A 135,998-nucleotide genomic window follows, 5' to 3' on the forward strand; every position below is an offset into this window, starting at 1 on the left:
GGGGGGCACGGAGGCAGGAGGGGGCCCCGAGACGCGGGGGTGGGCACCGTGGCACGCAGGAGGAATACGAAAGCGCGCGCAGGGGCGCCCGGAGGCGCGCGGGGGGCCACGCGCACGGGGCTCGGGGCCTGGCACGCGGCCCGCACACGCAGGTTTCAGAGGCGGCTCGGGTCCGGCCCCACGCCCTTGGGGCAGCGCCCGCCTGGGGGGCGTCGGGAGGGGGGTATTTTGGCACTCGCCACCCCAGGCTGTGCCAAGCCGCGACGACCGGGGAGAAGGTGGCGGCCGCCCCCGCCCGGGAGTGCACAGCTCCGGGCGTTTGGGGCGGCGCGGCGGCGCGGCACCAAGGGACCGTCCGCCCCTCCCCGGGCCGCGCCATCTTGCACCGCTGCGGCGCCCGCAGCAGGGGGGCCCGTGGGGCGCGGGGGGGGGGGGGGGGGGGGTGAGGCCAACGCCCGTCCTCCCTGTGGGAGCCGGGGGAGTTACAGTGTAGCTGGGATCTGGCCTTTATGTAACTTGGGTCACGCTCGTTCATCCGTCCATTCATTCCCTGGCCGGATGAGCACAACCCCTTGGCAGGGCCCGGCTGGAGGGCAGGGGTGTTGTGGGAGCAGGAGGGGGGCACCTGCCCAAAGCAGGCCCGGAAGGCTTGGGGAGAGCAAGGCTCAGTGCTCCTGGCAGAGGAGTCGGCCCCTTAGGGAGAGGGTGTCAGAACGTGACCTTCTTCTTCTAAGGGGGCCCCCTGTGTAGAAAGTACCCAAAGGTCAAAGTAATGGTCCCATCCTTCCGCTTCAGACCTTAAGGGTCCCCTGAAGGGGCAGTCGCACCCCACCACAGGCCTGTGGAGGAGAACAAGTTATCCAGAACCTTCTTACCGGCCCTGACTGGGTGGTGGCTGCTGTAAGCTGCTTTGCCCCCAGGCCTCGGATGCACCAGCCACAGGTGAGGTGGCCAGTAGAGGGCCTGGTCTGTGGCAGGTGCTCAGATCCCAGGGGCTAGGAGGGTCGGAGGCCACCGAGGGTGAGGGTGGCTGAGGGCTGTGATCTAGGAGTGTACCCAGGGAAAGGGGGCTGGGTCCCCAGTTGGGGACCTCCCTTCCCCACCCAAGAAGGTGCCCCATATACCTGGACCCCAACCAGTCCGGGGAGCCTCCTTGGGGACAGGCAGGGGAGATGTCCAGTGGCCCTAAGTAGCCTCTGTCCAGAGCCTCTGCACCACCGTGGCTGGCCTCAGTGACCAAGGTCAGAAGACGGTTCTCTGTGCCAGTTTGCCTGTGAACACACATGTGTGCGCACACACTCCCAACCCAGTTCGGGGGCCGCCTGTAGCAGAAGCCTCAGGTGGAGGGTGGGCCAGATCTCGGAGCTTTGGGGTTCCGGATTGTCCTCTGGGGTACAGGCAGGGCAGGAGAAGACCTGGGGGCTCCAGGTGCAACACTCCCAGCCTATTTGACCATAGTGACACCCCTTTTCCCCCGGGGAACCAGGGTCCTCTGAGGTTTTACTGGAACCAGGATTCCTGCTACTCCCCGAGCATGGTGACCATTGAACTAGAGATGTCCCAGGTCCCCCGCCATTAGTCTATTCCTTGGGTCAAGGCTTCCCATGTGAGGCCAGCCAGCAAGCACGCACTGCCGTCCCGGTGTGGGGCAGAAAGGCTGGCCCTGCAATTCAGGGGACGTTCTGTGTGCGTGCTTCCCGGAAGCAGAGACAGGAACTGCTGTCCTTCCAGGGGCTCTCGAGCCCAAGGCCTCCAGGTCAGCGAGAGCCTGCCCCTCGGCTGGCGTGATGAGGCCGACTGGGCAGGACGAGGTACTTCAGCCCTGTGGAGGGCAGAGCAGAGCTGTTTGGGGCCGGCCAGGCTGCCGGGGACTCTTCCCTTGGCTTCCGGGCTGGAGGTCCAGTCCCCCGACCTCTGAGAAAACACAGGTCCGGCAAAAGACCCACATACCAGCAGGAAAACGCAACAATGTGGGCCCTGAGTTACAGGGCCTTGCTTGTCCAGTGGCCGCGGCAGGGACAGTGAGAGAGACCAGTCCCAGTGTATAGGGCAGGCAGGGGTGAGGGCAGGCAGGGGTGGACCTGCCAATCTGGGGGTGACCGGTGGCCAGCCCACCCCAGGGTTGCCGCAGGTGCGGCTTCTGCCAGTCCTGGGATGGCCAAAAGTTCCTGAAAACATGCCCCACTCCTTCCCCTGACCTCCACGGCCAGAACAGGGGCTGGGCCTAATAAGGGGGGCAGAGGTGCCACATACCTGAGTGACCACTGCCCAAGGGGCTGGCCTGTCACAAGGTGCTTCCACCCATAACGGCCAGACTGGCTTATGCTAGCGCAGGACACTGAGCTCTAGGCCCACGGAGACCGAGGTCATAGGCAAGATGCCTCGGGGCCCACGGTCACAGAGGCATCCAGGGCAGACCGTGTCCAGCGCAAGTCCTGCCTGGCCCATGCCTGGGGCGGTGGGGGGAGGGCGCCATTCCCTGGAAGGATCCAAGGGGGCGGGCCTGGCTGGGAAGGGTGTGTACAGAAGGGAGTTTGGGGCCAGAGGAGATGCAGGAAGGGCGAGGTCTCTCACATGCAGGAGTGGCGTGGGGCCGGGGGCGGGGGGTGACATGAGTGAGGCCCCAAGGGGGCCCCAGAAGCTCGGGAGTTGTGTCCATCGGCAGGTGAGCGGGCACAGGAAATGCAGTGGAGTGTCACCAAAGCACTGACCTGGGGGCGTGCTCAGCGAGAGAAACCAGACCCTTGTGAGGGACCACACTGCCCCCAACCGTAGGGACATGGTGGGGGGGATGGGCAGCACCTGCCGAGGGGGCGCAGGGCCTCTTTCTGGGGGTGCTGAAAGTGTTTTGCAATTAGAGGTGATGGTTGTACAACCCTGTGGATGTCCTTACAAAACCCTGAATCATGCGTTCTAAGCAGTGACCTTTATGGTGTGTGAATTATATCTCGGTAAAGCTGTCCAACTTAGTAATCAGGTAACTAATACTTTAATGTGATGTGTTAAAGAGTCAGAATCGCTGAGGAGAGCCGTGATGAGCAACAGCGCCATCCTGATTCACGCGACAGCTGGAGCAGAGCCGCCCGGGGGCCTGAGGCGAGGGCAGGCCCGGGACTGTTTGCCTGTTTGCCTAGCGCCCCTTCAATCCACGCCCCCGACGTGCACCCTGGTCGGCGCATGCCAGGCACTGGGGAGCCCAGGAGCCTGGCCAGCCTGAGGGTGGCAGCCTCCTTCGTGCCCCCACCAGGGACCTCCGCCCCTTGATTAGGCCCCTAATAAAGAGAGAGAGCCTGCTGTGCATTCGGCCTGGGTCCTCACCTGAGGCTTGGGGAGAGGGTCACATGAAGGGACGGGCCTGAGGTGGGAGAGGGGGCAGGAGGAAGCAGAGAGCACAAGGGGTTCTGGGCAGGGGCCTTGGTGAGTGTCCGGGAGCCACCCTGACAAATGACCACGACCCGGGGCCTTAAAACAGCAGAAATGGGCTCTCACAGCTCTGGAGTCTGGCCCTGAGCTGTTGGCAGGCCCGTGCGCTGGAAGGCTAGGGGAAGCGCCTCCTGCCTCTCCCAGCTCCTGGTGGCCCAGGTGGCCCAGGTGGCCCGCGGCCCGCGGCCATGTCACTCCATTCGCTGGGTCTCTCCTGTTCTCATAAGGACCCAGCCAGCGGACTGAGGGCCCAGCCCTATCTAGTATGGCCCCATCCCAACTGTACGGCCCCATCCTAACGTGGGCACATCGACAAAGACCCTATTTCCAAACAAGATCCCATCGATAGGTACCAGGACTAGGACACGGACATACCTCCTGGGGGGCACCATGCATCCCACTACAGAGGTGAAGGACACAGGGGCAGGGCCAAGGGCACAGGGTCGGCGTCTGTGGAGCGCCTCCTATAAGAAGAAGACACACGAGCTCGCCTGGATTCAGCCCACAGGGACACTGTCATCCCAGCTGGCCTGCTCTCTGGCCTGCTCAGACTTCGGCAGCGCCCCAGGGACACTCTGCTTGCTGGGACTTCACCCCCGGAGGGTCAGCGCACCCACACCCCAGACCTGCTGCCTGGGGGTAGGGGTGGGGGTCAGGGGCTCCTCTTGTCCCCACCGGCCCGCCCCCACCTGTGGGGGGTGGGTGCCGCTGAGAAGGGGATGGGCCTGTCTCCCGCCCCCAGAACTCTCCTCCACAGGCCTGCCCGCCACAGCCGTGCTTGGCAGGGTGACGAGGAGAGGGGTCCTGGCATTTGCCAAAGAGCCCGCAGAGGGCAGCCACCAAGGGTGCCAGTGCTCAGAACCAGCCAGGCACCCCCGGCAGCCCCAGGGGGTCACGCCGGGACCTGGGAGGCAACGGAGGTTCGAAGGAGCCTTGTCCTTCCGTCAACATGGCTCACTGAAGAGGAAGGGCTAATTGGTCTCATACTCCTTGGGCTCAAGGCAGGGCTGGAGGGCAGAGGGATGGGCAGAGAGCAGGCCAGCTGGGATGACAGTGTCCCCAGAGCTGCGAGGTGGTTCCCGTTACCCTCCAGGCCAGCTCAGCCCAGAGCAGGGGCCGGGGCCGCAGGCACAGAGGTGTGGCCCAACTCCGAACAGAAATGAAACCAGAGGGGCTGCCAGGAGCCGGCCATTTGTCAGTTCAGGGCAGGTGCCGGTTCCAGGGGCCTGGAAACTCACACCAGGCTCCCCACCCCTCATGTGCGGCCCAGGCAGAGGTGGACTCAGACCAGGCCTTCCAGAAGATGCCTCCCCCAGAGGGCCAGGCGGAGCGGGGCTCAACGCTGGGCCAGTCCCACTGTGAGACCCTCCAGTGCTGCTTATTTATGTTTTCTGTTTGATTTATGCTTTATTCGAAGGAACGTTTCCCATTCCACATTTTTTTAATTGAGGTGAAATTCATATAACATAAAACAAACCATTTTAACGTGAACAATTCAGTGGCATTTAGCACACTCAGTATGTGCAACCATCACCTCTATTCAGTTCTAGAACATTCTCCCCACTCCCAAACCCCAAAGCTGTTAAACATGAATTCCTCCCTCCCTTCCCCTCCAGCCCTTGGCAACCACCGACCCGCTTTCTGTCTGTATGGATTTGCAAATTCTGGGGATTTTATACAAATGGAACCAGGCGCTATGTAGCCCTCTGTGACTGGCTTCTTTCCCTGGATGTAAGGTGTCGAGATCCATCCGCATCATGGCGTGCGGTTCATTCCTTTTGTGCAGAGTGGCCTTCCACTGTAGGGACACGTATGTCGGGTGGCAGTCAGTGTGCCTGCTGGGGACCTCGGTGTACGTGCGGACGCGCAGGCGTGCATCCCACACTGGAGCACCGAGCGCATGGGTGTGTTGGAAAGCGTCGGGGGAAGAATGTGGAACCCTCCACCGTTGGTCCCTATCATCCCACTCTTGTGAACACAGCCAAGGAGCAGGAGACACTCCCCTGGACAGAGATGCACATTGAAATAGCATCTCTATGAGCAAAATGCTGGAATCTGTTTGGGGTCCAGCAGCAGATGGCCATTGGAAGTTTCTGGAAGGTCCTCAGCTCTCCGGCCTCATATGAAGCTGTGACACAAGGTAGCGCACAAAATGTTATATGAATTTCCCGGTGATGCGTGAGCGACTCTCACACCAAGAAGGCAGATCTCAGCGCCGTGTCCACGCTGTGCAGAATGACCAGGGAAACCCGCACAGAGAAAGTGGTGGGCAGGGCTGGGGAGAGGCTGCACCCCAGGGTCCGCCCTGGTATTGGGGCATGGCACCGTTTGTGAAAACCAGTGGACGTGAGGGGTCTCCAGGCAGGCCAGAGCTGGGAGGGGCTCTCAGGGTACATCGGTCTCTGGTGTCCCCGTTCTCAACCTGGCGACTGTCCTTCGAGGGGCCTCCTCAGCCAGAGAGGCCAGCCCTGCCCGGGGTCACACAGCCCTGCTCCCCGAGACTGCAGGAGGCAGCATGGCCTGACAGACCGGCCTCTCCTCCCCTCACCTTTATGGCCAGCCCTGACCCCCTACAGCGACCCAGGGACAAAGGACAGCTGCCCGACCCGGCCACTCACTGGATGCGGTCCCTGTCCAGGGGCTTCTGGTGGCTTCTCAGACATGCTGGCCAGCCCGCACGCCCTGGGTGACCCTGGCTGGCCCAGCCAGCCCTCTCCTGGCCCACCACCTCACCCTGTAAGGCCAGTGGGCAGGGTGGGCCCTAATGCAACAGACAGAAACTCCTCTTGCTCCCCGTTGCTAGCCACTCTCCCCACCCCCACCCTGGGCTTGGGGAGGCCGGGCGCTGCTGACGGTCAGTCTGCCCGGCCCGGCGTGGATGTGCCAAGTGCCGGTGAGCCCCTGGGGGAGGCAGGCCAGTGCCAGGCTGGAGTGCCCGGGAGGGGCAGGGGGTGGGAGGACAGGTGCAGCCCAAGCTGTAAATAGGCCCAGTGGCTGCAGGTATAAAAGCTGGAGCCCCCACAGACTATCAGCACCCCCAGCCTGACCTGCCTCCCCACAGCCCTCGAGCGAAGCCAGGCCGAGGTGAGCCTTGCCCAGGGAGGGGTGGTATGGACTCTGGGCCCAGCCAGAGCTGCCCACACTGTGTGGCCAAAGCTTGTGGTCTCATTCTCATCCATAGGACAAGCGGAGGCCCAAGGGGCTGAGGAGACCCCAGGGAGGTCCAGGGGAGGCAGGAAAAGGAGGCGGAAGGGGAGGGGCAGCCCCAAGGGAGCCCCAGTCTTAGAGGCAGCCGCGTGCACCTGGGTCTGCAGGGATGGGCACGTGAGCATGCATGTGCTTATGTGGGCCTCTGAGAGAGTGCTAGGATTTGGGGAGCAGGGTGGGGAGGCTGAGACCTGCTCACTGACCTCAGGGCCCCAGGTGCTGACTGGGGGGCCAGGGAGCCTGCCCGGGCAGGGGGTCCAAGGCCAACAGACCCACTGACTCCGGCGGGCACACGAAGTCAGCTCTGAACCCCCTCGGACCCAGTCCCCATCTGCTGGGGCCCCTGCCTCTGTCACCTCCCCCCCCCCCGGCCCCCCAGCCCATGCAGCATTTTTTCTCATATCAGCATCTGAACTTGGGGACTCACCGGCAGATGCTAGAAGCAGAACACAGCCCCTAGGAGGGCTACGCAGGCGGTCCACAGTGGTCTGGGGTGGGGCGACGTCCCTGCCAGCCTTGGGAGGGCATTCAGGGCACAGCAATGCCCGGGACAGGTGGGGTTCTGGGGGGTCTTAGCCAGGTTTTAGAGCTCAGTCCTGCTTTGGCTGTGGAAGGCAGTGAGGCGGGAGGGAGGGAGGGATCCCGTCCGAGGAGAAGGACGAAGTGGGAGCAGCCCAGGAGGCTGGGCAGGGGCGCGCAGGGCACCAGAGGGCTGGCATCGTGTGGTGCCCGCAGTCCCCACCCCCCAGCTCTGGTGAGACATGTCGGCTTCCCTCTGGGGGTGAGCGAGACGCCATCCCAGGCCCTGGGTCAGGGCTATAAATAAACCACCAGCAGCCCGAGGCCCCAGGCCCTGCCCCCACACCAGCTCTGATCTCAGGCTCCCCTGCCTTCCTGTGGGGGGTACCCCCCCTAGAGCAGTGGGGTAGGACTGGGTGGGGAACAGACACAGCCCAGGGCGCCCAGTGCGCTCTGCAGACAGGATGTCGACCCCAGGCTCTGCCAGACCTGGCCTGGAATTTGGCCCAGCCCCTCCTTCATAAAGCGTGGGACGCGGGCTCTGGCAGGGCCCCAGGGGGCAGGCGGGACAACCCCTCTTTCCAGAATGGAGTTCTGAGATTCTGGCATGGGAGAGAGGAACAGGGGCTCAGCTCAGGATGTGGGCTGGTGGGGCCCGTCCTGTGGGCCTCTGTGGCCCAGGTCTGCCCTGGCTCGCCGCTCACCAGCCCCACCCTGCCTCCCAGGCCAGCCCCCCAGGAGCCGGCTTTTGGGCATGATGCACAGGGGACCCAGCTCCAGGCCCACCTCAGGCCCCAAAGCCCTTTCCCCAGTATCTCCCTTCCCTCCTGACTCCTCACAAGACCCTGAGAAGGGGCAGGATGGGCAGGGGCCTCCCCATCTCACAGAATAGCTGTGGGGCACGGCCAGGGTCAGGAAGGAGGTCACGGTCCTGGGGCTCTATCCAGCACTCCCTGCAACCCCCAGGCTGCCAGGCTTGAGCTGCAAACTTTGACCCGTGGCTTCTCTCTTGGGAGGAAAGGATACTCCCCCGGCCACTGCCCAGCTCCACTCAGGACGCACGGGCCACAGGGCTGCCCTTCCTGGACATGGGAGTATGTTCCAGAACGTTCTGCCACCCCATGAACTTTTGAGAGGGCCAAGGAGCCTCTGAAATAGCTGTTTTGCCACAAGCCCCAGAACCCAACTCCCCCTGGGGACAGCAACCCGAGAGCCCAGCAGGTCACAAGGCACCGCCTCGAGGGCCACAGGACAGCCTGGTCCCCACCTGCTGACCCCTCAGCCTGTGACCAGACCCCCACCCTCCTGGCTGGACTCCCGGCCTGCCTCGGACTCTCCGTGAACTGGGGACAGTGACACACACACGTCCATGGGGCCTGTGGGCAGATGCCTGGAAAGGCGGCAGTCGTCCTCCCTGCTCAGAGCATCCGGGCATTGCTCAGTGCAGAGCCAACTCGCTGCAGGTGGTGAACGGCCAGCCGGGGGGCCCAAGGCCTGCTGGTCTGGGGTCTGGGAGAGCAAGGCCCAGGCTGTGGGCCCGGAGTCAGGGTGGAAGGAGGTGGGGCTTCAGGTAACCAAGAAGGCTTCCCAGAGGAGGTGGCTATGAGATGGGTCTGGAAGGACAGAGGGAAGTTCCCTGGCGGCGTTGAAGGGTCAGAGGGCGGCCACCACCTCTTCTGAGCAGAGTGAAGGACCCCAAGCTCATCACTTGCTGTCTGGGGGCCTCAGCCTCTTCTGTGAGATGGAAGTGGTACTCAAGGTGGCCAGCTGGCAAGAGGTGGGGTCTCGGGCGCATCTTCCCCCAGGGCCCTGGACACAGGAGTCTCTGCAAGGCCAGGCACCCCAAGGGCCTCTGCACCCTGGGGACCCTGCTCGGGAGGCAGGAGTTGGTGCCTTGCGGGGACTGTGTCTGTTGCAGAGTGCCCCCACTCTGCCTGTGTGCACCCACCGAGCTGGCTCCTGTCCACCGCAGGGCCAGGATGGACGAGGACTTCTCCTCTCAGATGAAGAAGATGGCCTTGGCTATGGGCACATCCCTGTCGGACAAGGACATAGAGATGCTGCCCACAGACATGAGGCATCACGGTATATAGCACACCCCTCATCCCCAGCATGGCCTCCCTGCCCCGGGCCCGGCCCAGCCATGGCCAAGGAAGCAGTGGACACCGGAGCCCATCTGCGGGCTCCGCCTTCCCTGGGCTGAGCGGCATGGGACACATGGGGTGGGGGAGGGGAAGAGCAGGCCACGGCAGTCCCCACCCCAGGGCAGAAGCCTCCCTCGGGCCCCCGTGACCTGCGCCTGGCTGTCCCAGGCTCCTTCAACTACCTCAAGTTCCTGGAGTACATGCAGAAGTTCCAGGCCTCGGGGCAGCTGGACAGCGCCATCCGCCAGGCCTTCCAGACCCTGGACAAGGACAAGAGTGGTTTCATCGAGTGGAATGAGATCAAGTAATGGCCAGTGGCTGGGGATCGGGGTCCTGAGCCCGGGGCCTAGGGCCCAGTCCACAACAACCACGCCCACCCCAGTAGAAGACCTGGTGCCCCTCCCCCCGCCCAGTGGGCCCCAGCTGGCCTCTCGGGAGGTGGGGCCGGCCGGAAACAGTCCAGGTCCACAGCACTGGGGCCAGGCCCAGAGACCCCTCTCCAGCAGGGCCTCAGTTTCCCTACCTGTAAAATGGGGAGTGAGCACCTTGCAAACCATTGGGCACCAGCCAGACACCCCTCGGCTCTGACCAGAGCCCACCCCTGGCCCCAGGTACATCCTATCCACCATTCCCAGCAGCGGGCCCACCGCCCCGCTGACAGACGAGGAGGCAGAGGCCATGATCCAGGCGGCCGACACGGATGGGGACGGGAGGATTGACTTCGAAGGTGGGTCAGCACAGACAACGGGGCCAGAGGTCCCTCTCGGGTCTTCCCGGCCCACCCCTCCGGGACCCCACAGCACCGTTAAGTGCCCATGTGGGCACAGCACTGAGTAGGCTCCCTGACCCCAGGCATGCAGTTCACAGCCATCTTTGCTGGGTAACCGTCCCCCCCCAGAGATGGGAAAGCAAGTGTTGGGGGTGCTGAGCGGGCAGCTGGCAGGGAGCCGCTGCGGGTTTCTGAGTGGGGAGAGGTGGGTGGAGATGGCCGTGGGGAGGCTCGGCTGGATGGGAGCAGAGGTCCGAGGCTCCCTGGACAGAGAGAGTGGTCTGAGGTGGGGAGGGAGGTTTGAAGAAAGGAACCAGGCCTGAGGCCCTCCATGGCTACCCTGGGGTCTAGAAATCTGTCTCCTATTCTAGAATTTTCTGAATTGATCAAAAAGGAGAAAGTGCCAAAGAAGAAGTAGTGTACACCCAGCCCCGGGCCGGGGGAGGGTACCCCACGCGGCATCGTGGACATCTGTGTGGCTGACCAAGGAGGCCATGGGGGTGGACACAGCACATGCCAGGAAAATGGAAGAATGGCATCATTAAATGAACAATGTAGCCCGAGTGTTTCTTGGGGGCAGTGTGTGAGCGGGGGTGGGGGTGGGGCCGGTGTGTGGGGGTGCACAGGGGCAAATGGGAGGCTAGGCGGGTGGATGCATCCAGCCCCTGCCCCCTCTGCCTCCCCCTTGTCCCCATGTCATGGGGGGCACCTGCAGAGGGGGTCCCCCCCCGCCGGCTCTCGCCCCTCCCAGCACAGTGCTCTCTGTGCCTAGACCCCCGCAGGACCTCCTTCCCCAGCCGGGCTCTGCTAGGCTGCCCTGGGCTCACACAGCAGCCACGTGAACACAGAGCGGGGATACCTGCGACCCTGGGGTACAGCCAAGGGGGCCCTGGCATGTGCCCTGGGCCGTGCCCTCTGGGTCAGTCCTCTGCCTGCCTGCTTGCCTTCTTCCTCCTCTTGATGCCCCACTTCTCCCTCCCTGAGCTGGTGCCTCTGCTCCCCCCCGCGCTTGCCCTCCTGGTGGGCTCCCGTCCCGTGGTTTAAGTACCATGTGTGGGCCAGGGCCCCCATCCCACCTCTCTCCTGTGCTCCCGACTCCTGTGCCCGTCTGGGCTTCCTGACACCCCGTTTCATGTGAAAAAGGCATCTCAAACTTAGAGCGCGAGGCTGAGCTCCGATTCTCCCTCCGTGAAGTCCGGCCACCCGCACCTTCCTATCTGTTAGCGCCGCGTCACTCCTGGGGCTGATCTGGCTAGGAGCCTTGCGGCCACATGCACTCTTGACCGCACTCCCCCTCCATCCTGGGGACTGGTCCCGGGGAGAGCCCTGGGCCCCCTTCAGAGCCCCCCATGTCCACAAGTGGGGGGCGAGTGTCACTCGTGGTGGGAGTGGGTTTCCTCTTCCAGCTGCTCCGGGGGACTCTACAGCCTCTAGGAAAGAGGGGCCAAGGGGGCTGGACCACGCAGAAGTGAAGGCGCTGCCCCTCACGAGCACCCTTGTGGGGCCATGGCAGGAGTGAGGCCCATCTCACATATCACCCTCCCCTCCTCTCCTCGCCTGCCTTTGTGGGAATCTCAGTGGCCCTGCCCTCAGAAATCACCCAGGGCCCCCCTCCCTGCCACCATCCTGGCCACCACCCCCTCTTGCCTGGGTGACCACCATAGCTCCTGGATTGGCCTCCCTGCCTCTACCCTCTGACAGTTGGTTCTCAACACAGCAGTGGAGAGGTCCTTTAAAAATAGAAGTCAGATCTGGGGCGCCCGGATGGTTCAGTCAGTGGAGCATGTGACTCTTGATCTCAAGGTTGTGGGTTCAAGCCCCATGGTGGGCATAGAGCTTACTAAAAAAAAAAAAAAAAAAAAAAAGTCCAATCCGTCACTCCACTCAGAACCCTCTAGAGGCTCCCCTGTCAAGCCAAGTCCCTGGAACACCCACATGTCTTGTTCCCCACCAGGCTCCGACTTCAGCCACATTGCTCCCTCTCTGCTCCTTTTGCACGGCCGTTCCTGCCTGGCATGCTCTTCCTTAGATTTATATCTGCGTGACTAACTCCCTTGTCTCCCTCAAATTTCCTCACATGCCACATCCCAAAGAAATCAATCCTAACCCACCCTATTGCATATCACACTTGCCCTGGCCACGCGTTCTGCATCTCCTTGCCCTGGTATCTTTTCTCATGGTACTCACCATCCCCTAATATACTATAATATTCATTTATTTATAATGTTTATTATGAGCAAAAAGAGCATCAAGGACATGGGGTCTGAGATCCCAGGGAAGAAAGGCTTTGAGAGATGAGCCTGAGGTTGTCACAGGTTTCCCATCAGGTGTTGGTAACTGTGGCCAAGAGGCTGAGAGCTGAGGAGGGCACCCAGCGGCCTCCTGGGTGTTTGGCATCTGCCAGGGAGGAGGAGGAGGGGCTTGGCTTGGGGCTCTAAGGGGTTAGAAGTGAGGAGTGAGGACAGAAGAACCAAGTCAGTCCTCACAGAGACTGGAGTCTGGCCTCAGCTAGCCCAATTCCTCCCCTCACTGCCCCTCAGAGCAGAAGAAATCCCTCTGGACCAGGGGCCAAATATAGCTCAGTGCAGGCCAGATTCGGCCATGCCCATTTATTTGCATTTTATCTGTGGCTGTTTTCAAGTTATGCTTAACTGGAATGCCATGGAAAGCCTGAAAGTAAAAATAATCGCAGAGATATACCACACAAACACTATGGTGAGAAAGCTGGTACAGCTACTACTATCCGACGAAAGAGACCATAAGGCAAGAGGTCCTGCTAGACAAAAAAGGCCATTTCATAAAGATGAAGGGTCAGTTCACTAGGAAAACACACAGTTCCAAATATGTACGCACCCACTAACATAGCCTCAGAATTCGTAAAGCAAAAATGAGCCAACTAGAATGAGAAAGAGACGATGCACAATCGCAGTGGCAGATTTTAGCATTCTTCTTGGGAACCGACAGAGCAAGGAGGAAAAAAATCAGTAAGGATACAGGAGACTAGAAACACAATGAATTAACTCAACTCAAATGATAAAGATCAACTCTGCTTCCAACAACTGCATTCTCTTTAAGTCAACAGATAGAGAGTTTACCAAAATTGACCACATTCTGGCCATAAAGCAAATCTCAATCGAATCAGAGAGTTGAAATAACATAGAACATATTTTCTGACCATAGGTAAACCAAGCTAGAAACCATAAACCAAAAAGATAAGAAAAGCAATGCATGCGAAACCACCCACAGTTCACAGAAACCACCATGGAAATTAGAAAATATTTTGAAGGGGCCTGGGTGGCTCAGACAGTTAAGCGTCTGCCTTCGGCTCAGGTCATGATCCCAGGGTCCTGGGATCGAGTCCCGCATCGGGCTCCCTGCTCTGCGGGGAGCCTGCTTCTCCCTCTGCTTCTCTCTCTCTCTCTCTCTGTCTCTCATGAATAAATAAATAAAATCTTTAAAAAGAAAATATTTTGAATAACAGAACTACAATATACCAAGGCCTCACATTGCTTGGAGGAAAATTCAGTGTTTGCTGCATGGACTTGGAAGGGCAAGGCCGACCATCAATGGTCTAAGAACACTTCCTGAGAAGTCAGAGAAAGAAAAGAAAACACACTTTAAAGGAGAGGGAAGGAAGTAGAGGAATTCTGAAAGGTCAAGGCCAGTGCTCCCTGGCCTGCCCCCTGCTGGAGCACACACCCCACAGGGCAGGCTGTAGGTCTGTTTGGCCAGGGAGGATCTGCTCAGCACAGATCCGACAGGAATTTCAAGGATTTGTTTGGGCTTATCTCCCAAAAGGGTGGTGGGTCAGAAGCAGGTTGTCAGAGGCCAAGAATGCCGTGGGCCTTGGGGAGGGGGTCCAGGTGGGGTGGTCCCAGAGCTCCCCCGCAGATGCCCCTATAACCCACAGCCATCCAGGGAAGGGACTGTGCCAGAAACTAGGGGTGTCCCCCCATCCTATCCACAGGGGGCTTTGGGGTGCTCCTGCTGGGTGGTGGCCAGTCCTGCCTGGGCTGGGAAGTCAGGCCCACCTCTGGTGGGAGCATCACCTCTGCCCATCTCCACAGGTTTCCTGGCTTCCCTGCCTGCCCCGCTCTCTGGACACCACCCTGTCTTCCCATCTGCTGAATACCTTACTTGCAAAAATACATAGTTTAGTAATTTACAGCCGCTTCCCCCTGGCAACTCCTAATAATAGCTTCAGACAAAATACCTTTTCTGGTGGGCGGAGGGAGGTCAGAGCCTCGACAGAAAGACCCGTCTACTCCTGTGTGGTCCCGGCCACGCCCCTGGGAGCCCAGCTGAGGGCTGTGAGCCACCAGCTCCTGCTGGCTGCAGCTGCGGCCCAGGGAGGGGTCTGAGCTGGTGCCCACCGCCCCTGAAGGAGCGCCCCCCACCGGGGGCCAGCCACTCGCCCTTCTCTGGACTTGACAAGAAAGCATCCAAAGGCCAGCCTGGATCTTCGAATAGCTGGCAGAGAGGGTGAGCTGCAGGACAGCAGTGGCTCGGGGGGAGGAAGCGGGCCCAGGACCTCTGGGGAGCCCAGGGCCGCCCCTCCTCACCTCAAGCCCCAGAACTGGGCGCCCCAGGCACACACCGCTGGACGGCCACTGGACGGCCGTGAGACCTTCTCCCCACCTGGTCATGTCACAGGACGAGACAGCCTCGTGAGGAGGGGACACGGATGGGGCTCGTGCATGCTGCCCAGGGGCCAGACCGGGGCCCATGCACCCGGGGATGGGTCAGGCCAGAGGGACCCGGTGTGTCTCCCTGCCGCGGCCAGCTCGGGCACCAAAGAGGGAAAAGACGCTCTCGTGCAGGTAAGGAAACCAAAGCTGGACACACCCCAGGGCAGGGGACGGCAGTGACGGGAAGGCGGGCCCCACAGGTGAGCGCCCGGCAAGCTGCCTCAGCCCTCTGGGGCCGTGGGGCACGGCCTCCCCCCAGGGAGACGCAGGGAGACGCCCTGCACGGGCTGGAGGGCCTTCCTCACCAGCTCGGGCTCCCCCAGCAGCCACAACAGAGGAAAGGGAGGTGCGTCCCCGAGAAGGAGCCCCCGCAGCCCTCCCCTCGCACTCCCCCTCCTGACTCTCGGGTGGGCCTCCCCCCTCCTCATGGGCAGGGCCTGTCCAGTGCCCACTCCTTGGGGGCTCCTGCCTGTCGCAAGTCCGGGGGGGGGGGGGGGGTCCTCAAGTGGGGGAAGGGCTACGTTGTCCCTGGCCATTGTGGGGGCCGGGGCAGCTGGAGAGCACAGGGGAAGAGCCCCTAAGCTCCTTCTGGGGGTGCAGCCAGCCAGCCAGGGAGCATTCTCTCTGCTGGGGACTGGGACCAACCCAGGGCCCACAGCAGGCAGGGGGCACAGGGGGTCAGGATGAGAGCAGAGCTGGGCTGGGGACACCCCGCACCTGGCCTCCAGCCCCCGCCACCCCGGCCCCCGGCCCAGGAGAAAGAGACGAGGCAGGGGCACACAAAGTACTAAAAACACCTCTTTACTGTTCAAATGCAGCCATGGCATTCTAGCGTCAGGATGACGGAGCCCAGGGCACAGGGATGGAAGGGGGCGGTGGGGCCGGGGCCGGGCTGGGGTCCACCTCACACCAGGGACCCCCGGCCTAGCTGTTGTGGGCCCGTCTGCGCTGTGGGCGGTGGGCGGTCACTTGGCGCTCGGGAACGGCCACCTGCGCTGCTCCAACAGCTCTTCCAGGTGGTCGGCCCGCTTCACCGCGGCCTGCAACGTGCGGTCCACCTGCAGTCAGGCCCGGTCGTTACCCCCCGCCCACCCTCGGGCACACCCGGCCTCGGGGACCCACCTCATGCTGTTTCCGGAGGCTGCGCACGGCCTCCTCCTTCTTCGCCAGGGCCAACTTCACCCTGCGGGGGAGTGTGTGGTGGGCCGCGGGGCAACGCCCTAGCCAGACCCCGCGGCCGGCATGCGGCTGAGTGCAGCGGGGGGGCCGGGCCGGGCCTCCATCCTGGAAGAGCCGGTGGGGCAGCTATGCTGCCCACCCCATCCCAGCGCTGCTGACCATGGGCACTGGGTCGTCCAGGGGGGTTGGTGACGAGCTGGGACCCCCATGGCCGGCCCTGGGGCCACTGCCCACAGAACCAGCCTCGGTGAGTCAGAGCCCAGAGTGGGGATCCCGACACACGCTGGGAAGGCTCCCTGCTGAGATGAGGAAGCACCCCCCCCCATTGTCCACCTCTCCGGAAGGACTAAGGGGTCCTGCGGGGCTGGGGGAGCTGCCCACCGCTGAGCCCCCGGGGCTCCGACTCCTCCAGCACAAGGGCTGCTTCACCCAGGCCAGGGAGACGAGCCCTGGCGCTCCTAGTGCTCACCCAGCCGGGTCCTGCTTGGGACGCCTGGTGCTCAGCCAGCCGGGCCCCGGCCACACGGAGCCCACCGCGGCGGCTTACGGCCCAGCTCTGCATCAGCTGCGAGGAGACGCAGCCCTGCAGCCCCCTTCCCTTTCTCAGAGCCAGCGTCCTGCCGTTGGAGCTGTGGGGTCCCACCCCGTCCCCCCATGCTCCCCGAGGACCCCAGGTCCGGCCCCCAGCCCACCTCCCGTGCACCTCCTGCAGCTCGGCCTGCTTCTCCCGCGTGAGCTGCTCCAGCTCCAGCCGCTGGCGGGCCCGCAGCTCAGCCAGCTCGGCCCTGAGCTGCCGGGTCTCCTCCTCGGAGGCTGCCAGCCGGTCCGCAAACTCCTGGCGGAGCACCTCCGCCAGGCTGCCCCTCTCGCTGACCAGCTGCTCGTTCACCTGGGCCGGCACGGGGTGGGAGTGAGCGGGCGGCGGGGGTGCAATGGGGCCGCCGCCCGCCCCTTCCCACCCTGCTCACCGCCGTCAAGTGGGCCAGCTCCTTTTCCTTCTGCCGCACCAGGCCCTGCAGACGCTCGCTCTCCCCCTCTGCCTCCCCAAGGCGCCCCTTCAGTTCGGTGCACCGCTCCTGCAGCTTCCGCTCAGACTGCTCCAGCTCCGAGAGCTCCGTGTCGTACTTGTCCCGGATGCGCTGGACACTGGCGGACAGGGCAGGGTCAGGGCGCTCCGGGGACTCGGGGCCGTGCCGGGCACCGGTGGGAGAAGACCTCACCGGCTCTCCGCGGCCCTCTCGCTCTCCTCCCTGGCGCGCGTCATGTCGGCCTCCAGCCGGTGGATAACCAGCTCGATCTCCTTATCCCGGTCTCTCCGGATCTCCTCCCTCAGCTCCCGTTCCCGGTTCAGTAGCCATGCTTCCTGGGGGTGCACGGGGCTCGGTGGGGCTGGTGCAGGGTCGGCCACAGGACACCCGGCTGGCGGGACCTGGCCCTGCCCTGCCCCTATCAGCCCTTTGGTCAGACCCAGGGTGGGACGCAGCGTGAGCACCAGCAGCGCTGCCCGGGGCTGCTGTCCTGGGTTTGAGGGCAGAGCTGGACACCTCCAAGCCTGCGGACGGGGGGTGAGGGCCCAAATGGGGCAGGCTCTCAGAAGGCAATTTGGAAACTCCCATCAGGCTTCACACCACACTCTTGGAACCAGCTGCCCTGCATCTGCAAACATATCCCACAAACACAGTGACCCCCGTGCACGGTTACGGGGCAGACGGGGAGGCCGCTCGACCACTGCTGAGGCTCTGCCACCAGGCCAAGCGGCATGGCCTCGTGCGGCCCTGTGCGCCTGTCCACCACGGCCTCGTTCCAGGAGTGCCTGGCAGTGCAGGCTGGTGCTTCCTGCGGAAGGCACCGGAAGATGAGGAGCGCAGCCACCTGGGCAAAGGGAGGGTGAGGAATGCCGCCTTCGCCATCAGAGGGATCCGCCCCGGGCCCCCGGTCTCTCCGGGAGCCCCCCTCTGAGAAGGGCTGAAGTAGCCCACTTGCATAGCGTGCACACAAGAGCACGACAACCAGTCCCTGAGCAGCCAGAACTGTGCCCACGGGGAGGCCACGAAAGGGGAACCCACACGTGGCTGTTCTGACGCCGGGGGTGCCAGGCAGGAGACTGCTTCCCGCTCCCCACCTCCTTCTTGGCACAGCTGGCCTCCCACATCTGTCGTTCGGCCTCCAGCTGGTCCTTCAGGGTCTTCATCTCCATCTGGGGGGCGGGCGGCACCGTGAGAGCAGGCCCTGAGCCCCCGGGGCGCGTGCCAGGCCCAGTTGGCTGGGGAGCCCGTCGCATGAGCCCAGGCTTGGCCCAGCGCCCCTCATGGCCGCCAACCCGGCACCCCCAGAACGGGCGCTCCCTGCAGACCTGGTGCCGGCACTCCTGCTCCTCTCTCCCCTTCTCGAACTCGGCCCTGAGAGCCCGGCCCTCGGCCGCGCTGCTCTCCTCCAGCTGCTGCCGCAGTTCCTCCAGCTCCGCCCGCTGCCTGTGGGCCGGCGAGAGCTCAGCATGCGGGGGGGGCGGCGCGGGGCGCGGGGTGGCGCGGGGCGCGGGCGGGACCCCCTCCCGGGGGCACCTGGCCGCCTGCTGGCCCAGCCGCTCCTTCTCCTCGGCCACCTCGCCGTAGAGCCGCCGCCGCTGCTGCTGAAGGGCCCGCTGCTCCTGCTCCACGTGCTGCTCAAAGCTGTGGGACCGGAGGCTGGGAGGCTCGGCGCGGGGCTGGGGGCTCCCGCCACGGCCACCCGCCTGTGCCCGCACCGCCCGGTGCCACCTGCGGCCCTCACGGGGCTCGTCCTGCCCCCTGGGTCTCCTGCCCTGGCACCAGCCTCCGAGCGTCCGCCATCCGCCCCCCCACCGCCCTCCCGCGGGGTCCGGCGCATCCCAGCTCTGCTCGGGCCTCAGCCCCCTCCTGTCCCCGGGCGGGCGGGGACACGCACCGCTGCTGGGCGCGCTCCCGCTCCTGCTGGCCCAGCGCTTCCTTCTCCCGCTGCAGGTGCTCCCGAAGCTCCTCCACCTGGCGCCCAAATCGCTGGGCCGCCCGTGAGTCTGCCCGCAGCAGCTCTGCCTCATGCAAGCTCTTGAGCTTCTTCACCTCCTGCTTGTGCTTGGCGATCAGCTTCTGGATCTCAGGCTCCAGGCCTGGAGGGAGGGCACCGCACCTCAGGGGCCTGCCCCTCAGTTCCTGGGCGGCCGGGGACCCCTGACCTCTGCCTGCTATGCTGACCCCTGCCCCGGTGCTGCAGGGGACTCCCCGTTCTCCCCCACTGTGACACCAGGGCTGCAGCCCAGCCAGGGGATCCCCCACCCCGGCCACCCCAGAGGCTCCAGCTCAAAGCACAGCTGAGCCCCCAGGCTCACCATCCCTCCGCCCCACGGGGCTCCCCCAGGTGCAGGACCCCCCGGAAGAGGGATCACTGGGGAAGAGGGTGTCCGGGGGCAGGAGGGCTGGGCGCGGGCTGGGCGTCAGCAGCCACAGTCCCAGGCGGCAGGGAACCCCGGGCCCCCCCATGCTCCCGCCTGGCACGCTCCCCTGGAAGGTGGAGGAGTTCACAGGGCAGAGGGAAGGCAAGCCCATCCTCCTGGACCCGCCCTTTGTCCTGGGTCCACCGTGGCTGTAACTCAAACCACCATCCTTTCTCAAAGACCCCCTGTGGCTGCCTCTGGGCCGTGTGGCCTGTCGGCCTCTGACCAGTTCTGGGGGGTGGCCGGTCCCCACCTCGGACTGTAATCTCCTTGATTTTTCGGGTTTTCTCATTGATCCACTTCTCCCTGCGGACTTTCTCGGTGGCGCTCATTAGTTCTTTGAGTTTCTTAATCTCCTGCCAGCAAGGAAACAGGAAGTCCACAGAGCAGCTGTGAGGAAGGGGGGAGACGCACAGACCCCCGCCCTGGGCCACCCCCTGCCCTGCACGCGCCAGTGATCCTATTCTGCCCTCCCCAGACATGGAGGCAGGGTCCAGTCTGGAGGCCTAAGGTGGGGGGGGAGGAATCGGCCTGCAGAGGCCCCACTGGGGTGACCCCGAGTCCCCAGCCCTGGCTGTCCCCTGCAGTGGCTGGGGGGACTTTAAAAACGTTGGTGCGGGTGCCTGGGCAGCTCAGTCAGTGAAGCGTCTGACTCTTGGTTTTGACTCGGGTCATCATCTCAGGGTCGTGGGATCAAGCCCCGCGTGGGGATCCCCACTCAGCACGGAGTCTGCTTGAGATTCTCCCTCGCCTCTGCCCCTCCTGCTTGTACACGCTCTCTCTCTCCCTAATAAATAAATCTTTAAAATAAAAACAATGCCAGTGTCACGGCCCTGCAGGGTCAGCTCTGGGCCTGGGGACCATCACCGCCCGCACCGTGGGCGGTGCAGCCGAGGGGGGCGCAGCCTGTGGACGGCAGCTGCCAGTAAAGCTGGATGAGGCAGGGGTCCGGTCATCGGCCGACAGAGCCAGGAGAAACATGTGCGGTCCCTCCGCCCAGGGGCCCAGAGCTGCAGCAGCTCAGGCTCGCACACGGCCAGCACCGCGGGTGGGCAGGCGGTGGCTCCCCTGAGCCCTCCCTCCTCGTATGTGACACGCGAGGGGTCCTGCGAGCTCCTCGGCCCCCGCCCCAGGGTCTGGCACTCAGCGCGTCAGAGGGAACTCCAGTGGCAGGAGGGGACCGAGACTGGTGCTGGGGCGGCCCCCCCGTCCCCGGCCTGGCCCACTGGCTGGCGCCCTGGGTGCGGGGCGCAGGCCCGAAACTCTCCCTGGCTCTGAGGCTGCATGGCGGCTCCCGGGGTCTCGTTCATGAGCCCCACGACTCTCATGCTCCGAGGCTGCCCTTTTCTGGGGCGGGCAGGCACGGACCCCCTCCCACGGGGGCTGAGCGCACGGTGGGGCTGGAGGCCAGCTGCAGGGACAGCGGGGGAGAGCCGGGCAGCGCGGCCGAGGGGCTCACCAGCTCGTGCTGCTCCTGCACCTGGGCCTCCCTATCCTTGCACCTCTCGTTCCCCAGCTTCAGCTCTGCCAGGGCAGCCTCACACCTGTCAGCCAGGGCCTTCTTGTCCTCAATCAGCTGCAATCAAGGGCTGGGGCTAGAGCTGCTGTGCAACCACCAAGTGCCGAGAGCCTGCGGGGGGGCCCGGGGCGGGGGCCGCGGCCGCGGGGTGCGGGCAGATCACGGCGGCGGGGGGAGCACCCAGCGATGTCTCAGACCAGCCCATCAAACAGTTCCCACAGGGTGGGTGCTGCCCATTTCCACAGAAGGGAGGAGGCCCAGCGAGGAAGGCCCGTGGGCCTGGAAGTCTCCGTGAGACCCAAGCCCGTCTGGAACCCGACGACCCCACGGGCCCAGCTGGCCCTGACCCCTCTCGCCTGGTGCCCCACGGCCCGGCCGGAGGTACCTGGTCGATGAAGGACAGGTGCCGCTGGATGGTGGCCTCGTAGTGGTCCCTCTGCTGGCGCAGCTGCCGGCCCAGCTCCTTCTCAGTCTCCTTGACCCGCCGCACGGTCAGGTCCCGCTGCTGCACCTGAAAGGGGCGCCAGGAGGAGCAGCTGGGCAGGGGGTGCCGGGAGGAGGAGACAGGGCAGGCGGAGGCCCTCCCAGGGAGCAGCGCCGGCAGGACACACCCAGGCTGGTGAGCAGGGCCCGCGTGGTCACGGCCCCCCGCCTGCGCGTGAGGATCTGCCAGGCTGGGTTGGCGGGGACGTTACCAGAGCTCTCTGCAGCAGCCCCACGGCCTGCTTCTTCTCCTCCACCTCCAGCTTCAGCCGCATCACAGATGCGCTCCCCATGGACGTGGGCTCCAGGCGCCCCTCCTGAGGCACCAGCTCCTGGGAAGGCAGTGTGCGTCAGGCAGGCCCCGGTCACCTGGTGAGGACCTGCTGTCCCTCCCTGGGGCCCCTCCACACCTGGGGCGCTGAGGCCGGCCGGTCCTGCCCCAACTTCTCCACCTCCATCTCGTGCAGAAAGCTCATGATACTCTGCAGCTTGGCCTCGGACAGCAGAGTCCCATCTTCGGGGAGACCGGTGCACGTGCTGAGCTTCCCAAATTTCTCCAGGTTGTCAGCGGTCAGCGAGCTGGCATCGTCCTCCTACAGGGGAGGGGGCACAGCAGCAGGGGCCGTTGGGGCGGCCGAGGACGCCGGGCTGGGCCTCCAGGAGCCACTCAGGGACCCCGGGGCAGGGGAGGATGGGAAGGAGCGAGCGCGGGGACAGCAGCGGAAGGCAGCCGGACCTGGTCTGGAAGGAAGGGCCTCTCAGGCTGCCCAGAGGCTTGCGGGGCACTGCCGAGGGCACCAGGGGCAGAGAGGCGGCACCCACTCCCCACCCCAGGGTTACTCTGGGCGTCCTAACAAGCCCCATCTGGCCCTCATTAGGGTCCCGACTGAAGCAGGCAGGAGCCCCGGTGACCTGTGCGGACGCAGCCCAGTCACCTCGTCGCTCCAGGAGTATTTGTCCTTGTGGTAGGCCCTGGGGCAGGGCAGCGGCTCGGGTTCCTCCTCCAGCAGCTTGAGTGTGTCCAGCAGCTCATCCAGGGTTGCCCTGGACTCAGCCCTGGCCCTCGCGGGGCCCACCACCTCCAGATCCTCACTGGCCACATCCCGGGAGCTGGCATCCTGCAGTGGACACGTAGGAGAGAGAACCACGAGGCCACTGGGGACCACCAGAGAGCCGTGGGGGGAGGCTGGGGGAGATGGGGGGCCGCGAGAGGGGAGGCCTCCTCCACACAGGCTCATGCCATGTAGCCACGTGGACCAGGCTCATCCCGACCCACCTCCAGGGAAACAAGAAGGACGACTGGGTGGGATGCCCCTGGGCCTGGCCTCCTCGCCCCTAACCTCTGAGCTTCCTGCTCCCTTCTGTAGGCATGCACACGGGGCCCCCACCCCAGAGCATCTGCGAACACCCAATGGGATTCCAGAGCAACCCATGAGACCCCATCCTGCACTGGACCAACAAGACCCATTCTGGGCAGGCTCTCCTGGCACCAGTGACCCCACGGCCACGGGGGTCAGGCTTGGGCCACCCAGGCACGGACGCCCCCCGAAGCTGAGGCCGGGGAGGGCAGACAGGAGGAGCCATATGGACACCTGAGGCTTGTCGTCTGGAAACTTCCGGGGCTCTGGGGATGAGTTGGAGGCAGACTGGCAGGGGTCCTCTGGGCCCGCGGTTCGGAAGCCGGCCCCTGCGCAACACAGCACAGCATTGGCCCCCCGCCGGCGTCCCCCCAGCTGGGGGCAGCAAGTCTGGGGAGCCCTTGAGAAGAGGCCACACAGGGGAGGCGGAGCACGTGACAGCAGGTGCCACGGCAGACTTCGCGTGGAACACAGAGAACGATCGGGAGCCCTGACCTGGGGTGAAGGGTCAGGGGAACAGGTGTGACCCCAGAACTCTTGGTCCCCCCCATCCAGCTCCAGAAGAAGAGGCGCAGGAGCAGAAAGGCAGGGCCTAAGGGTCTGCTGCACAGTGCAGCAGGGACACAGGGAGCTGGGGGACATCAGCAGAGGCTACAGCCCTCCAGAGGGAGGGGGCAGGGGTGTCCGCGCTGGGCTGGGGGCGGGGCGATGCCCTCGAGGGCGCAGAGCTGGGGCACGTGCAGGTCGGCCTCCTGGCTCTGGGCGCTCACCGGCGTTGTTGGCCTTGTGGGTCTGCGGGGCGTGAGTGGTGCCCCCCGGTCTGGGGGCCGGCTCCCGGGCAGGCCGGGGCTTCTCCGGCTCCCGGGCCTCCTTCAGCAGCCCAGGCTCACGGTCACCTGACTTCTGGGCTCGCTTCTGCTGCAGCTCCTGCCGTGAGGAGCACCTCTGAGCAGCCTCGCCTGGACACAGCCAGGCCCCTCGTCCCCCCTATGCCCAGCTGCCCCGGGGCCCAATGTCCAGGGGCTTGGGGAAGGGAGGGGTCAGGGAAGGCAACAGGCAGGGGTCCCCCAGGGCACAGGGGGTGGACCCAGCAAGTGTCATTTGCTGCCTTGGCACTGGGCTCCCCACGCTGCTCAGGCCACCCCGGGCACCTGAATGGCCGCTCGCCTGGCCTGGCGCGCCTTCTCCTCCCGGACCTTCCTCCTGGCCGCCTCCTTCTGCTGGTGCAGGCCCAGGAGCCCCTCTCCCAGCTGCTGCCGCTGCTCCTGTGGAAGCCGAAGCCAAGGCTGGTCTTACTGGGAGGATGGGGTCGCCCGATCCAGACCTGGGCTTCCACAGGACCCCACGGCCCCCCGACCTGCGGTTTCTCTGCCCCAGAGAAGACAAGCCTCCCTCCAGGCAGCCAGGGGCTCCTCCGGATGGGGAGACAGCCCTGCCTCTTGGAGCAGGGACCTGCAGCCAGAAACCCGCTCGGACTGCTCGGCCCAGGGTGCCACTGGCAGGCATGTCCTGACATCCAGGCCCTGACTCAGGGCAGGAGGGAGCAGGGCCCCCAGACGGGGTACAGACCCATGGGGCAATCCCAGGTTGCAGAAACCCCAGTGTATGTGGCTGGGACCCCTGGGACTCAGGCCCGCTTCCTCAGGGCACGGCTTTCACACGACATTGACCTCTTGCTTGGATGCTAGCAGGTGCTCTCGGCAGGCAGCTCGGGCTCGGCGCCGCCGCACCTGCTGGCGGTACCATCGCTGGATGGTGACAGCGGCCTGGTTCACCTGGTGGATAAACCTGCGGGGGGCAGCAGTGCTCAGGACGGAGGCTGGGCCCCGTGCGCCCGAGGCAGCTGAGCGACGGCCTCTCTCCTCCGCGTCCCCCCGAAGGCCCAGGCGGGCAGAGAAGCCAACAGCCGCACGTTCCCGCAGAAACAAAAATGCCCATCTGCAGACGCTCATCAGTCGCCAGAAATGACCCCGAGGCCCGCGGCTGGGCTGTGGGTGAACGCTGCAGTCCCGACAGTGGAAGCTATTCACGGGCAGAGAGCCACACACCAGAGACGGGCCCCAGGCCTAGCGCTCCAGCCAGAGCATTCTAGAAGAGGCAAAGCCCTAAGGGGACAGCTGGGCGTGGCCAGGGTCAGGCCTGGGGAAGCCAGATACAAGGCCTGCGGGTGGGAGGGTTCTGGGGGTGACAGGCGTTCCGTGTCTTGGTGGCTGCCCAAGCTCATGCCGTATCACATGCGTGCATCTTACTGCCTGTCAGTTCGAGTCAGAACAGCTGAGTAAACTGGGCAAAGTCTTCCCCTGGGCTCTCCGGACCATTTAAAGTCCCCAACGGAGCATCCAGGACACGGAGGGTCGCCGGCCCGGGGACGGGGCAGAGAGGGGCCCTTGCAGCTGACGCAGGGCCTGGGGGGTGCACGGAGCTGCAGGCTCCCGGCCCCACCCGCCCCTCCTCCAGGCCTGCTCCCCAGGCTCCGGGGGGACAGCAGCAGGGACCGTATCACCTGCAGTTCCTGACCAGGAGCAACGCCGCCATGGCCCGGCGGCCACCGCAGAAGGCGCCGTAAGACTGTTGGTGTTTTCTTTAGTTTCTATATCTCTCTTCCACTTAATGCTTTTTTAATTAAGAGCTTTAGTGAGCTCTAACTGACGCTATAAAATTTATCCATCTTAAGTATACTGTTCCGTGATTTTGCATAAACTGACCCGCGTGTATGACCGCCAGTGTGACCCAGGTTTGGAACACTTCCATCACCCGGAGAAGACACCCGCCTCCCCCTGTTGTCCGCAGCCGCAGGCGGCTGGGGCTGCACCTCCGCGGACTTGCCCCTTCTTCACATTTAGTACAAACAGGCCTGGACGACGTGGGCGCTTGTCCGCGTCCGTGTTTGAAAACAATTATTCAAGTGGACATTCCTACCACGGGAGCTTCAGGCCCCCTCCTGGCCCCCGGCCCCTGGTCACCTCTCGGCCTCCTCCTCTGTCACCTCCTTCCGTCTGAGCGGGCCTGGGGCGCCCCCAGCGCTGTTCTGGGCCGCGTGGCTGCTGCCGGCCAAGTTCTTGTGCGGTTTCGCGGAGCTGCTGCTCTCCCCCCCACCGGCGGCCGCCTTGAGGATGTTGCTAACAGGAAAGGGCAGGAAAGGCTCGCGGCCGCCGCCAGGCCCCCTCACAGCCCCGGCAATCGGCTCGGCCTGCGAGCAGAGGGGGCAGCCGCGGCTTCATCCCAGGGGCCTTGGGCTGGAAGGAGGCACCTGCAGGACGTGAGCAGCGAGCGCCGCCTGCTCCCCCGTCCCGAATGTCAGCCGATCCCCCCACAGGGCCCATTTCACGGCACCCAGGGCCAGTGGGCTCTTTCCATTCAAAACAGCAAAAGGTCTCAAGAGTCGTGGGATCCCAGAGCCAGAGAGTGACCCGAGACATCCCAGGGGCACTCCCTGCCTCCCAGTGTGCAGGGGGCGTGGGCTACACGCGCGGGCCTGCACCAGACTCAACCAGCGGGCTGAGACTCCAGGGGTGGCTGCGGCCTCCTCGGCAGCACCGCACGCCGGGGCTGAGCCCCAGGCCCACCTGACTGCCCGCGCAGGCCCGGCCTGAATGTGGCCTCCCTGGTGCCCCTCGTGGGCCAGCCCGCCCCAGTGCGGGCTGTTCACTGTGCACCAGCTCCCACACCCGCCCCAGACCGAGCCAGGCCTTACTTGAGAGAGGGAGCCGTGTGGTTGGAGCTCTTGGGGGGCGGCGCCTTGTCCGGGGGGGCATAGTAGTTGTGCAGCATGCTAGTTACGCAGTTGCCCACCGCGCCCTTGTTGCTCCTGCCGGAAGAGACCGGAGAGGCGTCAGCCTCCGGAGGCGGCGGAGCCCCGGGGTGTGCTCACCACGGCATCATCCAAGGGCCCCTGGGGGCCCCTCCATGGCCACCACACCGACACTGGGGGCTTCTCGGGACCCGGGACAGCCCCGGCCGTGGCGTTCCCCCGAGCAGAGCCCGAGGTGGGCCGTGAAAACCCAGGCCCCTGACAGTGGACACGCCCGCGGGTCACAGACCACCAGTCCACGGAGCATGGGCCTTTCTGTGCCGACGAGACGGGACAGGAGGCACACAGGCCTCTCTGCCCCCCTCAAACCCACTGGAAGGAACACACGTGGACAAAAGGAACGTGGAGGAGAGAGCCGCAAACACATGACCACAGCGTTTTACAGGATGAGAAACAGAAGGGCCAGTGGTAAGTGACACGGTGAGGCAGGGAGGAGATGCCCGGGGCGCGGGGGCAGCTGCTGTGCCCCCCAGGACCCCACAGGGCGCAGGGAGTGGAGATGCCCAGCTCTTCTAAAGCAACACTGCGACCCCTTCCTCATGGTCGGCACCCCGGCACCAAGCCCATCCCTCGGCTCCAGACAGGAGGCTGGCTCTCCCGGTGTGTGCCCAGCAGGACGTCCCCACCCCCCACCCCCGGCGGGGCGCGCAGCCGGGAGACCAAGACTCCCTCCCGGGAGAGACGAGCAGCCCAGAGAAGAGCCCCGGACGCTGACAGGTGCGGCCCCCGGGACGGCAGCCTGGCCCCTGCCCGGTCGCCCCGGCGTGAGCCGCCAGCCAACTCGGAGGGCCTCCCTCGCAAGTGCTCTGCCAGACATCTGAGGACAGACACACGTGCGAAGGGCTGACAAACAGGACAAGGAGTCTCCGAGAATCCATCCTGGCAACCAGGCTGTGCCAACACATGTTTAACAGCTTGTTCTCTGGGGGAAAAGCTCTTAATTTGTCATGTTTGCCAATTTCAATATTCCCAGCATGGCTGACTTGAGACATGCGCGGAGTTGGGGCGAGCGCACAGCCCGCCTCCTGAGCGGGTGCAGGAGGCCCGGCCGCCTGGTGTCATCAGAGGGCGATTGAGAACCGCCGCCCTCGGGAACAGAAGGAGCTTATGGGACCGAGGACCACGCCGCTTGGCCACGTGGGGACGGAGGCAAGAGCAGGCCTGCAGCACGGGGGGACGCAGGGCCCCCGGGTCCCAGAGCTGAAGGCAGACTGTAGAGTCCATCCAGGAGGCCCGCCGGGCCAGCGACGCGCTCACGGGGCAGCAGAGCAAAGAAAGGGAAGAAAACCGCCACGGAAAACACAGGACGACACCTGCCGGGACCGAGCAGCACGTGTCTGGGACGGGGGCCCCCGAGGCCAGCAGGCGAGTGGGGAGGACCCAGGGCGGAGGGCCGGCACCTCGAGATTCCACACGGGGAAGTGAGGGGGCGACACAAAGTGCTTCTAGAGAGAACACAGGACCCAGAAAAGGACCAGGATCGGCACGGCAGAGGACTCCCCGGAGGCTGTCCTTGGAGCCCGAGCGACGGCTTTGGCGGCTCTGCTGACCAAACTCCGAGTCAGCTCGAGGGTGACGGCATCGTCAGGCACATGACAACCTAGCATCCTCGCCAGGAGCCTGCAGGAGGGCGTGCTCACGGACGACGGGGGGACGGAGGGCCCCCACGGAGGCAGGGGCAGCCGGGGGCAGCCTGTGGGCATGAGCGTGCGGCCCGCAGGGATGGCGGCCAGTCTGACCCGGGGCGCGGGGAGAAGCCAGGCTCCGAGGGCTTTCTCCAGAGCAAGGTGGACAGGGAGGGCCCCTGCTCTCGAGTGTGGGACACGTGGCCGGGACACAGACAACCAGGTGGGAAAATTTAACTCTGGAAAGACAGCAGCCTGTCCCAAATGTCGACAGCCCCCTGGGGCGTGGCACTGCTCTAAGAGAGGCACACGTCTTCCCCAGGGCGCCCTCCTGACTGCAAACACAAGCAGGACCCCTCAGTGTAAATGAGGGCCCTGTGGCCCAGGGAGGTTAAGTAACCTGCCCCAAGGCCCACAGCAAAAAAACAAAACGAAAAAACCACGTGAAATCAGAATTCGGGCCAGGCAGAGCTGGTGCCGGTCCCCGAGTGGAAACACAACCACAGAGACTGAGGCGCATCCGCCGGGGCAGCCCTCCCAGGGCAGCGGGCGGAGGGAAGATGTGCTCGCGTGCAGCGCGGGCCACAGGAGAGCAAACCCTGCCCTCCACGCGGAAGACAGTCAGTGATGAGCAACACTGGTGTAGCTTCGATATACGCCTCCTAGAAAACACCAGAAACAGCCCGACAGCAGATGCCCCCGGGGAGCAGGACTCGGGGTGGGGAGGGAAGGGCACTGGGTCTGCTAATTTTCATCTTAAGTTTGTGGTCCAGCTCCACGTTTTAGCTGTGTGCATGCGTCACTGATAGAAATTACAATTAAATTTTCACTTAAATTCTCATGTCAAAAGCAAGAATTCGGGCGCCTGGGTGGCTCAGTCGGTTAAGTGACTGCCTTTGGCTCAGGTCATGATCCCAGGGTCCTGGGATCGAGTCCCGCATCGGGCTCCCCGCTCTGCGTGGAGCCTGCTTCTCCCTCTCCCACTCCCCCTGCTTGTGTTCGCTCTCTCGCTGTGTCTCTCTCTGTCAAATAAATAAATAAAATCTTTTAAAAAAAAAAAAAAAAAAAAAAGCAAGAATTCTTGCTGCGCCGATTCTGGGGAACAGTCCCGGAGAACCTCTCTCAAAGACCGTTCCTTTGATAAAAGGCTGTCGTGTTGGGAAGTTCTTTCTCGCGCTGAAGCAAATGTATCTCCTTGTCCCTCTGCCCACGGCGAGGGGGACCAGCTCCCCTGACAGCCCAGGGCAGCCATGCCGAGCCCACTTTCCTCCACGGCTTCTCCAGGCCACCCGCCCATCCCGACGACTCCTGGCCAGCAGCCCCATCGGCCGAGGCCGCAGCCTGCCCGGCCCTCTGCAGACCCCGCCACGTTGGCCATCGCTCCGCACGTGCCTGGTTCTGTCCTGCTGTGGGCAGCACGGTTGACCAGGGACCACCAGGGCCCGCACGCGGACCCACTGTTGGCACGCAGCAAGCAGGGATGGCCCAGGAAACAGGCTCTGCCCCTCTGAGATGTGGCGGATGAGCCTTATACAGTGGCCCGTGGCCCCAAGCGACCCTCACCAGGCCCGAGCTCTTCGGGAGCGAAGCCGGGCGTCTCGGGCCGTCTGGAGGCAAGCTGCCCCGCAGAGGAGAGGGCGGGTGGGGGTGTGCCCCGTCTGAGCTCCCCCCCAGGCCAGAAGAGCCCCTGCCTAGTGTGCAAGATGCCACCCTGCAGCCTCCTTCCCTGGGCCCTTGGGTGGAGAAGCCAGCCACTCATTTCCTCATCCATTCATTCATTCCAGAGCACACAGGTCCTGCCACGAACAAGACAAACGGCGCCCTCCTCCAGGGGCTTCAGGTGGCTGGGGCCACACGGAGCACCTACAACAGGGCCCACCTGTTGTTGGCAGTGAAGTTGGGGGCCAGGGGAACGGTGCACTCTCTCTTCCGTGGGCCCACCGGCGCGTCGACGGTCCTAGGACTCCGGGAGTCGGGTGGCAAGGTGAAGGCCCTGGGCTGGTCGTCCTGTCCGTGGCACGGCAGGCACCTCAGACCATGACGTGCTGCACAGGCCACTGACCCCAAGCCCCTGGCGTGTCCCCACAGCCTCCCCCACAGACGGGATGGCCCAGGGGGCTGGGAGTTTCTGTGCCCCCCCTCCACCTGCCACGCTGTGATCAAAGCCAGCTAACGCTGACCCCCTCCCCACCGCCGGCCCCGCCCGCGGGTGCAGCCAGAACAAGGCAGGAACCAGGCATCCCTCTCGGAGGGACACTTAGACTCAGCCGCTGGCCCTTACCAGGACGTTCCACGTGGCTCCCTTCTCGCTGGGAGCCTTGCTCAGACCAGCCAGCCTCTTTCTCCCAGCGGAGCTGCCCTCGAAGAGGGTCAGGAAGTGGGGGCGCCCGGCCGGCCTGTGTCGGGAGAGGGGATGACAGGCAGGGAGAGTCAGCCCGGGGAGGCCAGCTCCAGCAGCGCAGACGGGCGGGTCTTCCGAGGGGACAGGAGGGGCCAGGTCAGCACAGCAGAATCCTGTCCCCAAGCCCGTGGCTTGGCGCATCATTGCTTAGCTATAATCTGACAACCACGCCTGAAGAAGGGACTCCCACCCGAGCCACAGCCACCCCGACACCCACGCGAAGGGCGCAGCAGGGACAGAGGGAGAGAAGCAGGCAGGGGGACGCTGGCCTGGGGCTCCACATCTCTACTCACAGATACAGCGGGGTAAGATGCATCCCGCCTGCCCGCCGCCCCCCCACACACACACAGGGCTGGCCTGAGTGCAGGTCACATCAGACCCGGTGCCCAGCCTGGGCCCTACCTAATGAGGCTGGAAGGGGGGCTGACAGAGGCAGGAGAGGAGCGCGCTGGGGGCTACCTGAGGGGGCCGGTCCAGGCCTGGCTGGCTGGCGGCTGGTGGACCTGCGTGGTGCTGTTAGATCTGCGAAGGTTGTTGATGGTTCGGGAACCTCCGGGCCCCTCCTGTAAAAGGAAGAAACAAGCAACCCCATGGCGAAGGCTTCAGACACTCACCGGTTCACGCCGTGCCATGCCAGGCCTCGGAGAACGGATTTAGGGAGAGGAGAGAGGTCTCCTGGTTCTCGTGGACAACAGCAGCGTGAGGTCCTGGGCAGGGCCCGCTGAACTGGCCCAGGTCCTTGGCCTCTCGAAGCCTCGTCTTCCTCGAACAACGTGGGAACCCAGCGTCCCTGGCTGGTGAGGGTCCGGGAGGAAGTGTGTGGGGCTTGGCCCGGGGGCTTTGGCAACGGCTGCCGGGCCTGGTCCTCATGGTCATCCGCTACCCTGAGGAGCGTGGCCACCCCATTCCGGCCAAGTATCTGCTGCCGGCCTGCCCACCAGGCTTTCTTCAAGGCCGCCGGGAGCTCATCTCCTCCCCCAAAGGTCACCCTGCTCCTCAAGGAAGCAAATAAATCCAGTGTTGGCGGAGCAAAAAGGACCGAGAGGTCAGTGCCAGCAGGATTTAGGCTCTGCCTCGGGCCGGGCCGACCCTTGACCGACCCTGGCCTTGACCTCTTTGTGAGTTAGGTCTCTGGTCTACGAGCGGGAGTCCCTCCTGAGCTTGGGGCGGCCGCAGGCCGCAGGACAACAGACATGGGGGATGCCTGTGGAAGGGTGGGGAGACTCTTCAGGAGGTGGGGGCAGCGCAGGTAAACCCACACACCCCCCGGCCCCAGCACTCACCAGCGCCTTCCTCCTCGGCTCACTGCCCGTGACCACGGAGAAGGAGTGGGCGATGGGCTTGGCGGCGGAGGCACTGTTGGGGCGCCAGGTCACGGGTGGAGGGAGGCCGGTCAGGCTTAGGTCCACCCCTTCTGAGCTGCCCTCGGGGGCGCCGGAGGGACCGCTGGTGGCCCGGGAGCCCTTCATGGAGGCTGAGCAGGCCCTGAGCAGGCAAGAAATGCGGTGGGACGCCCTCTGAGGAGCCAGGCCCCCTCACACACCACCTCCCGCCAGGTCAGGGAGCCTGCTGCCAACCAGCCGCCTCCTCGCTGGGTGGGAGGGGGTCCCTTTGTCAGAGCAGGACCCGGGGCCGAAGCGACCGCTCTCCAGAGGGACCCTGCCCGAGGGTGGCCGGGGGCAGCACTGAACCCGCCCCCCGGGAGAGGCTTTCCACCCCTCTGAGCGCCCTTCCTTCATCTGTAAGACAGCTGTCACAAAGTGCCTATTCCTGGGGTTGTCCCGAGGCTCGGACAAGGCGGCTGTGAGGCTGGCCTGCAGGAGGCTCCATGGCAGACGCTCGAACTGGGACATGGTCTGAGTCACGCTGCCCGACCCAGGGTCCCCAACTCTGGTCCGCAGTCTGGCCATGGAACCCCTGCGCTTCCCCAGAGCCCCCTGGAGCACCCCGACTGGCATCTGCTCCTCACTTCTAGCCCCCCCCAGCACCAGCCACCCTTCTGTCTCCCTGGCTACCCCCTCTTCCCAACCCCTCAAGTCAGAGGGTCCCCAAGCTCAGCCCTGGCCTCCCCTCCACCCAGCCTCTCACCTGGGGGCCCACATCTGGCCTCCAGGATTCAAACAGAGGCTGACGGTTCCTGCCCCCTTCTGTTCCCTAATTCCTGACTCAGGACCAGCTGTGCATCTGGCGCCTCAGCCCCAAAAAGACCAAAGGAGAACCCTGACGTCTGCCTCTAGCTGCCCCCTCCCCAGGGGTCATGTAACCCAGACCATTTGTAACTGGCTCAGGCCAAGGACCTAGATCTCATGCTGACATCTTCCCTTCCCCACCACACCTGCTGCCGGTGCCCTCTCCCCATGCACCCCTTCCCTCCACAGCCTCTCCTAGAACCTGGACAAGCACAGTCCCTCCTGCAGCCCCTCCCCACGCGGCAGCCGGAGCTGATCTTTCTCCACCAGGTCTCAGATCACACTGCATCCCTGCCCAAAACCTTCCGAGGGCCCCTCGGCACAGAGAATAAAGTCTAAACACCCAACACCCCTCAGATCTGACCCTGCTCTCTCTGTGACCTCTTCACTGCCCCCCGTTGCCCCTCGCTCTGCTTTAGCCAAACCATCCATCCTGCTGCTCCTCAAACTGGGCCAGCCTGTTTCCATCGCAAGCCCATGCACCTGCAGCCCCTCTGCCTGGGGCCTCTTCCCCTGGGACGTCCCCGGGCTCCCCCTTCACTCACAGAGCCACCAGTCCCCATCACTTTGCTCCCTCCTCCCGCTCTGTTTTCCTTCACCTGGCCACACAGGTCGGTCTGCGTTGTCTCACTCCTCCTAAGAACATCAGCACCACGAGCACAGGGACCACGTAGCCCCGGTCCCTGGCACGTGGCAGGCACTCAAGCAATAGGAGTGGATGAGTGCATGAACCGGTAGCACCAGGAATGACCATGGAGGAAAGAGCACAGCCCTCCCTGCCACGGAGGACTCTGGTGGGCCAGCAGGCACACGCCATCACCACCCCAGGTTCAGGGCTGCAGCCTCCTCCACAAGCACATAGTGGGGGCCCCCTGGCCAGCGGCCAGCGCCTCTGTTCTCTAGAGTGGAGCACAGAACTGTCCCTGCCCTTCACTCATGTATTTCCGATTGTGCGATTGATTTTAACCCCCTCCTCTCCCCAGGTCACTGGCCACACCCAGCCGGACCCAGGCTGGCCGGACCCAGGCTGGCCGGCTGAGCCGCTCGGGCACCATCAGCGCGCGGGGCTCTGGGATGGTAAACACAGCCTCTCCCTGGAAACCTCCAGGCCAGACCTCGCCTTGCACACAAAGATGTCTGTCCCAGCACCCGAGCCTCTGCCCAGACTCCTCCACATGGGCTGATGCAGGACCCCCGGCCGCTTCTCCACCGAGCAGCTCCCAGTCCCCCAAAGGACTTGGCTCAAGGTGGTGGGACCCGAGACGGCCGACTGGACTCCACTCCCTCGCGCAGGCCCCCCGCCCGCCCCTGCACGGGGAGGAGAGAGGGGGGAAAGCCTTCACCTGCGCGGGCCCCGCACACCCGCATCCGCGCGAGCCCCCCTCACCTGCGCGGGGACCCCCTCACCTGCGCGAGCCGGGCCTGGGGCGCGGAGCCTGCGGGGCCGGCCGGCGGGGGGATGTGCGAGGCCCTCCCAGGTGGGACGCCCGGGGCTCAGGCTTTGGGCGGGCAACCTCGCGCCGCGGCCCTGGCGCCGGCTTCGAGGCCCAGGTGACAATGAAGCGGCCGGGCCGCAGGGCGAGCGGCGGCAGCTAGCAACCAGCAACCAGCCGGGCACCTCCTCCCCCGTCCGTCACGGGGGCCCGCCTTTCCTGCCGCGCCGCCTCCGGATCGGCCGTCCGCTTGCCCGCTCCGGCCGCCCGGAGAGCTCATTGGGCGCCTGGCTGTCCTTCGGGACGTTCCGGCGTGGGAGGAGCCGCGGAGAGTAGAGCCCGCCCACCCCGCCAGGGGCAGCGGGCCGTCGATTGGGCCAGCCGGAGAGGGCGTGGCCTCGGCCAGCGCGGGGCGGGGACGTGGGCGGAGCCTCAGGGAGGAGAAGGAGCGGGCGCGGCGTGGGCTGCGTGGCGGTCGGGGCATCGTTACCCGGGGCCCAGCCGGCCTGCGCCGACACCTCTGGTCACCCACGCGGTCCCGGGTTCCCACGCCGTCTCCGGGCTCCCACGCGGCCCCCGCTCGCCCACAATCTCTGGTCGTCCACACCGTCCCCCAGGCTCCCACGACGTCCCCGCTCGCCCACGCCCTCCCCCGGACTCCCACGCGCTCCCCGGGCTACCACACCATCCCCACTCGCCCGCGGGATTCCAGGCTCCCTCCTGGCTGAGGCACAACTGGACACGTGGGTCCTGCTGCACACCCCCTCCCGACAAACCTCCATATAGAGCTGGCAGCTGCATGTCCCAGGGGCTCGCTGGTGCCCTCTCTCAGGCAGCCCTGCCCCAGGACGACCCTGCACCCGAGGCCCACCGCCCTTCATCTTGTCAAGACCGTGCGGTGGTTTCATATCTAGGTCTATGGTTCAACTGAGATTTTGTTTAAGGTGTGAAGTATGGGACGAATTTTGTGTGTGTGCATGGATGTCAAATTACCCCCCCGTACCACCTGTTAGGTTATCCTCTCTCCACTGAAGTACCTCCACACTTCCGTGGAAAATCAATTGACCATATTTGCATGGGTCTGTCTCTGAACTGTCTACACTGGCCCACTGATCTGTGTCTGAACTCTCACCACCACCACCCTCCACTAGTGCTGCTGACGGTAAATGTTCAAATCAGGTAGTGGGAGTCCTCTTTGTTCTTCTTTCTCAAAATTACCTTGGCTGTTCAATTTATTTTAACTTTTCCTATAAATTTTAGTATCAGCTTGTCACCACCTACAAAAAAACCCAGCTGGAATTTTGACGAGGATTATGGTTTTTTTTAAGATTTTGTCAGAGAGAGAGCACACACAAGGAGGGTCAGAGGGAGAAGCAGGCTCCCCGCTGAGCAAGGAGCCGATGTGGGACTCGATCCCAGGACCCTGGGATCATGACCTGAGCTAAAGGCGTCTGCTTAACCGACTGAGCCACCCAGCGTCCCTTGATGAGGATTACGTTAAATCTGTAGATGGATTTGGGGAGAACTGACGTCATAAGAATGTGAAGTCTTCCAATCCGTGAGCATGGTATAACTCTCCATTTATTTAGGCCTTCACTGACGTCTTCCATCAGTCTCCTCTATTTTTCAGCATATGGGGTTATTGCTAGTATGCAAAAATACAGTTGGTAGTATAATTTACCCCATAGCCTGTGCCCTTGCTAAACCCACTTATCAGTCTTAGGAATTTTTGTAGATTCTATGGGAGTTTCTACATAGACAGTAATGTCTGTGAATAACAGTTTCCCTTCCAATGTATTTGCCCCCCTTTCCTCCTGTTTCATTGAACTGGCCAGGGCTTCCAGGACAATGCTAAACAGAAGTGGTTAGAATGGATAGAACTACCTTGTTCCCAATCTTGGGGGGAAAGCATTCAGTCCTACACCATTAAGTATGACGTTAGCTCTGGGACCAGGTGAAAGAAATTGCTGTTATTTCTCATTTGCAAAGAGTATTTTTCATGAATGAAATGTTGGAATTTTGTCCCTTGCATTTTCTGCATAAAATGTGATTTTTCTTCATAAATGTGTTAATTTGGTGAATTATACTGATTGACACTCAGAGGTTGAACCACCCTTACATCCCTGGGATAAACTCCACTTATCGTGACGTATTAACCTCTTTATATATTGTTGGATTCATTTTGCTAATATTTTGTTGAGGATAAAAAAACCCCAAAACTTATGTTCATGAAGGATATTGGTCTGGAGTTCTCTTAGACCACGTGCACATGGAACATTCCCCAAGATAAACTATATATTCTGGGCCATTAAACAAACTTCAACAGAAGTTTCAAATCTTGAACAATAAAACTGAAGTTATAGAAATATGTTCTGACTACATCAAAATTAAAAGCCTAATAACAAGAAAAAAAAACACATTTAATAACCCATTAGACAAAAGGACATCTCAAGGGAAATTAGAAAATATTCTGAACTAAGTAAAAATAAAACTATTATCAGGGGCACCTGGGTGGCTCAGTCGATTAATTGTCCGACTCTTGATTTTGGCTCAGGTCATGATCTCAGGGTCGTGGGACTGAGCACAGAGTCTGTTTGTCCCTCTTCCTCTGCTCCTTCCCTTGTTCTATGTCTAAAATAAATAAATAAAAATCTTAAAAAAAATAAAGCTATCAAAATTCATGGTATGCAATCAAAGCAGTGTCTGGAGAAAAAGAGCATTAAAATTTTTAATGTTAGAAAAATAATAAAGGTCTCAAATCAATCATTTAAGCTTCCACCTTAAAGAAACTAGAATAAAAAGAAAAAATGAACCCAAAACAGTAGGGAGAAATAATAAAGAGCAAACAACAATGAAATACAAAACATAAAAACAGTAGAAAAAATAATACCAAAGGTTTAGTTCTTTGCAAAAATTAACAAACTTCTAATCAGACTAACCAAGAGTGGGGAAAAGTCATCAACATGAGCAATGAAGGATCCTACAGACAGCCGGCATCTGTGGAACGAACCAGCTCCGTGGAAGACAAATTCCTGACACTCATGCGGGAAGAGAGAACCTGAAGAGCCCTGCACCTGCTTCAGAAACTTAATTTCATAGTTAAAACCTCACAGTTAACATTGAAGGACCAGACGGCCCCGCTGGCTTGTTCTCCCCAGCATTTTCTGACAGGACAAAAGAAGTCCTCTAAGTGAGCCCCTTAATGCTGTTGTCACTGAAACGCACACACACACACACACAGGAAGGAACAACGTCAGCGTGGCTGTGGGAACGCTAGCGTTTACTGAGGACATTTAGGTGGTGTGACCGCCCCGGGTAGTCTGCAGGAAGCAGGACACCGAGGGGGCAGCGATCTGAGCTCGAACATAAAGACCCAAGCAGTGGTTCCACATCCACAGAAAGCCTTGTTTCTGCGAGGCAGGCGCGGGTCTCCAGGGGACCCCAGAGGTCCACACTGCTGAGGCCCTGCTGTGAGCCTGCCTGCTCTACAGGGATTCAAGTCCAAACAGCTAGCCTCTGGTACAGGGGACGTGGGGGGAAACCGAGGCGGCCCACACCCTCCTCTCTGTGGTCACCTGGAAACCGTAGCAGCTTGGCAAGGGCCACTGCCTGGGCTCAGTCTCCTCCTCTCGCGTCCCCCACAGAGGAGCTGGGTGCCCCTCTCCATGTGCCCGTGAGTGTGCTGAGTGAGGAGCCAGGCCTCCCCTCCTGTCCCGTCCAGGCAGGCCATGCTGCACCCTCTGCCCCACGGCTCCTGCTTCCCATCCCTCTGGCCGCGGGGAGAGGGGCCTGTTTGCAGATAGGGCCACACAGATGGCATGCTCACCCTACCCGACCAGATGGCTACATGGCAGGAAACCCAGCAGTCCAGGCCCCCAGCTGCCCATCAGAACAAGCCACTCAGCTCCTAACTGCCTAGAAACCGGCACGGCTCTCCCTGCGGCCACCACGCCCACAAGGGCCCGTGTGTGAGGGGGGTCCATCTTCGCCTACGGGAAAACATTTGGGAGCTGGCCCCCGTGGACTCCTTTGCACGGTGTGGCCTGGCTCCATCTGGCTGGTGGACTCCTGGCGTATCATCCAGGCTTGACGAGTGGCTGTTCGATCGGCTCATGAGCCGCCTGTCCCTCGTCCTCTGCGAGCAAGGGGAAGCAGCCAGAGGGAAAGCAGGGCCGCTGCAGACGCCCAAGGGGAACCACTCCTGGTAGAACATGGGGGCTGTGGGCAAACGGGACAGCACAAAGTCACAGGGTCCTGGGAGTTAGAGATCGGGGGCCATGAGGACTCCACGTGTGGCCCAGGCTGGCCAGGTCACGAGTTTAGAAACGGGAAAGCTGACGGCTCTGGGCCAGGAGGCTCTCTCACTGCCACCTTCTGTGACAATGTCCAGGGGGCCTGGGGGGCCCCTTCTGTGGTAGTCCCGGCCCCCACCAGGCGGGGACAAGCCACCAGCTCCATTCCAGCAAACAAGGAGCTGCAGCTGCCGTTGGCCGCCGGGCTCTGCAGGCAGCTGCTGGGCCCCAGGCTAAGTTCTGGTGCTCCTTTTGGGGAGCCCGTGCCCAACGGGCTCCACTCAGATGGGGCCCCCTGCTCTCTGGAACCCGCCAGTCTGCTCTCCACCTCCCTGGCATCCCCGGGGACTGAGAGGGAGGAGCCATCCGGGGGAGGAGGGAGCGTAGAGCCCTTGGGCGGGAAGAGGGTGGGACTCAGAGGCTGCAGGAAGGCTTGGCTCCCAGCGAAAGGCACGGCGTCAGTCAGCAGGTCCGATGGGCCCACGCGGGCAGCAGCGGGGCCCGGCTCAGCTGGGGGCCTCCGGGCAGGGGGCCGCTGTCGGCAGGAGGCTTCCAAGTGCCTCAGGATCTGGATGTGGAAGGAAAGGGGACTGGCTGAGGGTTCCTGTGCACCCCAGGGGGCACAGAGACACCCTCCTCTGGAGCACCCCTGCCCAGACCTCCTCGTCCTGTCGTCCCCCGCCTGCTTCAACACCGGCCATGCCCTCTGCACCCGCACGCGGCCGCGCCTGCTGTCACATGACCGACATTTTCCCCGTCGGCAAACCTGGCTGCGGGACGAGCCAGCATGGGGAGAGCTGGTTGGGTGCCACGCCGGCACCTGACAGGGACACCGAGGGAAGAACGGGCCTTAAACCCTCCGGGCCTTCCCCACTGCTGCACAAAAGGCCTCCTCCCACCTTCTCGGCCCCAGAAATCCCACTATGACTGGGGCGCGTGTGTCGCTGGGTCACTAATTCTTTGACAAAACACAATTCAAAGACGAGCAACTAAAGATCTGAGTTTTCCGCGGGCACAAAAGAATGGAGAAGCCAGAGATGCCAACAGGCAGAGGAGGTGCCGGTGCCTGGCTGTGGGGGCCGCTGCCCAGAGGCTCCCCAGTGAGAGTCAGGCGGCCTGCACACCATTCAGGCATTAGTGGAAAAGGGACTCTAGAAGAACAAAACCGTTTCTGCTCTCCGGGGGCCAGGGAAGGACCGGGGAGCCAAGCACACTGTGGAGAACAGAAGGGTGAGACAAATCCAACCGAGCAAGCAAGGAGGGCTTCCCACAAGAGGGGGTCGAGTGGTCGACTCGAGTGGTCGGGGGAGCCGCCTGCACAGCAAAGCTGCTGAGCAGTAAAAGGCAGGGGAACTGGCAGGTTCCAGGAACTGGAAGGGGCCAGCGAGCCTGGAGTGCCACGGGCCGGGGACCCCAGCTGCCGTTCTAAGGGCGCGAGCTGTCCCGCGCAGCAAGGAGCGGGGGCATACAGGTGCATCGGGAAAGGCTGGACGGACAGGGGTGGGACTGCTGAGGCATCCCTCACCCGCTCCCCTGCGCCCCGGCTGCTGCCCACCTTGGTGGCCTTGTTGGTCACAGGTCCGGCACTGCCTGCACTGAGCTCCTGTAGCCGCGGCCGCGTGAGGAGCAGGATGTGCTCCTGGGAGAGCAGGTCGGTGCGCCCCAGGGATGCAATGGCCCCCAGGGCTCTCTGCCAGGCACACAGAAGGTCAGCAGGGTCCACCCCAGGAGGGAGGCCCATCTGACCAGCTCCCCTCCTCCTCCTGGCCCAACTGCAGCCCCAAGTTGGGGAAGCCCCGGGGCAGTCCCCCTGGAATCCTGTGCTCACTGCCCCTCCTGCCCAGGGCAGACCCCCCAGTGAGGAGGCCACCAGCTACCCCCGTCCGCTCCCCTGCACCTGCACGTACAGCCTCCCTCGCCCCGTGGGCCGGTCCTCACCATCTGCACGCACTCGCCGGGCCCGTCCAGGTGGCGGGTCAGCAGCTCCAACACGGCCTCACAGTTGAGCAACCCACACCTGCAGGAAAGGGCAATCAGGAGGTGGGGCGCGGGCGCCGGGGCCGGGGGCCGGGAGCGGGGAGAGGCGGGGGACTCACTCTTTAATGAAGCACTGTGCCTCCTCTCGGCTCAGAAAGGCGCGTGGCCCACGCGTCACGGTCTGGACCAGGCTCTGCTCCTGCTGACAGTCGCTCAGGGTCACGGTCTCAACCCTGTTGGGAGCACAGCGGTCAGGGCTGGAGAAAGACCCTTCCAGGTCAGGCCTCCACCCAGGGTGGGACCCAAAAAAGGACCAGGAGAGTGCCTTATGGTGCCCACTCACCGCTCTGCCAGGTCGCTGGGTGCCTGGCTGGCCGCCGAGGGACTATCACTGCCCGACCGACTGCCTGAGTCCGAGGCCTTGCTCTGGTCGCCGTTCTCCTGGGAGGAAGTCTGGGAGCTGGAGCTGCTGTCTGGCTCGTCCCAGCCCCCTCCAGCCTGCCCAGGCTGGGGTCTCAGGACTGTGAGAGACGGGACTGGGGATGAGATTGGGGTCCTCTGATCCGCCTCATACCCCCCCTCCCCAGGGCACCTGGACCAGGAAACCCAGGGAAGGGCCTGAGCTCCCGAAAAACACCGGGCACGAGGTGACATGGGACAGAGCAGGGCATGCCCGGGACACGCCTGTCCTCGGGCCAGCTCATGCAGCCCCAGCAGCGCCAGGCACCCAAGGCCAGGCAGGTGCGGGCCCGTGGCAGAAGGCGCAGGGCCCGAGTGGGTGGCACTCAATTCTCAGGGAGCCCTGACGTTCTTCCTTCAAGCCTGCTGAACTCCCAGAAGCCTCTGCTACAGGCAGAAATGCAGATCACCCTGACGCCTGTCCTGAGCGGTCCTTCCTGGCCACACACCCAGCTCTGTTATCCACCTGGGCTGCTATCTACTTCCCCCAGTGGGACGGGCGTGCTGTGGAGGCTGGCCCTGGCCCCAGAGTCCCTGCTGTCCTGGCTGAACCAGCAGAAGCTGGGCTGGGGTCCTGGGTCTGTATCTGAGCAGGGCGAGCCTTTGGGAGCCCCACCCGCTCTGGGGCTGTAACACCTGAGGTTCCGGCAAGAGGCTGGCAAAGCAGCGTCTGCATGCCGTGTGTAACCTTCGTATGATGAGGAAGCCACCGCAGAGACCACAGTAAACGCGCACCAAGGTGGTGGCAGGCTCTGTGGGGGCGCCACCCAGCCAAGGGAGCATCGGATAGCATGCTGCCTCTGAGTCATGGCAGGACCAGCAGAGCGGGGCTCCCTGACCCCATGCAGGGCACACTGCCTTCCTCCCCCGCCTCTCGACGGCTGCCTCCCTGAGCCGGGAGCCGGGGGCTCTCGCTACCGAAGGAGTCTTGCCCCTCGCTCCCCACTGCCCCCTCTCCCCCGAGCAGAGGACAGGGAGGGGCCGCTCACCCAGACCCTGGCAGGGGAAAGCCAGACCCCCCAGAAGAGTCTCACCGCTTCCTCGGGCACCCGGGCGGGCTCCGGAGAGCGGCTTCCCAGCAGCCAGGCCACTGTGGCCGGCTGAAGGCGTCATGGCAGGCTGGTAGGCATCACCCCGCGGCAGGGATCTCTGGGTGCTGGGGCTCTCGGGCCCAGGGCGCACAGCATTGGCCACCACCTCTGCAGCCTTCTGGATGGTGGAGAGAAAGCCCTCGCCCGCAGAGCCTGCACCAGAGGGAGAGGGAGAGGGAGAGGGTGACAGCCCTCCTCGGTCCCGTCCCCCATGCTCTCCTGTGTCTCCCAGGAGGAGGCACTGCTCCCGCTCAGGGCTCCAAAGGTCGAGATCTGAGCTGTAGTTACAGAGCAGAAGCCACGCGGGAGATGCGGATCCTTCTGGAAGCTTCCCTGGGGAATTGTGCTTCAGTATGTTTCCAGGCCTGACGGAGCCTGGGTGCTCCATAGCTTACGGCAGAGCCACACCCCTGGGTCCCCATGGCCCCGTGTGAAAGCAAGGGACCTCCTAAGGTGCTGCTTGTGCTGGAACTCGCAATCCCCACGGTGGCTCGTGCCCTTTCCCACATGAGTGCCCTACAGGGACCAACCACTGTCACCCCCGCATTAGGAAGAAGCGAGGCCTCTGAGCCAGACCTGCTTTAGGGATCAGTGCTCCCCAAGCGCTGGGGGGTGTGAGAGCCATGACTAGAATGGGTAGCACGCAGGCCACCGAAGCAGGCCTCGAGTACACGCCCCGCACACAGAGACAGCTGCTTCCACCCTCAACCAGCACCGCGCCTGCTTGGAGTCGCCTCCGTCCCAGCCAGGCCCAGCGCCCTATGCCCTCCGGCCCTTGAATAAGCCAGGGGCTGGGCGCCCACATGTGCTACTGAGGCTCAGCCTGGCTTCTCGCTTGCTGGTGAAGCAGCCCCGCCCTGCCTTGTTGTCCTGCAGACCTGGGCAGAGAAGACTGCGGGCGCCGGGCACACTGCGCCCTCCGTGCCTCGGGAGGCCCGAGCTGCCAGGCCTTCACCCCTGCACCCAAGAGCCCCCACAGCACTCACCCGTGTGGCCCCGTTCCTTGCTGTAGCCGAAGCCCTGGAGGGCGCTCTGGGGTCTGGACTGCGAGCCCATGCCTGTGGGCAAGGCCCACGTCAGCTGCCAAGTGTGGCCACCCATCCCCAGCCCTGTGCAGAACAGCATGCTGGCCAAGGATGGCAGGTGGGGAGCAGGGACCCCGAGCCGTCCCCAGAGGAACGACTCAGTGCAAGGGACGGACACGGTCGCCTACCTGCTGGAGGCAGGGCCCTGGGCGGCTGGGAGGGAGGCGGAGGTGACAAGGTGTCAGAGAACAGGGCGCTCCCCAAGTCCTAGACGAGGAGAAGGAGGGTGCTCAGCTTGTGCCGTCTGGCCGCTGTCCCCTGTGCCCACGGTTCTGAGGACCAGGCTCAGGGGATCTGGTCCTACAGCAGGAGCAGAGCCAGGGTCCAGAGTGGGGGGAGAAGAAGAACCGTCCGTTGCTGTCCTGGGACTGACCTGAGTCCCGGACTTACCTGGGCAGCCGCCCGCACCTTCTGGTACAAGCTGTTCCCATGGAGAGGATCCGGGGGGCCTGAGAACACTGCAGGCAGAGCCAGAGAGACAGCACTGAGTGGGCACTGCTGAGCCCCCCAGGGGTGCTGAGCCACAGGCCAAACCAGCCTGGGCACCCCCCCCGGGCCCCTAGAGCTCTGACCCCTCACAGGTGACCCCAGCACGCCCAGGGTGCGGGTTAGCTTTCTAAAGCACAGGTCTGATCTCAAATCCCCCCTGTGATATCACTTCCACATTCAAGTCCCTACAGCAGCCACCAGCCTGAGGAACCTGCCGCTCCCTAGAATACCTCTGCTCCTTGGTCCAAGCCTGGGGAGCCCCCCGAGCCCGTCATCCAGGACCCACTGCCCCAGGCTGCTTCTCACAGCCACACCGCGGTCCTGGCCCATGAAGTCCGCACCCCTGCAGCGCCAGGCTGCCCCCTCGTGCACGTGCACAGCGGCCCGGCCCGCGTTTCAACCTGCAGAGCGTGACGAGGGGGCCCCTCTCCCCGACCCCACGGCCGTCTCTCTCGGCTGAGCTCCTGCCCTGGCGGCCTAGGTACCTCCCTTGATCCACTCTCCACCCAGAGAGGATGCAAGCAAATCTCGTCCAATTCAAACTCTGCAGATTTCCAGAGACTTGACAATAAAACCCCCATTCCTTATACGGCCTTCAAGCTCTGCTTCTCAAAGTATCAGTTATGGCAAATGAAACTTCCTTAGTATTAAGTGACACCAGGCTCTCCCTGTCTCCTCTGTCACGAATGCCTCTCACGTCCCACCCCCCTGGGGCCGTCCTGTCTCCACCCTGCCAGGTGGCCCAGCGTGGGCACACATCGGTCCCTGGGCCCAGCCAGGACTGACGGCCGGAAGCTGAACCACCAGTGGACAAGGGACGGCAGCCGGCCCCTCCTGTGCGAGCCGAGGCGGTCCTCTGCAGGCCCTCCTGCCCCAAAGCCACCTGCTGTCACAGCCCCACCTCCCCACAGCCGGTGGCACCGTCCCCCGGGGTCGGCGCTCAGAGCACAGCGGACTGAGACCGCTAACTGGTAGTCGCCCTGTGGCGAGAGAGATTTTGTTGCCAACAGAGACAGGGAGCACTGTGGGCGTCTGCTTCAGAAAGTCTGCGGGAGACCATCAGGAGAGGCGGGGCTCTGGCCTGCCAGGTCTGCCTGCCACAACCTAAGCCGCCCCACCCGTGCCCTGCGGGCGGGGGGGCGGAGGGCGGAGGTGGCGACTTGCACGGGCCACAGCTGGCACCGCTGAGACCCCCCGGCCACCGAGAGTCAACGAGTATGCTGTTTCCATGCACAAGCTTTGTGGAGCTCACCGGGACAAGCACAGGCCCCGATAGACACCTGGGGCAGCGTGTGAGTTTTGTGCAGTGATGCTCTCCCGGGCCCCGAGCGCCTACCCTCACTCAGCCCTGCCTTCGGTGAAGGGTCGACAGTGATTTCAGGGTATGGGGTGTATCCCAGCACCTGGCGGGTAGGATGTGCTGCGTGAGGGTCCCCTGTGAGCACCAGGTGGCCAAGAGCAACTCGGTCCCCCTCCCTGGTGCTCCCCTCTCAGGGACAGCTCAGTGGGCATAGTTCTTGCCTGGAGGCCAAGCCCTCCCAAAGATTCATTAGGGGTGTATAGTGGAGTCTGTGGGTGCTATGCCCCCAAGACCACCTGCAGCCAGGACTCCTGCCTTACCCAAGGAGCAGGTCTCAGGCCATGTCCCCCCAAGTCCTAGCTAAGGAGAAAGATATGTGACAAGCCCTGGCCTGAGTGGGGGTGGGGTGAGACATGGCGTCGGAACCTGACAGGCCAGAGCCCCACCTCTCCTCGTGGTCTCCCACAGACCTTCTGAAGCAGAAGCCCACAGTGCTCCCTGTCTCGGGCCCTAAGGAGCAGCCCTGGGGAGGAGACCAAGCGCGTGACATGGGAGGTGGTGCAGACGCCTGCTGAGCACCTGTGGTGTGCCCGGCACTAGAACAAGCAAGACAGGTCTGGGCCGCCAAGGCCTGGCGGGGCACACAGGCAGAACCAGGCCCGTACGATGGGCGCAGCGATGGCCAGGAGAAGGTGGTGGCTGGGGAGAAAACTGGAGCTGCGGGGGGGGCATCTCTGGCTGCCCTCCCCCCTGCGCCCCGTACCTGCAGCTTCCTGGATGAAGGCAGGGTTGCGTTTGAGGATGAGCAGGGAAGACGAGGAGCCGTGACCACACAGGTGGAGCAGGATCTTCAGCACCTGGGGACAGTCACATGGGGTGGCACAGGCCCTGAGAGCAGCCTGCACGCATCCCGCTGCGTCCTCCTGCTTCGCCAGTCACTGGCCAGAGCTGGGGCCCTGACTCAGGGGAGGGTCTGTGGGGGCAGCGCAGGGACTCACCTTGAGCTTCACTCGGCCGGAGCCACTGTGCAGACGGTTCAGAAGGTACTCCAGGAGGCACTGGCTGCTGCCTAGGGACTCGTGGGAGATTTCTGGTACGCACTTGGGTTAGGGAAGGAGCGAGCTGACCCCTGGCCACACTAGGGCCTGGCGGGGGAGAGAACCAGGCCTTCCTGCCACCGGACTTCTCGTGAGTCCTGCCGAAAACACCCACCCAAGGCCCTGGTTTCCAGAGCTTGGGGCTTCCAGGGCCTCCTGGGCCCCACACCGTCAGTAATGTGGCTTCTGAACCCACCCACACTTGGTCTTTAGAGTAAAAGAGCTGTGGGACTCTTCCAGACAGGACGAGCTGCTCCAGGGCCCTGCATGTGGGTGACGAGGAAGGATACTAGCGATCTCCTCAAACAAGTAGCCCGGACACGGGACATCATCATCTGACGTTCCTCTCAGAAGAATCGGGAGCTAGAAAGGAGCGAGAGCCCTGATGAGTGAGCATTACAGGGATCAAACGGAGACACCCGTTCCCACCTCGTTCCGCATGGGGTGGGGAGAACGCGAGCCTCGGTACAGGGGCAGGACGCAAAACCTCAGGAACACATAGGTCGACAAGCGCGTGGATTCTGCAAGGTGCTCACTGCGGACTACGGTTTGAATTGCCGCTGTCCAGTGTCACAAGGACAGACGCCTGGAGATCGTGTGAGGCTGTGTGCGTGCCCTACTCACGCTATTTGTCCGCCAAAGGGGAGCTGGAAGACTCGCAGAACCGTGACACCCTCAGCACGGAGTGGGAGGGCACTGCTTCAGGAGGACGGCCCAGCCCCGTGAACACCTGCCCGGGAAAGCTCAAAGCCACCAGCAGAACCTGCTTTTGTCCTGGCCGACACCAACGACAAGCCCCCGCCTCCGCTTCTTGGAGCCTTTACTGAAAAAGGCTCGCGATTGTGAACCCGGGTCTCCTACGAGCCAGGGTTGTCTTTCTCAAGGTCCTGAAGGCGTCCCTCGAAACTAAGGCTTAGGAAGGACAGGACCTGTCTCCGGGCCGGCGCGGGGATGGGATCCTAACCACACACAGCTGCTGGGTTGCCCGGACGCTGCCCAGCCCCACCCCTCCCTCAGTCCTCCTGGCACAGATGGGACCCGAGCTCAGGGCTTTCCCCCGGGCTAGGGACGTCCCGGGTGTCCGGCTAGGTTTATCGGGGACACTCTCCGCGGCTGGGTTTTTCTGCAAGGCTGCTCTGGGCGGGGCAAGAAACCAGAAACCGGGGCCCCCAGCCGCCTTTCCAGTTCGGGTTCTGTTCCCGGGGCCGCACTGCCCCAGGTGAGTCGGATGCAGGGCCGGCGTGACCTGCCCACGCCGCGTCCGTGGGGACGGAGAGGGCCGAGGGGGACGGCAGGGTCGCCGAGCCTGGGAGGAGGCACCGGCGGGGACCGAGCGGGCGCCCGCACTCACCCGGTGCAGGAAGCTCAGACGGTCCCGCAGCGGCGGCGGGGACGCCATGATGCCGGTCACCTTCCGGCCCCGCCTGCGGCCCGGCCCCGGACCCCCTCCAATCACCGCGCGCGCCTGGCCCAGATGGCCAATCGCTCGCGCGGGGCGGGCCCCGGCGCCGACTCCGACAAACAACTTGAGCCTGAGCCAATCCGAAGTCCCAGATCCAAGACAGACAAATCCACGAGCCACTTGCAGAGCTCGGGGAGACCGGGCACCGTCCCGGAAGAGGGGCGGGTGCTGGGGCGGGGGGGGGGGGGGGGGCTGAAGCTTGGCCAATCAAGAAGCGCAGGGAAGGCTGCGGGCGGAAGGCGCGCCTACTGAGCCCCTGGGCGCCGGAAGAGGACGGACCTAAGATGGCGGCGCCCATGGGTGCCAGGAGGAGCCGCTCATGTCGGGGAACGGAGCGGTGTGGGGGCGCGTGCGAGGTCGCCTCCGCGCCTTCCCCGAGCGCCTAGCGGCCTGTGGGGCCGAGGTGAGGAGCTGCCGGGCGAGGCAGTGCCTACGGGACAGGAAGGGCCCGCGCGGGCGGGGCGGTGACCGGTGGGGCGGGGCGGGGGCGGGGTCTGCCCCGGATGACCAGCGGGCGCGGGGGCCGCTGTGATCCTCGCCGGTCTCCCCCCGCCCCCAGGCCGCGGCCTACGGCAGGTGCGTGCAGGCGTCCACGGCCCCAGGCGGCCGCCTGACGAAGGACCTCTGTGCGCAGGAGTTCGAGGCCCTGCGGAGCTGCTTCGCCGCCGCGGTAGGTGGGCGCCGCCCGGGGCCTCTCCCTTGCCACTCCGCCTGGGGAGGGACAGCGGGACCCGTGCTGGGCCGCAGGCCTGCCTTCCCTTGCCGTGCGTTCGGTGCCGGGCGCCTGCTGCTGCTTCGGACGCGGGGCTCCAGCCGCCGCGGAGCTCGTGTGCCCGCGTGTGTCCGCGGAGGGGAACTTCAGCCCCAGCGCGAGGATGCGGGCGGCGGCGGCGGGCGCGCCTCTAACTCCGTGGGGGGCCGTGGCCGTGGTGTCCAGACGAACCCCGGGCGCCTAAGCACCGGCCCTCTTAGCTTCCCGGGTGATTAGGGACCCACGGGTGTGCTGTGCGCGCGGCTACAACCCCGGGCCAGCCAGCACGCCCCGAGGGGCACCCCCGACTGCCCCGAGGGGCGGGGGGAAGCAACAGGTCATTGTCCTGGGCTTGTCAGTCCTCACCGGCCCCGGAGCGCGCCATGGTGGGAACGGCCGGCCGGTGCTCTTGGTTCTGGACTCGGACCGCTCAACAGCACGTGCTTTCTGTTTCTGAGGCATCTTCTGATTCCTGTTGGATCAGATGCTGAGCCGGTGAAAGTTGTGAAGATCGCCAGCCCTGAAGTGAAGAATCAGTGTTGTGTTTACACGTTTTCATAAAGGGTGTGGAGCAAGTAGGGTTGGAGGAGATGCAGACTCGCGAAACCTAGATGGGAGTTCCAAACGCAGTGAGCAGGGGGCTGCGGCGATGCAGTCCTGGGCTGGTGCCCAATCCAGTGGGTCTGGGTTGGGCCGTGATCACCTGTGTCCCCCGGAGCTGCTGGTGCAGAGAACCAGACCGCAGACCCGGCAGTTGGGTGAGCTCGGCAGAAATCAGGGAGCCTGAGGCCATTTCCTGACCTCCCGGGATCATCGTGAGCAGCGTGGTTAGCTGTGGCTTAGCCGCTTCTCCAGGGAGAGGACAGTGCACACGCTCCCTTCGAAGCCCGGGGGCTCAGAAGTCTCCTTCTACCTCCCTGGTGATTGTGACAGCAGAGACACTCTGGCCTCGTCCTGCCCCCACCCCCAGTCAGCCCTCGTCACCAGCCTTAGATCTGACGTGGGCCGTTCACCCAGGACCGCACCTGTCCTCTTGGCAGCTTCCTTGTTGTACAGCCAGAGGACAAGGGGTTACTGCCTGGAAGAATTTACGTGTCAGTTACAGGTCTTTCCATACCACCTTTTGTGGTTAGGAGTTACTCTGTTACAGGCATTTTTACTCACCTTTGCTGTGATCACATAAAGATGTCCCCACGGTGTGGGCCCCACGCTCAGGAGCTGTTCCGCGTGCTATGGTCACGGAAGATGACTTAACTGCGGGCCCGGGGACCAGCTGCTGAGTGTTTCTCACCACGAGGACAGACACGGAGGAGCGCGTTTTTCCCATGCTACTGTAGTCCACGGCACTTGTGGGGAGCCGCGTGAGGAGGCAGAAAGGGCGATGGGCTCCCGTCCAGCTCTGTCCCAGGAGCCCTGTCTCTGGGCAAGTGTTCAGTGTTTCGCCGCAGCGTTCTCTGTAAGAAGCTCCCACTGCCTCGCGAGCACGGAGCGCGGTTTGTTGGGGGTTTGTCTGCACAGTGCCTGGTCCAGGGGGGCCTGGCTTTGGGGGTGCACGGCCACGGAGCAGATAGAGCCCCCTGGCCTGTGGCAGCTCCGAGCGGCCAAGCCCCCTGCCGCGCATCCATGCCGCCGGCATCCATGGCCGGGCTCCCTGTAAGGTATTTGCCGTCAGAGAGCATTTCGTGGGGTGGTTTTCTTGCTTTGCAGTCTCATCTAACTAACCTGTTCACACCAAATCCTTTATCTTCCAGGCCAAGAAGACTCTAAGGGGAGGCCGTTAGGATGGATGAACCAGCAATGCACTTCTGTTTACTGCCTCAGGGAGCAGAGCCAGACGCCCAGTGCTGACGGCCCCAAAGGGTAAACGTCAAAAACATCTAAAGCCTGTAGAGCTGAAAGGACTTCGGGCGCGTCAGGGCGAGTTGTGGACAGAGGGCGAGTTGGTTTTCCTGCATCGTGTGCCTGAGGATTCGGGTTAGAGTAAGACAATGAAGCAACAATAAAGACCGTGGCAGACCACACAAGAGCTGTGTTCTGTTGTACGCAGAGTGCGCCTGGGCCGTGGGAACACACTGCTCAGGGCTCTCACTTTTTAAGGCATTTTTATTCAAAATACCTTATCTGAACCTAACAGAGCCAGCAAACGTAGCTACTCGTTTACAGGACGTACCAGAGAATAGAAGTACAACCATGCCCTGAGCAAAAGAGCCACGGGTAGGGAAGCCAACTCAGGTGGTTTTTCTGGACTTGGAGGCAAAAAAGGAGGGGGGTGCCCTTTTAGAGGCACCAGCCGGCCAAGGGAGGGTCTGGCTTAGGAGGCCAGCGCCAGTCACTCCACGTGGGGCACTTGCCCCTCTGCAGCCCCCTCGGGTCAGAGCCCAATCCCTCCTGACTTTCCTTGTACCCCACTCCAGCCCCTCGACCTGAAAAGGAAATCAGGGGTGCAGCATTTTTCACACACGCGCACACATACACATACCCAGCACGCGGGGCCCAAGGATTCCACAGGTCCTGAGCGCCGCCTGCTGGACGCCTGGGGACTGTGCTCCAGGAGCCCCTCCCAGAAACATGGAGGTCACCCTGCCCTTGGGCTCCGGGTCCAGCACCCACGCACTGATTGGGGGCGGTCTGCACCCTGATCCCACACACACCAAGGGCCAGAGCAGGAAGGGGCAGGCCTGGGAGCCGAGCACTCACCACGCTTCTCCCTCACCCAGCCTCCAGGGTGGGCTTCTCCAGACCCTCACACTCTCCACTCTGACCTTTGGCAGCCTCTTACGGGGAGCTTGCAGGTCTCTGCTGGTTACAATGACTCCAGGCTCCTTCCAGAACCATCCCACCAGGTGTCCTCCTGCCCCCGTGTCTCCCAACTCTTCACCAGCCTCCTGTGTCCCTTCCTCGGGCCACGCACCAAAGTCCCTTCCAAGTTCCTTGGCCTTTGCCCTTGCTCTCTGGCTTCCCCAGACTCACGCCATGTTCAAGACCATGTTTATTGAGAGAAATGCCACCGAATGGGTGTCTGGATGCAGCCATTCCTGCGGCTGCATCATCGCACACAACTCTCGTGTGCCCTGTACCGTCACCTTAGTCCTCAGGCAGCATCTGAACCCTGAGGGCCTGGCTCCACCGGGTTTCCATCCTCACTCCTACCTGCCCCTATCTGGGCTTGCCAGCCCTGCCCTGGAACGGGCGCCCTCGCAGACAAGATCCTACGCCAGCCGCCCGCTGATGGCCGTACTTGCTGCTGCTCCACCTGGACCGCTCACTGCACCCGCCATCTTGGCGCCGGCAGTCTGGTCAGAAAGCAAACATCGGCCCCCAGCCCCTCCAGCTCCCTGTGGTTCTGGCAAACTGACCCCACACACAGGTCTCAGGTTCTTCCCTGAGGGGCTGCGGGCTGGGGAGGCCGGGAGAGTGGGAACTGGGACAAGGACCCCAAGTGTCTGGGGGAGCCGGGGCTGGGTTCCCCGCTGTGAGAAGGATGTGACCTTGCAGATGGCAGGAGGATGGCCTGACCTCCGGAAGACAAGAAGCTTGGGTCAAGGGAAGACATCCAGGTAAATGGCGTCCAGAAATAGAATCCCACTCTAAAAATTTATTTACAAATGGGATTCCGATCTTAGGGAAGCGTCCAGAAGGCATTTTCCCACTGAGCATGATTCATCTGGAATTGTTCTTAAGCACAGGAAGCACCCCAGGACCCACCCCCCTTCCTCGGGGGCTTGCTGCTGCAGGACCAGTGCCCTGCCCACTCCTGTCCCCCCAGCGCCGGCCCCTGGTTCAGAGGAACCAGCTAGGCCTTGTATTACTCGTTTCTAGTCGTCAGGCTGTCCAAGAATGCCAGAACTACAATAAACAAATGTCATTTCAAAGGCTCAGGGGAAGTAGAGGCCAGAAGCCGCGGCTGGAGCTGCCGTGCAGCTGTGGTCCTTCACGTGCCCGGGCACCTCTGGCCAGCGGCCCACCAGCAGCCGCACCCGGGGCCCCTGGCGGCAGGGTCCGGAGCACACCCACCCTCGGGGCGCCGGGCAGCGCTGGCGCGGGCCCTAGCCTTACACACGGACAGCCCAGCATGGTCACACCTGCCCACCGGCCTCGGGGGCCAGGGGGTGACCATCGGCTCTCCTGCTCCCTGAAAACACAACACTGCAAACGCCACCCGGCTGCTCACGGGGTCCTTCTGGGGCCACGCCGCGTCGGGCTTCCACACCACCGCGAGGTCTGGTCAGCAGATAGCCTTTCACGACGGCCAGCACGGCGCCACGCTAGCTGCATGGACCAGACATCGTGACACTTCTTATTTGTAAAACAACTTTACAGTTTGGGAAAGCGGAGGGAGCGCAGAGCACAAGGACCGTGACAAGGGCAGAGGCGGGCGCGCGCTCGGGCAGCTTTCTGACCCCCGAGACGCCAAGCCGCGTCCACCGAGCAGCCGCGTGGAGGCAGAGTTCATTACGGTTCTCCATGATGCCTGGAACATCACAGTCATGACGACCGTTTAGAGCAAGCGGGAGCCCGGCACGCGGTGGGCTCTCACCGCAGCCCGCGTCCACGTCAGGGCCACACTCCCCGGCCGGCCACTCCTGAAGCCCAACTGGACACTGCGTCGTCTGAGTCCTGGTGAGCTCAGTCACTCGGACAAGTTTAAGATGTGGGATGGAGAAGGCACAGGCCATCTGGACAGCGAGGCCATGGTGAGAGGCCTCTCAGACCCCCAGCCACAGCGTGACCTCTAACTCCGCGCCCACGTGGCCCCAGCGTGGCTGGCTGAGACCCGCCGACCAGGAGGACCGCGGCCACTAGGGGCTGCTCAGGGCTCCTCCGGGGCCCCGGCCAGCTGCTTCACCTGGCGGCCGTGGACCACCCGCAACGCGCCCCCCGCGGCCTGGTGGAGCTGGGTCTCCAGCGCGCTGCGGAGGTCATTGACCTGCACGTCCGGGAGAGGGTTAAAGCTGATGATGACCCTGTCCCTTGGGGCCGGGTCCCCCCCTGCCCCAGGAGCCACATCCCGCCGTCTCCTCCTAAGGTCAGAACCGGCCTGGACTTTGAGTTCTCGGTTGGGTTTGGCATGGTCTGGCTTCTGAGCCCCAGGGATGGCTGGTTTGGGCCCCAGATCAGGATCTTGCCTCCGTTCCAGCTCCTGGACGGCAGCATCCTCCCCCAGAGCAGGCACATGGTCCTCGCCGATGGCCTCCTTTCTGGCCTCCAGGTGACCACCCTGCTGCCCACCCTGACCCCCAGCAGAAACGGCCTGGTGTTCCAACTGACGAATCTCCGCCTGGGCCCCAGGGGCTGCTCCTCCCGACCTGCTGGACAGGCCTGCAGGTCCCCGGTCTCGGCTCACTGGCTGGGACCTCACGTGAGGGTCCCCAACCTCCCTCACCCCCGGCACATCTGCCTCTTGAACGTTGGCACTGGTGGCCACCTCTTTTCGGGATTTCTTCCTTTCATGGGAGCTTCTGCCAAAAGCGTCCTGACCCTGCTCGGGGAGTTCACCAGCGACGAGCTTCTCTGGGCTCCTGGGCCCCTCGGCAAGGCCGGGCACAGGCACTCGGTCTGGCAGGCCAGCTCCAGCTGCGGGCACCACGCCCTGCCGGCCTTCCCTTGGCTCAGCCCGGGCTGCCCGGGGCTCCGTGTCGGAGGCGCCAGGAGGACCGGCTGGAGCTCTGCCCACAGCCCCCTCAGGCTCCCCCACGGCGCGCTGGCCATGTCCCTGGGGCAGAGCGGGGGGCCGCCGGGGAGCTCCGAGTGCAGGTTCCAAAGGCTGCTGGGGGTGGTGCTCCACTGTCCCCCCATCGTGGGCCTCCTGCTCCTTACCTCTGGGCGCGGCCACCCCAGGTTCTGGCTGCACTTCAGCTGCAAATGAAGTAAATCACCAGTTTAGCCACAGAAATGAACTGAAACTACCAACACAGGGACTAGAAATGTGAGCTTGCCAGCAATTGAACACTAATCAAAAACTTTGCCCAGCAAGACTCCAGGCTCCGGAGCCACAGATCCAGCCACACGGGGTCACCAGGAGACATGGCGGGCGGGCACGCATTCAGCGAGGACCCCCTTCCCCGGCCTGGCCCCGACTTGCCCTCCTCGCTGTCCTGCCTCTGCTGGTGGATCTCCTTGTGCTGCTCCTCAATCACCGCGAGCAGCTTCTCCTGCTGGTCCAGGAGCCGCTTCTGCTGCACCTGCTGCTCTTTGATCACCTCCAACAGGACCGCGTGGTCCAGCATCTCTGCCCGGCCAGCTGCTGGCGTGGGGAAGACGCAGTCAGAGCCTGCCCCATCCACACAGGCGCTGGGCTGGGCGGAGGGCGGTGTGGCACACGGTGACAGCACCAGGTCACCTGTGGGGCCCTCCCCGGCACGCCCTTCGCTCGCACTGGCTCACGTGGGCCTGTGGTGTAGACACGCCCAGCGGGGGCCCAGCTGCTCAGGCGGGGGCCCAGCTGCTCAGACGGTGGCCCGCTGGGAGAAACGCTGAGAGAAGCCACAGGGGAGGTCTGTGCCACCGTGGGAATGGCGGCGGTGCCCTGGGCCGGGTGGCGTAAGCTACAACTACTCTAAAAACAGAATCCCTGCGCTCCGAGAAAGCTTCCTCCACGGTGAGAATTCAAGGAACAAACACAACTACCTTCCTCTCCAGCAGAAACCAGAACTGGGGCCTCGGGGAGGCAGAGGCCAGCTGCTGACACCCGAGGGTCCTGACCCTGCTCCTGACCGTCGCCCGGGAGACTGGCCACGAGCTGGCACGGGGCGGGGGGGGCAGCACAGCAGGGCACGTCAGGGGCCCGCTCTGCTCTCTCCGCACCCCCGCCCCAGAACGTGGGCCCAGGAAGAGGCCCCGAGTCTGAGCGCCCGGAACCGGCAGCGGCCACCTGTGGGAGCACGGGGAAGCTCGCCTTTCACTACCAACGCCTCAGCACCGGGTCAGCTACGTCCCGCGAGCAGCCACGGCTTCCGTAACTGCTACAACATGCAGGTCTTTAAACGGGAAGCCATGAAAGATGACATGAGTGGTTAGGGCTGCTGGGTGGGCACGTTCAGAAGGAAGGATGTCCTGGGAGTGGTAACAGCACACACCCGGCGAGGCCCACATGCTGGGCACACACAGACGTGCTGGCCCGTCCTCCCCAGTGGTGGCCCGTGACCTGCCACAGCAGGAGGGGCTTGGCCTCCCCACCCCTCCCACCCCTCCCCACCCAGAGGCCTGTGAAGAATACGCTGAGCCAGACAGCAAGGAGGACGAGGCACATGGAGGACAGGCCCCCATGCAGCAGTCCCTGCTCCCATCCGGCTCTCATCCAGACACCCTAAGGTCACGAAGAGCCTGCCTGAGAAAGGCCACATCCTGTGGACCGGATCGGGCTCCGTATGAGGGAAGTATGCTGCGCTGGCCCCCCAGGTCTCCGGACCAGTCACCTCGGCCATGAGCCTCACTGTCACCCTGGGTACCCATGCCTCAGGGCCACATAACGGTCAATAGTACAAGGAGAGCCCCATGTGCTGCCAAAACTGCCCATCCCCAGGGCAGGTGCTGGAGGAGTGGGCCCCAGCCTGCCCGGCCCCTCGGGGTCCCAGCCCGAGACCGATGCTGGAGGAGGAGGGGAAGTGGGGTCACGTCACGTCCAGCCAGAAGCAATGCGGGGGGCAGATGTGGACCAGAGTGGTGACAAGCCGTGCCCACAGGCAGAGCCCGGCCCGCCAGGGCCACAGATGGGATGTTAATACACATGCAGAGCACACTGATACCGGGCCATGCACATGGCAGAAGTCCCACGCAGGCCCCCATCCTCAGGGGAGGCCTGAAGCAGCCAGCGCGTAGACGGCACGCACCGTCCTCCAGGACCAGGGCGTCTGTGGCGAGGGGGCCCCTAACCGAGGGGCTGGAGCCAAGCCCAGGGGCAGGCTATGTGGACGGCAGGCCTGCACCTGCTCTGTTCTTGCCCCTCGGGTGCCCCCAGCAGGCCCTCTATGGGAGCCGTACCTGCTACCATCTTTTTGATTTCAGCTGCTCATCCCATTGAGAGGCGTACGGAAGAAAGGCAGAGTAGGAAACCGTGAAAATTGTCTTTCCAGAAAGAAAAAAATCGAAAGAGTCAAACAGGTTTAGGTAACAAAGTACAAGCGCTGGAATCAGTGAACGCAGAGAGACAGACCAGGCAGGGGACACCACACATGAAGCCCCTGGAACAGCCCCCGAATTCCAGAAAACTTCCAAGGCCTCCTGCTCGGGCCTCTGGCTGCCCACGGGCTCGGCGGGCAGCCCCAAGCCAGTGCTCCGGGCGGGCTGTCCCTGCAGGACCTGCTGGGAGGCAGCTGGGGGGCGCCGCGGGGCACGTGCGTCTCGCAGTGGCCCCCAGGGCTGCTCCACCGAGATCCACACGCCCGGACCCCGGGGCCGCTCCGCGGACAGACCTAGCGATGCCGGCAGGTGGGGGTGGGGTGGAGAGGAGTTCTAACGGGGGGCAGGTGTGCAGGGGCCCCTGGGTCACCGATGAAATGAGGAGGCGATCACCATCCAGGAAAGCTGTCACCACCCACACTACAGAGGCCCGACAGGGAGACTCCGGCCACGAGGGGAGGTCACCCCAAAACAGGCATGAAGGTCTGAAGGAGGATTAACCACTGGTTTCGGGACAGGTGCTGGGTCTTCACTGCAGATGGGACGAACGTCCGCCTGGGGGCCAAGCTGAGGTGGGCTGCAACAGCCCCCTGCCCTCCCACCTGGGCGGCCGGGAAGGCACCTCCTGAAAAGCAGCAGCGTCTGGGGGCACGAAGCCCCCCAGCCTGGTGGTGCTGAACAGCACTCGTGTTAGGAACAGTGACATGGCTGCCCTGAGACCATCAGAGATGCGAATGGAAAACCACGTGACAGGACGAGAGGGGGGCGGGGGGGTTGCCCAGAGAAAGCTGCTGGGGGTCTGGAAGGAAGGGGCAGATGGCTCCGGGCCCCGGGGACGATGCAGCAAGGAAGCAAAGGCCTTACCCTCCAGCTTGCTGCCGGTGTGGCCTCCGCCCCGGCCCTCCGCGTTCCTCTGCTCTCGCGGCTCCACCTGCGGCCCGGCCTCGGGGGCCGGCTTCACCAGGAGGGGAGCCTTCCCACCTGCACACACGGAGATTCAAGAGGTTCGCAAAGAACTCTGGGTGGGGGAGGCGGGGGCAGAGGGCAGGAGAGGAGGGACACGAGGGGGGAGAGGCTTCCTAAAACTAGCCTCCTCGTCGCCCCTCCCTCTGTCAGCAGTTTATACCCAACCTGATGATTACCAGGGAAGTAATAAAAACATATTTAACAATCTCATGGGCTCGTGGCAGCGAGCCAGGGCTAACTACCTGCACCAATTAACACGCAGGAACCGTCCTAACCAGCGCCGAGGCGGCACTTAACAACGTGGTACCTGTCAAGCGCTCCCCGCGCGTCCCCCGCGAGTGCCCAGACGCACAGGAACAGCGCGGCACCTGACACTTAGCGGTCCGGCCAGCGACTGTGTGACAGATACCACGGGCGTGTGGCGTCACCAGACGCCCGGCTTCCCCAGCAGCTGCGGACGGGGCCGCGGCTCTCACGCTGTCACGTGCTGATCTTGGGAGCCGAAGGGGGGTGGGGGCAGAAGGAGGGGTAATCAATTCTCGCTGCCCCTCCCGGCCTCTCCCAGGCCCCCCACCAGAGGAGCGTCTCAGGGAGAGGAGTTTGCCAAGACAGGCACAGCTGACACCCACTGGGCTCACTCTTCTCCGCCCGCTTGCCCCACGGCCCCTGCGGCCCGGCCCGGCATCGGGACCCCACCTGCTCTCTCCCCTGCACCAGCTGCCGGGGCGTCCTGCCCCTCGGGTGGCACTGCCTGGGGTCCTGGCTGCAGACCCCTGTCGCCTGGCCCCTGGTCCTCCTTCACGGGCTCGATGGCTGGCTGACCATTTTCTTCTGGAACCTTCTGGGGATCTTCAGGGAGACCACCTGCTGCCTCCAAGACCTGGTCCTGTCTGGGTCTCTCTCTTTCTGAATCTGGCAGAGGCGGTGCCATCTGAGCCTTGCCCCCCAGAGCCTTTTCATCCACATGCTTGGACGGATGTTCATTCTCCTCTGGTTCTTCTTGGTCTTGACCTTCGTCCACCACCACCTTGTCATGAGGGACAGGGGGCTCGTGGCGGTGGGCCTCGCCCATAGGTACCGCCATACCTGGAAGGCAACAGACAAGTCGGGGAGGAGGCAGGAGAGGGCGGCCCGGCCCTCCTTCCCAGGAGTAAGAACGGAGTCCCAGTGCCCGACGGCGTGACCCAGGCTGGCAAGTGCCACGTCTCACAGATCGGACTTTTGCCTGAGCGCGGAGGCTACTGCTAGAGAACTACAGAAGGGGCAGCTGCAAGCCAGCTGGTGGGGGCCGGCGGGAGAACATGCATCTGAGTCACAGAAGGAAGGAGGCAGCAAGGACCAGAACCTAGGCAGGCCCCTCCCCTGCCCTCCCGCCGCGCCACCCCACCTTGGCCAGGCCGGTCCAGCTGCGCCTCCTCCTCTTTCTCTTTGGCGCCTTCTCTCTGGGGCACGTCCACGGGGCCCTTAATCTGGGCCTGCTCCATCTCATCTTTCTCATTTGGCAGCTTCGGCTTGTCTCGGCCGTCCTCGGCCACGTCCACAATTGGATTCTGGCCTGCAAGCACGACACAGCTAATTGAGCAGTGTTTCCACATGGCTACACCGCCCGTCAGCACGGGGACTGGGCGGTTTTCCCTAGATTGTAATCACATTTCCTAGTCGAATGGCAGAGCCTAAGCAGTTATTTTTTCCCTGTTCAACCATTAGCAGCTAAGTAGCACCGAAAACTGTCATTTTTCATGTGTATTCTTAACAAAAATACGTCAAAATGCAATTTACGCCTAACTGGGTGCAGAGGAGCAAGGCTCCACGCAATACTGGCCGTCACCACCAGATGGCGGCACAAACCCGCAGTTTGCTGCAGGATGGGGGGGCGGCAGGGCCGCATCTGCCCAGGGCTCCCCCTTCTCCAGGACAACCACATGCCACAACTCAACCCCCTGCTACAGGCCGGGATGGGGGTGGCGCTGAGAGGTGCTCGAGGAGAATGCTGGGGGAAAAGCGACCTGTGATGCTGTGGGCACCTTACCGCCGGCGGCCAAACGAGAGCCACACGCAGAGCCTGCGAAGCGGCGCCTCCCCCGCCCCCGCCTGTTAGGAAACCGTCTCCATTAAAAAGTTGGCAAATGTGGCAGAAACTAAACAACCTGGGACACGAAACTTTAAAAAACCGTCATTTTACCCCAGAGGTTGGAAGCACCTTCTATTCCCCTGGACACGAGCTGCCCATAGAAGGGGAGACTAAGGTCCTCCGTGGGCAGCAGTGCTGCTGGCCCGAGCCGCCGCAGTGGTCCTGTTCGGACAGGGCTCTGCTGGCCCCGAAGGAGAGGAAATTACCCAGGTCGACTGGACCTGCGAGCCCGGGGCGGTGCCCTCACTCATGTGGCTGCCAGGCGGCAGCTGGGGACAGCACCCTCACCAGACCGGTGCAGGGATGGGGCCCTGCCAGGTGGCAGGGGCAAGCCAGCAGGAAGCAGACTCTGGACTCTACAGTTGAACCAAGTGGCTGATAACAGTAAGCGTGTGAGTGTCACCCAAGCAGGTGAAAATGTCCTGGTCTCCATCACACAATTAACCCCTTCCCAGAGGCCCCGTGCTCAAATAGCAATCACCCTAAATCAAGGTGTCTGTCCAGTGGATCACAAAGTTAAGAAAAAGGGTCAGAAGGGGTGCCTGGGTGGCTCAGTCAGTTAAGCGTCTGCTTTTGGCTCAGGTCATGGTACCAGGGTCCTGGGATCGAGTCCCACATCGGGCTCCCTGCTCAATGGGGAGCCTGCTTCTCCCTCTCCCTGCCGCTCCCCCTGCTTGTGTGTGCTCTCTCCCAAATAAATAAAATCTTTAAAAAGAAAAAAAAGAAAAAAGGGCCAGAAGGGGAAGGAAAAACACAAGAAAACAAAAAAAACTGCCGAGCTATCATGGGACCAAGTCGCCTGCGCATGGTCCTGTCTCAGCAGGGACCAAGGCAAGTCGGGGGCGAGCAGGGGCGGCCTGGTGGGCTGGGCTGAGGGGAGCCCCGTGCGGGCAGCCGGATGCCGGGGAACAGCGACAGCACGGAGTCCGCTGCTAGGGCCCTCGGACACTGTTGCAGGGACACCCGGCTGCACAGCAAGGCCGAGGCCCCTTGGGACACCTGCACCCCCGCAGCCACTGGCCCCAGCCTCCAGCCTCACTGTCCACGGCAAGGGCCTGCACGCCCTCAGCTGGAGCCGGGCTCTCCCCAGCGGACAGTTAGCCGGCGATGCCTCCTGGCGCAGCGAGACAAACTTCAACCCCCAGACCGAGTGACTCAAGAGCAGCCCACGCTTGCACACACAGCACACAGCCCCGTGAGCAGACGGGCACCTCGGCGTCCCCAGCAGTCAACGGCCACCTCACTCGCCCTCAGGGTCGTCGCTGGGTCCCAGCAATCACTGATGACCCGGGACAGACCCAGGACAATCCCATGTCTGTGCCTCGTTCTGCCAGGCGGTGATAGACCCCACACTGCCCGGGGCAGCCTGGCTTTCAGCAGAACTGCGCCACATGGTGACAAGGGACCTGCTTGTCCTCCTGACGGTGCTTGAGGCTGGGCGCCCCCCGAGTCAGGCCGATGGACGGAAACTGCGCTCTGGGCTGTCTCTGGAATCGGGGAAGCAGTGGGGGGGGGTTGCACAACCTCTAGGGCAGGCCTGCCCATGGCACCAAGGAAGTCTGCACTCGAGGACCTGGGCCGGGGGTGACTGCTGCTGGTGGCCGGCATTGACCAGCCTCTCTCCGGGGACCCAGGGGTCAGTTAAGATGGAAGGCAATCACCTCAGAGAGCAAGCACCAAAACAAAGGGACCGCTCCAATCACACCTGAGCCCACAGACGGAGTCCCTGTCACCCGGAGGAGACCCCGATTCAAGAGACATTCAGGACCCCAGGGCCACGCACTCGTAAGGCAAGAAGAGCCGAGAGCCAGGCCCTGGGTTTAGGTGACTTTCCTGATGACCGGTTTCCGGCGCCCCTCGAGGTGGCTGAGAGAGTGGGTTGGGGAGCGCTGATTTCTGAAACCCACTCTTCTTGGCGTGGCTGGCAGGGGCAGTCTTGACCTCTGCATTCTCTCATCTTTCCAAGCGTGCAGGGGTCGCCATGGCTCCTGGGACCCGAGCGTCCCGATCAAGAGGCCACGGTGGCCCGAGCCTCTCTCACGGTCCCCTAGAGCAGGCCGGTCTACCCACAGGCAGCGGGCGGAGGTGGGTGAGCCACTCCCCAGGGGCCCCTCCGGATGCAGGGCGGCTGGGCTGGCGGAGTCACCCCGGAGGGTACAAGTGGCATGCGGGCAGCGGGCGCAGCGGGCACAGTTGCCATAGCATGGTGGCCGATGAAGGCCCCTCTCAGCAGGGATCGGGAGGGCTGTGGTGGGACCTAGCTGCCCCAGCCGAGGAGAGCGAGCAGACGCACGTGGAGCCAGGAGTCCCTCACTCACACCCTGGCATCCCCGCCCTGTGGCGAGCTCCCACGCGGGCCTGTGGTCAGCCCCTGCCACCTGCGTCCACAGTCACGGCCGTGCTGCCCCCCGGCCTCTAGCCTGCTGCCCGGCCTGACGCCCAGAGCCCCCATCCTGGCCCTTGGTGTTTCTCCCCACAGAGCAGCAGCGGCGCCCCTGCAGGGTGGCAGTGGGGGGGCGCGCACCAGGGGGTGGGGACACGGGGTGGGGATGCTGGGAGGGGAAGGAGGAGAGGGAGCCATACGTGTTACAGAATCCGACTGGACCTGCCAGACTCGCTGGGGCGCTATCAGATAGGAGATAAATGGCCTAATTAGCCTTTTTAACAGACAATTGCCTCGCAGGGCCCAGCAACCTCTTTCCTCCACATTTGCTGCTCGCCACACCAGTGTGCATCCCGGGCTCCGCTCTCCAAGAGTGCCGGGCCACGGGTCCCAGTCTCACGTGTCCCCAGCAGGGCAGGACTGCCATCATCTGTCCCTGGGCCAGCTTGGGGCTCTAAGGAAAGCCAGCACCGTTCTGGCCTCTGCGACATCAAAGAGACCAATGAAACCCCACTCCAGGCTGACGGGCAGAAGTCCGACGGGCGCACACACGGTGCGGGCCCCCACAGTCCCAGCTCTGCTTCAATGAGGCAAGCCATCAATTACGGGGGAGGCCAGGGGCGAGAAAAACGGAGAACGCGCTAAAAACAAACGGCATGTGGTTCTCAGGGGGCCATGTGTTTTGTTACAGGCTCGTGGAAGCAATGGAAACCAGATGTGGCCTCGGCGGGCTCCAGGTGAGCCCACAGCCCGCCTCCACCACAGGATGCAGCTGTCGGCACAGGCCGGGGAGCACGGCTGCGCTGTGACATGGCGACAGGCAGCCCGGTGCCGACTACTGCCAGAAAATCCACAGCCAGCTGGGAGGGGGTCACCGGTGCCCAAGTCCAGGCACACAAGGCCAAGGCGCCTGGTGGTGGGGGACCCAGCAGGGCCGTCAGAGGCGCAGGTGCAGGCCACCCGCTTCCCTCTTCAAGTGGACTTTCTCCATCCAAACTGCCGAGCCCAGCGTGGGACACTCAGGCGGCTTCTGACCCCTCTGACTTGTTTCTCTGGGGAACCCTGCCATTTCCTGGGGCCCTCTCTCCAGGGACCCCAAAAGGGGAATCTTTCTGCCAGCCCTTGTCATCCCAAGAAGGCAAAAGAGAGCATGGCCCGCTCCTCCAAGCCCCAGGAGAGACTGTTCTCCCACAGGGGAGGTTGTGGGGGGCACGGACGCCAGGCTTTCCAAGCCCACGGACAGAGACAGTAACAAATCTAAGGGCCACGTGCCTTCCACTGCCGGCAGGCCCGGGCAACAAGGACCCAGGGCATGTTCAACTCTCTTGCCAGACTTTTGGGACCTTTTCTTTTGTCAATCATGGTAGGCGGGGAGACCAGGGCTCCCCCCTGGGGCAGGCACTCAGCCTTCACCATCAAAAGGCACCTGAAACTCACGGGCGGACAGCACTGCTCCCCCCAAGGGGCCTCCCCCAGAAGGGCATGCCGGGCAGGCAGTCTGGCAAATCTCAATCCAAGGGGGGTCTACTTGCAGGGGGGCGGATTCAGACACGCATGGACACACTATTAGTGTGAATGCCTAAAACCCAACCATCGTCAGAGCAGAAGCCCCCAGAATGAAGCACAGCCCCCCCTTCCAGTACCCAAGCCTGATGCCACTCGGAGCTGCTAGGGGGTGCAGGGCCAGCATGGAGGAAGCCCTCCTTAACCCCTCCCATCTATGCCTGGGATGGCCAGGGACTCCAAGAAAACTCTTCTCTCCCAACCAACTCTGGACACAATGGAGCCCCTTCTGTAGCCCAGAAAGCCACGCTCAGAACCACCCTGCACCCCGATGGGCATGGCCATGGGTGGGGTCACAGAGCCACACTGCAGCAGGCCCTCCGAGGCAGGCATGTAGCTGCAGAAGGCTGCGTGGGTCGTCCCCTCCCCACGGGCTGGGGGGCGAACAGCAAGGGAGGACATCGAACAAAGCCACAGGGCGTCGCTGACCTTGTCCAAGCAAAACCCAGCCTGAACCCTCATCCCCAAATCAGAGCAAGCAAAAATGACAACACCCCCCCACACACTTGCTTACCTGTCAGCGCACCGAACAGCGGGCACTGAGCTCTCCATCCTGCTGTCCCCCACAGGCAGGCGGCTTACCCGGCCCCTGGAGGCCCCCTGCCCTACTCCCCCACCCAACAGGACTGGGGCAGGTGAGACAGCCTGGAATTACCACTTGTGCACCACACCCGAGGTGACACTGTGGGGCACCCCGAGAAGGCTACAGGGCTGGGGGGCCATATGCATACCTGGAAGTTGCGTACCTGGGAGCCGAGCCGCCTCTGCCTTTATGATGCCCTCGGCCTCTTCAAGCCGGCCAGCCACAGGGGCCTCCTCGCTCACGGACAGGGTAGTGTGTGTGCTGACCACCAGGATGCCCAGGCCAACCCAGAGCACCACCTGGACGAGACAAAGACCCAAGAGCAAAAGGGGTCAGGCAGTTGCCGCACCCCTGCCCTGCTCAGGGGAGGAGGGGGTATGTGGGCACAGTGCACAGCAGGAGGGGCTGGGGAACACAGGGCACTCAGGCCGTGGTCCTGCTGGCCTTGACCGCCACTCGTGTTGGCCACTAGGAGATGGTGGCCCCTCACCGGTGAACGTGACCAAATCATCAGCCAAACCTGCTAGAGCCGGGCTGGCCATGGAGGAAGGGGCAGGCGAGGGGCGGGCTAGGGGCAGCGTGAGGGCAGCCTGCAGAGAGCAGACCCCCGAGCCCACCGACCAGGCCTCCTGGAGAGCAGGGGCCAGACCCACCTGCACCTGTGGCGGCAGAGGTCAGGCTCCCTGATGGCTCTGGCCAGAAGAGCAAGGATCTCAGGGCAACTGCCCGACCCTAAGGGGGCACTCGGCATCCCACGCCTCGCCCAACAGCCGGGCAGAGGGCCGAGTGTGCAGTCGGTCTGCCTCCCACGTCACCCACTGAGCGGGACACGCCCAGAGCCGCTGGCACAGACGGGGAGAAAGCCATGGAGGAGGTGGCTCCTCAGCCCCCTTCAGCGGGGGGTGCCCGTCGGGGCTGCCCAGTGAGCGTGCTGGACGCGCTGCTGACGGCCGAGGCTCCTCGTCCCCGGCCCCATCCCTGCTGAGGGAGCCGGGCTGGTCACACATGCAGCCCTCAGCAGTTCGGGCGGCCAGCCCTGCGTCACGCAACGCAGTCTCCTGCAGCGCCTGCCTGAAGACACGCACACGCTGGACCAACGTGCTGTCATTGGTGCAGATCGCTGCCCTGCCTGCGCCCGGCCTGCCAGGCCCTCCCCAGGGAGCAGTGACTCCTGGTCCTGCAGAGTCTGCGGGAGAGCGGCCCGCGAGGCGACCTGCTCCAAGAGCCAGGGAGACCCCGCCGCTCACCTCTCTGCAGTCTCACAGCCAGGATTCAAACCTTTTTCTCAAAGGCATGTTGACTTTAAAAAAACCAGTGAGCCATTCCTGGGTCCAACACGGCTGGAGAACAGCCTGCACTCACAGAGGCGGGCCAGGCCAGCCGGCGAAGGCCTCCAGGACAAGTCCATTTCTACGCCGCCGCTCCGCAACACGGCACTGCTCCAGAGCTCACAGACGCCAAGGGCAGGCCGAGCTCCGAGGTCGGCCATGGGTCAGGGGGCCTGTGGACTCCTGGAGGCTCTCGGTGACCCCCCCAAGCCCACCTGCCATGGCCAGGTGCAAAAGGGTTACCCAAGGTTCGCGCACAGATTTGGGACGCCAAAGCAGCATCCGCAGACTCCACAATACACAGCTCGGGATCGAGAGCTCCTGACAGTGACCACGTCCCTCCCCCAAGTATTCTCCTACTAAAAATGTGAGTAGGCTCAGCATTAGTATATGACATCTTCTTCCCAGGAAGGTAAGATTCGTGGGGCAATGATGGTGTCCAGAAGTGACCGAGGTCATTTTTGAAAGTTAAAAGAGAAGGACGCTTCATTTTTTTTATTTTTAAGATTTTTTATTTATTCACTTGAGAGAGAGACAGGGAGAGGGACAGCACGAGCAGGGGGGAGGGGCAAAGGGAGAGGGAGAAGCAGACTCCCTGCTGAGCAGGGAGCCCGATGCGGGGCTCGATCCCAGGACCCTGGGACCATGACCTGAGCTGAAGGCAGACGCTTAACCGACTGAGCCACCCAGGTGCCCAAATCTTTATTTTTTTAAAGATTTTATTTATTTGAGAGAGAGAATGAGCGAGTGGAAGAGAGAGAGAGCACAAGCAGGGGAAGTGGGAGAGGGAGAAGCAGACTCCCCGCTGAGCAGGGAGCCTGATGCAGGGCTCGATCCCAGGACCCTGGGTTCATGACCTGAGCAGAAGGCAGACACGTAACTGACTGAGCCACCCAGGCGCCCTGAGAAGGACACTTTAAATCCCTTGCATTTTGTATTTCCCCAACCAACAGCAGAAACAACCTTGCTGAGAAGTGACAACAGAAGTTTCTCTCCTAACTTGGACCCTTAGCCCAAGCTTGGCAAAACCAGGGGCTTGGCCTTGGAGCCCCACATGCCATGGTGTCCCAGAGCACCCCTCAAGCCATGACCTGTAGCCTCCAGATCTGTTGAGGTCCCCGACTCAAAAACAAAAAAGCAAGGGGCGCCTGGGTGGCTCAGTTGGTTAAGCGACTGCCTTCGGCTCAGGTCATGATCCTGGAGTCCCGGGATTGAGTCCCGCATCGGGCTCCCTGCTCAGCGGGGAGTCTGCTTCTCCCTCGGACCCTCTCCCCTTTCGTGTGCTCTCTCTCTCTCATTCTTTCTCTCAAATAAAAAAAAAAAAGAAAAAAAAAACAAAAAAGCACCTATGGGGGGAGGAAGCATTCACTTTCACTGCTTACACGTAAGCCTGTCTGAACAACACACAGGTTCAAATTCTGCTCCTCCTGATGAAACACACCTGGAGGCAGGGGCTCCGGCCGCCATGCAGCTACACACCCCGATTCTGGTCTCCAGGTCGGTGTGCAGCCCGCCCGCAGCCCACAGATCCCATCTGGAAGGCCTGGGAGCCGTGCTCTGGTGGAGGTCAGACGGCGACCCGTGGGTGGCTCGCTGTCTCCAAGTCTCAGTGTCACGTATTCACTGACTTATGGCCTTCCAGGAGCACAGCGCCGGCCTGTGACCGGGGCAGCCCCCTGCTCTCTCCTCGGGGCCCCTCCAGCAGCTCCTGCTCCCCCCGCTGGCTTCCAGGCCGCAGCGCGTCAATTCTCAACACCTCCACCCACGTCCAGACTGGAGAGATCCTCCAACTTCTCAGATTCTCAAAATCAAGAATGAACTCATGATGGCAGAGAAAGTTCCTTTTCGATTCACTAAGGGCGCATTGTGTGTCCATAGTCCTTGCACCTCCTACGACGATGCTTCTCAGGACACTCCTTTTGAGACTTCCTGCAGCCCAGTCCTGACACATCCATCACCCACGCACCCCTGTCCAGCTCTTCTCTAGGCCTGTATCCAGCCATCAGGTAGGCCGGGGAGAGTGGACCCCGGGCCTGACGCCGGGTCCACACCCTCCGCGGGAGAAGCAGCCAGAGCTCCCGGGTCAGAAGGGAGAAAGGAATCAAGCAGGTGCCCTCCAGACCCAAGGTCTGTGCGCACCAAACTCCAGCCACATTGCCAAGTTTGTCCCTTGGAAGATCCATTTTCCTCAAAACACTAAAGCTGCATGTTCGGAGATAAAGCTCAGCAGTACGTACGAACAGTTTGCCACGGTCAGACGGTCCGCTCCAGAACTAACTTGTGATACACAAGTCATCAGGGCACTAGGTCAGAGAGAGAACCTTTACTATCCTCACAAATGGCTAATGCACGTCAGTGCGCTTTCTGGATTTAGAAACCACGGTAACGCAGGCACAGACGGACGCTTCAACACAATTCCATGTGCGTTCACGTAGTGGCTGCGGAGGTGTGTGAGTGTGCAGTTCGCTCCCACGCGCGAAGCCAGGCCACACCAGGCTCAGCGGTTACAGCAGGAGCTCCCGCGGCTGCACCAGGAGATGGCGAGCTGGCCCCGCACGCTGCGGGCCCCGCAGGCGTCCGGTGGCCTGGAGGCGCGGCTGCACCCCACACCCTGACTGCACGTAAGGCTGCTCAGTACACACCACGGATTCACCAGAGCGCACAGACGACACCTTCTAAATTAACCTACAGCTTCAAAGAATTCCGATGAGACCGAAAAAACAAAAAGCTGGACTTAGTTTCATGAGTCAGATTGGCTAATTCCAACATTCACATGGAAGACGAAAAGGTGAGCATATCCAGAAACGTCATCAATAGAAGTGAGGAGGAGGGATCAGAATTAAAATGTTTCCCAAGCCGAGCACCCGCTGGCTCAGTCAGGAAGCGCACAACTCTTGATCTCAGGGTCGTGAGTTCCCGCCCCACCCTGGATGTGGGGATTACTAAAAATAAACCAACAAACTTAAAAAGAAGTTGGATCCAAATTAAAATAAGAGAGTTTTCAGAGCAGCGCGCCACGGAGCGGGGGCCACTACCACAGCTACAGCGTGGCTGGTGGCGCAAGGGGGCGAGTCCCAAACTGGGCCCAAGTCTATGCAAGATCTGACACGTGGGAGTGGTGACCCTGCACAGCAGGGACAGCCCCAGCGAGCTGCCAGCTATGGAGTCTGCTTTGTTTCTTACCCCGAAATAAAACACAGATGATCAAAGATTTAAATGAAAAAACGAAGTCATGAAAGCACTGGAGCTGAAGAAAGAATGTTTAAAAATAATAGTGAAGAGGAAGGGCCCTTTTCTTTTTTTTTTTAAGATTTTTTATTTTATTGGGCGTCTGGGTGGCTCAGTCGGTTAAGCATCTGCCTTCGGCTCAGTTCATGATCCCAGGGTCCTGGGATCGAGCCCCGCATCGGGCTCCCTCTGTGGGGAGCCTGCTTCTCCCTCTCCTCCCCACTTGTGCTCTCTCTCTCACTATCTCTGTCTCTCTCAAATAAATAAAATCTGAAAGAAAAAAAAAGATTTTTTATTTTATTTATTTGTCAGAGAGAGAGAGAGCACAAGCAGGGGGAGTGGCAGGCAGAGGGAGAAACAGGCTCTGTGCTGAGCAAGGAGCCTGATGCGGGACTCGATCCCAGGACCCCGGGATCATGACCTGAGCCAAAGGCAGATGCTTAACAACTGAGCCACCCAGGTGCCCCAAGGAAGGGCCCCTCTAACAATGACTTTTTTCCCCCTAAAAGAGTCCGAGGGACTAAAACTCTGGGACTTGACAAACAGAAAAACATTTGGGCAGTGGGCTGGTTAATTTCCTCCTGCCATCAGGAGTTCCCAAAACTCACTAAAATTGCCCAACTGAAGACACTGGCAAACAACCTTGGCCACCCAGACTGCTGGTGAGACCTTGGAGGAAGGAGGTAAGCACAGAGGCCCCACAAGGTCAGGCTCCTCCCGATCTGTGGTGCTGAGCACCGGGCAAGAAAACGGCAGCCTGGAGCTTGCATGACACTCGGGCAGGTGCCAGGGGTCAGGGGTGAGGGGGTGATGGCTCTCCAGCAGCCAGAACTCGGGCAGCCACCATTCTCAGAGAAGGGCACCCACATTCTGAGTGTAATTCTCCCCTAAGGTACATGCCAGCTTATGCAGAGAGGCACACAGAGTAGCCGCCAAGCCAATCAAAGCTAAGCAGAGAATTTAGCAATGTGAGGGCAAGGGCGTTTAGCCAAGACCCTGAAAGGGCTGTGCCCTAGGAGTGAGGCAAACCAGGAACAGACTCCCCTTAACCAAACACAGGCCTTCTGCCCACCCTCTGTCTGCTGGAAGAGAGCATCATCCAGAACCTCTACCATTTCTCAAACACAATGGCCACAAACTACCAAGCACACCAGAAGACAGGACCAAGTGACAGAAAACCAAGAGGCTGCAAAGAATCAATATAAATAAATGTTGGCAATTTAAAACAATAATAACGACTCACAATGTTTTATACATAAAATTAAAATACATAGAAACAATAGCACCAAAGGCCAAAGGAGGGTAAACGAAGGCAAAATATCATGGGATACTTGCCTTGTCTGTGAAGTGGTAAAAACAATTTATAGTCAACTCTAATAAACCAAGGATCCATATTAAACTGCCTTATATAACCATTAGAACAGAAATGTGCAACTCCAGCTAACAGAGAAATAAAAAATGAATACTTAAAATGTTTGATTTATCCAAAAGTCAGCAAGAAAGAAACAAACAAAAAAGAACAGATGGGACAAGTAAAAAACAGAGTAAGACAGAAGCTTTAATCCCCCCAAAATCAGTAATTACATTCATTCTAAAGAGTCTTAAATACTCCTATTAACAAACTGTATAAAAACAAAACAAAACAAAACAAAAGCCAACCGTATGATGTTATCTAAGGCACACTGGAAATATAAAGGCATAGAAAGATCATAAAAGAAAAGACAAAAAACCGGTACTGTGTAAATATAAATCCAAAACAAAGCCAGGTTAGTCACACTATATCAGACAAGACCAACTTTAAGGACAGAAGCATTTCCAAAGATAAAAAGAGACATTTCACAGGGAAAAGGGTCAGTTTAACAAGACATAACCATCCTAAAACTGTATGCTCCTAATAACACAGCTTCAAGATAAAAAGCAAAGACTGACACACCTAAAAGGAGAAATAAACAAATCTACAATTACAGTGAACTTGTCATATCTTTCCCATAACTGATAAACAAGATTAAAAAAACAGCAAGAACACATAAAATCGCAGTTAGTAAACCTGATCTAACCATACACAGCCCACTGAGCATCCATCAGAGCAAACCATATGCTGGGCCACAAAGTAAGTCTCAAAAATGTCAAAGGACTGAAATTCAAATTCTTAAGTGTGTGTTCTCCAACCACAATGGGATCATGGTAGAAATCGGTACAAGAGATTACTAGGAAATCCCCCAAAGTCTGGACGTCTAAAGAAGCCATGGGCAGGGGCGCCTGAGTGGCTCAGTTGGTTAAGCGACTGCCTTCGGCTCAGGTCATGATCCTGGAGTCCCAGGATCGAGTCCCGCATCGGGCTCCCTGCTCAGGGTGGGGGAGTCTGCTTCTCCCTCTGACCCTTCCCCCTCTCATGCTATCTCATTCTCTCTCTCAAATAAATAAATAAAGTCTTTAAAAAAAAAAAGAAAGAAGCCATGGGCAAAAGAAGACATAAGGAAAATTGGGGAATGCTGTGACTTGAAGAGTAGGGTCAGTCCTTCAGTCCATGGTTTGGTACAACCCTGTCAAAATCCAACACAGCTGTGCGGGAGGAGGCTGGCAAGCAGACTTAGCTGCAAACGCTAAGGGCCAGTGACGGAAAGACCCTCTGGGAGAAGAATGAAGGTCGAGGGGGCCCATCGCCCACCATGAAGGCTCACTGTAAAGCCACAGCACTCGGGGGGTGCCTGGGTGGCTTAGTCGTTAAGCGTCTGCCTTCGGCTCAGGTCATGATCCCAGGGTCCTGGGATCAAGCCCCACATCGGGCTCCCTGCTCCGTGGGAAGCCTGCTTCTCCCTCTCCCACTCCCCCTGCTTGTGTTCCCTCTCTCGCTGTGTCTCTGTCAAAAAATAAATAAAATCTTTAAAAAAAAAAAAAAAAAAGCCACAGCACTTGGAGCAGGGCCACATGAGGACAAGGACAGACTGACAGACCAGCAACAGAGGTGTCCCCAGCACTCCCCCGGGGTACACAGGGCACTGATGACAGCAGCACCATCGCAGTGCCAGGGAAGGGGGGTTGCAATCAGCTAAGAGCCTTCACCCTACCTCCCCATCCATTCCTGATGGAGCACGAATCTGAATGTGGACAATAAAATAAATAGCTTCTAGAACATAACCGACAAGGCTATCTGGAGGACCTTAAAAATGGGCAGCACATAAAAAGTGCCCAGCCAAAAAGAAAGGTGACAAACTGAACTATGCTAAAATGAAGAACACCTGAGGCGCCTGGTGGCGCAGTCAGTTGGGCGTCCGACTCTTGGTTTCGGCTCAGGTCGTGATCTGAGGGTGGTGAGATCGAGCCCCAGGTCGGGCTCCAAGCTCAGTGCAGAGTCTGCTTGAGATTCTCACTCCCTCCCCCTCTACCCCTCCCCATGCGAGCACACGCTCGCATGCACGCTCTCTCTAAAATAAATAAATCTTAAAAAAATAAAATAAAAATAAATAAAATGAAGAACACCTGTTGGTGAAAAGGTATCATGAAGAACATGAAAAGGTAGCCAAGAGTGAAAGAAAACATTTTTGATCTGTATTTCTGAAAAAAGATTTAGATCTAGAATCTTTTAAAAACTTCCACAAATCATTAAGAAGACAACCCAGTAGGTAAAACGGGGCAAAACGTGAAAGACTTTCACAAAGAAAGGCGCTCACACGGCTGATAAGCACATGAAAAGGTGCTCAACATCATAATCATCTGGGAATTGCAAATTAAAACCCAAATGAAGCACCACTGCACACCCCTCGGAAGGGCAGCATGTGTGAGAGGGACAGCAGAGGATAAAGCAGCTAGAATTCTAACATGGTGCCGGAGGACCACTTTGGGAAAACTGGAAAAAGCTTGGCAAAATCTCCTAAAGCTGGACAGACATAACCCCAGGACCCAACAACGCTGCCTCGGTGAGTCACACACACGCGGACACACATCACAGATTAGTCGTGCGGACAGCCCCACTGTGTGCTCCGGGGGACGGCACAGTGTCCCACAGCAGCGAGAATGGGCAGGCTGCCCCACCCCACAGTGACATGGCCGACCTCAGACGTGACGCTCAAGTAAGGAGGACAGACACACACAAACACGTATTCTGAGACTCTGTTTACACCAACTCCAAGGACAAGCAAAATTATTCCCAAACGTTAGAAGACAGAGGAGCAGTAACCTTTGGAGGGGAAAGACTGTGAGACGCCCGGGGAAGCTTTGGGTGCTGGAATATTCTAAACCTGCCCTGGACGGTGGCTCCATGGCTGGGTTCACTTGGCAAACGGTCATCACGCTGTATGGAGAATTAGGTGCTTTGCTGCATGCTTGCTCTACGGCACTCCTGAAACCATTACCGAAACATCCCAAAAAGAAAAAGCTCAGTCTAAGTCCATAAAAGGTGAGCAAAACACATGGACAGTTCACAGAAAAAGAAATGCAGTAGCTCATGAACACACGGAAAGATCTTGACGTCCCTGCAGGCTGCTGAGGGAAAGAGGCCTGGGCTCGCCTGCGAAGTGACAGCGTTGACCTCTGCATGGGCCGTGGGTCAGAGCCACGCCGGTTACACACGCTCACTCTCTTGGACACACGGATTCCTTTCCCAGAAAGCTTCCTACAGACACGTTCCCAAATACACCCCAACACTCATGTACACAGAGGATCATCACAGTTTCTCCGTGACAGCAGAGCACGGCAGAGGGGACCCCACCAGACCGTCCCCCTGTGAGACGGTGGGGGACGGGGACGGGGGAGGGGCACGGAGCATGCCGCACACGCACCCACGGATAATCCAGCCACCGTACAGACACATATTTGGGGAAAAGCGGTTCAGTCTTCGACGCTCAGATGAAGTAAGCTGGTGCCATACGCACACGCACACACACACGCACACGCACAGCCCCGGGCCCCTGGGAACCTCCGTACATACAGTGGTAGCGGTGTGGCCTAGCCCTGCGTCTCCCAGACCTTCAGAACCAAGTACCTTTTGTACTAAGAAACTCTCCTCTGAGAACAGGACCCCAGACCAGTCCTGGGCGGGGATGAGCAGCACTCACCTGGGAGGAAAGGGTGTTCTTGTGGATTTTCTTATAGATCAGAGCCGGGCAGATGAAGCAGATGAGACTTCCCATCGTCGCTCCCGTGAGGCCCAGGATCGTCTCCACTGGGAACGAGAAGCAACAGGAGGGGGTGAGCGCCAGGGGCTCCGGCAAGGACCCAAATGAAGGCTTTCAGCAAGCACAGGCGGGCAAGCCAGCCCTGCCGCTAGGCCTATGTACGCACGCCTCCAGAACACCAGCAGGAGTGGGGGCACAGCCTTCTGAAGAGTATCCTGTCTGATACCACAGACAGAGAACAGTGTGGGATCAGCAGCCCCGTGAGAACCAGAGGCCGCACCTTTCCAGCCAGGAGTCTCAGGCAAGCTCCATACTCCCTGCACCTCAGTTTCCTGGCCAGTGAAATGGAGGCAACGTGGCTCTCCCCCTTGACGGTGTGAGCCTCGGTGAGGCAGGAGGGGCCCAGCACCGAGCGAGGCCTACAGCACCGCACTGGCTCCCCACAGAGCGTCTGGCATCCAGTGGGGGCTTCTCAGATGGCTCATCTTAAATCACCACCCTCTCCACCACGCTCGGCAAGTGACAGAGCAGGACGGGTCCCAGGACATGTGTGCGCGCCTGGCTGGTTAGCTGGGCGAGCACACGTAGGCTCCACTCAGTATCTGATGACGTAAGCTCCGTGTGTCTGGGAGGAAGCATGTGACAACAGGAATCTCGCTCAGGCCCTTCCCCTCCCTTGGTGATGCATCATCAAACTCAGCAGTCAACAAACAGTATCACCACTGATTTCACCCATCAGACTGGCACCCCACCCGGGGGTCAACCCGGGAGTCACCTGCTCAGCTTTCCACACACTTGTGGCTCCCTGAGGCCGCTACACTGTCCCATGCCTTTCTGGGGTGGGGGGGGGAGATTCGAAGAGAGTCTCTAGATTTTTTTTTAGGAGACTAGAGAGGGTGACGTGAGACTCTGAGTGTCTTGGCTGAACACGGAGACTCCAGGCAGTGACAGCCCCAGGGTCCCTCCACGTCACAGCAAGGATGGAGGACAGGGGAGAGGACAGACCCGGCAGGAAACCAGTCCCCAGAGCAGCCCTCCCACTTACCGTTGGGGATCATGATTCCACCCACCATGGTTCCAAACACGACTGAGAGGGTGAGCGCTTTAAACCGCAGAGGGGGCATGTAGCCTCCAGCAGCAAAGGTCCCATCTTTTTGCTGGGTGAAAGAAAACAAAAAGGTTTTGAAATGACTGATTTCCTCTCCGCTCTCCAGCAAGGATGCCCCTAAAGGGCCCTGCCAGTGCCCCAGGTGGGTGTGCATGGGAGTCCGGCAGGTGACTCCAGACACAGTATGACTTGGCTGAGCAGCGTTCATGTGAAGCCGTAACCCAACCCAGCAAAACGCTGGGAAAGGGTTGCTCCTCGCATCAGGCACAGAACGTAAATTTTACAACTTTGTTTTGAAATGTAAGCAGCAAGTCCTTCCATTTTCCATCAAAGCAATGCATGAGAGAGATTAAAAACAGGACCACCAGAAGCCAAACCCAGCTCCACAGAGCCAGGCTGATGGTCTCCGAGTGTAGCAGAAGCCCCCAGGGGCACACACTCCCACACACGCCCATGTGCCATCAGTCCTCACTTCCAGGTGCTCCAGAGAAGAAGGAAAGAGGATACGACATGGCATAACCAAACCCAAAGTTGCTCCTCCTCCAAGGCCCATGCACCAGAAGCATCTTCCGGTCGGGTAGCAGGAGTGAAGCTTCCCGAACAGTGTGCTGGGCACACAGGAAGGGCTAACTGCGGGGCCTATCCCTGGGAGAACACCACTCCAGGGGAGCCTCAGAACCTTCCGTAACTAGAATCTCAAATCACCCCATTTCCACAATAGACCTTTACGCAGGTGGCTTTCTTAGGATGGACTGAGGGGGCTGCAGCCCAAATTTTTGATTGACCTTAGAATGATAACTTGCACCAGGTCCGGCAAGGAGGGGCGTTAGGGCTACCCCTTTTGACCCAAGGACTCCTGACTAGAAATCTACCCAATACTCCAAGAGGAGAGGGAGAAGGGGGAGCTCTACGTGTGAAGGCCAGGAGAGAGCTATCCGTGAGAGGTCAAGCGTGAAGGACCCACAACAAGCAGAGCATCCCACAAAAGCTGGAAGAGCAGGAGCACAGAGGTGCCACGGGTTTCCATGGAGACACCCAGTGAAGACAGGAGAACCCTCACTGAAAGGACTCTAAAGAGGCGCAGAAACGCCACGTCACCCGTGGGAGGATGGAGGGACGTAGGTGAATTTTCTTTCCTGATTTAACATAGCCTCTAATGCCACTGTGGATGTTGTTTCTTAAATGATAAAAATGTATTATATATGGCAACACAAATGCTGTCCATACACAAAGTGTGCATCGGCATCAAAGCGGGAAAGACAGAAGCCCACGGCTCCCAGTGCAGAGGCGGGCCAGGGAGCTGCCCCCGCCGCTGCCCCCAAGGGACAAAGTGCTAAATCAGGCCACGTCTGGCGCCCAGGGGCTTGCCCAGCCAACGGGGTGGGGGATGAGGGGTCAAACTGGAGGGGGAAGGACGGCCGGTCCTTCAGGGCTCGGCCTCCGCCATCAGGTTCTATCTCTGGTGGCAAATCAGCAGGAAGCCACTTTGAGCACATGCCAACCACATGGACAGTGAGCCTAGTTCTAGCTGTTCTGAAGGCCCAGGTGCCCAGCTTCCCCAGTCTGGCTGGACTCACTGTCTCCTGGAGTTCTGAGACCCCCAGGCGCCCCCTGCCACCCACCCTGTGGCCTAAATGTTCAATGTGCGTGGCCGCCAGGAGTGCTGGCTGACAGGGCAGACCATGCTCACGGACCTCCAGCCAGAGATGCAAGACTCCACCACGGAGAAAAGTGGGCAGGTCTGTCTGTGGGCTCCCAAGATAGGCACGGGTTCACCCATCTTGGGGCACGAGCCATTACACAAGGACCTTTTGTTTTTAACTTGGCAAAAGTGAGAGAGCCAAGAGAAACCTTTAGTTCCAACCCATACCCTTGAAAACTTCTCATTAAGGACTAAGCAGGGCCATGACCGCACACGTGAAAGTGAACGGAACTCAGCCTCTCATGGTGTCTCTGGTCAAACTCTTAAAATGTCCAGTTACACAAACATAAAAAGCAAAGCGCACTGACCCCCGAGCTCATCTGCTGACCTGGCTGTGGTCAGCGCCTGCCTAGGAAGCCGGCTCTTCTGCGTTCCCAGTCACTCCTCACCCCTGCTCCATCTCTGATTCCGGGGTGACAGTCAGGGGCCGGGGAGTCAGGGGACAGGGGGCTGACCTGCTCGGACACTGGGCACGGCTTCACACCTCCTGTGTAGACAGACCCCTGTGTGTTCTGGCACCGTCTCTTCTCCAAAGTTGGTTTTTATTTTTTTATTATTTTTTTTTTCCTAGGCAAAGAACTTTATTAACCTTGTTTCAAACTTTATTCCCAGGCTTCTTCAGCTTAACTAGCTACAAAGAATGAATTGTGTATAAGCAAAAACTGAAAAGAGCTGCAGTGTCCAAGGGGCATGGGCTTAAAAATATTAGAGATCTAGGGTGCCTGGGTGGCTCAGTTGGTTAAGCGACTGACTGCCTTTGGCTCAGGTCATGATCCTGGAGTCCCGGGATCGAGTCCCGCATCGGGCTCCTTGCTCGGCGGGGAGTCTGCTTCTCCCTCTGACCCTCCCCCCTCTCATGTGCTCTCTGTCTCTCATTCTCTCTCTCAAATAAATAAATAAATCTTTAAAAAAAAAAATATTAGAGATCTAGATTTTATCAGATCCACGAACAAAATTTTAAAAAGCAGTCATAATATAAAATAGCAGCTCCCAGTAACTTCTTCAAGTTTTATGTTCTTCAGAAGTTGACTCAATTCAGTTTGCTTCATTCTTGGAAGCTTCATCAAAATTCTCCACAAGATCTGGAACTTCATCATCATCATCCTCTCCAGTAGCAAGTGGTGCTTCTCCATCCACAGATTGTTTGGGCAGAGCTTCAGCCAGTCTTCTTAAACTAGTCAGACTGTCTGCACCAAGTTGGTTTAAGATACTGGGTAGCATTTCTGTCAGCTGCTTTGTCTCAGCATGGCCTATAATGGTGAAAGTGTTCGCTGCCAGTGAGGCCTGAACTTTGGGGTTGTTAAAGTGGATCACTGTTCCTTGGTTTGTGAACATATTCACTTCTTCAGTACCAGAGATACTGTTTACCCCTAACTTCTTTAAGGAGAACTGAAGTTTTTTATCATCTGCTGTAGCCGTTCTATGAACCACCTTCTTCTTTCGGTGAGCAGTTCCTTTCCTACCAATGCGCACTTGTGCTTTCAGTTTGGTGAGTTTCTCCTGGTTCATGATAGTTTCTTTCATCTTGTTGGAGCGGAAATGGGACCGCGCGGGGGAATCGGGTTGGCGCTCAGGGGGTCTCGGGTGGACCAGCTGAGATTAGGAGCCCAAAGTTGGTTTTTAAAAAAAATCCCTATTAAAAGATTTCACTTTAACTGAAGCTTTTCCATTTTTAACTAGGAAAAGCTCCCCCTGCCACAGCCCAGAAAACTAAAGAACCAGCACAAGGCAACAGAAGAGGACATAATTAAGATCAGCAAAGTAACATTTTCCTAGTGAAGTGTCGCCTGAAGGGCCTTAAGAATCTTACCTGCTGCTCGAAAAGCAGCGTGTTCAAGGCCTGTCGACACGGCAGGATCATCATGGGGAAGCCCACGGCCACGGACATCATGAAGCCCACGCGCATCATCTCCGTCACCAGGTTGGAGGGAAAGTGCATCAGCACGTTGCCTGCGGTGGCCTCGGTGAAGCTCACATAGCCAAAGCAGCCGACCTGCGGCAGGGCGACAGCGGGGGGCACACGGTCCCGGAGACAGCCCACAGGCCACCCCACGAGCAGCTTCAGCAAGACCATGCCACCCGCGGGACTGCTGGCCCGTAAAGCGCACGCCCACAGCCGGAAGGCTCCGCCGTCAGGGAGGGTCCAATACACTTTCCGTGCAGACACAACAGGCACCAGGGCAGTGAGCTACCGCGTGGAAAGGAAGTCTCAGGATGCCCCGCGAGCCCCACGAGCCCCGCGGAGCGGCCGATCTTCCTGTGGGGCAACCTCCAAACCCAGGGACCATGGGGAAAACCGTGCTCACGATGGACGGCCCCACCACAGGGACAACAAAGTGCGTGGACCACCTGTAGAAACTAACAAGAACGCAGATGCCATGGAGCTCGGGGAAACAAGCTAGAATCTCAGCGTACTGCACATTTTACTTGCAGTGTAGAAAAACAGAACAAATGGGAACATGAGAACCGGAAGAAAAATCCACCAAAATGTTAACTGTAACTGCACCGTGGGCCAGAATCGAAGATTATTTTCTTCCTCCACTATTTTATACTCCCCCGTTTCTGTAAACAGACGTGCCCCTTTCCACAGCAGATGACCAGAGGTCTCGGAGAAGAAGTCAGAAGAGACTCCCAGCCAGTGTGATGTGGGAGCAGTCCGTGCTGAGGTGCCCGCAGGGCCCCAGGATGGGAGCGATACGGAGGGGCAGGTCTGCCCCGTGGCCACCAGTCCCGGGATGGGAAAGGAGCAATGGGCAAGCCTGCAGCGGGGCCGAGAGCCGCGGCCGAGAGCAGAGCCCGTTCCTGACGCAGGAGGGGAGGGGGCGGTGTGAAAGGGCGCCTACCGTGACGTAGAAGGCAGTGACCACGTTGAGGGAGCAGGCGAATATGGAGCTCATGGTTTTCACCGACGGCTCATCCAGGCTGTCGTAGGTGGGCAGAACCTGGCTGTATAGAACAAGAGACTTCGCCAAGCAGATGCCAGAGAAAGACATGCCCTCTGCCCGCCCTCATTCCCAGGTCCCCAGTCCCCGGCCGAGTCTCCAGCACCTTCCTTCCAACACACCCGCCGCCACGGTACTCAGGGCCACGGCCGGGGTTTGGATGGCAGAGTGCAGCCGGAGCACCCCCCTACCGGAGCACCCCCCTAACAAGCTCTCTGTAAACATTTCAGAAGTGCCACCGAATGAAAGGCCATTTGTCCCGCAGAAGCAGGAGCAGGACCACTGCCCTGAAGCAGCACGTGTCTACAGGGGAGGCAGGAAGCGGTTCCGAGCATCGCCGTCAAAAGAACAGAAAGTTAAACAAACGTAAGCAGGGCCAGGCCACCTGCCCTCGCCTCAGTGCTGCCGATCGGAGCCCAGAGGGACAGAGAGCCGCTTCTGTCCCACGCACGGCCCAGGGCCAGCAGCGCAGTGCTGGTGGACGGGACACGGCCACCGGGCTCTCTGCAAACAGCAGACAGTCCCTGAGGGGAGCAGGTGGGGAGGGCCGGGGGGGGGGGGGGGGGAGGGCTGTGTGCAGACCCGGGAAGGGAAGCTACACTCGGGGGTGCCCGGACAGAGAGGCAGCCACTCTCCCTCCCGTGTGCTGTGGCGTCCCAGCGGCTGAGAGAGCGGGAGCCATGGCCAGCGGTCACGCATGCCGGACGCCGCTGGCAGGGGGGCGTCAGGATGCAGAAACTCGTTGCCAATAAATGGACAAGCATAACAGTGAGTGGAGCCAAGCCCCAAAACCACCTTCGAGAAAGTGAAAGGAGACGTCACTGAAAAGCAAACAGGAACTGATGGGAACTGCTTCCCAGCTCAGGCCCCCTGTCCTGTTGGGGCACCCACGGAGGGCAGGGGTCGCCCCGGATAACTGCCCTCCCCTCGGCCTGGCTGGAGGGCGCCAGGCAGCACCTGCCCATGCAGCCCAAGCCGGTGGCAGAGGGCCTGGAGGGGAAATGGCACCAACATCTCAATGCCGAGCAGCTCCGTGGGCTGGGACAGGGTCCACGCCAGTGAGTGCCAACTTGGGGGAGCAGATTCAGACCCCCGGACGGGGACTTCCCTATCCCTGGCCCCCAGCACAAGCTGCAGGTGCTGTGGGGAGGGGTTGTGCCCAGTGCGGGGGCATGAACAAGTGCAGAAAGCCCAAGGCGGTGGCCCCCCTCTAATCCCGCCTGTGCCCCAGGAACCTGCTGCTGGGAGCCACAGACGTCCACGACGACCCACCTCGGCACTCCACAGAGCGTTCCCAGACCGCCCACCTTGCCAAGCAGCCTCCACGACTCATTTTACCCGAGTCAGATGGAGCCTTCCGTGTGCAGCCCCAATGCACAAACCCGGGCCTTGGTGTGGACCAGGCTCCTCCGTGCTCAGCATTCTCCGGGCTGCCTCTCCAGGCCACAGGGCCTAGTGGTTCTGCACCACCAAGTACTCATTTACTAGGAAGTAAGATCAGAAAGGGCCAGACAGCAAAAGCAAAGCAGAAGTTTGGCCCATCCCTACAGAAAGGACACCAGTCACGCAGCCAGGGCCTGGCGGTCTGACAGTCACCAGGCAAGCCCGTCTTTCACGCACTCTGGGGCAGAGACACAGTGGGAGGGGAGAGCTGTCTCTGCCCTTGTCAAATGCAAATGTTTTTAAGGGTGGGGAGGTCAGCAAACGGGTCACCCCAAGCTCCGCGGACCGCCTTGCCAGCCGCTCACTGGGGAGAATGTGGGCGTTATCCATAGGGCCGACGCTCTCTTCGAGCAGAAGAACAAGCTGTGGGCTCACAGCCCTTCCGGAACCTATCATTTGACCTAAGAACCAAACCCAACAGAGGTGGGCTGGCTACTCCGTGGTCACCACCACAAAGCCCAACCACAGGTTTATTTTTTAAAAAGCAAACTCACAGACAAAAAGGACAACTGGTAACAAGGTAAGAGAATGTAACTTCTGTCACCAATTATAATGGGGACATTAAACAGCAAGAGTAGAGTGTGTTCTGGTGGAAACCGAGCTGCCAAAAGAGACAGTAAGTGGGAAATGACGACTTGGATCTTGCATGTGGGTGTAAACACAGCAGCACGAGCAAATTTTATCTGCCACATTAGTTTACGATTGGCACAATACGTGCCCACTGGAGCTACAGGGGGGCCGGCTCTGCCAGCCCCCCTGTGCACTGATGGTCTTTTCCTGTCCATGCCGGATTTACGCCTCTCTTTTGAGCAGGTTACCGTTCCGACCGGGCATGAATCACTGGCTCTTGTCATTCGGTGGTGAAGGTAATGCTGCTGGAATTATGGAAATAGGCTGCTCTGCATTCACAGAGCTCCGCGTGCCAGAGAGAAAACACACTCGCGCACGCGCACACCCCTCTGAAGGCACCCCGGCGGCAGTCGGAAGTCAATGTTTGTGCGATTTCCTTTTAAATATTCTCACACGAACAGCTCGACTCTGGCAAAATGCTTGGGACTGTGTGAATCAGATGGTTTGGGGCTGTTCTGTGTTGCCCACAGCCAACTCTTCTGGGGGGAGGGGGCGAACTGGGCACTGTCCCCAGTACTGCCGGCAGCACGTCTCGGGAATAAAGTCGGGTTCTCTCTCGGTAAAAATACACACAGCTCTCTCCCTCAACTTGGAGCGGGGACAAGTCACAATAGAACGAGACATTGCGTTGGTGGCCCGCATCACCAATTACAGAGAACACACAACGCCCATCTCCCTGCATGGACCCCCGCCCCCGGGGACCCTCCCGCGCCTCGGGCCCCTGGGGAGCAGACCGTACTTACGACTGGCAGGCGAAGGACATGCCAAAGATGGGGATGCAGCGGAAGACGCCCTCCCAGCGCACGTAGCTGATCCGCTGCAGCCACTGCCCACCGAACAGGCCGTGCTTGAGGGAGGAGAGCACGATCTGCATGAGGACGAGGAAGCTGAGCTCAGTACAGGTCAGCACACGAGGCAGACTCGGGACCCCAGGCCCGGCCGGGCGGGCTACCGACGCTGCCGGGCCCGTGCTACCCGCAGCTTGGCCGCATGCTCCCCTGTAGCAAGACCTGGTGCCGCCGGCTGGGGGTCACGCACCCCCAGTTTGCTGCCCTGTGCTGTGCCGCGAGCTGGGCCCACGCAGCCAGCAGGAGTTCCTGCTGCAGGGCCTTCCTGGCACTCGAGGCAGCCGCCCATGCCCTGAACGCATACAGCAGACGGGGCACAGTGAGGCCCGCCCGCCATGCCCACCTCAGTTGCCTCAGGTGACGGGACGGTCCCCACAACTTGGCAGGCCCTTCCCAGGCCCGTCTGGACACTTTCTTCTTTTTTTTTTAAGTAGGCTCTGCGCCCACCGTGGGGCTCGAACTCAAGACCCTGAGATCAAGAGCTGCACACTCCACCGACTAAGGCAGCCAGGGCCCCCCCACACCCCACACACACACTTTAAAAGACAAACCCCCAAGGGTGCCTGGGTGGCTCAGTTGGTTAAGCGACTGCCTTCGGCTCAGGTCAAGATCCTGGAGTCCCGGGATCGAGTCCCGCATCGGGCTCCCTGCTCGGCGGGGTGTCTGCTTCTCCCTCTGACCCTCTTCCCTCTCGTGCTCTCTGTCTCTCATTCTCTCTCTCAAATAAATAAATAAAATCTTTAAAAAAATAAAAATAAAAATAAAAAAATAGGGGCGCCTGGGTGGCTCAGTCATTAAGCGTCTGCCTTCGGCTCAGGTCATGATCCCAGGGTCCTGGGATCGAGTCCCACATCGGGCTACCTTCTCTGCAGGAAGCCTGCTTCTCCCTCTTCCACTCCCCCTGCTTGTGTTCCTGCTCTCGCTATATCTCTCTCTGTCAAATAAATAAATAAAATCTTTAAAAAAAAAAAAAAAAAAAAAAAAAAAAAAAAATAAAAATAAAAAAATAAAAAATAAAAGACAAACCCCCAGAGGACAGGGCTGTCTGGAGAGTACTGTAACCATCACTGGGCAGCCCTCACAACTGGGGGATGCTGGGAATGGCCACCCAGTGCTCAGCTGTCTAAGGAAAAGCTACGGCAAAGATTTTCACTGCGTTCACTCAGGAGCGAGCAGGTCTGACCCTCGCTATGAACAGGCAGACCCTGGGCTCAGGCCCCATAGGCTCCCACTCAGAGGCCTCCAGGCGCTCAGTAGGAAATGAGCGTTCTGAGCATGTGTCCCATACCGGCCCCCCAGAACTGGCTGGCTATGAATGTTCATCTAGAAAACAACTTGAGCCCTTGTGACCAAATGCTGGAGCCATGACTCCTGATCACAAACTACACATGAAATGTCTTTCCGTAAAACAAGGAGCATCTACACTTCGTTTCCTGGGGAATCGGCCGCGCCCCCTGCCCTGGCGCCCTTGCTGCCCTGATGGCCCAGGTCCAGGCAGCCCACGTGCCCCACCAGGGCTCACAAGGATGACTCTAACATCTCCCCGGCTTTCAAGCACCTTCCCGTCACCCCTAGGAACCCCCGGCACTCACCACAAACATGAACACGGTGTAGAACATGAGGGCCATAGCGCTGAAGGACTGGATGGAGGCCATCATGTTCCTCTGCAGGCTGAGCGGGAGCACGATGCACAGGGACACCGTGAAGAGCAGGAACACACGGAAGGTACCGATCACCTGGGGGGAGCCGAGCATGCTGGGCAGGCATCACCCCAGTGGATCCCCAGAGTTTCCAACCCGCAGGCTTGGAACTAACCCCACAGCATCCAGAAGCTTCTTCTAACCGACCTCAGGTGGCTGGTCTCACCCCGCCCCCCGGTCCCCACGGGGCTGAGATGCAGCCCTGCAGGAGCGTCACAGGAAGCTGCCCCAGGAGCAACCGCAAACACGCCAATGCACCGGGTCCCGAGCATGTTCTCACCTGAAACCCAAAGAGCCGAGCAAAGAAGTTGGACCCCAAGTCACCAATCACAACGTAGAAGGCCATGCAGGTCCCCAGCATCAGCCCGATCATGCTGCAGAGAACGAGGTCGGGTTGAAAGGGCCCCATCCTAGCAGGAGTCCACCATCTCACCCCCTCACCGCGACCCGTCCCCACCGACACAGCTGGCTCGTGACCGCCTGAGCCGGCCCGGTGAGATGCGCTGCCCCGAGAACTCGGGCCTGCCAGCCTGAGCTATGCCTGGGGCACTTCGCTCTTTTACGCGGAACGAACCTGAATGACTAAGCTTTTCTCTGCACAAGAGACTGTGCGCGATCTTTCCGGGGCTACCAAACTGCACCGTGATGCTACACAAGTTAAAAGAACGATCAACTGCTTTCAGGGGGCTGCTCTTCTGCATTCACGATTCCCTAATTTACAAGCCTAAAAGTGCAATTTCCCAGCAACTTTTTCATCCCATAAAACTCTACTCCAAAGGGAGAAAGACAGGACATTTCCAGTTTCATGCTGCCTCAAGGTGACCGTGGCGGGGGCTGGGGGCACACGGGTTTCGGGAGCAGTGCTGAGCTCCCCGAGGTCCCCATTTTCACATCTTCCTTAGTAAGACTTAAGTGGGACTTTTGCCCTCGACACGAATCATTTTAAGGGTAACAATAAATTGAACTTTCAACTATTTAGTAAGTGACACTCAAGAAAAGTACCACCTTGTAAAGCAGTCCACATCCGAGATGTGTGGCTCAGTGTGAAATGGCCCTCAGGCTTCTCCTCAGGGCAGGAGAAGAAGGACTGAGGGGGTGAGGCCGGCGAAGCGCCACCACGTACCTGGTCTCCACCAGCATCTTCCCCACCTTTCCGTAGGCGTGCAGCGCTAGTGCAGAAAAAGAGAACTGGCAGTCAGTCCGACAGCATGAAAAGCACACCAGCAAAGACACCACCGAGGGAAGCGGGGAAGGCCTATTTGACAAAAACCTGCTGGTCTGGCATTTCAAGGGTGTAAGGAGAGCATTTTAAGATTCTGGTCCCATGCTTTTTTCAGGTCTACCATCAACAAATGGAAACCACAGAAAATCGAACAAAAAGGAAAGAAAGCCACAGGCAGTTGATTTTTCTTCATTAAAAACAACAAAGGAGACCTGTCCCCGTGAAGTGGCAGTCTCCCACGTGCAGCCATGGAGGAGGCGCACCCCGCGACCAATGCTGCGTGCACCCGGGCCGGGGGAGGGCGCGGACAGTTCCACGTTTCCATGGCCCGCGCCAAAGCGACTTGGCTAAGGGCTTTAGGTTCACCCTCTGTGATTCCAGAGGAAAACTTAGAGAATCCTTTCTAGTGGGGCACTTTGGGGGGTGAGGGGACAAGAGGTCTCAGGCCTGCCCCCCTCAAGGTAGACAACAGTGTGTCCTACAGTGGAAAGGAGCTGTCTGTCCTTCCTTCCTGACAGCAGAACTGCTCTGAGCAGAGGAGAGATTAAGAGCTGGCCTGACAAGGCTCCTCCCAGGACCTAACCGTGGCCCCAGGAACCCTGCATGCCCCCACCCTCTAGGGAAGTTCGCATCTCCCAGGAGCGACCAGAAAGGGGTGCGTGTGACAGCAGAGCCCAGCTTCCCGTTCCGAGGAGACTTGGAGAGCAGGAAACATGCAGCCAGTTGGTGTGATGAGTCCAAACAACACTCGTCACTTCTCAGTGACTTAGGAAGAGGTACAGCGTTGCCAAATGCAAGGGAGCTTGGCACATCACACAGAGGACAGAGGCCATGAACGGGCAGAAGGCGGGTGACCAGCAAAGGCCCCTGCCTTGAGGGTCATGCCGGCCTCCCTGCCTTTCTGACTCCCTGCCACAGACTCAAGGCCAAGCTGAGACCTTCACAAACTAAGGACTCCAGTCAGCAGGCAGCAGCCCAAGGCCTGCTGTCACCCAAAGGAGGCGCTCTGAGGCTCCCAAGGACAGCCGCTGGGCAGCATGCCTCTAGACCGGACACATAACTCAGTGCCCCACAGAGGTGGCCCCGCTCCTCGCTGTCCCTTCTGTGAGGAAGCTGAATAGCTACGGCGTATCCCAAATGCTCGGAGCAACTGCCAGCAAAAATTCCAGAACACACCTGCATCCCGGACAGCGAGGCAATGGACGGTACTCCAGCTAGCCAGGGGACCAAGGTGGGAGGGGGCACTCTTCACCCAGACACCCAGAACGACATCCCAACGGGGCTGTCCCGGTTTCTGGCCTCCCCACTCACCCCATTCTTTACCTGGGCTCCCCCACCCCCCACTTCAAGTGCAGATCCCTCAGCAACCTCCAACCCCGAGTCTCAAACAGAAATGCCCAGCAGCACCCTGCCCTTAGCCTCCCACCTGGCACGGCACTGGAAGGGTGGAGGGCGCCCGGGACTGTCCCTCAGGGGGAGGAACCACAGCGACAGACCAGCCCCAACAGGCCGGCAGGTGTCTGCAAAAGGGCTTCAAGGGGTTCTGAGCAAGCATGCCGCTCTCTGGGACAGGCACTCTGCGGCCAACAGGCTGGGCCGCATGGGGACAAGGGGTAGGCGTGGCCTCATACCAGTCTGACTGGTGCTCTTGTGCAGAGCGAGGACAGGCACGAGGAAGGCTCTCCCTGTCCCTCCCTGGGAGGCCAGGCAGCAGCTTCTCCTCCTGGGGATCACTGCCTAGCTTGTGGCTCCAAGGCTGCTGTGCACACAGGGCTGACTCTTAGACCACCTGGCTCAGTGCGAGACCCCGGCCCCACTCCCGCTCCCTCCACCAGCTATCCAAAGCCTCCTCCTGACCGACGCCCAGCATCAGCAGGGCAGAGAAGGTGGTACGCACACCAAACCGTGCTGTTCAAGATAGGAGGGTGACCTCAACTCCCGCCGTCCCCAGAGCCAGGCCTTGGACTGCATTTGATTCCCCAGTGCCACATGCACAGAGGACAATAAAACATTTGCTGGATAAATGAGGGTGTAGAGACCCCCAGGCATCAGAAAGGTTGGCTTTACAGCCCTCACGCCCAAGCCACATATCCACACATGTGGGTCACACATCCGAAGACAAGCAGGGAGTAAACTGGCTGGACAGGCCCCACCCCAGGCCCAAGAGTGGGCAGCAGGCTGACCAGGACCCCAGGACCACAGATACAGTGCCAGAAGCATCTAGTCCTCACAACTGAGAGCTCAGAGGCCACACTCAGCACGGTGGGGTCCGGGCCTCGGGATGGCCCCGGGGGACTGAGACCACTGGGGGAGGCTGCCTGGCTGGCATGCCTATCTTCTGAAAATAAGGTTACGAAAGTCTACACGAGGGCGCCTGGGTGGCTCCGTCGGTGAAGCGTCTGCCTTTGGCTCAGGTCATAATCTCAGGGTCCTGGGATGGAGCCCTGCATCGGGCTCCCTGCTCGGCATGGAGTCTGCCTCTCCCTCTGCCGCTCCCCTGCTAGTGACCTCTCTCACTCTCTTTCTCAAATAAATAAATAAAATCTTAAAAAAAAAAAAAAAAAAAGTCTACACAAAGCAGGATACACAGGGCGAGGGAGTGGCAGGTAAGAAGTGGATGAAATTCACCAACGTGGCCCAAGAGCAGCCACCAGACCACCACAAAAACACAGAAGCTCCGTCCACAGACACGGCACTGGCACCGTGATTCGGGCCTCGCAGAGCTCACCCTGCAGCAGACGCCCGCGCGCCGCTCTCAACGGAGGGGGCGGCATGGGGAGGGCGGCACGGGGAGGGCTGCCAGGGGCTCTCCAAACTCAGAAACCGCCGCAAAGTCTCACTCACGTCTGGGGGTGGCAGACCCCCTCCGCGAACCCACCCCCCACACCCCACCCCTGTCGTGGAGCCCGCTTGGGTGAGCTGCGTCTGCCGGTCCAGCCCCTGCTCCGTCACCAGGTCTGCCCGAAGGCCATCTGGCCACGTCCCTGCCCCCAACGCTGCCCGATGGCCACGGACCCTGCAGACGATGCATGTTGGGGCCCGGGGCTCTGCCAACGAAGGCTGTCTGTCCCGGACCCCAGGGCACCGGGAGGCGGCGGGGCCTCCTCTCAGGCCACCCTCTCCAGCTGTGGTGCAAGCTCTCATGGGGTTTCTCGCCCAGGAGAAGGCAGAGGATGAGGAGAAAGACCCCTTCAGTAAGTCTGCCCAGGAGCAGGAGGGCCGCTGACCCACAGGGTCCAAGGGAAATCTCCACTCTTCCTGTCTAGGACTCCTTTCGAAGCGGTGGGGTCTCTCTGTTTCTGAGGCTGGACCCAGGGCAGCTGATGCTGCAGACGGGGCCACAGGGTCTGTGGGAGCTCACACAAATGAGCCATCTTGTTTGGGACCAAAAGCACAACTGAAGACCACTGGTGGTTTGGGATCTTTTTTGCTTCTAGCAGCTGGGCTACAGTCACCGCAAGCAGCTAAAGGCAGGAGCCCCAGGCAGCCCCGTACAAGGGTGTCCACCATCTGCCTTCCTTGCAGTCTCTCACATCCAGCCAAACCAGTTTGCCTTCTCAGGGACTTTCTAAGAATCCTCAGACAGACCGCTGTCAAAAGCCACCAGCCTCTGTGGTCTAGGGTCACCTGTCCTCTGTCAGAGCACAGCCAAGCACTTTGTGGGATGTCTGCTACGGGAACCCCGCCGTATGTTGACCCTCGGCGGGGGAGGAAAAGATCACCCCGAAGGCCACAGCCCTGCAGGCGGAGGAAGGGGCGCCGTGGAGCACATTTCATCCTGAGCTGCATGAGGTCATCTCGGCATGGCCTGTTTACCTGTAACTGTCACTGCCTCAAGTGACTCCAGCAACAGCGAGAGCCTGACAGCACCATTCTCATCGGGAAGGAGAGAAGGAGGCACTCCTTCAGCTCTGAGGTCAGAACAGATGCTAGGATCTCGGTGCCAATGCAAAGCAGACGAACTGGAAGGGAACCAGAGGTGGCGCTGCCAAAAGCCCACGCGTGGACCTTGCAGATGTTTTTATTTTGCTTGGCCCCTTGGAATCTGCACACAACTTCCTCTCCTCCGTGAGAGGGAGAGCAGACCTGGCACCCCGGCCATGCACTGGCCGGAGGTGGGGGGGGGGGTGGCTTTCATCAGTAGCCCAGGGATTCTCCCCAGCTCCTGAGAGCCCCCAGGCCAAATCTCACCAGCACAGAATGCAGAGCACAGCAGCCTGAGGGTGTGGGAAGTCAGGGCCCTGCCCTCAGAGCCAAGTGCCCCAGGGACCGGTCCAAACCAAAAGGAAGCAGAAAGCACAGCCTCCTCGCCCTTGGCCCAAATCAAAGGAAGAAAGATCTAAAGGAAATGAAATTACAACCCAGAGCATCAGGAAACAGCAGCGCTAGAGACAGGGGACTGAATCCCGGCCACCGGCCCGGGCCCAACGGCCGTCTCCCCTCCACAGCATTCAAAGTGGGGAAGCGCCGCAGCCCCCTGGCAGGCAGCTCCGAAGGAAGGCTCCGGGGGCTCAGGAGCAAGTGCACAGGGGTCTGAGGGCCACTGGTCCCGCCTGAATTTGGAAGGGGTGCTCTCCACTGGTATTTGCATAAACGGGAAACAGGAGAATAAGTGTCACCTCCTCAGTGAAGCACGGGTCTCCAGGAAGGGTTTTTAAAAACGGCATTAAATTTTAAAATAAGGAAGAAAACCTGCTGTTCAAGAAACTCTTTAAGCATAAAGTGGAAGGAAAGTAAATAAATACAGGAGCAAGGCCCCAGCGCCCAGATCTCGAACGCCGCACTTCCCAAGAAAGGGCTTGGGGATGCCCAGCCACCACGCCGAGCGCCGACGTCCTCACCCAGGCCTGCGTAGGTTCTCCGTTTGCTCAGGCTGGCCGATTTCACCAGGAACATGCACGACTGGTGTGTCATCCAAGAGCAGAAAACCAACAGCAGAGCCCCCAGGACAATGCCACACTGGAGGGTTGGAAGAAAAAGAGACAAAATAAAATGAGCCGGTATTGTTGCCTCACACGCACGGCTCCTGAGCACCCTCTCCACCTCCCCTGACTCTTGCGGGTGCCAGGCCCCGGCTCTGCCTCACTTCCCTGCCTATGGGTGACAATTCCCAGCACTGAAAGGGACCAATTCCCGGCATGTGGTAGCCACATGCTTTGTGACCCTGAAAGAGTGCCAGGGACGCTGCTTCCTTTGTGGCCCCTCCAAGTCTTAACAAACAGCTGGGCACTGCCAACAACTGGCCTCCCCAGCTCTCTGTGTGCACCCCCCAATATATCCCCTTCTAGCCACTGGGATCAACAGCTATGAGTGGTGAACACATTCTGGCGGGAAGAGATTAAAAATGACATTTACAGGGGCGCCTGGGTGGCTCAGTCATTAAGCATCTGCCTTCGGCTCAGGTCATGATCCCAGTGTCCTGGGATCGAGCCCCGCATCAGGCTCCCTGCTCAGAAGGAAGCCTGCTTCCCCCTCTCCCACTCCCCCTGCTTGTGTTGCCTCTCTCGCTGTATCTCTGTCAAATAAATAAATAAAATCTTTAAAAAAAAAAAAAAGACATTTACACCTTTCTTATGAGTTAAATAGACACTATCTGACCCAGCAATTGCACTCCTCGCTATTCACCTGGAAGAAACGGACACGTGTTCACGCAGACACTTGTCTGCCGGTGTTTATAGTGAGTTTATCTGTGATCTAAAAGCTGAAGAAACACAGTTTCACGGCAGGGACTAGGAAGTCTCGGGGAGAGTCTAAAGGGCTAGAGCATTTTTAAAAATAAGTACAGGGTCTTGGGACTGGGTTTTGAGATTGCGGTGAGAGCAGCGAAAAAACCGAACATTGGTGCCCCCATGGGGCAAGACCAATAGAGAACTCCCTTGACTGTGTGTTTTTAATCCAGCTGTCTTTCTTCTCTGGCTTCCAGGTATCCCGTGCCAGGTAAGGTACCTGGGTCCCTGTCACAAATCAGGAGCTTGCAGAGAGAGCCCTCCTTTTGTACAAGTACCTGAATGCTGCAATCAGCAGACTTCTATAAAATTTTATGTTCATTTCTAACGTCAATGGTGCCTCGGTTCCTAGAGGCTGCCGTCAGCCTGGGACTTTTGTAAGAATTCTTGGAGGACTCACTTAGATGTCATTTCCTTCTTGCTCCCTCTACCTCTGTGTAATCTAAGTGTATTAAACATATTTGCAGGCAAAAAAAAATAAAAGCCGAAGAAACAAGTGTCCTCTACTGGAGGTGTGTGCAATCCAGCTGCTCTGCTCCAAGAAACACCCCAGAGAAAGCCACACTCAGCATCAGAGCCTGTGCGCAGGTGTTCGCAGAGCTCAGGGAGGAAACGCCGTGAATGCCTAGGAAAGGCAGAGCAATAAACCGCAGGACAGCCACAGACGGGAACACTAGGTAGCCAGGAGAAGGCACCTAAGAGTAGGCTTCTACTTATGCAAAGTGACAACCCAGTACCACTGATCTATGGTGCTAGAGGTGGGACGGTGGGCCCGGCAGCAGGGACGAGGGGGTGCTGGCTGCGCTCTATTCCTTAATTTGGGAGCTAGTTCCATGTGTTTGTTCACTTTTTGAAAATTTGCCGTGAATACACCCAAAAGGACACTTCTCTGTATGCATGTTATACTTCAGTGAAATGTTAATTTTTTGAAAAGTACCCAAGTTACTAAAATCAAACAAGCACAAAAAAACTCAAAACCAAAATTTTTTTTAAATGACGTGGCTGTCCAACACTAACAACACACATCCTCAAATTGCCCCCTGGCCTCCCTCAGTGCTCCAGCCAAGGGCTTCCTAGGGAGAAGATGCTGCGTCCAGATGAGAGGCTGCCCCCGCTCTGCTAGGCCCTCAGGACAGGGGGGACCCCTTGCGGTTCTGTGCTTGCACGCGGGCCTCCACCACTAAGTGTGAGCTCTTCCTGGGTGTGTTAGTCTGGCAGGGGCCTTGTGCCCACCACTCGGCAGACACAAATCTGTGCACAGCTGAATCACCTGGGTCCAAAATCGTACTTCCCAGGAGTCCCACCAGAACCCTGCTGCGTGGCACTTTACAGACACAAGAGGACGGTGGCAGCCTTGGACCTACAGAGGCCCAACCACACACATGCCCCAGGAGGCAGTTCTGGGCCAGGCAAGTCGCAGTGCACCCTGGGACACGTAGTCCTTCCAGAAATGCCTGCGAGTGGCCATGCACGCTGGGATTCACAGAGCTAAGTCACAGATGCTGCCCCCGGGGCTCTAGAGCAGCCAGAGTCCCTGTCCTCCTGCCCACACGTTTGCCAGGACAGCTATCAATAACCCATATGGGAAGCTGGAAGCAATTCAGGCTGGTAGGCTCAAGGTGGAGGATTAATAAACTCCAGATTTAAAAAAAAATTTTTTTGTGCTATTTTTATCCCAAAGATGCTAAGTATGAAAAGGCAAAGTGTTTGTTAATCTAAAATTAAACTACGGGTGCCCACTTTCAGTTTCAAAATGCTCATTTTATTTCCATATTTCTCCCTATTTGGTTTCATCCCCTAAGGCTGGTCCTTGTGACCTGCAGCCACCTGCCCAGCCCCACCTGCTCCTCCCTTGGCTGGCACCCCTCCTCCCCCACAAGCAGCCCTCTCTAGTGCGAAGGGGGAGCAGCAACTCCAGCCCTGGCACACGTGAGGCCCAGGAGTTCATTTTTAGGAAAGAAGCTGCCCAATTTGATAATCTCACCAACCTCCCTTTTGTAAATCACCAAATACCCATTTATTTGCAGATTAAACAGAAGCCAAATGGGTCCACACTGCACAAAGGATGGCTTTTTTCCATGTGGCCTTTAATGTTGGCACGACACCCATTTTTAAAATACATTTTAGATTTTTTTCAGCCGAGGTAACATTTACATATGGTGAAACCCACAATCTGGCAAATTGAGGGATCACCTCGGAACCAACACCCCAACCTAGTCCCAAGGCCCTCAGGGCTGGACCCGTGTACTCGGAAAGCAAGTACAGTCGGGTCAGAGTTTTTAAAAATAGTAGCAAAGAGGGGGCGCCTGGCCGGCTCAGTCCGGTGAAGTCGACCCCAGATGTCAGGGTCGTGAGGTCGAGCCCCACGTTGGGCCTAAAGATTACTTAAAATTAAAAAACAAAAAAAAACCATGATAAAGAGAAAGAACACGGAACCCTGCGGTCACTTTCCACTTCCGAACCTCGATCTGGAATCACTAACTGTGCGAACCCTCAGGCCAAGGCCGACAGGTGCCGCCGGCTCCCACACCGCGGGCTTCTCACGGGCAGAATCCTGTCTGATTGCGGCCGCAGACCCCGCCCAGCCGCCTCCCCCAGCCCTGGTGCCTCCCGGCCCGGTGAGCGCCCGGGCCGGCCAGCGGCGACCCCTGTGCCGCTGGACTCACCTGTTTGAAGCAGAAGGGCATGGTGAGCACACTGACCCCTACTATGCTGTTCACTATGTTCGTGATCAGCCCCCAGTTGGAGGCGGCGGCCGCGGTCATAGCGCGGGGTCTAGGGGCCGGGAGCCCCGGTCCGAGGCTCTGCGACCACGGAGGATGCGAGACCCTGAGAGGGACGGGCGACTGCCTGGAGGAGGCGGCCTCGCGGGAAGGCGGCAGGGACGGTCAACCTCCAGACCCCGCCAGGCCCTGCGGCTGCCTCATGGCATCGCCCCCCACTCGCTGTCCCTGGCCGCCTCCGTGTCCCCGCGCCCAGAGGCGGAAAAGCAGCCGGGTACCAGCCGGGGACACCTCAGCGGATCCTCACGACCGCTTCTGAGCGCACACTTCCGCCTTCCGCAGGCTTCTCTGCCCGGAAGTGACGGCACGGGGGCGGGGCTCCTCGGGCGCGCACCAATGAGAGGCGGGCCTGGAAGGGCAGGCGGGGGTGGTGCGGGGCTGGCTAGGGGAAGGATGCGGCGTGACCCGGCGGGGCGGACCTCGGCGGATCGCAAACCAATGGGAAACGGGTGCGGGCTTCCGGGGGCGGGGACTGAGCCGGGGCGGGGCTGTGGGCGGGGCCTGCCGGGCTAAGGTGTTCGGCACCTGTCCCGAGCTTCAGGCTGGTTTTCCCGCGGATCTGGTCTCTTGAGCCTCGCTTTGCAGGGGCTGGAGGACAAGGTCAGTGGCGGTCAGGAGAGAAAGGGCAGTGCGGCGCCTTTCGTAGGAGAGAGGGTTTGAAGGGTTCACTTTCAGCGATTACACTCTGGGACGGATGTGCGGGCGTGCTCGGTACCAGGGGGCCGGGACCGGGGCTTGCTTAATTGTTGGAGCTGCACGCTTACCCTGTTTGGAGGAGTTAGCACCCACGTTTTACGAAGAGAGGATCTAACATTCCAACATTAAAGGAGCAAAGGAAGTGCTGTGAGAGGACAGGAGGGGTAGAGACCAAAAGGACCAGAGAAATCTAGAAGGGCTTCAAGAAGGAGGTGGCTTCTAGGCTGGGCCGCGAGGAACAAATGGGAATGGAGGAGGAAGGGCTTGGGGAGGGGAGAGAACAGAGAAAGGCCCTGATATATCTGTGAATTCCTGGCACCTGTTGAATGGATGCACAGTGACAGGAGGGCTGGGAAGGAAGGGCCTTCTCAGGATGAGGCAGGTAATTCCAAGCAGGGTGGACCTGCACAGGAAGAACTTAAGGCTGCTGGGAGAGGCTATAGGGGCGACCACGTTTGTGGACACACGGAGGACCTTATGTCTTAGAACAGAAGCTGATTCCTCAGCTCCACCCACGGCAGCCACTAGGTATGGAAGGCTCTGTTGCACCCCCAGGCGCCAGGGGGAGAAGAGGGAATACCAAGTAAAGAGTACTTAATTCAGGGGTGCCTGGCTGGCCCAGTCGGTTCAGCCGCCAACTCTTCATTTTAGGCTTGGCTGGTGATCTCAGGGTCCTGGGATCAGCCCCCAGGCCAGTCTCTGCACTCAGGAGGGTGTCTTCTTGAGACTCTTTCTCCCTCTCCCTCTGCTCCTCCCCCCTGCTCTCTAAAATAAATAAATAAAATCTTTTTTAAAAAAAAGTACTTAATTCACGGCGCCTGGGTGGCTCAGTCGTTAAGCGTCTGCCTTCGGCTCAGGTCATGGTCCCAGGGTCCTGGGATCGAGCCCCGCGTCTGGCTCCCTGCTCCACGGGAAGCCTGCTTCTCCCTCTCCCGCTCCCCCTGCTTGGGTTCCCTCTCTCGCTGTGTCTATCCCTGTCAAATAAATAAATAAAATCTTTTTTAAAAAAAAGTGCTTAATCCAAAGCCAAAATAGTACATGTCATTCATTCATCTTTATATAAATCATACATACATTCTGTAACCTTTTTTTAAATTTTATTTATTAATTGAGAGAGAGAGAATGAGAGAGGTGAGGGTCAGAGGGAGAAGCAGACCCCCCGCTGAGCAGGGAGCCCGATGCGGGACTCGATCCCGGGACTCCAGTATCATGACCTCAGCCGAAGGCAGTCGCTTCACCAACTGAACCACCCAGGCGCCCCCATTCTGTAACCTTTTTAATTTTTACGATAGGATATGAAGCTTGAAGGTATGTTTTAACAGAGAATAATGAATACTCATGACACCACCATTCAGTTCTTTTTTTTTTTTTTTAAGATTTTATTTATTTATTTGACAGAGAGAGACACAGCGAGAGAGGGAACACAAGCAGGGGGAGTGGGAGAGGGAGAAGCAGGCTTCCCGTGGAGCAGGGAGCCCAATGTGGGACTCGATCCAAGGACCCTGGGATCATGACCTGAGCCGAAGGCAGTCGCTTAACCGACTGAGCCACCCAGGCGCCCTCCACCATTCAGTTCTAAGACAGAATATTAACAAATTTAGATATACCCTTTGGTCCCTCGACACGTCCACCTTCCTGTCCTCTTCACAGCTGTCCTGGGATCATCACTACCCGATGTTATCACTCCATTACTTCTCTTTAGAGGTTTACTGCATATGGTTGTCCCCAGACAATTATGGGGAACATTACTATTTGTCTCTTAGTATTCATTTATTCTGTCTTCCGAGTTTTGCCAGCACATATGGCTGCCTAGGATAAAGAACGCACTTCCCAGCCTCCTTTGCAGCTAAGGGTGCTTCATCCTACTGCTTGCAACATCGAGGTCATGGGAGGAAACCATCTTGGGCCATGAGGACCGTGGCGGGAGTGAAACAGCAAGCTAGAAGGAGCCTGGATCCCTGGACAACATCATGGAGCAGAGCCGCCATCCCAGCCCCTGAGTGCCTCCTCCATACTGCTCCACGAGGGAGAGACAAACCACCCCGTTTAAGCCATTGTGACTTTGGACTCTGCTGCATAAAACCAAAGTTATAGCCTAACTAATTCAATAGTGTATTGGGGTAGAGCATTTTTGCATTTTTTATTTTTATACTAATGGATTTATACATATGTATTCTTTTGCAACTTCCTTTTTCACTCAACTCTTGGCAAGATTCACCATCATACTTCTCCTCGGAGTCATTCATTCTCACCACACTCTGGAATTCTATTGTTCAAATAGCCCAGAATACATGTATTTATGCTCCTGCTGAGGGCACCAGAGTTGTTCCCAGTTATTTGCCCTTATAAACAGTGATGCAGTGAACATTATGGTACTCGTCTATTTCCTCAGTTAGAGTTTCTCTAGAGTAGATACCTAGAAGTGGAATTGTAGATTCAACATTATGCATACCTTTGATGTTACCAGATAATGCCAAATTGCTGTTCAAGGGACTTACAAGAGTCCTTGCTAGTTTACATCAGAGGCTAGAAAATTTTTTTCAGTAAAGAGTCAGATAGCGGGGTGCCTGGGTGGCTCAGACGGTTGAGCGTCTGCCTTCGGCTCAGGTCGTGATCCCAGGGCCCTGGGATCAAGCCCCGCGTTAGGCTCCCTGCTCAGTGGGGAGTCTACTTCTCCCTCTCCCTCTACCTCTGTCGCTCTCTCTCTCTCTCTGTCTCTCAAATAAATAAATAAATCTTTTTTTTTAAGAGTCAGATAGCAAATATTTTCTGCTGTGCAAGCCACATGATCCATGTCCCAACCATTTAGTTCTGCTATGGTAGCTTGAAAGCAGCCCTAGCCAGTACATAAACAGAGGACTGTCTGTGCTCCAATAAAACTTTATTTACAAAAGCTTTGGCTAGCCCAGTTTGGCCTGAGGGCTGTACATTGTGGTCCCCTGCTCTAAATTGTCACCTTCATTTGGTATCATCAGTGTAGCCAATCTTGTGAATAAAATGAAATCTCTTTGTGGTTTTACTTTGTCCTCAATTACAAATGAAGTTAATCACCTACTCAAATTTTATCATCCATTCATATTTCTTTTATTGAATGCCTGTTCATTTTTATCCATTTTTCTAAATAGCTGTTTATCTTTGTTCTTATGAATTTTGAGGAATTCTTCCTTTGTGCTTATTAACTAAACCTGTGTCCCTCAATCTGGGTTTGTCTAATGTCTCCTCACTGTATTAGTTTTTCCATTGCTATTGTAACAAATCACTGTAAACTTACCAGTTTACCCGACAGAAATCCCTTATCTTACAGTTCTGTAGGACAGAAGTCCAGTATGCATCTCCCAACTGAAGTCAACCACCTCCTTTCTGGAAGCCGGAGGGGAGAATCCGTTTCCTGCTCCTTCAGTAGCTGGCAGAATTCACTTCCTTAGGGCGGTAGGACCAAAACCCCTTTCCTTGCCAGCTGTAAACTGAAGGCCGTCCTCCACTTTCAGAGCCAGCAATGGGGGAAGGGGTCAGCTCCCTCACAGTGCGGTCTCTGACCCAGCCAGGGAATTTTCCAATTTTAAGGAAATAGGATTAGATTGAGCTCATTGGATAACCCAGGATAATCTTTCCATCTCAAGGTCTCAGGTTCCAGAGATTAAGAGGTGCCCATCTTTGGGGAGGGCATTATTCTACCCACGACACTCATTTTGAGATTTAAGTTATGTTTCTTTGGCAGGAATATCATAGAAGTGATGCCATGTTTTCACTGACTCCTATCAGGTGCTGCAAGACTTTGCTTTGTCCAGCTATGTATGACATTCTCTTTGATGGCTTGATTAGATAGGCTTCTCCACTGTAAAGTTATCTCTTTCTCCTTTGTAATTAAGGAGTGGTTTGGAGGCTGGTAATTTGAAACTAAACATCCCGATCCCTATCAAACTTCCAATTTATAAATTTATCTACATCAATGCAGACTCATGGTTTCCTATTTTATTCAGTGGAGTACAGTCCATGACTATCACTGTTTTTTCCAACGCTTTCATTATCCCAGATCTGTACCGTGAGAGCCCCCTCAGCTGGCTTCTGTGTCCTTTGGTGTGTCCCCATCATTACCTGAGCACTTTTTTGCTTTCTTGCTCAATAAGATGTCCCTGGCTCATCTTGTCCTTTTGCTGCCATGAGTCATTTCTCGCAGGAGCCCTGGTTCCTTCCAGTGGAGAATGGTAGTAGAAGCCAAGATCTGAGCCCTGGTGTGCTCACAGCCATGGGATGCCACAGCTCCTGGGCACCTCAGCAGACAGAGCTAGGAGACTGGTGTGTACCACACACTCACATCCGGACATCTGCCTAATCCTGTCTGTATACCAGCAGGACCCCAAACACTCCTGGAGGTCCAGGGCCTCGAAGTCCCCCTTCTGCATTAGCAACTCCTGGCTGATGCTCTCCCACCTCATTTGGGCTCCAGTACCCTACCCTTGGCTGCCTCCATCCCCACCTGGACCCCCGCCCCATCCACTTCAGTTCTGCGTGGCCTCCCCAACCCCCAGTCCCTGCTGGCACAGACATTCACCTCATCCTGCCCCACCTAAAGTTTTTAGGACTGAAGTGTAAGTTCAGGGGAAGGAAGGGATGGAGAAAGGAAGCACTGTGTCTATTTTTGACCCTGCACCCCGTCCACACTTACTAGCCCCACATGAGATTAATCACCACAGCTGATGGGATGCCGACGTCCCATGGGAGACGCCTGTGGCTTCTGGAATACAAAGGCTGTGTGACCCCAGGCACATTCATGAACCTCTCTGAGCCTGCTCTGGGGCACCCACCACTAAAGTGGCAGCTCTAAGGGCAGCAACTTTCCATCGGGTTTTTGGAGATGACAGTTGTGGGCACTCTCTGGGGAAGGAGGAGGCTGGATGTGGGTCCTGACTCTGGGGGCTGCCAACCTCCATGTTCAAAGAGAGAGGGATGCTGACACTTGCCTGTGGTGAGGTGAGGATCCTGTTCCTCCCATGCTGGGCGGCGGGGGGGGGGCGGGGTGCTGCTTTGCCTTGGGTGTTTCTCTACCCCCTTCCCCTCCAGCTCCCCCAACCTTGGTCCTCACCAAAGAAATGCAGGGGCCCAGCTGGGTTCAGTCCACACGGAAGGGCTCTGGGAGAGCCGGCGGCAGGCAGACGCTGGGCCAGGGAGCGGGTCAGTCCTCCGCGTTTGTGAGTGGACAGTGGAGCCAATGACCCCACCCTGGGCTGCCCTGTGAGGGGACTGGCCCCTTCTCTCCCGGAGAGCGTCTTTATGGGGCGATTCTCTGCTTTTTCATCTGTCCCAACTTCCAAACTGCAGGACTGTTGGGAGGCTGGGATGGCCCCTCGGAAATCAGCATCAGGGACCCTGGGGTGGGGGCAGGGCTATGCCGGTGTTGGGGAGCCTTGCAGGGGGCCTGGCGGCAGGGCTGCCACACTCACTCCAGCCCAGTGGCGGCACTGTCTAGAAGCTGCAGTTCCCATTCCCCCCTTGGGGGTTCCCCCCTTTCAGACTGCCTGCATCAGGGCAGAGCCTTGAGGCTACCCCAAATCCAGAGGGGTGCCCAGTGGAAGGATGGGGGAAGCCCGGGCCTGGTGGCTCTGTCCCTGCCTCCCGCTGTTTATACAGCCCCACAGCCATAAAACTGACAACAGGCCCAGCAGACAGGAGTAGATCTCATTTAGTATCCCCCCAGTGGGTCGCCATTGGAATCCACCAACACCCTCCAACAGCCGGTCACGACCAGGACCACATCCCAGGGGCAGCGGCCACACAGAATGACCAATGGCACACGGGGTCTTGAGATGCAACCCCCCAGCACATACACTTGGCTTTGGTCTTGGTTTCCTGTGTGGGGGCAGGGCTGGGGCCGACTGGGCCTTGACGAGGTTTGAGCAGCAGATCAAATGTGGTCCACTCCACCAGTCCTGGGTATTTGCTCTGGGTGCTTCCCCACATACTCTCCTCCAAGGATTTCCCTGGCCCCTTTGGGAGGGGAGGGGAGGCCCATGAGTTGAGGGAGACCCAGACTGGCCCCAGGGTGAACACATGCCCAGGTTGAAGATACCCAGAGCTCAGATGGGACTGGGTGTATGAGGCTGGATGGCCCGGCTTTGGGGGTCTGACCTTGTCCTGAGGTCCAGAAGCTGTTACCCAAGGGTTTTTCCCAGACCTCTCAGACTATGGTCACCCCCTGGTGGCTCAGATTCTGGGAGGGGGGCCGAGGCCCAGGCTGTGGTGAGTAGGCCGGGCTGCTGGGAGAGGAGGACTGGAGAGCTGCTCTGGCCCCCTGGGCTAGGTGGGCCTGGGAGAGCCAGGGGTGGGGGTCTGCCTGGGGTCTGAGACACTGGTCACCCCTGCATCCAGAGGCCTCTCGCTGGAAAGGTGCACCCCCAACTCCTCATAGCCTGGCCCCGATACCCTCCCGGGGGCCTTGCTGGGAATACCACCCCAGGGTGCCAGGTGGGGGGACGGCCAAGGGGTGTTTTCCACAAGCAAATCAGACATGGTGGTCTGCAGAGCCACAGCCTGTGCGGTCTCCGGTGGGTCATGGGCTGGATTGCGGCCCCCCAAATTCTTATGTGCAATCCTAGCCCCAGTACCTTGGAATAGGCCCTTATTTGGAAATAGGATCCTTGCAGATATAATTGCTTAAGATGAGTATGGTGAGCCCTAATCCAGTGACTGGTAAAAAAAAAAAAAAAAAAAAAAAAGGTGGCAGTTTGGACACACAGAGAGCACACCTGTGAAGACGGGCAGAGACTGGAGTGATTCACCTGCAAGCCAAGGGTCACCGGCAACGTCAGCTCTGGGAGACAAGGACCACCTTCTCCCTCTGGAGGAACTGAATGCCAACACCTTGAGCTCAGACTTCTGTCTCCAGACCCGGGAGATAATGGAGCTCTGTGGTTGGAAGCCCCCAGTTTATGGAACTTCGCTACAGCAGCCCCAGGACAGTGGCCTGCTGCCCGCTCCGGACACTCCCAGGTTTCAGGCCCTGCTGCCACCACGCCCCCCTGCTCTGCCCTCCCCTTCCTGCCATCTCTCCTCCCTGCCCCTGGCCACCCAAGCCAGCTGCATACTCCTGCAGGCTGGTTCACAGCACCTCCTAACTGGCTGCACTCGACTGGGAGAACCCTGGAGGTTCGCCTGACGAAAAGCATGTGCAGAGGAGAAACCTGCCCTAATTCCAGCAGGTGCCTGCAGGTGAAGAAGGTGAGGAGCCCACTAGGGACCCCTCGCCTGCTCGCCCTCGGCCCTGACGTCTGTCCCTTCCCGCCTGCCCCGCGAGAAGGCCACTCTGATCCTGGAGCCCGGGCTCTGTGCTGCCCTCAGGTAGACCCTTGGCAGGACCCCAGCTTTCTCCAACCTCTCCTGCCCTCTGCCCTTCTCTGTAGCATCGGCCGGCTCAGCAGGGGATGCATGGGGTTCCTGCCAGGCTCCCCTCATGCAAAAGCACCCCAGGTCCTGGGATCAGAGGCCCCAGTGCCCTTTTGCCCAGGGGAAGGGCCTCGCAGGGCTCTCTTCTCCTGGAGCAAATTCTAGAACTAGAGGGTGCCAGGGCGTCCACCTCAACAATGGTGGCCTCCCTCCCATGTTCTTAGAGCTTTCTGGTCTGCGCTGCACAGCGTCTGCTCCAGCGAAGTTGGGGGGGTGAGTTGCAGGGACCAGTGGAGCTCGGAGCTCAGCCCTGAGGACTCAGGTGTGAGGAGGCAGCCCCTCGAGACTGCTCAGAGGTCCGAGGCCATCATTCCATGATGTCCCCAGCGTCTTGGCATGGGGGCGGAGGGGAGCACAAAGGAACAGACCTGGTAAGGACAGAGCAGAGGGGCTGGGGTCCCACCTGCCTTGCTCCCCACTATGCTTCTCAGCACCAGTGCACTGAAAAAGCAGGACCCTTCCCTCCCAGCTGTTGGAAGGCAGAAATGAAAGTCCCCCAAAACCTTCTCATTCCTTTGTGAGCCCCGAGAGTGGGAACGATATTGCTGCTGGAGTCGGACTTCTGTCTGACTCTGGCACTCAGTGGTGGAGGGACCTTGGGTCCTGTGGGAAGACCCAGGGCTCCGCAGAGGGTTGGGAGGGAGGGAGGGACCCTGGGCAGGTCATGCCCTCTCCTGGGGCCTCAGTTTTCTCACTGGTGGAATGGCCGATCAGACCAGAGGGTCCACGTGGTAGGAGCCACCCAGCAGCGTGGGCGCCCAGTGTCCCCTCCCGGGATGTCCGGGCGCCTAGGCAGCTTTTGAGACAAACCCACAGCCCTGCTCTCAGTTTCCCTCCCCCTCCTCTGAGTGATTCATAGTGCTGTTCCTCTCCAGAGGCCCTGTCCATCGGGCATGCCACCTGGCCCGGGTTATTCATCCTCATGGCATTGCAAGTGCCCACTGGGAGCTGGCTCTGGGCTGAGTGCTCCTCGGAGTGGCCCCCTGACCTGCACCCACACTGCCCTTTTCCCTCCATCACTGTTGACAGCAGGCACCCAGCTAAGAGATTACTCTTCCCCTTGTCCCTTCACGGCCAGGCGTGCCCCTGTTACTAAGACCTAACCAGTGTTAGCTGAGCGGTTGAGCAGACTTCAGGAAGGCTTCTCAGTAGTCCTTTTACCCTCCCCCTCCTTCCTCACTCCTGCTACCTGGAATGCAGGTGTGATGGTTGGAACTCCTGCAGCTGCAATGGAGCCATCCTTGGCTTCCCCCTTTCAGTACACCCCCCATCGGGTCTGTCGAGAAATCTTGCTGAGTCCATGTTCAGATAGCCTCACTTCCGACCACCTCGCACCTCTCCGTCTGTTTCCACCATGATCCAGGCTACCATCATCTGTCTCTCTCCTGGATCGCTACAACCGTCTCCTCACTGAGGAGCTTCAACTCTGGCCTCCTCACAGTCTGCTCTCCACACAGAGGCCAGAAGGTCTGACCACACCTGATTCTGCTCAGCCCCTTCTCACTCAGAGTAAAGGCCAGGCCTTCAGAGGTGCCAGCATGGTCAGCGCCCCCCCCATCCCCCACGGAGCCCGCCCTAGCACCCCTCCTCACCATTCCCCTGCTGCTGCTACTGGGCCCCTCCCCAGGCCTTTGCGCTGGCTGTCCCCTCTGCCTGGAGCATGTCCCCAGATATTCCTAGGCTGCCTTTCCTACCGCCATGCCTCTGTCCACCCCTTGCCTTCCCTGGAGGCCATTCTGCCCAACCTACTGAAAATGGCACTGACCCCTCCCTCCCAACCCTCTGCCGTGCCCTGGCTCTTCTCACAGTATTTACCGCCTTCTGACACACCCTTGAATTTACCACGATGAGTCACGTGGCATGCTTCTGGACCGTCTCTCCTACTAAAAGGCAAACCCTGTAGCATTTGCTGAGGAATGTATGATCCTCGGACCCTGAGGATGGAGGCTGTGGGACAGGCAGCACCGTCCAGCCCACCACTCTCCACCACGACAGCAAGCCCACGGGGTTCAAGCCACTGTTGATTGGGGTTTCCTGGTAGAGGTAGCCGATGGCAATCCTTAACTGTGACCCTCGCCACTTTACAGATGGGGAAACTGAGGCTCAGAGAGGCAGAGCACCTTGCTCAAGGCCACGTAACTCCTAAGTGTGGGGCTGAGATGTGGACTCAGGTTGCTGTGCTCCAGGGTCTCCCACACCCCAAGGTGGCTGGGCGCTACCCCCCCGCCACCCAAGCCGAGCTGAAGAGGGCATTGTCCCAGCTGTTGCTGGGGGCCAGCACAGTGCCTGTGGGACTAGCCCGTAGGGACATTTCAGGACACTATAGGGGAAAGAGGGCCTAACAGACACCATTACACCCTCCAGACCCGCCCCCGGCTGGCCTATGTATAAGCTTTAGGAGCCTCGGGTGACCCTCTGCAAAACTGGTCCTCACCGGGGCCTCCCCTTTCCCTGGTCTGAGTGAGGAGCCCTTGCCCGGGTCCTGTGCGCTAGCTGGTAGCGGGAAGTGTGTCCCCAGTCCCATCGGGGAGGGGCTTCTGTGTGGCCCAGGTGAGCAGGAGGGACAGTGTGAGCTTTGTGATGTCCCAGGGCTCAGACAAAAACTGCAGAATATAATCCGGGTCATCAGAAGGAAATGCCCCCTGAATCTCACCGTCATCTTGTAATTAGAGGGGCAGCTGAGACTCAACACAATGGAAAACCTGCTTCCATCCACCTCTTTTCCCTTTTTAAAAATCCCAGAGACGAGGATGGAGCCGCCTGGGCACACGGGTGCAGGGCGCATGCCCGGACGGCGGGCACAAGCCCTGGGCACCCTTCCCCAGCGCCAGGGCAGGTGGGGTCCCCACTGCGGGCCTCTGGGAAATCCACAGGTGGTCTCCCTTCCCGCCAGGGCTGGAGGCAGAACTGGGGGCACAGGAAAGGCAGAAGCTATTTCTAAGCACGTTGTCCATCTGATTTTATTCTCCTGAAACACCAATCAGGTCAACAGCTGGCCCCTGGCCCCAGTAGCACCTGATCCCTAACCACCAGATCACGCAGAGCCCCCTGGCTCTGGGCCTCAGTCCTCCCTAAGCCAGGACACCAGTCCCAGGACAGCCAGGATGTCCCATGACCACCTCCTGTAGTTTGGGGCAAAGCCAGGGCCGAGACCCCAGCACACACTCAGCCTGCCCTGCTTCCTGCCCCACGGACCCTCTGCCAGGCAGGCTAGTGAGGCAGCGCAGGCCTCGCTCCTGCTCCCCAGGCAACACTGAGGGTGCAGGGGCAGAGGTGGGGAGGGCTGTTCTGGCAGGAAATATGTGCTCCCCAGGCTTGCCAGGGTGAGATGCCCCAAAGGCTCAAGAGAGAGCAGGAAACGGCCATGTCCACTCCAGAAGGGCCAAGCAGCTGTGGCAGCCCCAGTGGGTCCCGGGGGTCCCTGCCTGCCTTCCCCTCCAGCCCTTCAGTGGGAGCAGCCCATCCTGCGCTGGTCCACCTGGGTGGGCCCCAGAAGCGGGGAGGCCTCCCGAGAACGGATCCTTGTTCCGGGCAGTGACCTAGGGAGCAGAGGTGTCTTTGTCTCCCTTAACACGTGTGTCCCCAGTAGGGCTTGTCCAGAGAGCACAAAGCCCCCGGGCCCTGCCCAGGCCCCAGGGAAGGCCGTGACCCACAGTGGATGGGGGGAGACCCCGGAAATGTCACATGGTCCTGCCTCTCATGGGACATCCCCTCCCCCGGAAGTCCTTCCCTCGCCCGCAGGATACCAGCGCTCCTCCAGGTGGCCCCAGTGGACCCTGAGTGATAAATTACTGACTTCCCTCTGCCAGGTTGGAGGACAGGGCCCTGATGGGGGAGGTGAGGGGGACACAGCTGGGAGCCCTGGGGCACAGTTGGGCTGTATCCAGGCTCCCTGATCCAGCACCTGCAGCCCCCCAGGCTCCCTGCCCCCATCACGGTCCTGCTGCCGCTGAGCGGGATAGCAGGCCACGGGGAGGTATGCAGGAATGTGACATGCCCAGGCGAGGGACAGAGCTTCTGAGAGCGTCCCCAGCTGTGCAGAGGCCCAGGCAGATGAAGCCCGGGGAATTAGAGCCTGGGACAGCCTAGGGGAGACGGAGACAGGGAGCACAGGTGGGGGGTGTGGGACACGCAGTCCCTGGGGACCCCGGGCGGAGGGCTGGGGCCGGGCCCTGGGGAGGGCTGCCTTCGTGGGGGCAGGGGTCTGGCCAAGCCCCCTGAGGTCAAGTTCCAGGGGACTGTGTGAATCCTCAGGTCCCTCACGTGGTAGGGAGTGGGATCTGCCTCTGACATGGCCACAGGACCCCCCGCCCCGCGAGGGGGGAGGCAGCCTCCGTCCTCTTCCCCCCGCACCGCAGGCTCTCCCCGCCTTCCTGCCAGCGGGCTGGACCAGGGTCTCCACCCGAGCCTCGGTTCCCCTCCTGAAATGGGGCGCTAACCACCCCCTCCCGCGGCTGAGGCAGGAAGTCGAGTCTCACAAAGGGCCTGGTGCCCAGTAGGCCCCCACTCCCAGGATGGCCCCTCTGAGGTTCCCCTGGAAGTGGCGACAGCAGCTGCCCCCATCTCTGCAAGTGAGAGCCCAACCTCCTCTTGCTGGACTGTTGGGGGCTCACAGGCCCTCGTGCCCCCGAGGGGCAGACATGGCTGGTGTCACAGTCATTGCGGTTTGGTGCCCCGACAAACACAGATGACGTTCGCATGTGACACAGGTGGGTTCATGAAATTCCAGGCTGGGGGCGGGGGTGCTGAGCCCAAGTTCAGTCACCCATGGCACAGCCAGGGCCCACCAGGGGTGGGGACTGATGACAAAAGTCCCCCAGACTCGGGTTCCTGGCCCCAGCCCCTCCAGTTGTCCGCCCCCGGCCTGGTGTGGAAGGTGGGTGTGTCTGGAAAGAAGAGGACCCGCCTCTTCCCCCATGCCAGGCTGGCAGTGGGGTGGTCACGGGCCCTGTTCAGCAGAGAGGGGGTTCAAAGTGCGCAGTGGCTATTCCACACCCATTTATCACGGCTCAGTCCAGCCCTCTGTCCCCTCCACTCCTCGCAGACAACTAACTCCCCCGTGCTCAGCATTCTGGGGGCCCAGGCAGGCGAGAAGCCCCCGTCCCTTCTGGGGAAGGCAGTCACAGGATGGAGCTGCAAGAAGCTGCCCCCACCCTTCCTGGAGGCCCCCAACCCCTAACGGGGGGGGCTTGAAAGGGACCCTTTGTGTGGTGAGCTCCTCCCCGGGGGCTGAGCAGCTGACGGGGGCGGGGGGGGGGGTTGCGGAAGTCACTAGCATTCAAGCCTGTGGGAGGGGGCCACCCCACAAGCAATTCCTGAGAGGTGCCCAGGCCAGGCCTTCCTCACGCTGCCCCCCCAGCCATGGGTAAGAGCAATCCCCTCTGTCATCTGCAGGGCCCACTGCATACCCGGTGGACAGTGCCCAGAAAGGTAGGAGAGCACAAAGCTTTTCCTTCCTCCGTCGTCCTCCTCTTGTCGTGGTGTTTCTATTGGTTATTTAACATCATTCTAAGTACAGAAAATTGTAAGCTATCAGCACACATTTCCTGCTCATGTTCAGATTGTGCGATGCCAGTCTGCACCCCAAGGACAGTGGGAGCTCGGAGGTCATGCGATCCGCGCCATGGGGCGTCTAGGCTCCTGGGGTTCGTTATCAGCAACACGGCGCAGACAGCACGGAGTTAGGTCGGCTGTTTTCGTGGTGCTTCATCCACATCCGGGAAACAGGGCAGGGAGGGCCTGGGAGAGGGTCTGGCGGCCCGGCTGTCCCGTCCCTTCCTGGGCATCGGCGTAGTTTCGGGGGGAGGGCTCGGTGGGCAGGGCAGACACCAGTGAGAACGGATGTGGTGGCCCCTTGGCCATGGGTGTTCTTACAACACATCACCCCCTTCTGCATTTGGAGGAGGAGCTCTGGTTCTAAGGGAAAGTGTGGCCCCCAGCAGCTGTAGATGCCCCCGCCTCCGCTTCCTCGCACACGACACGCTTGCCTTGTGCTCACTTTGGGGCTCGCGTCATGGGCCCCCAGATCTCCTCACGGGGCTTCTTGGACTCTGTGCGTACGAGGCGCACAGGTCGGCGGGGGACACACCTGCGTACCTGTCTCCTCTGCTCTCCACCTACCCTGGGGTCCCACACACAAAACACGAGTTAAAAGAGGAATTTCTTGGGGTGTCTGGGTGGCTCAGTCGTTAAACGTCTGCCTTCGGCTCAGGTCATGATCCCAGGGTCCTGGGATCGAGCCCTGCATCGGGCTCCCTGCTCCGCGGGAAGCCTGCTTCTCCCTCTCCCACTCCCCCTGCTTGTGTTCCCTCTCTCGCTGTCTCTCCCTGTCAAATAAATAAAATCTTTTTAAAAAAGAGGAATTTCTTCAGAATTTCCAGACAATGACAAACCACAGGGCCCTTCTGAGCATGGGGCCCACGCAGCTGTCCAGCTGCTTGTCCATGAGCCTCCCTGTTTCTTGGGGACTTTTGCTAAAATGCCGGTAGTGACTCGAGGGTTGGGAGGGCGGCTGGGAGAAGAAAAGCCTGGGGCCGGAGGAGGGGCTCCTGCTGGACCTTGGGAAGTCCCTTAGAGTTGGGTATTGGGTGTTGGGGTGCCTTAGCTGGTTGGTGGGCCCCATCCTATCAGAGCCCCCGTCCCTAGTGCAGCAAGCCCAGCCACCAAAACACAAGACAGTTCATGCCTCTCCCAGCTGTAGACAGACCGGGAGCAGACCCTGTCATGTTAGGTCTGCAGCTTCAGGCCCACCTCCTGGCCCCCAACTCTGTTCCCTGGCCTCCTAGAGCCACGCACCTTGAAGAATCCAAGACCTTCCTGGCTTCTGCTTAGCAGGCCCATCTTCCCTTCCCATCTCAAACCTCCAGTCTCCTTCTGGAAGCCTCCCTGGCCCTCTCCTTCTATGTACCCAGAGCCCCCTGGACTTACAAGTTGTTGTCTTTTCCCCCAGATCAGGACTAATGCAAGGGCCCGTGTACCATTGCGGCCTCGGTGCCTAGTACCAGGCCTGGAATATTGTTAGTGCCCTATTCAGGAAGGTGAGTGGGTAGAGATAGGAATAGATAGATAAGGGTGGATGAGTGGAAAAATGGACAGATGGATGGATGCGTGGGTGGGTGGGTAGATGGTTGGATGGATGAGTAGATGGGTGGGTAGATGGACGGGTGGGTGGGTAGGTGGGTAGATGGATAGATAAGTGAGTAGATGGGTGGATGGATGGATGGATGGGTATGTGGATGAATGGATAAATGGGTAGGTGGGTTTGGTGGGTTAGTGGGTATAACCTAGACTATGTCCCCTCCCAGTGGAATCTCAAGGCCCAACCTTGTTAGTTTTATCTTGGTGGGTCCCAAATGCTTTTAGTCGGCTTTTGGCGACACTGTTCTCACCATCAATCAGGTTGAAAGTATAGTGGGATCTCTCACAGCTGAAACAGGTGGCCAAAACGTGGCCTTGGGAAGATGAGAAACAGGAAGAGCATTACCTACCTTTTAGAAGTCATAGCCTGGACAGGACACCTGGTCAGCTATACCAAGAGGACTCTACCTGTGCCTTCACCTGGTGACTTGGTCAGGGGTCAACACCCAGAGCCGGGGAGAGTCAGCCTGCCAAGGGTTGGGTCACACACGTGTCCTGGCTACCAGGGAGGTTGAGCCCAGTGTCTGGGTTTCCCTGTGGTATCAGAGACCACAGAGCTGTGGGGGGTCCTCCGTCAGCTGAGAATTATGCATGGACCCTGCTAGTCTTGGGGGCAGAGCCCACTGCTCAGGAGTGGGGTGTGCTGGGGAGCAATCTGCCCCCTGACAGCCCCCCAGTAGCCTGTGTTTGCATCTCCCACTTAACAAAACCATGCAGAACTAGTGGGGATACAGAGAAAGACCCCATGGTCCCAGGTTCCCAGAATTCTCTTTGGGAAGGGTAGGGGGGAGCAACTGGCAGAGGTGGGGCGGGCCGGGGGCCACGTGGCACTGAGCTGTCTTCACTTGGAACGTCCACTGAAAGTTTCCTAAATATGTTCTGTGCCACTTTACAAAAGATTGCAAGCTCGTCAATTGTACACAAAAGATTCTCGTTGTATCAGGAGGTAGCTGCTGAAGGGACTGCTCCCTCCTCCAGAGGAGACCTGGAAAGAGGGGTCCCTTGTCCCCAGTATGCCCTGAGAACTCAGCTATAGCATCAAGGAAGAACTCAGCTGGAGAAACAAAAGTGGACTTCACACGTAGAAGGCACAATTACCCCAGGCACCCTCCCTTGCAAGTGGGGAGGCGCTGCCAAGGGACAAGCCCTCCCCACCCAGATGTGGCCCCAGGATGCTCACAGGTGCAGGGGCAGCGGAGGATGTCCCAGGGCTGGCCCTCCCGCCAGGGAATTCAAACCACCCCTAGACGGCCCGTCTCAGCAAACACAGTGACGGTCCAATCCCCGGTCTCCCAGGTGAGCTCCGCGGTCAGCACGCGCCCCCGGAAGGGGCAGAAGGTGGGAATCCCTTCGGGGAGGCAATGTCCTCCAGCCCGGCCTGGACACTCAGCGCAGCCCTGCAGAGGGCAGCTTGTGAGCAAAGACCAGGTAAGGACATAAATCAGCTGCAGGATCACATTTCCTGCTCTGAAAGGTTCTGTAAAACATGGGAGAAAATTGACCTGTCAGGGGGACAGATGGGCAGCGATAGTGGCCGCCAGCCGGGGGCTGGGTCCTCCTGCATCCTCAGGGGCCCGCCTGCGCAGGGGGCGCTCGTCCTGCCGGGGGGCTGGCCCCTGAGCAGAGGCCAGGCAGGGGGAGAGGGGGCACATCTCCCGGACAGCCCTGGGTTGGGGGGGTGGCTCCTCACCCCCCACCCCCCAGCATGCCCTGACGGAGGAGGTCCAGCTGCCGGAGCCGTCAGGCTATAAAACGGATGGAGACCAGAGACGGTGTCAGCAGACAGCTAGAGTACCTTTTACAAAATCTAATCTCTTTTTATTTCCCTCCCCCTCCTCCTCCCCAACCTCCCAGCCACCCCTCCCCCTTCCTGCAATACAGGCTGCCGGTGACCTTGATGCCTGGACCTTGGTGTGGGACAGCCGGAGCCCTCAAGGTCTCCCTCATCACCTTGGGGGGGCTCTGTGGTGGGAAGGGCACGTAGCGTGAGCAGGGGGACACAGGGCCTGGACAGGCGGTGGCCCCATGGCTGGGAGCTACCCCCACCAAGGTGAACCCCAGCACCTGCAGCACCCTGAGATGGGGCCAGCCCTGGGAGGCCCGGACAGCCCAGACCTGGGCCCTACACCCGTCTGCTACTCTGGGAGCTGGGCCGCCCACACCCACCATAGCAACTGTTCTCCGAAGGCTGGGCTATGGCTTCCGAGAGCCCCAGAGCTCACCCAGCCTTGCACCGCCCATCTGGCCCACCCCGGCTGCTGGACCATGCCCACAGAGCTCCCGGGGCCTGAGGACCCCCAGCTCATGCTCTGCGGGGCGGGAAAGCCAAGAGAAATTAAGGGAGGGGCCTCGCCCTGAGCAGAACCAGGGAGAAGACAGAGGCCGAAGCAGGTCCTGCAACAAGCACTGGAAAGGTGCAGAGACATCCTCACCCTCCGGGGGCGCAGCGCCAGGCGAGCAGAGGAGGGGGCACCAGCCTGCACGGCTCTCGGGAAGGTGACCCGGGCGGGAGAGAGGCTGAGCAGGAGCTGGAGAAGGCCGGGTGGCGGTCTGGTGTGGGGGACAGGCAGGTGGGGGCCAGGGAGGCCACCACGCAGGCCCGGGCGGTCACCTGGGGCCTGGCACCTCCACCCTCGTTCGTCCCGCAGACCGACTGCTGCCAAGGACAGGCTACTCAAGGCAGGATGGGAAGGGGGTGCAGAGGTGGAGAGATACCCAGAGACAGAGAGAGACACAAGGAGGAGAACACGGGGACGAAGGCCACACGGCGGTGGGCTAAGCCCCGTGACGAGCCCTGGGCTGCCCCGGGAAGTCCCCCCGCTTCTCAGCCGGACCAGAGATCCCGGGGACTGGGGTCCTGGACTTGCCACAGAGGGAATGAGGGGCTGAGAACAGGGAAGCTGGGCCCTGAGCTCAGGCCTCACTCGGGCACCTCCCCCGGGGCCCCCGGCAGCCCAGGCACAGCTGGCCCTGGGGAGTCTCCTGAGACCGGCCCAGCCCAGGTCCTCGGGTCTGACCCTGTGTGGCTAGCTGACAGCTGATGGGTCTCCGAGCCCTTCCCGAATCCCCCCGAAACAATGGCCCTTTCAGGCCACTTGCTGGCAAGGGCAGGTCTGGCTGGCGGCCTGTGGCCTGGCAGTGAGCAGACAGATGACTGATAAGGAAAACAGAGCAAGGAGACACCCGGAACCAGCCCCAAGGGAGGTGGGGGTCCCCCCCACTACCCCAGAGCCCTGGGATGCTGGGCCCTGGGGGACGGAGGGCAGCTAGGGAAGGCAGCCCCTCCCTCTGAGCCATCCTCCATCCTTAGGGCTTTGGGGGGCCGAGAGGGGGTCCCCATGTGGGGACCACTGGTCCAGGGTAGGGCTGCAGGTGGGGGTGGGGTGCTCCCTCTTTGCAAGGTCTCCCCCAGTACCCCGTCAGCCCATCACCCCCTGCACTCCCTGGCTGAAGCCTCTGGGCCCCAACAATGACCAGCTCTCCTCCGCGGCCGGCCTCCGCGCCCCCAGCTGCCCTCTCCGACCCGGCACGACGCCCCGATGTTACCGTCCCAGCCCCATGGCTCCTTCCAGGGAACTCCCAGGCCTCGCTGCGGCCCCAGCCGCGAGCACCTTCTCTCCACCCCGGGCTTCTGCAGCCTCACCTGCGTGTCCACCTCTGGGTGCAGGAGCACACGGCGCCCCAGCGGCAGGCCCCCCAGGCCATGGGGTGGGCAGCGGGAGTGAGGGCAGATGCTGCCTCTTGCACGCACGCACGCACTTGTGCACACACATACGTCCGTGCGCATGTCCCTTCCCTCCCTTGCGGTGGACCCCTTGCCCCAGGCCCTCAGACTGGGGGCTGAGGGTGGGAGTGGGGCCTATGTTGTAGCTGAACCCACTCCACGAGTTGGGGTGCTTGTGGATGATGGAGGTTATGAGGGGCTGAAGTTCACCCAAGTGCCCGCACGGTGCCATCAGCCAGTAGCTGGCCCTGCGGGGAACCCCCTCCAGGCCACAGAGGCCTCTCTCTGCCTTTGCGCCTGGTCCCCGCCCCCCACCCGCTGCTGCCCCCACGCCCGCCCGCCAGTGCAGGGAACCTCTGGGGACCAGACCATAGCGCCTGTCCTGGGCGGGTGTCTTGCGGCCTGGGTCTCACACCCCAAGCGGCAGGCAGGGGCTGGTTCTTTGGGGGCTTTGTATTGTGGTCCAAACCTTCCCTGTGCCAGCCCCAGAGCGGGCCCTCCGGGTCCTCAGGGTCACCCACCCCCTGCTCAGCCTGAGTCTCCACGGGTTTCACATCTCCTGGCCTGAGGCCTGGCCCTGTGTCCCTGGACATCTTGCCCACTGACTCCCTGTCTGACGGCTCCTCGGCCCAAGTGCCCCAGCCCCTCCTCCTCCTCCTCCTCCTCCTCCTCCTCCAGTCTCCACCTGGAATCCTTGATATTAAGCGCCACCGGATCCCGGTTGGCCCAGACACAGGCTTATGTAGGGCAGGCCCCGGCTCCCTGGGGCTGGCTGGCAGAAAAGCGGGTTACAGCCAGTGAGCCTAGAGCCTCAGGGCGCACACGAAGCAGTTCTTAAAAACCCATCAGGAAAGGAGGGTGGGGATGGGCCGGCTCTGGACAGTACCCGTGGCCGGGCTCCTTCCCGGACCCCTGGGCAAACAGAAGGGCGATCCACAGCTGGACAAGCCCTTGCCCAACGTCACTCAGGATCCTCACATTCAGGGAGACGGCAAAGGGCTGCCCGAGGAACAGGCACCCAATATATGCCCGTTTAGTCCCCAATTTCGGTGGTGATGTATTTTAAAATACTTTATTTTCCTGTTTCTCAAAGAAAACTAAGTTTTCCAACTCAAAAGAGACAAAGAGGAAGCTCATAAAGCCAGCAAGGTTAGGTAAACCCTGCGGATTGGCACACATGGGGGCCACCCCCAGGGCAGGGGGGAGGGTGTACCGAGCAGTGGATGGTCTGGGAATGCAAGCGCAGGGGCAGGGCACAGGGGGCCTCGGGTCCGGCTGGGGAGACCACCAGGTCCTGGTGCGGCCACATGGTAGGGGGAGCCTGTGGTGCGTCCTCCTCACCATCTCGCGGAGGCTGAGAGCTGGATACCCCTGCCCAGGGTGCCCCCAGCCTGCTCACCGCTGACCCCAGCCCCCCAGCGGAGCTGGACAGGCCCGTGGCTCCCCCTCCCCAGACACACCTCTCTCTCCCACAAAATAAATTAATGCGACTCAATGGCTTGAAGTTGATGTAAAAATTATAGGCGTGTGGGTGTGGGCTGGGTGGGGGCCTCGCAAGAAATCTTTTTGAAAATATAATTGAGTTAATGGAGCCATAACTGTGTCTCGTTTTGGGGTAATTGGCCTGCTTTTTGTCACTCTGTCCATTTACATACTCCTGTTTTCTTTTCTCTATTGATTTTTTTCTTTATAAAGTGGGCCACTTTACTGCAATTTTTAAAGCCCCAGTGATGAATAAAAACCTCATCTCCCCACTCATTAAGACACAGGAATTAACCGGGCTCAGGGCCCCACCAGCCAATTTGTGTAACAATCCTGGGCTGCCTTGTTTTGGCTGAGGCTGGGGGGCTGCCTACTGAAGGCCGAGGGGTTCAAAGGCAGCCGGGGCGGGGGAGCCCATTTCCGGGAGGCGGTCCCAGGGTGAGGGGTGCCTCCAGAGGGGCCCACATACAGGGGAGGGAGGCGGAGGACTGGAGGACCCCCAGAAGTTTACGGCCCCCACTGCCCAGGAATCTGGGTCCCCTAGACCATGACCTTGAGACGCTCCTCCCCATCCTGGCCTTCCTCCCCTGCTGAAGGGGCCTAGGCCCCTCCCTCACCCTGCACCTGCCTCCTGGTGGCTGCTAATTCAGAGGCCCCACCCACCTGCCTTTGACCGCAGACCAAGGTCACATTTCCTAAAGAAAATATTGTTTTTATTATAAAATCCATATACACAGGAAACAAATGAGTCCAATGGTATGATAGGATATAAAGCGAATGAAGGCAGCACGTCCCCGGCACCTTGGGTCTCCGGATGCGACACCCATGAATGGCCCTGTACCACCTGCAACTTGGTTGCTTTGTCTCATCTCATCTGCCAGGGAGGCATTTCCCGGGCCTCAGGACTTTGGTGCTAATCCGGGACGGTCCCGGGAAACGGGGACAGATGTGCAGCTTCTGCGTGCTCAGCCAGCCTCCTTCTGATGGACGCTTCTCGTTTCTCAACGTGCCAAATGCTGCGCGGAGGACATCTCTGCTCCCATCATCTTTGTGCCCTTGTGCAAGCCTGTCTGGAAGATAGGATTTCTGGAAGAGAAACTACTAGGCGAAAAGGCAAGCATCTTTCAAATTTTGATCGCTCTTGCCAAATTGCCCCGCAGAAGTGTGCCAACATACACCACACCCCTCCCCCCACAAGTGTGAGAGATTAGCACAGCTGGATATCCCCAATCATTTTGTAGATTTTTTTAAAGATTTTTATTTATTTATTTGACACAGAGAGAGAGAGACAGCGAGAGAGGGAACACAAGCAGGGGGAGTGGGAGAGGGAGAAGCAGGCTTCCCGTGGAGCAGGGAGCCGGACGCGGGGCTCGATCCCAGGACCCTGGGATCACGACCTGGGCCGAAGGCAGACGCCCAACGACCGAGCCACCCAGGCGCCCCTTATTTATTTATTTTTTAAGATTTTACTTATTATTTGAGAGAGAGCAAGCATGCACCTGCAGTGGAGGGGGGCAGAGGGAGCAGCAGGCTCCCCGCCGAGCAGGGAGCCCGACGCGGGGCTCGATCCCAGGACCCCGGGACCACGACCTGGGCCGAAGGCAGACGCCCAACGACCGAGCCCCCCGGGCGCCCCTTAATAAAATATTTTTAACAATGGAATCATGCAGAATGCACCAGCTCCCAAGGCTCAGCACGTGATTCTGAGACTTGCTGGGGCTGTTGTTGGCATGTATCCTCCCATTGAGGGGTGGCGGCCATGGCCTGGGTGGGCCACGTCTGCGGGGGTCCCTGTGGTTCGCGTCTGGGTTGTTCCAGGCGGGGCTCTTAAGGCTGCATGTGAACGTATGTTTTCACCCGGATGGACGCCACGGAAGGGAGCGGCTGGGCCGCGTGGGACTGTCCTGGCGCCGCACACTGCGTTCCCCGCGGGGCCGCGCCCTCCTGCCTTCCCACCAGCTGCCCCCGGTTCCCAGCGCCGCGGCTCTCCGCTGGGAGCTGCGTGGCCCTGTCTCACTGGGGTTCCAATCTGCGTTTGCCTGATTAGTCTGTTGCCTTTTGACATTTGTTAATAACGATGCTTTCATCGTGCAGAAATTTCAAGCAGTTTGTGTAATACGTTTCTCTTTCTGTTGGTGGTTTTGGGTTTTATCAGTTTCCCTTTAGATCCCAGTGGTGATGGCTTCAGGCCCCAGAAATGGGGCCCTCAGGCTGAGCCCCTCTTACTCGTAGGCGTTTCCAAAGTGCCGGACCCCCCCGCCCGGGCTCACAACCCCCCATCACTCTCCTCTCCAGCCACACCAGGCGGCCCCCCAAGGGGAAGCAGCATAGAGACGGACATCAGTGCCCTCCCCCCGGGGACCCCAACACCCACGCCAAGGGTCCTGTCCGCCATCTGCATAGCTCGGCCCGTTTCTGTCACTCCTCTGACCACAGGCCCCATCCCCAGGTGGAGGCGGCTGGAAGTTACAACTGTAAGCCGCAGGCACCCACAGAGCGAGCCCACAGGCGGTGGCTGGGGTCCGGAGAGAGGGAGCTGGGTGCAGGCAGGTGCTCAGCGGGGACATGGAGGTCCAGACCACGTCAGGCCTGAGTCAGGGCTGCCTGTTCCACCAGGGCTCTGGGGGCCCCACATCCGTCCCCGCTTCTTCCTGGCGACAGGTGCAGCCACGGTCACCATGGGCCCTGCCGGGTCAGGGGTCTGGACTCTGTTCCATGGCCTGCTCCCCCTTCCCAGCCAGCCCCCCGAGGAGAAGCCCCTCTCCTCTCGTTCCCTTCTCTTGTCCCCTCTGCCTTGCTGAGCCTTTCCCTCCGGCGCCGGCTCTCTCCTCCCTGACTGTGACCACAGTGTTTCCAGGGTCACTCACTACAGTGGGTTGAATGGCATGTCCATGGGGCACCTTGGTGGCTCAGTCGTTAAGCATCTGCCTTCGGCTCAGGTCATGGTCCCAGGGTCCTGGGATCGAGCCCCGCATCGGGCTCCCTGCTCTGCGGGGAGCCTGCTTCTCCCTCTCCCACTCCCCCTGCTTGTGTTCCCTCTCTCGCTGTGTCTCTCTCTGTCAAGTAAATAAATAAAATCTTAAAAAAAAAAAAAAAATGAATGGCGTGTCCACCCAGAGCCTCAGAACGTGGCCTGGTGTAGAGTGAGGGCCTTTGCAGATGTAACTAAGGTAAGGATCCTGAGAAGAGGTTCTCCTGGGATGGGCGAGCCCTAAACCAATGACAGGCGTCCTTGTAAGGGGAGGACAGGACACGCTTCAAGCAGGGAAGAGGAGAAGGCCGTGCGAAGACGCAGCCACAAGCCTGCCGAGGGGTGCCAGGAACAGCCCGGAGCCCCAGGAACTGGGACAGAGGTGAGGCGGGGCTCTCCCTCAGAGCCACACACGGACTAGCCCTGTGGCCTCCAGAGCTGGGAGACAATCAAAGTCTGCTCTTCAGAGCCGCTGACTCCATGGTCCTGTGGGACGGCAGCCCCAGGAGACTAGCACCCTTGCTGGGGGGTCCCTGTGCACCCCCCAAAGCAGGTCCCAAGACAAGAGCTCTGTGGCCCCCCCGGAGGTGACCCCAGAATGTAGGAGTGAGAAGGGGACAAAGGAAAGCCCGATGCAGGTGCGCACCTGGGGCTGCATTCTCCCCAAACCTGTGCGTCGGAAACGTCCCCTGAACACCCCCACCTGTGTGCCGGGAGCCCCGCCGGCCCCCAGCCCAGAGTGCACATGTGTTCAAGAAGTCCGTGCTTGGCGTGCTGGGTCGGTCCTGTGGACTCGGTGGGCGGACAGATGTCAGCAGCCTCTGCCCCCCGGGAACCTAGCTCTTGCTCTGGGACCCCAGGGCGGCCCCCCCAGGGAGCACCCCAGTTGTCACGCTGGAGCACCCACCAGGCAGACAAAGGTAAAACCGGGGCCGCCAAAACTTCTCGGAAATAATCTGATAATCGATGCTTCCGAAGGGCATTGAAGTGTTCCACGTGGGCCCGGCTGAGACCCGTTCTGATGGGGGTGGCTCCTGACCTTCCCGGGCCCCCAGTCCCTTGCCCAGCGCCCCTGCTGGGACTGCTCCTGATAGCCTGTCCCGGGGGCCCACCCCTCCTGCCTCCACATCTGCCCACGACCCTCGGGACACGCTTGCCCTTTGTTCTCATGGTGCCTCCCACGCTGGCTCCCACCGGTGCTCCCCTCAGAAGCTCCCCCACATCCACACTCCTCCTGAGGACGTGACCTCCTAACGCACATCCCAGCTCAGAGGAAGAGTTGGTCCAGCCTGAAGTGTGACCGGTTTACAGGCAGGGGCGAGTCCACCCGAGCTGGGGGCTTCCACTGTGAGTGCCAGAGTCTGATTTTAGGCTTTGCCAGAAGTAACCAGTGTCCACAGCCCCCGCAGTGAGCTGTGCTGGGGGCGGGGATGAGCCTGCCCCCGCCCCATGTGGGCCGTGGGCCTGGGAGGTGGTTCACGTGGTGGGGGCCGCACTGGGCATCAGGAAATGGTGTCTCCCCCGCTCCCTACTCCACTCAAGCACAACCCCTGCCCAAGTCCCCCCATCCCTTCCCCCACCCCAAACAGCCCCAAGCTGGCGGGGGAGGGGTGCCAGCCCAGGGAGACCTGCCGCTATTGCGTGGAAAGGGCAGGTAGAGGGCACCTTCCCAGCAAAGAAGAGCCTCCAGGACGAAGCAGGGCGAGGACAGCAAGAGGGACGTAAGTTAGACCCTGGGAGTGAGCGACGTGTTGGCAAAGGACACGGGGGTGCCTTCTTTTTTGGCTTCAGGAGGTCCTGCTGGCCGCGCCACCCAGTGGTCCTCACCCCCCCATCCACCCCGAGCAAGCGCCAGACCCACGGCCCACCCGGCAATTCCACTTCGCAGGTCTGTGCCCCACGGTCTGCATTTCTAATTCCAGGCGCTGCTGCTGGTCCTGGGCCCGCACTGAGAAGGCAAGCGTCCCCTGATCGTGGCCAGTGCGTGTGGCCAGGAGCTCTGCCTGCCGCCCGGACCCACCCCACCGCATCCCAGGGCCAGGCAGGCTGAGGGACCCCGCACGTGATCCACGTGTGGCCTAACCTGATTGGCCAGCCTGCGCCAGGCATCTGCCCCAACCCCACGAGGTCCTGTGGTTGACAGGCTGACCTGCTGACGGGAGGTGTCCCCGGGGACTCCCGGGCTCCAGGGAGAGAGGAGACCACTGACCCGCCTGACACGGCCTGAGTCCAGTCCCCGTCCCGGCACCGTGTGTCTGGTGACAAGGTGGGTCTCAGCTCCTCCTGCTTCGGGGCTGGGAGCCTGGGCTGCTTTCCCTCAGCCCAGAGGGGTGCTCTCTGCATACTTCCCACCCCAACTCCGTGAGGCCCTCTCAAGGCCGCAACCGGGGAGCAGGTGTCTCTCTGCCCTTTGGAAATTCTGCAAATGTGCTCTCCCTGCTGGGCCCTGAGGCTGCAGAGGGCCTTGGAGATCTACTCCGGGGAGACCCAGAAGGGAGGAGGCCTGGGCCAGCCTCAGGACCTTCTGGAAGGCTCTGAAAGGCTCCTGCCCACCTGGGACAGGGCCATTCCCTGGCCCTCACACCCCCTGTCCCCTCTGCCTTCCTGGGCCAGGCCAGGGGCTCTGGTAGGACACAGACACAGAGACAGGACAGTGACACAGGATAATGTCACTCTGGAGACAGTCATGGGGCCAAAGTCCCGGAGAGCACAGTGGCCCCCATAGCGCCAAGCCTCAAGCCCTAGAGGGAGGCTAGGCCTCCCAGGATGGAGCCATGGGAGGCCGAGAAGGGACAAAAGAGTGGGGTTGGAGGGGAGAGCTGGCTGTCCCCTCTGTGTGCGGGGAGCAGCCAGGGGGCCTCCCTGACGTCCGACACGCCTGAGGTTTCGGGCCCTGGATCTGTCTGGTCCCTGGAACTGGCCCGTGGCCCAGCCCAAGCTACAGTGGAAGGCTGGTCAGAGAGAGCCGAGGATCCCAGGGAAGGAACAGCAGGGGCTAAAACGGGCAAGGGGGCAGAACTCCAGGAAAATCCCATTCGGAAAAATTACGCTTAAGTGCTCAGGAAGCATTAGAAACATGGACTGCTAACGAGCCTTACGGAGATTAAATTGGAAGCCCGATAAACACTGTCATCTGGTTGCAAAAAGCACATTCTCTCCTTACCCTGGTTGTACTGGTGTTGCGGGTGCCCCACGCCCTCCCAACTCTGCGGGGGTCCTGGGGGCCTGCAGGTGCCTGGGCCGGGGGTCTGGCAGGCAGGAGCGGAAGGGGCTATGACCCCTCGGGCACACCCCCCCACGCCCAGCAGGCTGAAAGATCCTGTCCCCAGGAGCACCCCAGCCCGAGGGGCCCCCCTCACACCCCACCCCCACTGCAGGGTCCCAGCCTCGCCCCCACCCCAGGGGCTATCCCAGAATGCTTTGGGCCAGGGCTCTTGCCTGAAGCGTGACCCCCGAGCTTCTCTAGAAGGGAAGGAGGGGTCTGAGCCCCTGAGGCTGGCCCAGGAGGTACCCCGCCTCCACCCCCATCACCTCCTGTCCTGCACACGTCCTCAGACTCGAAGCGGACTTGGTTGGTCTGGGTGTAAAATCCCCACTGCTGCCCGGCCCTGCCGGTGTTGCTGGCTGTTCCTGGGCGGGGGGCAGGCCTTGGGTCCCACTCTGCCCACACTGCGCTCGGACCTCATCAACTACCCCCTTCCCGAGCCTGAGCCTGGCTTTAGGGGTCCCCTTGCAGGATGGACCCTGCTCCCTCAGCCTCTTCCAAGGGCCTGCAGAGGGAGCTCAGTTCCCTGCCGCCTGCAGTGGGAGGGACAACCCGGCATCTAGGCCGTTCTGCCCACAGCATGGGACTGGGGTGGGGGCAAAACAGAGGACCCCCCAGCAGCTGGGCTGACCTGGCCTTGGCTGTGCCCTCCTCCTCTGGGGTCACTGGGCTTGGGATGTCTCTCCTAGAGTGTGCAGTCTAGGGGTGCAGTTGGCGGGAACGGAGAGCAGGAGTGCCCAGGGACTGTTCCCCGGGCAGGGGCAGGGGTGTGCAGAGAAGATGTTTGGGGGGATGGGGTGGCCGTCCAGCCCGGCAGTCCCACGCAGGGCCCCCCAGTTCCCCCCCCCCCGGAAGACTCCCAGCAGTTGCTTCCTGGAGCAACTGGAGGCTGAGGTCAGCTGGAGGCCAGTGGCGAGAGCCGGATGGGGGTGCGGATGGGAGGCCCCGGGGCCCCCAGAGGGTTGGGGGTGGCCCGGCCGGCCCAGGAGCCGCAGAGGGCACAGAGAGTGCAGTGCTGCGGCGAGCTCCCAGCAGGCCTCCAACAATGTGGTTTCAATCTAATTGTCCCAAAATATTGTTACAACACGAACCACGTGCCATCCACTCACCTGCAACTAATCAGCAGCAAAGCTACCGAATAAATCGGTTCCACACCCGTGGGGTTGGGCAGCCCGGCGCGCGAACCCAGGCGCCCAGGCCAAGGCCACCGCCGCTGGGGCCTGTTTCCTGTGGGAGCGAGATCGGTCAGGACAAGCTGGGGGCACCCGCAGGCGCTCCTCCTCTCTCTGGGACCCCCACCCTACTCTGGAGAGCAGAGCCGGAGGGGCCAGCCCCTCAGGTCACTGCCCGTCCAGGCCTCAGAGGGTTGGCCAAGGAGCTGGGGTCACGCTGGGGCCGAAGCCAGGCCAGCCGAGGTCTTCCTGGGCCCAGCGAGTCGTCAGTGTGCTCTCTGCACCCTGAACATCGCGTCCTGAGACCATGGCATCCTGAGACCGTGGTTATGGGGGCCTTCCCCTCCGGGGGACAGCTGTAAGCTCTCCGCGGTGATAACACATCCACCTTCAAAGCCACCAAGGCCTTTGGGTAAACACGACTTGGGGGATTCCTCCAACGCTCAAGGGAGCTAAGGATGCCCCCGTTCAGCCAACGAGGAGACAGGCCGAACACAGGCCCTCTCGGAAGGGAGCCCGAAGCCCAGGCCTCGAGCTCCAGGGGAGGCGACAAAGCAGAATACTGGAGTAGTGGGCTCTAGGGCTCCTTCCCAAGAGCCTGGACGGTCCCCACGGGGGCCCTAGGGCTCAGCCTTGACGCTGAACAGCGTGTCCCAGGCACCAACCGTGGCGTAACCATGGGTTCCACATATCTGCCCTCGGGGGGTTGTCTGAGGGTGGTCTGACAAAGACCCTTTCTCCAAATAAGCTCACACTCAGGTTCCGGGTGGACATATCTTTTGGGGGGGAGGGGGCTGTGGGGTTACCGTTGAACCCACTGCATAGAGACAGCCTCCCCTAGAACCCACCTTTGAGAGGTCATATTCTGTATTAGGTGTCATACAAGTAAGTGTTTCTCCTACAGGAATTTTCACGTCTCTGGGACGTAGATACTTTAGAGGTAAGGGAAATGAGGCTCAGAGATGTTAAGCATCTGCCCTGAGGCAGCCCAGCTTGAAAACAGCGGAGCTGCCTCCAGAAGGTCTGTGTTCCTCCTGCAGGACTCGGTAAGGCCTGAGAGGTGACCCCGTGGCTTTGTTTGGGCAGGTGCTCAATCACGGACATCCAAACGCCCCGCGAGGAGGAGCACCGTCCTGGAGCACCACCAGCAGCCTGCGGCTCAGGCTCACACGCCGAGACCATTACTCCTGGCACAGACCCTGTGGGGTGATTCCACGCAGACTCAGTGGCCCAGGAAGGTGGCGGTGTGTCCAACACCACCCGGCTGGCAGTGGCGGGACGGGGTCCTGACTCAGGCTCGCATTCCAGCGGCGGCCCGCAGGCCCAGCTCAGGCCCTGACGGGTTCCCGGTGGTGGCGGGATGACAGAGCATCCCGAAACCAGGGGCACAGGAGGGTGCAGATGTGGGGACCCCACAGGTGATGCCCAGCCCATATCTGTGCCGATGATGTCACCCTTCCCCGTCCATCTCTGAAGAAGAACAAAGTGGACAGAACTGCTTTTTGTGGCTCTGTTTTTGGGGCGCCTGGGTGGCTCAGTTGGTTAAGCGACTGCCTTCGGCTCAGGTCATGATCCTGGAGTCCCGGGATCGAGTCCCACATCGGGCTCCCTGCTTGGCGGGGAGTCTGCTTCTCCCTCTGACCCTCCCCCCTCTCATGCTCTCTCTCTATCTCATTCTCTCTTAAATAAATAAATAAAATCTTTAGAAAAAAAAAAAAAAAGAACTACTTTTTGTGTCCGGTAAGTGGGGCTGGCCTGGCAGCCCAGGAGGCGGGCTCAGGACACTGACCCTCAGACGGATGGGGCGGGGGGCGGGGGGCAGGGAGCCCCTGTGTGCCTCCCACGGGGCCCTTTCCTTTAGAAATCATTGTTTTCATGTGCTAAAACATATATAACATATAATCGGCCATTTTAACTTTTTTTTTTTTAAGTAAGCTCCATACCCAGCGTGGAGCCCAAAGCAGGCTTTGAACCCACGACCCTGAGATCAAGACCCGAGGTGAGATCAAGAGTCGACGCTCCACCCACTGAGCCACTCAGGCGCCCTCTGTATTTGACTTTTTAAGGAACTACCAAACCTCCTTCCTCCTTCAACCCATTTTTAATCTTTGAAAAAAAAGAGATTTTGTCTCCATTCCCTCTCCTGGGCCGGAGGGGAACCTGGGAAGGTGGGAAATGCCGGGAAGCTGCTTCAGGAGGGTAAGGTGAACCTAAAGGCCACACATCCACAGCCCAGGCCGGCAGTGGCCCTGAGCCGCCGGGGGTCCTGCAGGCAGCGGTGTGGGGGCCCTTTGACCCGCTGGCTGCCTGCAGCCTGGACCAGCCTGCATCTCGGTCCCCGCTCTGACACCCTCCCCTCCACCCCTGCCCAACCCGGCCCAGTAATGACTCCATCACGCTGTGCCTCGGTTTCCCCATCTGTCAAAAGTGGATAGAACAGGATGGACTCTCTGGAGGTTCCTGAGTGTGGAGGCAGACACGGCACGGGGCTCCGCGTTGGTAACCTTGGCCTCAGGACACACAGTCCCCCTCTGGGGAAGAGGGTCCTAGCCCCTCCAGCACCCAGCCCAGGTGTCTCAGGGACCCTGTCGTCACTGTGTCGGGCTCATCTCCCTCTAAGCTGCTCCCAGGGCCCCAGGGCAGGGCCGGGCTCACAGCCCGTGGGGAAGTGCCCTGGCAGCCTGGAGGTGGAGAGCAGAGGGGCGCACGCTCCTCTCTTCCTCACTGCCTACCCCTCCCTGGGGGAGAGGGGCGCAGGCTTTGAGGGGCTGACCCGCGGCCCAGGGGAGGCGGCTGTGCGCGGCCCGCGGTTCTGTCCACCAGGGGGCGCCTCTGCGTTCCGCCATCACCCTGGCCTTTCCCCAGGGGCTGGGGCGTCTTGGTCCAGCATAAACCGCTGGCTCTGGGCCTGGGGCGCGCCCAGTGTGTGCGTCTTTCTGGACTTGCAGAACCCAGTACGCACGTCTCTCCCCACCGTGGGCCCCAGGGGCCGAGGTCACAGGGGGCCACTGCCCCACCCTGCGCAGGCCAAGGAGGAGCTTGGAAGGGGGGCTTGAGATGAGGGGAGCATCCCAAACAGGTGATCGCAGCGGAGGGGTGGGTGCGTGGGGCCCATGGGGAGCCTGCTTGGGATGCCCTGGCCTTGCACACTGTTCCCAGGCCGGACGGGACCCCGGCTGCCTAGACAGGCTGCTTCTGGGGGGTCCGGCCTGTCAAAGGTGAGGCAGGGGGCTCCAGACTGGACTCAAGGCCCTGGCCTCCCTGCTCTGGGGCTGCTCAGATCACCCCGACTGCTGCCCGGACCCCCTCTGGGCCCGGCATTTCCAGAGGAGGGGTTGGCCTTCCCCCAGGCCCGGCTGCCTGACAGCATCCACAGATGGCCCTGCAAAGTTTCTTTAAATGCATGACTTCTTTTAGCATGTGTTAGAAAAAACAAAACCAACACATCACGCCTCCGACTTCACAGATATTAACGCTTGGGACAAGATCAGGTTAAAAAGAAACCTGTGAAATGACAGGAGGCGCGTGGACGGAATAGTGGTTCGGGGTCCGGGGACACTCAGGTTCAGGACGTGGCCCCCCTCTCCCACCATACAGGGGCCTGGGTGAGGAGCGGGGAGGGGCCTGAGGGGGCCCCTCCAGCCTCCCCCCTGCAGGTGCAGCGATGCTCCCAGCCGCCCCCCACCCCCCCGTAGGTTTTTCCTGTCAGGAACCCTGGCAGGCAGGCCACGGGCTGGGCAGTGACTCCTAGCTGGCCAGGGCCCATTTGCTCTGCACCCTGCCCCCGGGGTGAGGTGAGAAACCTGACCGGGCTCCAGCACAGATGGGAAACCCCACCCCAGGGCCCGCGGCGGGACAGGTGTGGCTGGGCTCCCTCCCACACCCACACGGGCCTCGGGCCAGGGCGGCGAGCCCAGCCCCGCAGCGTCCCCACACAGACACTACGGCTGCCCCTCCCCTCCAGGACCCAGGATCCAGGCCGGAGTCCCAGGCCCTCAGCTGGGGGGTGGGGAAGGGGCTGTACCCTAGGTGGGGAGCACCTGCTTTGATGGCAGGGCTGGAAACTTCCAGCTCTAGTTAGCAGTGGGGCTTCAAGCAAGCTGCTTGGTGCTCTGGGCCTCTGCATCTGGTTGTGGGGGGCCCGCCGCTCAGCAAGCATCACAGGTGACCCCTGAAGCCCCTGAGACCCAGAGTCCCCCCCACATACACACAGCTTGCCCTCACGTGGATCAGAGGGCTAGGTCCAGGCCCTGGGGGCAGGGATCAGGATCAGGCAGAGCTTTCCCACATCCTCCCTGGTGGAGGGGGCTGGGACCACGCAGGGGTGGGGGGTGTCCCTCCCAGGGGACCCCTCCTGTGGGGGCTGCCTTGAGCACCCATCAGCCTCACCCAGGCATAGTGGCCCTGACTCCTCCTTTGTTCCCTTCTTCATTCGTCCCAGGCACCATGCTGGCATTGGCACAAGGGCCCCCAGCCTCTCCGGAGCTGGCTGAGTCCCCACAAAGGAGATGTGACTGGCCGGGAACAAATTCCTGGCAGAGCAAAGAGCAGAGCCTCCTGGGCAGGGCCATGCAGACGTGGTCTGGGGGACTAAGAAATAGGACTTGGGACCGTTGTGGGGAACAGGGGGTGGGAGATGGCCGGCGCCTGCTGGCATTGGGGTGCAGAGGGCTGTGTCCTATGCCAAGCCTCCCTGCTTGCCTCCCTCTCTGGCCGGGGGACCCCGCTCCTGTACTCCGGCCTCATGGGGACATGGTGACATGGTGCTAGCAGTCCTGAGGGGGAGGCAGGACCCGGATGGTGGGCATGGGCTGAGTCTCCCACCGCCCCCAGCCCGGGTGCTGCTGTCACACGGGGGTCTGAACGTAGAGCCAGAGTCCTGGATTCCAGGCCCAGCCCTCACCACAGAAACATGGGTTCTTGTCTTGAGCCGGCTGACCACTGCCCAGGGACGGACACGCGGATGCAGGGGTGCCTGCTGGCTCGAGGGGACCAAGGGGAGCCTGGCGCCATGGGTGAGGTGTGCCCAAGAGTGGAGGGAGGCAGAGGGGATGTCCTGACCAGGAAGATGCCTGCGGAGGGGAGGCCAGCACAGTCAGCCCAGGCCGTACATCCTTGGCTGGGTCTGGAGGGGCCAGGGGCTGCCATGTGAGCTCTGAGGAGCAGGCTGTCTGTCCCTCTCCCTGCCTGGAGCTCCCGGGCCTCAGGGACAGCTGAGGCTGCAGAGGGTGAATGGGCCGGGACCCAGAGCCCCGGCCCGGCCCAGCCCCACCCGCAGCCCCACGAGGCCCACCGTCTCCTTACAGGATCTCACTCACGCACAGGAAAAGCGAATTAACGGAGAAAAGGCAAACTTGATGAGCTGGGCCTGTGGGCCTTGTGCATCCCCGGAGGAGGCTGAGGGGGGCTCTGCAGGCCGATCGGGGTCTCAAGGAGCAGAAGAAGAGAGGCCGCAGCTAGCCCGATGACTCTGCCGAGCACCGCACCGGCCACCAGGGACCTGCCTCATGAAAATGCACTCCGGGGGGAGCTCAGTGGGCTGATTGTGCCCTCCCCCCAGGGACGGCGACCTTGTCCTCAGCGGCACAGGGGAGCTTTCCCAGGGCCCTGGAGCGTGCGTGTGCGCGGTCCCAGGGGATCCACATCAGCCAGACAAGCCACAGACCCTCTCTGAGCCCGTTTCCTCTTCTGTGGTTTGCACTTGGCCGGCGTGAGACCTGCTGGTGGCAGTAACACGCTCAGGCCGGTGTAGGGACGAGGGTAAGCCCTCTGGGCGGGGCGGGCACAGCCTCCGCCCCCCTGCAAGCGTGCAGAGCCGGCCTGGGGCGTTGATGTGGGGAGTCTACTTCTGTGTAGCCAGGGGCCTGGAGCTGGAGGCTGGGTGGGGACCTCACCCTCCTCCCTCCCCAGGGGCTGCTCCCGGGGGGAAGCAGGTGGGCTTAGGGCCCAGCTCCCAGCTCCCGGACTGGGGGCCTTCGGCTCAGTGTTTCTATTCCCTGCACCTCCAGGGTCTCATTGGTGGGATGGGGAGCAGGATAATGCCTTTCTCCTGGCGTTGCTGTGACTCGGAGGCGGTGTGCCCTGTGCACAGTGTAGCGTGGGTCAGCTTGAGCCACTACGTCACTGGCCTCTCCTGAGCCTTAGTCTTTCTTGGCCTCAGTTTCCAATTTAAAAATGAGTTAAGGGGCTCCTGGGTCACTCAGTGGGTTAAGCGTGCAACTCTTGGTTTTGGCTCAGGTCGTGATCTCAGGGTGGCAAGATCGAGCCCCACATCATCAGGCTCCACACTTAGTGGGGAGTCTGCTTGAGACTCTCCCTCTCCCTCTGCCTCCTTCCCCCCCCTTGCACACTCCCTCTCTCAAAAAATAAAAATAAAAATAGGGGCACCTGGATGACTCAGTTGGTTAAGCGTCTGCCTTCAGCTCAAGTCATGATCTCAGGTCCTGGGATCGAGCCCCGCATCGGGCTCCCTGCTCCGCGGGAAGCCTGCTTCTCCCTCCCCCCACCTCCTGCTTGTGTTCCCTCTCTCTCCCTCTCTCTCTCCAATAAATAAATAAAATCTTTCAAAATAATAAAATAAAATAAAAATGAGTTAATAGCAGCAAACTCCTGGTGTCCATATTTGAGACAGGACTTTGTAACTACCGTGGTTTCCCCTCCAAGTGCCTTCTGGGGAGCGTCGAAGCTGTTCTGTCCCTCAGGTGTGAGGACAGGTGTCCAGGGGGCTGTGAGCGCTCCTTTCAGGTGCATTTGAGCAACAGAACCTCCCCACCCATGAACGCTGCAGACGCCGAAGCAGTGGCTGTTCCGGCCACAGAGACCAGAACACACGCTAGGATCCGCGAAGGCCACATTTGCCAGCTGGGGGCTGCCCCAGGACCCCGGGACACATCTTTTTGTAAGTACATACAAATAAAATGTGTTTGTGTATATTGACTCTGTTTCCAACAGCTTTTTTTTTTAAAAGTTTATTTAAGTAACCTCTACACCCAATGTGGGGCTCGAACCCACAACCCCAAGATCAAGAGGCACCCCCCCCCCAGCAGCTCTTTTTAAAAAGATGCGGTGGTGGGGCACCTGGGTGGCTCAGTTGGTTAAGCGACTGCCTTCGGCTCAGGTCATGACCCCAGGGTCCTGGGATCGAGTCCCACATCGGGCTCCCGGCTCAGCAGGAAGCCTGCTTCTCCCTCTCCCACTCCCCCTGCTTGTGTTCCTGCTCTCGCTGTCTCTGTCTCTGTCAAATAAATAAATAAAATCTTTAAAAAGATGCAGTGGCATCTGCCCCTTCTCCTCCCTTTAAAGCAAATCGCTGAGCCACTTGGGAGTCAGCTGGAGACGCCGTGACATTGTCCGAACACTTGGCCATCCCTCGGGCTGGCGTGGAACAGTTGGGCAGCCTATGTGCAGGGAGGGCTTTCGTGCATCTTCCCACCCAGGGGACGCACCGTCTACCGGGTCCCACCCTGCTCCTGCACAAAAGCCCTGGTTCTGTCCATAGTCCCAGACAGCAGACCCCCTCAACCCTGGGGGTCCAGGACCCCGTCTGGGCCGCGCACCGCAGTCACTGGTCCCATCTCTTCAACCGCTTTCCTGGAGAATAGACACCCCCCCTTTCGTCTTTTTCTCCACTGACCTTGGAAAGCCTCTAGAGTGGTTGTTCTGCAGAACGTGCTTGGATTGGGGCTTTCCTTCTTCCCTCGATTCAGGGTAGGCATCCTCGACGAGAGCATCACACAGGCGACGCTGTGGGCCACTGGGTGGGAACTGAGGCTCTGAGGGGCGGGGTGCGGCGGTCACCACCGCTGGGCCTGGCTGGAGCCCATCTCCCCAGTGCCGTTGGCCTCCCACCGGCCACTGCGGGGGTCCCACGGGCGCCGTCTGCCGCACCCAGGCCCCGACGGCAGGGCTCCTTGACCTGGCACCTGTTCCGTCTCCTCTGAGCTGCCCGGGGGCCAGCAGGGAGCAGACGGGACCCAGGAGGGCTAGAGGTGAAGGGCGGAGTGCCTGGGGTGTGAGGCTCAGGGCTCCTTGGAGGGCTGGGTACAGAGCAGCACCAGGAGAAATCTAGACAGGAATTGGCACAGCCTTTCCCTTGGCAGAGTCTCAAGGAAGATCCGAAAGGTGTGGGCCAAGGGCCCCCGGGGTGCAGGGTAGGACCGCAGTCCAGCTGCGTAGGGGATGAAGGCTGGACCAGCCTGATTTCTCTCTCTCTGCAGCTGCCAGGGCCCAGAAAGGAGGCTGGGGCTGGGGGGCTGGGGGAGGGACGCATCACTGACTTCCCAAGCTCTTCTCTGACAGAATCCCAAAGGTGGTGAGCCTGGAGGAGAGGGGAGCCCCTGCCCGTTCGGTGTGGGGGCTCTGAGGGCCCCTGGGAAGGCCTTTCCGTTGCCGTCTCTGGCTCTCCAAGTACGCGGAGGTCAGCGTGTGGTTTGCATCGGCCAGGGCCCTGCAGGCCCACCCAAAGAGAGCCCTGGGGGCACCTGCTGCAGGACGGAGGGCACCGTCCTGGGGAGGAAGGGCCGGGACGGAGGCACTCATGGAGCCCAAGGAGAGCAGAGCGGTGAGAGCTGGGTAAGGGGCGCACACAGACCTCTTCCACCCCCTGCTGTCCTCACCAGCCTGGGCCTCCCCCTGGCCCCGCCCACCCAGGGGAGGTGGCCCTGATTGCAGGCCCCTGGAGCAGCAACAACCCCTGAGGGTTGGAGCAACACACAGCGGGGGGGGCCTGGGGCCCAGGGCGTGCAAGCCACGCCCATCGGGCCCCAGGAACTCGAATCGATAAACAAGCATAGAACAAATTCCATTTCGATGAAAGCATCACCAAACCGCAGATTCCCAAGCCCCGGGATGGGGGTCCGAGAGCCCACGGCCCCAGCCTGGTCCACTCACCCACCGGTCAGGGTCCACCCCGATGGGAAGGGGAGTGCATTCTGCTGTCCAGCCTGGTTCCCGGGTCTCCCCAGCGGACAAGCAGCACCCTTTGAATGTCCACTGTGTTGCGACATGGGGACAGCCATCCTGGGGATTGGGATGGGGTCGGGGAGGACAGAGGCCCACTAGGCCTGGAGCTTGGGGATGGTTTGTGGCTTATCAAGGTCCCTGGTTACCTGTGGGCCTAGGAGGGATGAGGACGAGTTGGGAGCAAGACTGGGTCAGGGAGGCCGGGGGGGGGGGGGGGAGCGACACACAAGGGTCGAGGCTGAGAAGGGGACTTTGAGTGAGAGACAAGACACCAGGGGCAGGATGGGCAGGACTTGGTGTAGCCAGAGGTTAGGGGTGGGGAGAAGGGGCCCCTACAGCCCTGGAGGGAGCCGTCAGCCTTCTGTTTCCATGCTCCTGCCATACCCCCACCCCAGGGTGCCTGGGGATGTATCTGCAAAATGCCCCGAAGCCCACCCAAAGAGAGCCCTGGGGCTCTCACCAGCTTTCCTGAGGCCAGAACACCATCACCTGCAGCGACCGGGATGGGCTCAGCCTGGGTGCACGGAGGCCCCCAGTCACGGTAGGGGTGGGGTCAGAGCTAGAGTGGTGTGCCCTGTGCTGATCTGATCTCTGCCAGACAGAGAGTGGTCCGCGTGAGCAGTGAGATGTGCTCCTGGAGGGGTGGCACCCCCTTTCCTGTGCTTCCCCCAACCCCTGCGCCCCCAGCCCACTCCAGGCCCCTGAGCTGGGCAGGGAGGCATGAGCCTCTCGCCCTCAGAAGCAGTCTGCCCAGCTGGCCTAGCCCAGGAAGTCAGGTCAGCTGTGTGGCTCAGGGCTATGGACACAGCCCCAGGTGGGAGGAGGGACCCATCGGGTGTCCTGCTGGTATGACGAGTTTAATTAATCGGCAGTATGTCATGTCTTGGACAAAGGCAGGCTTCCCCGTCAGACAGACCTGGTTCAAATCCTGCTGTGTGGCCTTGGGCAAGCGACTGAACCTCTCTGTGCCCTTGTCTTCGAGTTTAACGTCATTTCCATGGCAGCGCAGCCGTGGAGACCCACAGTGCCAATGCCGTAAATGCAGCAGGTACAGGTGGGAGCCAGAGCCGGTCCTCTTCCCCCCCCTCCCCACCCCACGGCTGGGGGCCTCCAGACAGAGCAGTTTGCCAGTCCTCTCGGGGGGCCTGGGCCTGGGAGTGTGGTGGCCCAGCAGAAGACCACCAAGCCCAAGGAGGGGTCAGCTCTGCTTGGGGTAAACAGAGGACGGCTGAGGGGGCCACGGGGGCCTCTGGCCCTGCCAGGTGAGTGGGAAGCCCTGTCCAGCAGGGGCAGGCAGCTGGGAGCCTAGTCCATGGGGCCAAGCTGGGTTCTCTCTGTTCTCACTGCTCTCCCCCCATCTTTGCCCCTCCCCCTCAATCTTAGCCTGGCTCCTCGGGCTTCATGTTGGTCCCATTTCAGCAGCTCAGGTGCTGGGGTGGGCTGGCCTGCGGGCTGGGCGGCATCCCAGGCCCTCACCCCCGGTACTGACCCTGCAGCCTGTCCAGGTCTCCTGGGTGGTAGTTGGACTGGCCGCGTCAGAGCCACCACAGAGCTTGCTGGTCACCTCAGGCTTCCCAGGCCTCTCTCCGGGGTAGGGCCAGGGCGTCTGGGTTTGCACCAGGGACCCCAGAGGGCCCCTGCACTGCCACATCCTTCGGAAGGCGCTGAAGGCCGGGCCCAGAAATGGGCAGGGCCGCAGGCCATGCAGAGGTCCTGCTGAGGACCCAACCGCTGGCTCTGTGCCCGCTGCCCTCCTGGGGCTTTGGAGACCTGAGCGGAGGTCTGCTCTGCAGGAGCCTTAACTCCCCTCACGACCCCAATAGGACAAGGCCTGTCCAGCCCGGAGACGAGAGAGAAGCAGCTGGGCCTCTTTATAGGATGAGGGAGCCCCGCGCAAGGTCTTCAGGCACCAGACCCTCTGCTTGAGGGGACAAGTGAGACCACGGTAACTTGCTCCGCTACCGCGGCCCCTGGCCACCCTCTGCTGTCTCTCCTCTTGGGCTCCCAAGGGCCTCTTCCCCCGCAGCCCGGAGGTCTCTGGGCACCCAGTCAGGGCTCCCCACTTCCTGCACCTCTCTTGTGAAGGACGTCCTCGGTGTCCTCAGCTGGAAGCACCCCAGAAGACCCCATTAGGCCCAGGTCACACAGCAAGAGAGCCAGGATGGGAGGGGTACAGAGGTGGCTCGAACCCTTGCAAAGTGCCCTCACACCTGCCAAGGCTCCGCCTGGCCACCGGGGCCGCACAGCCCCTAAATTGTGCGAGGGATTCCCGGCCCCCCGGAAGGCCTTCTTCATGCTAATGGCTTTTCAGGGGTCCTTGTGCACCCAGGCCCCCAACTCCCAGCCAGCATGATTAGCAGTGAGTTCAACGCCAGGAAAATTATTAATTTCCATCCTCAAGTTTACTTCGGGGGAAGTTTGCCAATTAACTCCGCAAACCAAGGCGCCCAGAGTAAAAGAGAGAGGCAGGCAGAGACCCAGGACAGTCCTGGTGAGGGGTGTGGGGGGAAGTGGGTGTAGACCCCATCATCCTCGGGAGCTTGCAGGGCCGCAGACAGAGGAGTTAGGGGCCGCCCCCAGCCCCTACCCGGGTAACCCATGGCCACTACCAAGTGGCAGGAGGGGCAAGGCTGCCGTAGTCCGGGTCTTCTGGGCCATTGCTGCGAAAGTGTGTGTGTGTGTGTGCGCGCGCGTGCATGGGCGCTGGGGATGGAGTCTGGCACAAGGGAGCATGCGTGCGTGTGTTGGGGGGGTTGGGCTGGGAACCCCGGCTCTCACAGTCTAACACGTGTGAACAACGCTGACGGTTTAGCACCAGGTCTGAAGGGCAGCGGCTGGTGGCCTTGGATCCTGTGACCACCAGGGCCACAGTGTTTCAGGTGTCCTGGTCCTTCACGTACTTTCTTTCTCCCTTTTGTGCAAAGCCAGGCCCCTCCACTTCAATGCCGGGTCCCACCCTGGCAGGCTTGGCTCCCCCACCCCTCATGGGTCCCCTGTGCTGGCTCTTGCCTTGCCCTGCAGTCCGGGCACGGGGTGGGGAGGGGGCAGAGGGGTGCCGCAGGAACCAAGGAGACGCACCTGCAGGGGCTGTCTGGGCCCCCAGGCCTCGGCCTTGCAGAGAGTACCAGCAGGAGTCCGCTGGACCCTCCAGAAGCTTCAGAAACAGGAACGCGATCCCCACACAGGCCAGGAGAAGGGGGGCAGAGCCAAGGGAAGACTCCTGACAGTGGGGGGCGGGAGGGTTCTAAAGGCACCGGGCAGGCTCCCTCTGGACCTGAGGAACCAGCCCTGCTTCCCACGGGATGAGTGGGGGGCCACTGTGCCCACGATCCCAGGGCCCTGGGGGCAGTCCTGCCCAGCAAGCTTCCAGATGTCTGCCTCAGGAATGCTTCCCCAAGCCCTCTCTGCAGCGTCCAGGAACAGAAGGGCAAGGCCTCGGAGTGACTTTTCACCGCTTTTTAAAAGGCAGCCCAGAATATTCTACTCCTGCTAGCCTAAGGCCACGGCCAGCAGCTGCAGCTTCCTCTCCATGTCCTGCTGCTCCGCCGATTTCAGCCAGGCCATTCCTGTCCCTCCGGTGGAGGGACTACAGCCCTCTGCTGATGCCCTAGCTGCCCCCATCAAGCCCCAGAAGTACTTAAAAACGTAAATTAAAATAAATTGCATTTTGAAATCATAAGTAGGGGCCATTTTATCGCCTTTATTGCGTAACAACCACTAATGAAGTCCAGTCCCTGCGGCCTTAATCACCTGGAGACTAAAGTTCAGTTCCTGCTGTCCACGCAGGCTGGGGGATGCTGGGGTCCCACCAACACACCTGGCATAACGCGAGCATAAATACATTTATGGGCAGAACCAGAGGCCTCGGGAAGGTCCTGGAGGCTACAGGTGGAGTCTCTGCCTCCTGAGGGATGGGTCAGGGGGTCCTGAGGGATGGGTCGGGGGGTCCTGGGAAGAGAGGCCTCTGGGTCTGGGGCAAGAGGGAGTGGGGGCCGAGACCTCCCCACTCTCTTTCCTGACCAAGAAGAGCAAATGCAGAGATGGCAGCCCCTCCACACTCATTTCTCACCCCCAGGGACAGGGGAGCAGAATGGGACTGGCCCGGCAAGTCTCAGGCTAGAGGCTAGGATTAGCTGCACTCCACAAGACCAGGAGCTAGCCTGGCTTCCCCCGCCCCTCCTGGACATGGCCACTTTCCTGGCCTCTTGCACCACTATGGGAAGGGGCCAGGAGGGCGAGAGTCCCCTCCTCTTTCTACACTCTGCCCTAGGAGTCTGCAAGGGTGAAGCTGAAAGCCGAGTAATGGCTGCAGTTGGCACCTGAGCTCCCCAGTCTCCTCCCTGGCAGGACAGGTGAACATGCAACTGTGGTCCTCGTAAACCTTCTGTTCAGCCTTGCGGTTTGAACAAGACTATGTGCCCAACAGAGAGAGGCCAAAAGCCAGCCGCGACCACTTGTGCCAGACTCCATCCCCAGCGCCCACCAGCCCAGCCCCCAGGGCCTCCCAGCCCATTAATCCTTAACCGCCTCTGGGCTAGCGCTGACCCCCAAAAGCAAACAGGAATAGGATTCCTGGGGAAGGGACACTCCGGTTAGGGGCCACCTGAAGTAGGTTTGGGGTAGGGGTGGGGGCCAGGGAGGAAGGCTCATCCGCCCCAGCAACCCGCCCCACCGATGTTGGAGAAGGTTACTGTCTCCCCAGTTCGGAGCGCTGCGGGCCCCCAAAGCTGAGGTGGACGTAGATTTTGGAGCCAGAGCTGAAAGCCCAGCAGGGGGTTGGGGCAGGGGCAGGGGCGGAGGTCCCCACTGTTTTCTGAGGTCCCCGCAGCAGCCTGAGGGCAAAGGCGTCCCGGCAGAAAGCAGGGGAGGGGGCGCTTCCTCCAGAAATCCGCTGGCTTATTGTTACACTTTCCGAGGCCGGGGCATTTTTCCAGGAGGTTGTGACAACCAAAAAATAATAATAATAACGCCCCTCCCCCAGCAGCAGGAATTCTGGAAAAAACAGCAGCTGCGGTGATCGGGCCCAGAAAAAACCAGGTCAGGCGCCGCGAAGATCTAATTTAGGCGCGCACCGGCATCCGCAGCGGCCAGCCGCGCACCCGCACCACCGCCCTCGCGGCTGGGGTGCGGGGTTCGCGGCCCGGCGGCTCCAGCCCCGCAGGACTAGGGCGCGCGCCGGGCTTGCCGCGTCGTGGCCCGAGTCTCGGGCGAGACCCTGCCGTGAGGGGCTTGTCGCAGCGGCCTGGAGGCCGACCCCGGAAGGGGGACTGCGCGCCAGGAGGCTCGGGGGCTAACTCGGTGTTCAACAAAGCACCCAATCAGTGGGGGAGGGGAAGGAAGAGGATGCCGCCGCCGCCGCCGTCGGGAAAATAGAGCCCGACCTCAATCAGAAGTGACAGCAGAATGGGCCGCGGGTGCTGGCGGGCCAGGCCC

At 60.6% G+C, this 135,998-nt stretch overlaps 6 protein-coding genes across 15 annotated transcripts; 2 read left to right on the forward strand and 4 right to left on the reverse strand.

Moving 5' to 3' along the window:
• The first annotated feature begins 9,128 nt into the window (after nt 1–9,128).
• PVALEF (parvalbumin like EF-hand containing) lies at nt 9,129–10,480 on the forward strand. The gene is made up of 4 exons (XM_044921840.1): nt 9,129–9,234; nt 9,462–9,597; nt 9,905–10,020; nt 10,434–10,480. The coding sequence occupies exons 1-4, from the start codon at nt 9,129–9,131 to the stop codon at nt 10,478–10,480; spliced, it is 405 nt and encodes a 134-aa protein (XP_044777775.1).
• Nucleotides 10,481–15,535: 5,055 nt separating this feature from the next.
• CEP131 (centrosomal protein 131) lies at nt 15,536–34,204 on the reverse strand. The gene is made up of 26 exons (XM_044921500.1): nt 34,171–34,204; nt 31,852–32,059; nt 31,034–31,137; nt 30,455–30,569; nt 30,053–30,180; nt 26,432–26,545; nt 25,701–25,856; nt 24,408–24,525; nt 23,889–24,002; nt 23,508–23,664; nt 22,972–23,066; nt 22,315–22,497; nt 21,760–21,972; nt 21,592–21,681; nt 21,282–21,407; nt 20,837–20,953; nt 19,631–19,733; nt 18,852–19,053; nt 18,491–18,598; nt 18,283–18,400; nt 18,052–18,126; nt 17,150–17,292; nt 16,898–17,075; nt 16,622–16,818; nt 15,873–15,933; nt 15,536–15,790 (listed from the first exon to the last, which is right to left on the reverse strand). Exons 2-26 carry the CDS (start codon nt 32,041–32,043, stop codon nt 15,716–15,718), a joined length of 3,282 nt encoding a protein of 1,093 aa, XP_044777435.1. The 5' UTR covers nt 32,044–32,059; nt 34,171–34,204; the 3' UTR covers nt 15,536–15,715.
• Nucleotides 34,205–37,049: 2,845 nt separating this feature from the next.
• On the reverse strand, nt 37,050–47,396 carry TEPSIN (TEPSIN adaptor related protein complex 4 accessory protein). Of its 4 annotated transcripts, XM_021680921.1 has the most exons (13): nt 47,338–47,396; nt 46,277–46,349; nt 45,888–45,979; nt 45,653–45,746; nt 43,491–43,558; nt 43,229–43,307; nt 43,002–43,073; nt 41,959–42,168; nt 40,809–40,986; nt 40,585–40,698; nt 40,427–40,505; nt 40,044–40,178; nt 37,050–39,056 (listed from the first exon to the last, which is right to left on the reverse strand). In XM_021680921.1, exons 1-13 carry the CDS (start codon nt 47,383–47,385, stop codon nt 38,508–38,510), a joined length of 1,791 nt encoding a protein of 596 aa, XP_021536596.1. In that variant the 5' UTR covers nt 47,386–47,396; the 3' UTR covers nt 37,050–38,507. The 4 variants fall into 4 exon arrangements, with proteins under 4 accessions (XP_021536596.1, XP_021536597.1, XP_044777596.1 ...); XM_021680922.1 differs by lacking the exon at nt 43,002–43,073; XM_044921661.1 differs by lacking the exon at nt 41,959–42,168.
• Nucleotides 47,397–47,700: 304 nt separating this feature from the next.
• NDUFAF8 (NADH:ubiquinone oxidoreductase complex assembly factor 8) lies at nt 47,701–50,220 on the forward strand. 2 transcript variants are annotated; one of them, XM_044921662.1, is made up of 3 exons: nt 47,701–47,851; nt 48,008–48,122; nt 49,951–50,220. In XM_044921662.1, the coding sequence occupies exons 1-3, from the start codon at nt 47,768–47,770 to the stop codon at nt 50,061–50,063; spliced, it is 312 nt and encodes a 103-aa protein (XP_044777597.1). In that variant the 5' UTR covers nt 47,701–47,767; the 3' UTR covers nt 50,064–50,220. The 2 variants fall into 2 exon arrangements, with proteins under 2 accessions (XP_044777597.1, XP_021536599.1); XM_021680924.2 differs by having other exon boundaries at nt 47,726–47,851; nt 48,008–48,118; nt 49,951–50,210.
• Nucleotides 50,221–52,524: 2,304 nt separating this feature from the next.
• Nucleotides 52,525–93,994, reverse strand: SLC38A10 (solute carrier family 38 member 10). 5 transcript variants are annotated; one of them, XM_021680915.1, is made up of 16 exons: nt 93,601–93,994; nt 90,050–90,167; nt 85,110–85,155; nt 84,267–84,360; nt 83,879–84,022; nt 82,182–82,306; nt 79,267–79,369; nt 78,234–78,416; nt 74,659–74,770; nt 73,554–73,660; nt 64,092–64,242; nt 58,671–58,838; nt 57,980–58,369; nt 57,182–57,298; nt 54,282–54,443; nt 52,525–54,055 (listed from the first exon to the last, which is right to left on the reverse strand). In XM_021680915.1, the coding sequence occupies exons 1-16, from the start codon at nt 93,697–93,699 to the stop codon at nt 53,010–53,012; spliced, it is 3,165 nt and encodes a 1,054-aa protein (XP_021536590.1). In that variant the 5' UTR covers nt 93,700–93,994; the 3' UTR covers nt 52,525–53,009. The 5 variants fall into 5 exon arrangements, with proteins under 5 accessions (XP_021536590.1, XP_021536593.1, XP_021536592.1 ...); XM_021680918.2 differs by having other exon boundaries at nt 82,182–82,285; nt 93,601–93,744; XM_021680917.2 differs by having other exon boundaries at nt 64,107–64,242; nt 93,601–93,744.
• On the reverse strand, nt 77,459–77,947 carry LOC110572561 (transcription factor BTF3-like). Of its 2 annotated transcripts, XM_044921590.1 has the most exons (2): nt 77,563–77,947; nt 77,459–77,505 (listed from the first exon to the last, which is right to left on the reverse strand). In XM_044921590.1, the coding sequence occupies exons 1-2, from the start codon at nt 77,945–77,947 to the stop codon at nt 77,459–77,461; spliced, it is 432 nt and encodes a 143-aa protein (XP_044777525.1). The 2 variants fall into 2 exon arrangements, with proteins under 2 accessions (XP_044777525.1, XP_044777524.1); XM_044921589.1 differs by having other exon boundaries at nt 77,459–77,947.
• Nucleotides 93,995–135,998: the final 42,004 nt, after the last annotated feature.

Source organism: Neomonachus schauinslandi, chromosome 15, assembly GCF_002201575.2.
Source record: "Neomonachus schauinslandi chromosome 15, ASM220157v2, whole genome shotgun sequence".
NCBI classification, from domain to species: domain Eukaryota; kingdom Metazoa; phylum Chordata; class Mammalia; order Carnivora; family Phocidae; genus Neomonachus; species Neomonachus schauinslandi.

What these genes read in the sequence shown, in the direction of transcription:
- TEPSIN (XM_021680921.1), bottom strand. Translation starts at nt 47,385, where the DNA reads ATGGCGTCCCCGCCGCCGCTGCGGGACCGTCTGAGCTTCCTGCACCGG. An exon ending in GTCTGAGCTTCCTGCACCGG is followed by an intron (nt 46,350 to 47,337) that starts GTGAGTGCGGGC and finishes GCTCCTTTCTAG; the next exon opens with CTCCCGATTCTTCTGAGAGG. An exon ending in CCCAGCGACCTGGCAGAGCG is followed by an intron (nt 40,699 to 40,808) that starts GTGAGTGGGCAC and finishes TGCTCCCAACAG; the next exon opens with GGTTGAGACCGTGACCCTGA.
- SLC38A10 (XM_021680915.1), bottom strand. Translation starts at nt 93,699, where the DNA reads ATGACCGCGGCCGCCGCCTCCAACTGGGGGCTGATCACGAACATAGTG. An exon ending in GAGAACCTACGCAGGCCTGG is followed by an intron (nt 85,156 to 90,049) that starts GTGAGGACGTCG and finishes TTTCTGCACTAG; the next exon opens with CGCTGCACGCCTACGGAAAG. An exon ending in TCACTGCCTTCTACGTCACG is followed by an intron (nt 78,417 to 79,266) that starts GTAGGCGCCCTT and finishes GCCCTGCCGCAG; the next exon opens with GTCGGCTGCTTTGGCTATGT.
- CEP131 (XM_044921500.1), bottom strand. Translation starts at nt 32,043, where the DNA reads ATGAAGGGCTCCCGGGCCACCAGCGGTCCCTCCGGCGCCCCCGAGGGC. An exon ending in AATACTCCTGGAGCGACGAG is followed by an intron (nt 21,973 to 22,314) that starts GTGACTGGGCTG and finishes CCTCCCCTGTAG; the next exon opens with GAGGACGATGCCAGCTCGCT. An exon ending in AGCAGGAGTGCCGGCACCAG is followed by an intron (nt 18,127 to 18,282) that starts GTCTGCAGGGAG and finishes CCCGCCCCCCAG; the next exon opens with ATGGAGATGAAGACCCTGAA.
- NDUFAF8 (XM_044921662.1), top strand. Translation starts at nt 47,768, where the DNA reads ATGTCGGGGAACGGAGCGGTGTGGGGGCGCGTGCGAGGTCGCCTCCGC. An exon ending in TAGCGGCCTGTGGGGCCGAG is followed by an intron (nt 47,852 to 48,007) that starts GTGAGGAGCTGC and finishes CCCCGCCCCCAG; the next exon opens with GCCGCGGCCTACGGCAGGTG. An exon ending in CTGCTTCGCCGCCGCGGTAG is followed by an intron (nt 48,123 to 49,950) that starts GTGGGCGCCGCC and finishes TTTATCTTCCAG; the next exon opens with GCCAAGAAGACTCTAAGGGG.
- PVALEF (XM_044921840.1), top strand. Translation starts at nt 9,129, where the DNA reads ATGGACGAGGACTTCTCCTCTCAGATGAAGAAGATGGCCTTGGCTATG. An exon ending in CACAGACATGAGGCATCACG is followed by an intron (nt 9,235 to 9,461) that starts GTATATAGCACA and finishes TGGCTGTCCCAG; the next exon opens with GCTCCTTCAACTACCTCAAG. An exon ending in ATCGAGTGGAATGAGATCAA is followed by an intron (nt 9,598 to 9,904) that starts GTAATGGCCAGT and finishes CCCTGGCCCCAG; the next exon opens with GTACATCCTATCCACCATTC.
- LOC110572561 (XM_044921589.1), bottom strand. Translation starts at nt 77,947, where the DNA reads ATGAAAGAAACTATCATGAACCAGGAGAAACTCACCAAACTGAAAGCA.